Here is a 143,420-nt window from a genome sequence, read left to right on the forward strand (position 1 = left end):
TCCCTTGGAATCCTTAAATTTGAACTTGTAGTGGTCTATATGTTGAAAATGAGGAAACGTTTGAGAGAAAAGTTCCTTACAACACTACTGAGCATAACCTAGTGTAGCTAAATAAATAAATAAATAAATATGCACACACATACACACACACATATATATGCACACATGTGTATATACATACATATATTTACACACATGTATACGTACATGTATATACATATACACACACAGACATGCACACTCATAGAGAGTTGTAACACCAAGGAAAAACTGGGCTGGTAAATAAGGCAGACCTAGTGAGAAGTGACCCAATTAACCCAAACTCCAATTAGCATAGCTTAGTCATTGCTGCAGACGTAGCCCTGCCCAAGGGTGCGAAGGGCAGGGGTACTAAGAGGGATGGAGGGTCACAGAAAACACCTGTATTTCTCTCACTCTTTTCTTGAACCATCTGGGAAACTAATTAGGACTGCCAGAAGCATCAATTCTGGCAAATTACGCAGATGGTGGATGTGGGACTCATCTCACCTGATGAACAGCACTTAAAGCTTACAAACTAAAATACCATACTGTTTTAGTAACACTTCAGCAATCAAAAAGTTTAAAACAACATTTAAAAAGCAAGCATTAAAATTGGATGAAAATGCTGTCTGTTCTCTGAAAGTCGGTCCATAACCCCGTTTTTGTCTGCATTGCTGAGGGACTACGCAATACATTTCAAACAAACAAACAGAAAACAGAAAAGGAAATTAGTTCAGTTTTGCAGGGTAATTAAACCATAAATGGAGAAGCTGCTTGGTACCTCTAACTCAGATGCATTCTGCAAGTTATGTAGGCACTGCAAGGGAAAGCCATAAAAGATTGTTTAACTGAGAGAAGAGGATTATAGAGGATTGCTTGACTGTTCCCTGTCTGGCAATCTAGAAGGTAAATATCCTATGTTCAGCAAACATTTCAGCAGCAGGCATTTGCCACTGCTGCTGACATACAAAGAAAAAAACTGCAGAAAAGGGAGTCTTTGACAGGTTTCAGGAAAAAAGCAGCTTATTTGGCCTTGTGCATTTTACACTGAAACATTATTATTTTGTTTCAAATTATCTTTCTTGAAGGTTTCCAGCAAGTATCTCAGATAAAGCAATGAAAACAAACACGCAGTCTTTGCTGACAAAGGATAATGATACTTTCCACGGCAAGGGCATAACTGCAGCTAAGTCAAGGAGGAAGATTTTTTCCTTGTGGAAGCTGTAGCCTTATTTACAGTGGTCCATATATGACTAACTGGCCCATATTTTCAGGGCAGTAAGGGGATTTACTGCACTTGCATTCAAAGTTGTTGCCAAGCCCACTCATTATCTGAGTCTGCATGCTGCATAGAGCTGCCGGTGATGTTCTGAGCGCTTCAGGTGCACAAGAAATTACATTGTTCTAGGTGAGGTAAATTTCCGTTGGTTTTTTTTTTTTTTTTTCCAAAGATAGAAGATGACTCCAGATAACAGTAATACGTTTTGCTGAACAGATCTGTTTCCTCCCAATGTTGCAAAATACAACCTGTGACAGGCTTGACTTTATTAGTGCTTGTTCACAGTGGAGATCGCTGCTGCGAGATCTGCCAGCTGAGACCTGCAGGGACAAAGCACCAGCAAAAAAAAGGAGTTTTTCTGTTGTTGTAGCCATCTGCCACATCCAAACCACCGAAAACTGCCCATGTGTGAGAAAGCAAGGAATGAACAGTGGGACAGTGTTAAGGACCACTAATATCTTTCAGTACAACTACGCTAGAAAAATGCTGTAGGGGTGATTGGGCTTGGAAGCACAGGAGGTTTCCATCCCCCCCATGAATACTGGAGCCAGTTTCAGAGGTGGCACAGCAGTTCTTGGCCAGACGTTGCTATCGCTCCAGCCCAAGAGATTTCACTGTTGACTGCTTTCTAGATGTCACTGGTGGAGACATCCAAAAATATCAGCACAAATCCCAAGGCTTTTGTACGAAGTTGTGGAATCACCATCCTTGGAGGCATGCAAGGTTTCACTGGAAAAGTCCTTGCGCAACCCGAGCTCAGTAGACGTGCTTGGAGTGGGGGCTGGGTTTGATGACCTCCAGAGGTCCCTTCCAACCCGAATTATTCCCTGACTCCACAAATCCCCTCCCTTCTGGAGAGCGACCGCTAAGCCCTGTCCTTCACTTCCTCTTCTTACAGCAGCTTTCAACCCAAAAACCAACCTCTCGTCCAATCTTGTGGCAACTTAGTTTCTTTACAAAGTTTAATAAGATTTGCAAAAAGCTTCTCAAAGGCTTTTTGAAAATGCAAGAGGATTATTATGCCCACACGACCCCCTTTATCGGCATACTTACCGCCCTTCCTCCAAATGCCAGTGATGCTGGTCTTCACTGGAGCCTCTCCAACACCTTCCCAACAGACTATGTTCATCCATGTGTCCCCTGATCTCATTCTCTACCACAGACGGTATCATGTCACCAGGAATGGCAGCCGGTCCCACTGCTTCGGCATTCCACAGACCCTGCTAAAGCAATTTTTGAACATACTGGCAGCCTCCAATGGCACCTCCAATGATACACAGACCCCAGACCCAGTTCTGTGGTTTCTTATTGGAGTTTCTGAGGAACATCCCCATAAATGTTATCTACTTCTGGCCACTTGTTAACATCTACTTTAACTATTTTTTTCTAATATTACTGTATCAGATCAAGTAATGCAGTATCAGCCTGATACTGAATCAAAACTATGAACAGGGTGAAAAAAGATCTGATGGCAGGAGGAGAAAGAAAAATAACCGTTTTTTAATTTAAACCAGATACAGTTTGTAGCAGAACAGAGCTGTGAAAGCAGCTACTGAGTCGTGGAAAGCTGCTAACGCTGTGAGGGTGATTCATGGATTACCAGAAGCCAGCTCTGCTGCTGCTGCAGAAGTGCAGTGCAAGGATTGCTCTACAAGCTTGCTGCTTTCGGCGGTGGAGGGAACAAGGTCCTGTACCACGAGGAGGGGACCCAGTTGGCACCCACATGCCCCAACCTGCTGCAGAGGTGAAGGGCTGAAAACATTACATGCTGCAGAATAAGACCCCCTATTCCCAGTGGTAAGAATCCCCAACTGCAGATGTACAGCTGCACCGTGTAATTCTCACGTCATTGTTTAACAAGTGTTATTAATTGCACCAGATCCGCAGGTCAAAGGATCAAAAAAAGTAGTTTATACGTTATTTCTGCTGTTTTAGAAACAGAAGCCGTCACCCCAGGGTGGACATAGACCATCACGTCATGCAGAGGAGCACCATCCATCCCACCCCAGCCTGCCCTGGTTCTCCTTGCCAAGGCTTGTTGGCTTGGCCTTGTGCTAAGCTGTGGGGAGAGCTGGGCATGGAGCAAAGCACCACGGGGAATGGGGAAAGGTCTCTGCTGGGGTGGCCCGGCCAGAGGTACTGATCAAACCGCTCCGCAGGTCTCTGCTGCCTGGGTGTCCCCTTCCACAAGGGACTGGGAGAGATGTGGGACCACCTTGGCAGGAGATGCTGCTGTAGCTGGGGGGCAGGGAAGGGAAGGGATGGCATATGCTCAGCAGGTTTTGAAAGTTCTGGGCTATTTTAATCCACTCTATGATCCCCTGGATAAGCGCTTAAGACCGAGTGACCCAGCGCGTGAATTCTACAGGGAGAAGTGCCTCAAACTACTTAACGTGCTCCTGCAGAAGCTCTGCCCTTTGCCTGCCTACGGTTTTGTTCAGTCATGTATAAAGTTTCTAATTTTTCTTACTAAGAACATATCACAGGAGTGCAGATATCATTCATTACATCAGGGAAATGAAAATGATCTAATAAAGGCAGCTGAACATGTGAGTTAATGTGCATTTTAAGAAGAGAAAATTAAAGAACAAAGATCATACCTAGATATACAAAATATCTACCACATAGCGTATGCATAACAAAAACAGTTATTCACCTATCAAAGTTGCAAGTTCTCAACAAGTCACAACTAAAACCTCATCAGGAGTAAGTTTCCTGTTTAAAGTTACCTTCTAACCCATTTTATACAACTGCACTTCTCCAGAATTAAAAGGCAGAGCACATTGTCAATCAGCTTTCCTTATACAGATGTTAAACATCTTCCAAGTGGTCATTGGATGGCCATTTAATGATTAAAAAAATAATGTTGGTTTCCAAAAATCCAAAGATACAGTTCAGAGCTAGACTTCAAATCAGCTGCTTCTTTTTTATTATTTATTTATTTTCCTGATTTCTGCTTTCTTATTTTCCCTTCTGTTATGATTTCACCGCTATTTATTATACTCCTTGTAGTTCTCAGCCTCCTCTGCTGGCCACATACCTTTAACTACAGAGGCATGTATTGAGGCAGCAAGAGAGGATGATCTGCGTGTGGTAACCGAACAATTTTCATGGATTTGAATATTGTCCTCACTGCTTTCACTGTAACAGAAAATCACTTAATTTTAGTCTCACAGCCTCTCGCACTCTCCTGCACTCTTGTACTACTTATTCCAGAGCGGCAGCCCACTCTCAAGAGGTATTTGGCTGCTCGGGAGCCTTTACTGGCTGATAACTGTACATGTGATGTGAGAAATGGCGTGTGATAATAGGACATAAATGACAGTGTCTTTATAAATTGATTCTTTTTAAGAACAGAAGCCAGTGAATGACTATTTTCCTGCCTCATGCCCTGGGCATATAATGTATAGTCACAGAAGGGTTCTGGTTTGCCCTGTTGTCTCTGAAGGAGTGTTAATTGACGTCTCACTACTGAACAGCCTATTTTTACAAAACTAATAGGAATTCAGTGTCTTCAACGCTTTTCCACCATCAGTCCACTATAGCCAAAGTTTACTACTAAGGGCTGATGCATGGATGGTATGGACAACGTGACTCTCTAAGCATTGCTTCCTCTGGAAATTGGGCTGGCAATCGCTCCCTCTGAAGAGGAGGGAGATGGAAACTCACAGCACTGTGCATATTTTATTTTCACAATAGTTTGTTGGAATTCTTGTTGTTGTTGTTTTGGGGTTTTGTTGCTTTTTTTTTTTTTTTTTGAAGTGCACATCTGCATTAAATACCTCACCTCTGAAATCACTGAGGAGGACCAGGACAAATTTGGTAAGTTTTCACATAAAAAGTTTTCAATAAAAACCTGACATTTCTGAATGCCAGGTCTCCAAACGGAAAATGAAACCTTGATTTAATCTATAAATCAGTATTGTACTTTTATGGTTTATTTTCTCTAAGTTGAGGTAAATAAAAGTAACCACAAATTACCTTGTATTTGTTGTTGGTCTAGAGTTTGCACAGATATAAACTGACTGATCAGCACTAGATATTTTCTGGTAATGAGATTTAGTGTCTATTGCTTTATTAGTAGTATTATAGTTGCAAGAAAAATGAGGCCAAAAGGCCAGACTGGTCAGCATGAAAGATGGTCTGCTCGGAAACCATCAAAATAGATTAGCATTTAAGGGCCTAAATTTTTCATATTGGAAAAAAAGATCACTTACAGGAAAGAGCAAGAAGAGGAATTTTCCTATATTGTAACAATATACTATTCTTGATACTGCAGAAAAACTAGAAGAATTGACAAGCAGTTTGAAAAAGGAGCTGGCAAGCAATTGCAAAGACAGTTGGTTGAGCTGGATGACAAGAACACACATACAAGTAACGTATCAGGTTCATTTTCCACTTAGTATCTATGAAGCTGTAGCACCAGTAAATTGTCTAAACTTCCTTTTTTACTTCTTGTATTTTCTTTTTCATGGCAGGTGTGTTGCTTTTCTGATGGTAGTATATGCATTATAAATTTCCATCTGCTTCTCTTCTATTAATCTCATAGTAAAACTTCACACTTTATTAATATAAAAGAATGCAGTTTTGTTTGAATTTCACAAATCTTTTCCTTTCTTAGAGTTAATATTTTCTCTACTGAATCATAAGAAATTACAAAATTGGTATAATTTTCAAAAATCATGTTCCAAATCATGTTTCAAAAGTCACGTTAGCCTGCTAAGGATGAGATCTGACTTCTCAGTTTAAAACTGAAGACATAAACAGCATATGCCAAATAGCATCAACTTTATTATGGCAAAGGCCCTATTTTTGCCTTAGCTTCACTTCAGAGGCACTGGATAAGTCTCCGAATAATTAAGATGCTCTGACATTCTTACAGTGTAAGTATAAACAGTAAATACTACTAAAAGGTAATGTTTCAGGCACACATTTAATATGTTTTTTTTGTTTCTTCTCTGAAAACATTTACAAAAAAATTCAGGCTTTTTCTGCAAGAAAAGATTTGGCAGTTCTTGGTTTTTTTTTTTTTTTTTCCCTATATTTGAATCATCAGCAATCTTCACTCAGTGTTCTACAGTGAAGAGTCTTAAATTACATCGTGATTTTCAATTACGTATTTGGCAGCAACTTAAGCTATAGTCTTGAATGTAGATTCATATCTCCAGAAATCTTGCCAGCATTGCCTAACAATGCTTTTTCGTCTAACAAAAATAATAAAGTAAGGGCATGATGTTTGGAAAAGACCAAGCAGGGCAGAACGTTTGGGAGCAAGGTAAAACAAAGGGGAAAACAAGTTACAAAGAACAAAATCAATTGTGTTTTCTCTTTAATAGCAATAGGGGCTTTCTGTAAGCTTCTAGGTTTATAGATTTTTGCATGGATTTTACAAACAGTAGTTTATACAACAACATCCCTACAAGACAGTTTTATTCTCTTCTTTGGTTTACTTTTGGCAAAAATGTGTTCTGCTGGGACAAAATATTCTGGTTTTACACTTAGTTCCCCCCTCTGAAAGCCAATGCTCAGTAAAGTCTCTGTGCAATGATTTATGCAGCTTGTGCTTATTAACAAAAGTGAGTTCAAAACAAAATAATATACAGCATCCAGACTAAAACAAAAATAACTTGTGCTTTAAGTCCAGGAGTGGAGTTACTTAAGGAATGGAGGTACTCAATGGCTGAACTTACCTATTATTTCCTCTCTATTACATGAAAATTTTAAAAGAAAGAACATAAATGGAACTTATTTGAAAAGCTTCAGTCTTTAAAAGTATTTTCCATTCTTTATGAGTCAAAACATTTGTACTAATTTAAAATGGAGCTGTCAGCAAAGTAATGAGTAAGTATATAGAAATATTTTATGTGACACATTTCTACGGATTGCTAAATGGGATTTAATTAATTGAGTTTTAATCTTATTTTGGTACATCAGTGGTTTAATATGCACTTCTCTGCTAGAGAACCTGTTGTTCTAAATCCAGTCCTTTTATGACTTTAATTCCTGACCAAGAGAAGCTTGAAACAATCAGTCAGTAAGAGCAACAATCTGATAATATCACCCACAAAAATTTCTGAACTGTGTAAAAAATAATTAGTTCAGGCCAGATGTATACCACTGAAACCTCAGATGGAGTGCGAGTAGGCTCTTCATAAATCTTACCCACCTTCTTGCAATCCCTGTGTTGTGGTATGGAGCATATATGGTAAATGCCTATCCATTAGATAATCACATCTCCTCAGAAGCTCCAGAATTTCTAAACTAAACAAAGATGAACTTCTTGCAAGTGAGTGATCAAGACATTTGCTTGTGATGAGAAATGAATGTTTTATGGTTTTGATGTTATGAATTCTGCTGATAGTATTCTACATCTGTCTGAAATTGTGGCTCACAATTTATAGTATACAAGAGGCAGATCGTTCACCTGAATTTGCGATTTCATACTTGACCACTTAAGACAGGAATAGCTAGGCAACAGTAAAACAATGTTCTTAAGCAGGTGATGAAGAAAACTTAAAAGCAAATGGGTACTGCAATATTCTGCCTGTGATTAGACAGTATTTTTTTCAAGGATGAGGATGAGGTCTTCATTGTTAACTTCACGAAAACCGCTTCACTTGTTTGTGTTGGTAAACCTTCCAGCCCGATTATTGCAGGGGGTGTTCATGCGCAAGTAAACTCTGAGCGCTCCTGGGGAGACGGAGTTCCAGTCCTCCATTTTATGAATGGAGTTTACAGAGACAGCACCAGGCACCCAGCTATTCCACTGCCAGGGGAAGGTGCCTTAGGTTAGCTCTACGCCCATGAATCTTAGCGATTTTATCAATGTCACCCAATTCTCCCGGTGTTCAAAACCCTCCCAAGATGCAGCGTGAGGGGAAAGGGGCAGCCAGACCTCGGCCCTTCTGTCCTTCCATCCTCGCTGCTGCTGCTGCTGCAGAGGAGCTGCAGAAGGTGCTTTAAAACTGGGGGTTGTGCCCTGCTGCTGCCTTACGGTCTGTACGGAAATTTTGAAACGGACTTTTGTGGAGGGTGGATTTGACTGTAGGAGCATCAGAGTGCCAAGCCTTATTCCCTAGCAAATATCAAAATTGTTGCTACGGGTATATATAGAATGTATACATTAACGCAATAAGCTAGCGACTTAAATCCAAAGACTTCTCATTTATCTTGATCTCTAACCTGGTATCAGGCAGACTGTGAAGGCTAGTGAAGAATTCCTCTCATTCCTAATTGCCAATCTTTCGATTCTCAGTCTCATTTCAGTTGCCATGTACATTCTGATGGTAAGACCACAATTTTTGTTATCAGTAAAAGAAATACTCCCCACTAGCTTGCAGAATCCGGACACATTATTTAACAGTTTGAGACACTTGGAATAACTGAGGAATGGCATCAGTTTCTGTATGGATCACCCTTTTAGGGTCTCTTCGTACAATGTTATGTGAGGATGTCCTAGTTTCAGCTGGGATAGAGTTAACTGTCTTCCTAGTAGCTGGTACGGTGCTATGTTTTGAGTTCAGTATGTGAAGAATGTCGATAACACACTGATGTTTTCAGTTGCTGCTAGTAGTGTTTAGAGTAATGTCAAGGATTTTTCAGCTTCCCATGCCCAGCCAGCGAGAAAGCTGGAGGGGCACAAGAAGTTGGCACAGGACACAGCCAGGGCAGCTGGCCCAAACTGACCAACGGGGTATTCCATACCATGGGACGTCCCATCCAGTATAGGAACTGGGAAGTGGGGACGGGGGAATCGCTGCTGGGGGACTGGCTGGGTGTCGATCGGCGGGTCATGAGCAGTTGCACTGCGCATCATTTGTACATTCCAATCCTTTCATTATTGCTGTTGTCATTTTATTAGTGTTATCATTACCATTAGTAGTTTCTTCTTTTCTGTTCTATTAAACCGTTCTTATCTCAACCCATGGGTTTTGCTTCTTTTTCCCGATTTTCTCCCCCATCCCACTGGGTGGGGGGGGAGTGAGTGAGCAGCTGCGTGGTGCTTAGTTGCTGGCTGGGGTTAAACCATGACAGAGGATTAGGACTGAAGTCAGTTCTGCCTGCACACATCGTATGATGTTCTGCCTTCACAGCAGAGCAGCAGTGATGCACAAGCAAAAAAATCAAAGGAGTGCAGCAAACAATGATGAGAAAGTAAGAAACTTCAAAAATATCAATTTAAAAGGTATAAACACTGGCATAAAGTATTGAGAAAGAATTAAAACAAGTTCACAAATTTATTTATTAGAATCTTAACGTGGTGGGGGAGGCAAACCAATCCACCTTTACTTCTGTGACTTTGAAAGTAATTAAATACTAGCTTTATTGTGTCAAAACAAACAACCAGATCATCACATTCATTTTTTCTGATTGCAATCAGCACAAGTTTTGCTTCTCTTGTCTTCCTTTAGGGGATGAGCTACCCATATTGTGAAATTAGCTGCAGCAGATACTGACAGGCTATTAAAGAACTGTGGTTCCTCAGAAGCTTCTCAGGTAAGTGGTGGTCTAGAATAAAGTCATGCCAAGACAGTGTTCCATTTGGAAAAACACTGTTATTTTACAAAACTGTTCTTATTAAACACCTTAGCTCCCAGAAGGAGATCCTGCAGAACAGTTTATTTGGCTCTCCTAGCCAGATCCTCACATGGCAGGAAAATAAAATATTTGTGCGTGTCTCTGTGCTTGCATCTTTTCAGAACATCAGTCCAAAAATTTGGCCTGAAAAATCAGTTTGTTTTCATTCGTGACCTTCATCTGGAGAGGAGGAGGAAAAGACTTCATGTCAGGGAATTTGCCAAAGGGAAGGATCACATATATTCATGGTCCCATTACGTAACCTGGACTTTTGGAACTGGATGTATAAATTAGGCACCTAAATAAGCGACATGTATCTGATCTCGAACAAGTACCTGCCATTGATGTCAGCTAAAAGTCTTGCTGCCTGAAGTGAGGGATATAAGATCACAAATGTAAGTTACCTCATTACAAGTACTAAGGATGCTCAAAATTAATAAGGTGTTTTATTAATCTAGTATGCTGAAAGGAAACAACAAAGTGTACAAATACCATGTCTAGCTATTTTAGCCTCAGTATTTGCTTTTAACAAGCTTAAAGAAAATCTCTGAACAATATTGCATCATAATTAATGAAATACAAAGTCTCAGACCTTCAAAGAGGCTCTGCATTGTTTGCTTTTAGGTCATGGATTTGATTGCCATTTATTAGCACTGAAACATCTTTCATTGTCCAAAGATGAGTCTATGCCTGATTTCTTTCTTCACACCATCTACCAGAAAATAGATCATCATTATCATTTCATCTAGTAGGACACTATAAAGTCCTACAGCTAATCTTGGTGGATTTGGACCGGTAGTATCAGATGGTTTGGAATTGGAAATCATGAGTCAGACACCTGGTTAGGATGTAATGCAGCCAGCTAGGGGAATGACAGGATTTTCTGAGATGTCTTGAATATAGCTCCAATGACCCTTTTTACGTTTTAGAAGGAGGGCTTCTTATGTAATACCATAAATGACAGCAAAACTCTATTTCTAAACTAATTTCTGATTATTAAGCATAATGGCAAAAAAAAGCATTAAAAATACAGTAATTAAGATTATTATTGGGAAATGCAAGTGGAAAAGTTAATTATAAGAAAGGAAAATATCAGCAGGGTGATGTTAAAATGCTATCTGTGTTTTAAACAGATCTTGTGCTGTTATTTCTTGTTCATATGTTTTCAATACTAACTTAGGCCTTCTGAGATTTTTTCCAAGCTTCCTGTTCTACTCGAATCAACTAATGTACATTTGTCTGTTCTTACTGTCCTTCTTTCTTTTTGTTTTTCCTTTTGGCCACACTGCCCCGTACCTCCACAGCTGTGTATTTTCAAGTAAGTTTTTTTAAAATAAAAGCTTAATGACTTGAGCACATTAAAGGCATTTTGCTGATGGAATTAAAATTCTTTAGAGGTTATATGCGCTATTGTCATTAACTGTATGCTAATTGTTCATCATAGGCCTTGATTAAGGTCTGTTGGGTTTCCAGCCAGAAGGGAGCAGCTCCGGGCTCTCTGGACAGGCTGTCTCTCCACCAAAGCCAAGCTGTGCCTGTGACCCCCCAACACGGTCTCTCTCTCTTGCCCCCAGACCCCCAGACCCCCAGCCGGACTTTCATCCACACCCCAGTGGCACTCGCACCGGAGGAGTGCAGGGATGGTGTCATGCCGAACTCGGGTCCCAAAAAACAGCGGCTGCTCCCGGCGGGACCTGGGAGATGCTCAGAGACCAGAAGGCACCCGGGTCACCCCTTAGTGCTGTAGCTCCCATCAGGCAACTGGGGTCTCCACGAATATTCACCTTCCACATTCTCCTCTTTTCCATAGCGTTTTAATTCTCTCGTTACATTCAAGATTAGGAGGAAATGAGGGTGTAGAGTCTCAAATCCATTACCAAGGTGACAGCATGGGGTTGCGATAGCAACCATGACCATCTTCTCGAAAAGATCCTCTTCTCAAATCTTTGCAGTACACCATCACTTACTGCTTGAGTGAATGAGTTCATTAAAGATGTGAAAAGTTTCTAGTTACTCTTAAAAAATTATTTCCTTGCTAGACTTCTTAAATATAGGCAAGCCACTTGAAACAAATTTTAATGGGCAATGACTAACAGTACCTTTCTCATTTTCCTGACACTTTATGCTATGATTCACTTAAGTACAGAGTGCTTACCTGAAACCAGCACTGAAGAAAGCTGTTGTTTCAAACAAAAGAGCTCTATGTCATTATATGCTCAGAAAAAAACCAAACAAGAGGTTTTCAGTATCTCAGTTCAGAGATAGGGGACTGGACCCAAAGTTAAGAGGCACTATTTATGTTAAGTTTTGCCTCATTTGCCAGGAATAATGGTGATCATTATTATCCTTTGATCTTGCTAGAAAATTGTGATAAGTTTTTCAATGAAAACTTGGATATTACAGTGGTACAGTTTGAGACATACACAGAGCAATTCAGATAAAACAAAGCTCAAGAGTCAGAGAATATTTAACACATAAGTAAAGAAGAAAACTACTGGACATTTGGTCTTCAGTCCTGCAAAACAGTGTATGTGGATGTGGACTTAATGAATTTTGCTAAACTTGCTTTTGCATCAGCAAGCACTAATTAGGGAGCAGTATGAGATTCCCATATCTTGGTATATGAACTTTCTGTAAAAATGCCCTAGTCTTTTTATCGCTCCAGAAGTTTTGCCCCTAACTTCAAGGCTGTCATGGTTTTGCATTTGAAAAAAGGTGGTGCGAGACATGACTCCATTACTGCATCACGCCAAGAGAAAATGAACTGTGCATGATAACATGGTGGGATTCTAACACAGCTCAGGTTGTGCTTCACAGTCAAATGAAGGCACTATTTCAAAAAGTATTGCTAAGTCACACCCTCATAAAAAAGAACTGATTTTCAGCTGCTACAATACCCCTAAATTAGAAGGCTTATGTTTGTTGGAACCTGGATTATCAAACTCTGAAAAGGATGAACATCTGAATGAAGAAATGATCTCGCAGCTACCTCATTTGCCATTCACCATGTGCTACAGCCTAGCAGCTAGAGATTTATTTACAGAAAAAGTTTGTATAACATGCATATATATGCATAACCATGTACGTTACCCTCTCTTAATCCAAATTAAAAGAAACCTGTGACTAAGTACCATTCCCAGGTACCATGCAGCATTGCGCCAAGATCCCATCTCAGCAGAGTAAACGTCGCACAAGCCCCACGTTCAGCAGGACAGGACACAGCTACAGCCAGTTCTCAGATGTGTACGCTATCAAGTGCCACTGGGTTAAAAAAGATCTTGCAAAGAGTGAGGGCTGCTTGTTTTGGAAACTCAGTTCCTCCCTTTTGAAATAAACATCTGAAGTTTGCTGCCTGTCGGGCACCTTGCCCTCCATTGTTCCATGTCCCTGGCTGCAAGGAAACTTGGAGATGGGCGATATGTGAAAGACCTTGACAGTGATTTCGTTAGTGGTATTCATTCTTCACTAATTTTTATGTTGCTCCTGAGGCATAGAGAAGACGTTGCAGAAGCCTGTTTTATGTTAAAGCCCAGGAGTTCGTCAGGGGTCCCAAGGTGAACTTGCACTTTTTATTTCACCTGGAACAGCTCTGGCCAAATAAACTGATATTCTCGCTGTCGCTCTTCCCACCCACAGCTCCTTTATAAAGGGACTCGGAGGGGGCTGCGGGGACCGCATCCTCCTCTGTAATCGACCTGGTGACCCGCTCCCAGCTACCCCGCAGCAAGTCCGCAAGCAGGACCGCCGCAGGAGCCCAGCCTTGCCACGCAGCCGTCGACAGCGGTTTGCAAAACACCCTGGGCAAAGCCGTCCAAGGAACGGGCACAGACCACCCACGTGCATTTCGAGCTTTTTGCCTCCAACCACCTGAGCCACCGCAGGCTGCAGCAGGATCCTGCCTTTCCCGCGGAGGTACGACTTCATCAGAAGTCAGCGACGGTCTGCAAAGGAATACGCTGTCCCCTGGGGTCCTGACCGCCGCTCCGGGGTGAGCTCTGCAGAGCCAGGCACAGGGAGGATTCGGGAGCTTTCTGGCAAGCGGCCTCGTACGTGTAAGAAGTGGCTAAATATGTCACTGCTTGAGTAATGGGAAAAGCTAGTCATCACCGTTACAGAGCAAAACGGCTGCCCTTTGCAAGGGGCAGCAACTGCGAGCTGTGTCGCTTATCTGAAATCTCAGGAAGGGGCTTTAGAACAGCTCTGGTTTTGTCGCTTTTGGACTTAAAAAGACAAGAAATGAGGTTTATTTTGTTTAGCCTGAAGGAACTTTCAGATTCCTCCTTGTTTCCATTCTGCACTGAGGAGATATGGAGAAGAGTGTTTGGGTAAATGCCAAAAACCCATTTAGTATTATTTTTGTTTCATTTTCAGTACTTACACTTTTTTTCTAGAGCAATACTCATCTATACCCCAACTAGGGAACATTTCAAATGTTAATTTCTGCTTCAGTTTCACAGCTAAGAAGTACACATAATATTATTCACCAGGGAACTCACTGATAAAATTTTAAAATGCAGGCTATATGAGGCAATAATATTGACTTACTGTATTTTACTGCTGCGAATGTTCTTGGAAAGTATTCTTCCGTTCTGCACAGCAAAGAAAAATTGTGTAAAAGCTGTCCATAAAAATGAACAGATAATTACTGTTAAACCTTGCATTGTCCAAATTACAGAAGCAAAGCCCATTGGGATAAGAGACCAACACAGAAGTAGCAAACATTTTTAAATGCCGGTATGTTTTGTCTTTATAGTTAATCAATTATTTAAAAAGCAACAGAAAAAATAACCAGGAGTACAACATTACATAGGATCGCAGAATCACATAATGGTTTGGGTTGGAAGGGACCTTAAAGATCATCTAGTTCCAATCCCCCTGCCATGGGCAGGGACACCTTCCACTGGACCAGTTTGCTCAGAGCCCCATCCAACCTGGCCTTGAACACTGCCAGGGGTGGAGCACCCATAACCTCTCTGGGCAACCTGCTCGAGTGTTTCATCATGCTCATTGTAAAAAATTTTTTCCTTATATCTAGTCTGAACCTACCCTCTTTTAGTTTAAAACCATTACGCCTTGTCCTATCACAACAGGCCCTGCTAAAAAGTTTGTCCTCATCTTTCTTATAGGCCCCCTTTGAAAAGCTGCAGTAAGATCTCTGTGGAGCCTTCTCTTCTCCAGGCTGAACAACCCCAGCTCTCTCAGCCTTTCTCCATAGGAGAGGTGTTCCATCCCTCTGACCATTTCATGTCCCTCCTCTGGACCCGCTCCAGCAGGTCCCTGTCTCTCCCGTGCTGAGGACCCCAGAGCTGGAGGCAGTACTGCAGGTGGGTCTCACCAGAGCGGAGCAGAGGGGCAGAATCCCCTCCCTCCACCTGCTGGTCACGCTGCTTTGGATGCAGCCCAGGATACAGTCGGCTTTCTGGGCTGCGAGCGCACTTTGCCAGCTCACATCCAACCTTTCATCCCCCAGTACCCCCAAGTCCTTCTTCCCTGCAAGGCTGCTCTCAATCCCTTCATCCCCAGCCAGTACTGATACAGGGGGTTGCCCTGACCCAGGAGCAGGACCTTGCACATGAATTTAGTTAACATCAATCCTCCTTTCCACTTAGCACATGTAAACTGATAACAAAAATTTGTGTGAACACCTGCATCTCCAAACTGATGGTGAGCTTCACGTTTTCTTCCAGTGTTGAGTGTCATGAAAAATACCATGAGCACTGCAAGCTGACACAGCCTCCTGGGAGGTGGTATTCATCCTGGACATCTATTGCTTTTCAAATTCAGATGATGGTGCTGGTTTCTTGGCTGCTGAGCCAGTCCAGTGGCAGGAACACTGCAGGGCCATACAATCAATATAGGGCAAGGCAACCACTGCACTGCTCTTCCGTCCTTTCCTGGGCCAAAATGCAGCTACAGAATTATGCAAATTTTTTTCCTGGAGCTATCTGTGCCAAATAAACATGCAATATTTTCAGGATGTTCAGTATACACTGTAATAAAAAAGATGATACTTTTTACTTGAATGGGGATGTATCTATGTGTCTTGGATGCTAACTGAAATCAAGGCAGGATATTTGCAAGCAGAGGTAGCATCTCCTGTTAAATAAGTCACATATACACATGAAAAAACCAGAAAAGCCTTCAGGCGCTACGGCCCTACTTCAGTGTGACTAAAAGCTTTAGTTGTTTTTCCAACTACAGTGGCTGGCTTAATAAAAAGATATTGCCTTTACCTGTAACCTCTGTGTTGTCTGGGTCTTTAGTCAACCACAGCCTCAGCAAAAGTTCATTGTAATCTGAAGAGTTAAATTATTTGTAACTTTTTCTTTTTAAATAAGATAACACACATTTTACCATAACTTTCATGTAGGATAATTATTTCTGGAGTAGTCTTTCCTTCATAAGCCTTAGATTTCTAACTACTACGGTTTGCAACAACAAACATCTCTTTTAGCAGACCAATCCCACTGTTCAAGTATCACAGCCAGGGCTTGTCAGGGGACTGTCTTCATGTCATGGAAGAAGAGACATTAATGGGCTAATGAGGCTATCCGCACCAATTTCCCAGTTTGTGTACCTACAAGCAAAACTGGCACTTTCACTTTTAGCCTAGATGTCAGATGTTGAAAACTGTGCTTAACTCTTCATTCAAGTAAAAAATTCCACTTAAGGGAATGAGTAGGTTTGCATGAATAAATGCCACATAAAACCCAATGTTTGCTGGACAGAGTTCAAAGAACTGACCCAACCCATCACACCCCTTTAAGCCTCACCTACTTCTCCTGCATCCCTGCGCCCTCAGCACGGTGCCGGTTTAACCACTGGCGCAGCCGGCTGAACTTGCTGCCCCGGCAGAAAGTCACTCACCCCCGATGCCTCGGATGCAGCCGGGACAGGGAAGACCCCATCGGTGGGATCGGCTGTGGGACCAGCTGTGGCGACCGAACCCCCCCTTCTCTTTGCAAACATTGCTGACACGAAACCACGAGCACCTTGCGACCGCAGGCGCTTCGCTCCGCACGACAGAAAGCTGCACTCTTTGGTGGAAGCCTGCCTGTGGTTTGTGGTTTGCTTTCGGGTCGCAGCTGCAAGTAATTGCGCGGAGGGAAAGCTGCTCTCTAAGAGCTGACTTGAGGACAGAGCCAGCTGAGGATCTCACGAACGTGGTGACACCCTCCCGGCCAGGGACGCCTGACTGGATGACATTCCCAGTCGCCTTCATTGTAACCATGAGCGATATCTGTATTACCAGGGCTCCTATCGCTGTTGAGTTCGTAACGGCTTTTATCCGTCATTATTTGAATAGAGTTAGATCTGTCAGATCTAACATAGAAAGCATTAGCGAGTATTTAGATGCTTAATGAAGTACACATACGTTAGTACTTCTGATGTTTGGCTGGTTTAACTCTCTCCCTACTGGAGCTCAATGGGTACTGTTCTTTTACCTCCCATTTGCAAACATTACCCTGTGGACGTTGGTCTGGTGTTGTACATGGACCCGCTTTAAAAAAACGGTTGGGTGGAAGTAAGGCGGCCGGGGAGGGATGTGGGCACTGTTGTGACCCAGACCTGCCCGACAGCCTCAACCTTTACCGACGCATAACCCCTCAGGGCAGTCGGGTTATGACAGCGGCTCTCCCGCAGCACGGCCGGCAAAGGGCACTCTCCCCACACACATCCCCTCTCCCCACACACAGCCAGAGGCTTAAGTACCTCTCCAGCAATATTATTCCCATTCCCCACCCCCTGCTTCCTCCACTAACCTTCGAAAGCAGCTGCCAAGCCAAGTGGGCAGAGCGATGGGACACCTGGGAATCGGCGAGCGCTGACTCTCACAGCTCGTGATTGTACGATCCCAGGGGAACAGTGAGAGTTACTTTTCCGAACCATATCGGAAAGCACAGGTGCAAACTTCGGACCTGATTTCATTCAAAAATTCAGCATGAAATTGGGAACTGTACAATTTGCTATTGCAAAGCGCTTCAACAGTGAAAGGTTGGTTTTAAAATTGGTTTCCTACAGACTACACATTTTTTCCTGCCTGGTGTGACCTCCTATCCTGCAAAGACTGCTCTCACCAACGTATGTTCTCCATATAGGGTACGTTCATAAACTTCTGAGTCCTGCCTTTGTAACACTTTTTACACTGAAGGTGTCCTTTATTTCATGCGCAGCACTAAATCAGGTCAAGGTGACATGGCGGAACAAGGCACTACATGCAGAAGGAAAACATACAGCATCCAGCTTTACAGTTAATATTGTCTAATTAGGGTTTATGGTGCCACTGCATCAGGTCAAGGCTCAAGCTGCAGTTCAAACTACTAGTCATAGTTTTCACCTGACTTTCTTGAAAAGAGGGCTCCATGATAGGACAAATATAACTTGTTTATTCTGTTCAAGCTGCTTGTGAAAGCAGCTTACAGAGCCTGAATGTCTTGCAGAGTCATCATGAAAATTTTCAATCCACAGCACAAAATACATTTCTCTGTTCTTCGCCTGGCTGATTAATGGTGGGAAAACAGATGGTGTTTGCTCATTTGTCAAATTAAACTAAACCCCCCAAATTATCACCAACAAAACACTCCTCCTGCATGATTTGGAGGGTTGATCTTAACATCGCTCTCATTAACACATCTCTCCAGGAAGCTCTAATTATCCAGCCTGTGACTTTTTGGTCTTTTGCCCACAACTACTCATTCCTTCTGTCTCTGCATTGTCCCTTAAATGCCACCTCAGTCTCACTGCCTTAATTAACCACTCCTCATCTCCCTCCTTGTCCCGCTATTAGTCTCTAATTGCAAACGGCCAGGTCCCAGCCTTCCTCCATCCCCACCTGCGGTTCCCTGGACGGCTCTCGGTCCCCCACCCTGCTTCAGTCTCCTCACTCCCAAAACTGCCTTTTGCTGCCTGTCCTGGTTTTCCCCACTGAAGTCTCCTTCCCCCACGAGTACCAACACGTCCTCTTCTCACCCACCCTCATACTCCTCACCTCTCACCCAGCTCCGGTGCCTGCCGTCCCCGCTCTCCCATCACATCCCACATCTCCCTGAGTTTCCCCTCCATTCTTCCCTACCAACCCCCTGACTGGCTCCCTTTCAGGATAACCCCTGTGTTTTCCATGTCTTCATGCGATATATCAGTATAACTAGAAACCTAGAAAGGGCTGGCAGGACAAGAGACTCAGAAATGCCCAACTCTGGGACATTAAATGGTTACCATATTTTCAAATTAGGTGTGTATTCTATCACTTCAAAGCTCAGACAAATAAAACGGAATACTGCCTATATTTTTTTAAAGGTAGCAACTTTAACACGCTGTAGGTTTTGTTCTTTGCTGTTGAAAAATAAAATAAAAAAAAAAAAAAAAAAAAAAAGACAATCTAACAGCCAGACAACTCTCCCTCCTTTGTTCACAGCCACCCGAGTTAACAATTCTCTGTTCCTTCTGTGATCATCAATGAGAAAATTGAGGGGAAAGCAAACTAACTGACAAACTGTAGATATTAAATCAATGCGATCTCCCCGAGAATAAGAACATGTTTAAAGTAAAAGAAAAAAACACCTTAAAAGCTTGCAGATAGTTATTATGCTTGAGAAGTACCGAAGAAAAGGGACTTATCTAAGCCTAGACATGCAGTTCTACTGATTTCATATGATTAACAGCAAACATATGATTAAACACTTTGCTGGACTTTACCCAGAAAATGCAGTTTTACAAAAGCCTGACCACTCTTCCACAAATATGAACATGTTCATGAAACTTTCAAGCAAAACCTCCTATTACTAACATTCTACTAAATGTCATACATGTAACAGCCTATTACTCATAAATGGTACTTTCTTAAACTGAACTGCATCTTTATTTATTTAAATAGTCCATTTCTATTAATGCAGTACATTAAAAAAAAAAGCAATAAAAATACTATCTAAGCAACCACATGAGTCAATGCACATATATCTGAAGATCTTATAATGCTTTTTTTTTCATATGATCCATGTCTTTCAGTAGGACAAGACATCCATGGTTAAGTTCCGTCGCGGATGCAGGTATTTGGGTGAGGAGGGAGGGAAGCGAAGCAACTCTCCAACCCCCCCTGCGCTGCCCGAAGGGATGCGTGCTCCAGGCGCCTCGGAGTATCAGCTGTGTCACCTCCCCACCTGCCTCACCTTCCCGACATCTACCCTGTGGCTGCAAGAGGAGTGAGGAAGAGAAGGTTATGTATTCCTTTAAAAAACGAAGAAAACACACAAACAAAAAAAACCCCACAGAACTGGTCAGTACGTAACAGCATTTCCTGGCAGACGATCGAGACGTGATTCGGAAGGCAGGCATTTGCATCTCATCTCATCGGCACTGGCTGGCTAAGTGGCCAGCGAGAGGAAGAGGAGGAGGAGGAGGAGGAAGAAAGCATTTCTGTGCTGTAGTCCTTATAAAATAGAAAACTGAAACAGGTCATCTCAACGGCACTGTGAAGGTGCCACGTCTCCCTGTCAACCATGAAAACAATGTAAGGAGGCATGATCAGAGGTGGAGATCTAAATTTAAATACGGTGAAATTAACTGATTGTGCGCTTTGCTTTTTTCATTGTGATCAGCTGGGCACAGATGTTTTCCTCTGATACTTCCCTATGCCTCACTACTTTTAAATACATTTATATGAACAATGATGTTGACACAGACCTACTTACCCTTCACATCCATTAAGAGCAAGACAACTCACCGCATGCACAAGAGAAACTTGCAGATGAAGACCAGGCAACTTCAAACTGAACCTGATCGTGACCAAACTTTGCAAACAGCCAACAAATCACCCAAAAATGCACCCCAAAGAGTTGCAGCCATGCAGCTGCAGCCGTGCAAGGCAATGTTAAGCATTCACACAGTATCTTTGCAGCCTGGACCCTATGGGCTGGGCAGAAGGACCCACCGTGTCCCAGAGCCCATCCTGCCCTCACCCAGCACAGCATGGAGGGAAACTTTCTCGGAGGGGTTATTGGGGCAGATCTGATATTATACTGTGAACGCACATAGAGAAACCTAACTTTTGGCTCTAAATAGAAAGCACACTTTTTCAAATGAATGTATAAGGATGTATTGACAATAAATAAAAACAAACAAACAAGAGCCGCTACATTACGTATCAGGTTTTTATACCCAACAGCTTCTTCCTTGTCCAACAGAATCAGGAGAACAAGCTATACATGACAAATACTCGTCACATTATTTGATGAACTACCAAAAGGAGTTCATTGAGGAGAAGGAAAATCAGTACTTCTATGGACTCATGGTAGTAATACACAAATAGGCATAAAAAAGGTCACTAAAATGTGCTCAAGTTTTGTACTTTGTGGCACTTACTAAACATCCAGAGATTGCTCACGTATCTACAGAGTTAAAAATTTCCATGTCATTTATACCGAAGGCATTATAAGTATAAACTGTTAAGTATATAAACATAACCTTTACACCTGACTATTTACCTTAAACTGTGTAATGTGTTTTATAAGCAGTAACATACTACACTCCCTCCTAAAAAGTAAAACAATTCTAGCAAAACAGGATTTCTAAAATATCAAATATTATGAAGCACTCTGCTGTAAACAAGTCTTTTTGAAATGCAAGTTAAAAAAAAAATCATTGGCACAAGATCAGTTGCATTTCTAACAACGCAGAGCTTCTTATCTTACTGAATTCTACGTGTTTCAATGCTTTCACATAACATTAAGAATAGAATTTAATCTGTAGACAATCTTCACAGCCATAGTACATTTTTATTTCACGACAATTGTTCTTCGTTAGGGCATTCACCAGAATTCTGCTTTCTGGCTGTGACTTACTCTGCTGCTTGTGAGTTGCTTTGTTTTTCCATAGCTAAATCACCACTATTTTTGTACTTGTCAGCAAAATAATCTGAGTCAAAGCTTACAGACAAATCTGGAGGACTCACATAAACGTTTCCATTGTCTATTGTGACTTTATGAATCCTTTGTTTGACTCCTTTTGATTGCCACTGTGGTGTTGGTGATGGCTCCAAAGGGTTTATTCCTTCATATAATCCTTCTCCTGTTTCCAAAGTAATTTTATACTTATGCCAAGGACAAACAATACATGCTTGACCATTGATATCCTGCAAGAAGAAGAAGAAAAAATAGCACGTCATCAGCTTCTGATTCTTCTCCTGGAAGAGTATCTAGGACAAAAGACATGTTTGGTGATTTGGCTACATGGCTGTCTGCTGTTTTACATATATAACCCCTTCTTTTGATGTCAGGTTTAGATAAAACTATTCAAAAAGATGCGTTACAAGTTTTCACATGACTCTATGACGCTACGTTATTTTTATTTTGCTTACATACCTCTATTTCTCCAAGACGTAAAGGGCCTCCTTCATCTGAAACACAGTAGAACACAGTATTAATTTATGCAGCAGATTTTACGCTTAATTGTTGCAACATTGAGATTGTATGTACAAATATCTTACGGTAGCAGCGAGAGTCCATAGCATGAAATTTCCCTTCATGGTAGAAAACAACAACTTCTCTGCCATTGACTTTGGCTGTCACTCTTCGGGACTTCTTTATGTCATCTTCTTTGCCAATCAATATAAGACCATCTGGCTCCATCTCAACTGTTCCTGTGCTTGAGCTGCACAAATCCACATCCTTAAAAGACAAAAAATTTAAAAAGCCACTTATAAAGCAGTTCATGTTTAGATTTCTATGTGTAGAATGGATGTCTTGGTCCCAGAGAAAATGCCAACCCATTTAACACGAGATGAAAGGAACAGAAGTTCTAGTAACAGGCTATCAACGAGCACACGAAGCAAAGCACAGGAGTTGGGTGATCATGTTTAGCCAACGTCTTCACTAACAGAACCGGGACTAGGAAAACCAGCTGTTGCAAACCTGATGCCTGAGGCTGAGGCAAGATAAATTCTCAATCACTATTCATTTACTCTGCACTTTAATCGCCTTATCCCCTGGAAAGCTATATGCAAAAAAATACAAGGACACTACTTGTAAAATACTATACCGTTTAGCTATGCAAAGGGAAAACAGTAGCATTTAGGTGTAAATCCAATACTCTCTAAATTATACTATGGCTAGAAATACAGACTGATATAACCCGATAAAAAATTTCCTCTGCAAAGGGAAAAAAAAATTTGTTTATTGAGAAGCTGTATTCAACCTGGCCTTTTGAGCAAAAGTGTCCACCTTTCCCTTCCTCCTCTTACATATTTCAAACATCCAATAGCCTCTCCCTCTCCCACCAGAGGACATAAGCATTCCTATTAAATTTGCTTACAATTAGCTACTGCGTTCCAGTCCCCTCTGAATGCCCAGCACAACCATACCACCCTTGCTTCCTCAGAAAATCAGGGTAAAAAAGGCCGTTGTACATGCCGGGACCAAAGGGGATCCCGCTGCAGGGGGGTGCAGAGCCACGAAGAGCCGCACCGTACCTTAGGTCCGCGCCAGATCGCAACGGAGATGAGAAAGCAGACGAAGAAATGGAGGCTGAGAATGATGAGGTCCAGCATCGCCTCTCTTCGCTGTGCCTATGGCAGCTGTCCTGCCTTGTCCACATATCTAACGTCATGCCTCGCAGCCCCTCTTTACGTGCAAACCAGAGGCAGCAGGGCTGGCCCCTATAGCACCAGGGGCAGGATGTATGGAGGCTCAGCACGGCAGGACCCAGCTCTGCCAGTGCTGATAAGGAGCAGGGACGTGCTGGGGCTGGCCTGATAACAGAAGAAGAGAACTCCGGGTTCCTCCCGCCACCATCCCCGCCGTGACCCCGTGCCACCACCGCCTCCTCCAAGCGGGACGCGCTGAATCAAAACCCTGCTCAGAGCCGTGCGTTACGTTACGTGTTTATTCGGGATCAGCAACTGCGTGCTTCCTAATAAACCGTTACAGGCGGGAAGACTGGTACAAGTGACGGTGTGGCATTTTCAAGGCCGGTTGTTATCTGATTTGCACACGCTCAACCGTAAGGACTGACCCTCTGCTTTCCCGTTTACAGGAACTTCCACCCAGTCTTACCTAGAAACTGAAACGTCACTGTCAGACTCACAGGACGATCCAGTACGACATTCACGCTTATTTTCTGAAGAAAATAAGCACAGCGCATAGCAAACTAACCACAAGAATGGGACTAGGAGATCCCCAGTTTTTTGCTCTTTTTACACCTTTCAGCTTACTCTGCCTATAAACTTTCCAAATTGGCCAAAATCTTAACATGCAGAAGCCTGTAGTTAGAAACACTCTTACGAAGACACCTCTAAAAAATTTTGTGTCTATATACATACACATTCAGAAACAGACACACATACACACACATGTATCTATACACAGCAATGCACACACACACATACATAAGTACATCCAAACCTGTCTTAAAATAACACTTGGCAGCAAACCCCCAGCTCATTTAGTGATGACATGTCTACAGTCAGCCTGGGTTTTGTATACATAAATTATCTAGGCATCCCCGGTCTGAAACCTGGCTCAGACTGTCAGCACGTTGTAGGCCCTACATGGCCCACCAGCATAAACAATTAATGGCCAACAGCTTCATTTTACAGTCAAGGCTTCCACACTTAACCTACAAGCCCTGTAACCAGACCCTCTTACTGCAGGCCTACTGTTGGCCACTTTCTCATCCATGAAGCAGACGTGTAGCTGCAAAGTATGAACAGAACACGAGAGATTTCAACCTAGAGCAGCCCAGGAGGCAGTGAAAGCCCCAAAGGAGGCAGCAGTTTCTTGCCTAGAGGAGTCCCCTGAGTTTCGGACAAGACCCAGCATAAGGGAAGGGCAACAACAGACCTCCGAGGTGGTTTTCACCCGGTGTCACCTTCTCCGCTTCCGTCTCAGCCCCTGGCTTGGTGCCACCTGGACAACATGGCTGGAACCAGATGAACGAAGACCTGCTTTCTCCCCCCTTTCTTCAAACAGTGCAGCCATGGGCGTTAAGCGTGGATCGGGAGACAGCTGAGCTGGTGACCATCGCCTGCCTATCCAAAGCCCATCAAAATGGCAATCTGCCTGCCTGCCCTCTCACAGCCCCTTGGGAAACACACTCTCCATCGCAATCTAAGGTGAAATAACAACCAGTTTAGGTTGCTCCCATTTTTTCCAGGCCGATGACTGTGTTAAAAAACATCTGCCGAAACAAGAGATGGAGTACCACGGCCCACATAAGCCCCCTGGATCCCAGGACAGAATCCTGAGCTACCAGCCGGCTACCAAGAGTGACACCTAGCCATGGAAGTAAAACCATTTCCATCAAAAAGAGGAAAGGTTATCATCTCCCCTCCCTGGCACTCCGCCACACACACACACGTGAAGTTGATTTTCTGCTAGATTTTTCCTGATGTCTTCTTCAGGGTTTGGCCGCTTTGACGTTTCCCGAGTCAGCCGGCACCGCGCTGGACGGCGGCATCCCTGCAGCCATCTGGTGGGAACGACAGTCGAAGGGATTCGGGAGCAGCGAAAGGATTCGTTTCCCGGCTAGAAACACAGCTGCGTTTACGAGTCGTAGTCATTCACGGCTGTACCCCGCTCCGACTCCTTCTCCCACCTTTGGGGAAAGGGAAAACGACCCCCCCCCCCCCCCCCCCAGCCCCGGGCGGTCCGTGGGCCCGACGTGCCCCGCGGACACGGGTGGCGGGGCGGGCATCCGTCGGGGGTCGCGCCGGGTGCCAGCACCTCCCGTGCGGAGACCGGCAGAAGGGGCGACGGGACCCCCACCGCTCCCCCGCGGAGGAGAGGGGGTGGGGGGGCGGAGGGGGGGGGGGGGGGGGCCGGCAGCGGACCCCCCTCCGCCGGGGCTGTGCTGCCGGCATCGGGCGGGCGGAGGCTACCGAGCCAGCGGGCTCAGACGCCCGCCGGTGCCGGGGGCGGGGGCGTGCGATCCGCCGTGCGCGCAGCCCACCCCCCGGTGCCGGCTGACGGCCAGCCCCTATAAATGCCTCCGGGGAGCTGCTCCGCCGCCACCGCCGCCGCCGCCGGGGGAAAAGCTCGGGGGACCCGAACGGGCGCGATGGAGGACGAGGAGGACCCGTTCCCCCCCGGCCTCAACCTCTCCTCCCCCGGCGCCCCCCAAGCTCTCCCCGTCCCGCGGGCGGCCGGGGCGGGCGCCGTCCTTCTGCTGGCGCTGGCGGGCAACGGGCTGGTGCTGCGGCGGCTGTGGGGCTGCCGGCCGCGCCGGCGAAGGGACCTGCTGGTGGGGCACCTGGCGCTGGCCGACCTGGCGGGCTGCGGGCTGGCTCTGCTGCCGCGGTTGGCGGCCGAGCTCCGCGGCCCCGCCGGTGCCCCCGGCCCCGCCGCCTGCCGCCTGCTGCCGCTGCTGCAGCGCTGCGGTCCGCTGGCCTCGGCCCACGGGCTGGTGCTGCTGGCGCTGGAGCGGCGGCGACCGGGTCTGCCCGCCCGCGGCTTGGCCGCCCTGGGCTGGCTGCTGGCTCCGCTCCTCGCCCTGCCCCAGGCCTTCGCCTTCCGCCCGGCTCCGCGCCCCGGCGAGCCCCGTTGCCGCAGCGTCTTCGAGGAGCTGCCGCCTTGGCAAGGCCTGGCCTTCGCCGCCTACGGGGCGGCCACCGGCTTCCTGGCGCCCGCCGGGCTCCTCTGCTGGGCCTGCGCCCGCAGCCCGCCCGCCCTCGGGGCCGCCCGACGGGCGGCGGGCGGCGGGCGGCGGCGCCGGGGGCCGGCGGGGAGCGGCGGGCGCCTCGCCCGCGGGCGGGCGCGGGTGCTGCGGCTGCCGCTGGTGCTGGCGGCTCTCTTCGCTCTCTGCCGCCTGCCCCGCTGCGCGATGGAGCTCGGCTTGGCCTCGGCGCCCGGCGGCGGCGGGCGGCGGGAGGCGCTGGCGGCGCTGGGCATCGTGGAGGCGGCCAACAGCGCCCTCAACCCCTACGCCTGCCTGCTCCTCCACGGCCGCCGCCGTCGCCGGGGCCCCTGCGGGACCGGGACGGCGACGACCGCCGCCGCCTGCTGCTGCCCCCGCCGCCCCCGACGGTCGGGGCCGACGCGGGGCCGCCCTCCGCCGCCCGCTCCGCCGCCGCCGCCGCCGCGCCCGCACCCCGAGCACCGCCGGCACCCCGAGCACCGCCGGCACCCCGGGCGCCCCCGGCACCCCGAGCCCCGTAGGCACACCGAGAACCGCCGGCACCCCGAGCACACCCGGCGTCCCGAGCGCCCCCGGCACCCCGAGCCCCGTAGGCACCCCGAGAACCGCCGGCACCCGCGGCTCCCCCGGCGTCCCGTCGCCCGCAGCAGCCGCGCCCGGGGTGTGCGTTAGCGCGGTGACGGCGCGGTGAGGGCGCGGCGGCGGCGGCGGCGGCGGCGGCGGAGGCTCCGGTCCCGAGAAGGGGATGGGACGGGACGGGACGGGGCTGGGCGCTGGGAAGCGTTTGGGCGGCCGCACGACGGTGCCCGCGGTCCTTCACCTTGGCGCAGCACCTGGGGGATTGTCTTTCCTTGTTTTGTTTCTGCTCTTTTCGGTGTGCTCTCGTGTCAAACACGCTTACGGAGGAGCGGGCAGTAGCGGCGGGATGTCCGTTGCTATGCAAGCTGCCCGAACGTTGTTCCCGTTCAGAGCCCGACTGACTTGTCATCCTTACAAAGCCTTACGAGTATTTCGGTCGTACTTTGTGGCTTTCGTGACACCTCGTTCAGAAATAAAATCGCTCAGTCCAAGAAACTTCTCTTTTTGTCGTTGCTGTTGCTGTTTAAATCCAGCTGGAAAAGTATGCATGTGACCATTTCATTTCAGGCAGGCTGGTGCGTACTTCTTGCGTTAGTTAACTAATCGGCTGTACAGACGGAGCAGGGGGCTGCAACAGGCACACTGCGATGGGATGTACATGTATAAAATGCATCCCTGCTTGTGGCAAAAGTCCTCTCAAATGCTGGGGGTTTTTGTCTAAAACACAGCATGTTTCAAGGCAGAGCGATGAAGACTCTCACTGCTCTGAGATGTACCCATTTAGCTCCAGTTTTATTCATAAGATTTCCATTACACCCACTTCACCAGCCGAATATTCTTTGTCACGTTGACACTACAAATTAAGCCAAACCTACATCTTCCTGCAATACGAGAGCCTTAGTTCTGTAGGGCTGGGCACGAATGATGTGCAGCATTCATAGCTGGTAGCATATACGTATCGATACCCTCAATATGTTGATGATAGCTCACATGTATGAAAACGATGATTGACAAACCAGAGCAGGAAACAGCGAGAGCTCTGCATCTGCAGATGGGAGCCGTGTTAGATGCCGTCGTCTGACCCAGGAGACACCTCACTGATACCTGACGGAGCCTGCACCCCCACATCTGGTTGCCGCGGTAGAATCCCAGTCCGACTGATGCCCTCGAGGAGCCCGAGACGCTTTAACACAAACTGAAGTGTGTTTATGCTGTGATTGCGTGAAGCTGTTTCTCCCCCAGAGACCCTGGCTGTACTTTCTGTGCAGGTACTACCAGCATGGGGAGCAGCGTGGCCGTCTCTGCAGGTTTCAGTGGCTGCGTAGCATTTTTAAGGGTGACTTCTGTGTTCAGAGGAAGCTGCCAAGTGGGGCTTTTCAGTTCTTACAGTCTGCAGCGGCGTGCGTGCATTTGGGCTCTCCCTAACGCTGCTCACACGGGGAATGAAGGTCAGTTCAGGGCAAGGCTCCTACTTGTACAGCGTCTCGCTGGCTCTTCAGCAGGGCTTTTCCTTGCTTATTCTGGGTGACAGATCAGCACTGGTTCAGTGACACAGGACCTGAGGCTCGTTATATCCTTGCTCTCTATCTGGCTTTCACCAACCTATCCAATAATCTTCCAATTTATTTTTTTTCTCCACGTCTCACTCTTTTCTACGGGCGTCGCATCGTGTATCAAAACTGTCTCTCAGTGGGTGCTCCTGTTTTACCGGAGTTACTTGTAGAGGTACCAGATGCTGTCTGACAAGTAGCTGTAGCATCTCAATCTTAACAGGCTTCCTCCAAGGAACTGAGACTTTAAGATGACTTTTCTTAGAAGACATTGCTCCAAAACCAGTGACCTCGTGTGATGTTTTTACAGAACCCGATTACAATAATTCACATCTACTCATAATTACTGCTGCTGATGAAGAGTTATTATAAAGGTGAGTAAAGCTGAAACTGTGCTGTGTAAATGGGACTGAACTTTGTTCAGTAAGAAATAAATAGTGGTGAAGCCTACATCACCACCCAGCACGCGGAAAGGAGCTGTAAAGAGCATCCCAGGGGCATTTGGCTCCCTGATCTACTGCAGGATCACACATACCTTGGCCATTCTTGACAAATATTTTCAACTTATCTTTAATAAATTCCAGTGACAGAGTTGAGATAGGTTCTCTACTCAAGCTGTTTTAATGTTTAACCATTTATTGTTCTTTTATCTCCAAATAGCTCATCAGAACAGCCCTGCGTGAAAAACAGACGTTTCTTTTTCTGCCCTCAGCGGCATTTGCCGTGCTCTTCTATGAGCCGTATTCGTAGTTGAGGACTTGTCAAGGTTTCTCTGATGGCTGAAACAAACCTAATATGATTCACAAGTCACTTTTTATATTATTTTCCATCTGTTTACATCCTTCTTAAAACATAAAAGCCACAAAGTGGAGACAATATCCTGAGGATTCAGTAGTGTTAAGAATAAAATCATTGCCTCTTGTGTCTTTCATACAACACTCCTTTCAATCACCCTTGAACATCGCTTGTTTCCTTCATCACCACATCATGCTGTTGATTCATACTCTGCTTCTGGCTCTCCAAAATCTCCTCCAGGTGTGTAGGGCTTTTTGTTCTGCAAAACTGCAAGTCCATTGTCCGCCATTTTAGTATTTTTCCCTCTCCCTTTTATTTCGACCTTTAACTAATCCATGATGAAACTTACCTGATTGATTTCAGATCATTTTTCCAGCTCATGAAGACTACTTTAAATTTTAGCATATACTCAGAAGTGCTGATAGCTCTGCCAGGGTGCATTTTCTCATGTTTCGTAAGGAAAAAGAGCCTACTCCTCCTCCATTCAAATTACTTACTAAAAAAGTACCAAACAGTACTACATCAAATTCTTGCAGACCTTACTTGATCAGCCTTCCCACTTTTTCATTTCTGGTGTCTACCACCGAGTTTGATTTTGTACCTAACGTACAGTAGTTTTACTAGACTCTATTTCCATAGCTGGTTTGAAATAAGATCAGATAGGCCACTGCCCAAGTGCATTCAAAGTCTGGATTTCCCCACTGATTTTTTCCTTAGTGACTAGGCTAGTTATGCTGACAAAGGCAGCAGATGATTATTTTCATGTGATTCGTTGGCAAATTCGTAGTCTCTTACCTCTCCAGCGACCACAAGGACCTCGTATTTACAAAAATAATTCCCATTTTGGTTCATCAGGACAGTGGTACCTCTCCTGCCTTTGTAAGCACTTGAAGATAAGAAGGAAGGTTCAGAAGCTGATGAGGGCCAATGCCCTTGGTAGTCTCAGGTAAATCTCAAAAGGCCACATTGACCTGGCTACATCTAATAAACACCTTTGCACCTGCTGGCATTCCAGCCTGCCGCCTTCTCCCTTTCACTCCTCAGTGTCTCTTCAGTGTTAATACTGCGTAACTTGTTTCGCATGTTTGAAAACCAGATTTTTTTCTTTGTTAGCTGGACAACCTTGCATGTTGCAAACCTCATTTGATTTGTGTTACAATAATGCAGATGCATTAGCATAACTAAGATAGAGCAACTGAGTATGACCCCATTGTTAAATGTATCTGTTTTGGACTTAAATTAGCTCAGTTCTGTACCAACACAGGTAGATTATTTATTGCAAACAGCGGCAGGAAGGCATTAGGCGGCTTTTGCCTTCTCTTTTTCTAACTTCAGAACAAAGGTTCACGCACAAATAAGTGACTTGCAAAAGTCAAAGTTCTGCTTTTAACAAACAAGTCAGTGTTTTCTTTTTAACTAGGCATTTTAGAAAGACCACATACAAAAAGAAGTATTAGACTAGACATACTGACTTAGGATCTGATGACCATCTGCTACTGCTTAGCTCAATACGCCACAGAATCGCCTTCCAAGGGATTCCATAGGGTAGGGATGCCCTACCTCCTGACATTGTAACAACTCTGGTTTGCCAGCAGGCACATTCCTGGGGTTTCCTGCATTATCTGGAGACCTGCCCCCGTGCACTGGGCTTCTTTGGACAGCCTGTGATACAAGAAGTTGATGCAAGGAATGACAGTAAGAAGTCTGTTTTTCCAATTTGCCTTTCCATTTCACAGAGTATCACGAACTGCACTTTAGTAAACCTAACACTTATGAAGAACTACATCTTAAAAGCTCGTGTCTTTAAAGGAAGCACTGTCCACAGAACTGACAAAATACAGTCTTCCCTAGTAATTTCTTTAAACATTCAGTCATTAAAAAAAGCACACACATAAAACACATCCAGTTCACCGTAATTTTATTTTACTATATTCTGTACTACGTACTACGTTCTGTCCAGACCTCTGGGAAGTGATCAATTTATTTATTCTTTTCCCTCCTGAATAAGCGTTCGTACAGATGTATTTATTCTCTTTACTTACACACCTCGTTTACATTACACAGCTGTGTTTTTTGTTTAAATAGTTTCATCACTATCTGAACTCCTTTTAGCAAGAATTATAATGACACATGCTACAGTGTTTGAAGTTTTTTTTTAATTATCAATTTGTTCCTTGCCTATCAAAAAAAAAAAAAAAGAAAAAGAAAAAGAAAAAATGCTACCACAGCAGTAAGTAGTAGAAGGTTAGCCTTCATGTTCTATGAACACAAAAATATAAAATAGCTAAAACATTCATAAGTATGTACCTAATTCTAGTGTGGTAAGTCGTTTACAAGATGCGTGTGGAGGGCTTAGCCATCAGAAAATACATGTATTTTTCATGTTTATTTTTACTAGCTTACTGCTACTGCTGAGTATTCCATTACAGATTCCAGAAAGCATTTAGGTATGAAGTATAATGTCACCCTGAATTGTTACTATAGCAGCAACAACTGTGCCCAAGAATATGCAAACGTAAGTGCTGCTACAATTACGTTTTTCCTTAGGCAGAGGAGTTAACTAGCTAAATCTTACCTTCTTCCAAAACTGCATTGTTTTTTAATAACATGCCTGGAAAAAAGTGAAATAGTATTTTTCTGTTAATTTTCCCTGCAAGCTTCAATTGTATCTCCTCTGTACCTTTCATGTTCCAGTTCTCCACTCGTTGATGCACATTAAAACATTTACCTGAAGAATCTAACTGCATAATGGAGATTTATTCAGGCAGTTTTCATCTTCTGCTGTGCAAATCACACCATCACTTTTCAGAGAACTGCTCTGCCCCCAGGTTTGGTCAGAGGGGTTTGTTTTGATATTTTTTAATTTCCGACAGTGACCAGAGACTAGATTCCTCTTCAGTTCCACAGCTGTTCAATTAGTAGCCTATGCATATTATGAAATTTTAAACAGCAAGGAGTAGTAAGTACCAGATCCAAAAGCAAGATTAGATCCAAAGAGATTAGAAGGCAGCTCTTGAAAAGATGGAGAGTCAATCATGCATAAACCAGGAATGCTGACATAGTAAGTACATGAATAAACTGCATCTACGTTCAGACCAATACTAGCTGTTAACTTTTCAGATTATATTTTAAACTCTATAGCTTCTCTAAGGTGGATGAATGTGTATTCACTGTAGACTTAAAACCCGTCTTGATAGAAAGTTGGCTCCAGCACATTCCATTGTAATTGGTATTCTTCTACAGTAAATTTTATAATCCTTGCTTTAGTCTGTCCTTAGAAATGGAAATTCCCATTGAATTCTAATGCTTAGTACTCTGCATTTTTGCAACCAGCTAAATATTCCATACATGCAATTAGTACTTATGTACTAACCTTCCTATGTATGCTTAGGTGTTACAGAATTATAACATGTAAAAATCTAGATTTGTTGTGCTGGCTAGTTATATAAAATGCTTCCGGCTTTCTAACACAAAGCGGTGATTGTTCGGGCATCTTTGCTTTCAATAGCTTATATAAGACAATAATTCTAACACTTGAAACACAGCATAATATTGCAAATGCAGAATGTTTTCATATCCTCAGTCATATGAAATCTAGGTTGTTTTTATTTACTTACTTTGACTAAGCCACTTCTTAATTGCATTCTCGTATTTTTTCGGTTCCTTTAACCAGTCTTGATGCCACCTAAGGTTGGCAATAACATTTGAGTAATTCTGACCCAAACTTTGTTTCCAACTGATAAACTGTCTTTTGTTATACTCCTGAACAGAAGAAGAAACCTTTGGGTAGTTTACTATAGAGCGGAGTATTTTGTCCAAGGAATGTACAATTACTGGGAATTTTACTGCAACGTTTGTTAGCTCATCTGGATCGTCAGAAAGGTCTGGAACAAACAAAAAGTCAGTTAAGAGCCAATTTGCATTTAATTAAATTAATGAGTCAGTTAGGACATAAAAGTTGTAACATACCAAACAGCTGTGGAAGTACTGAATGGCCATCTGAGTATGTGATATATTTCCACTTGTCAGTTCGAAGCATGTACGTGGAAGCATTCACATTGCATCCGTGGAACTCACTCAACACCCATGAGGGCCGAGGCCCTCTGGGTGACAGTTCGTTTTCAGCCTTTCCACGTAGCAGCGGTATAAGAGAATATCCACTGAGGTTCTGGGGGACAGGAATTCTTGCTATATCTAGGCAAAGATATACAAAGTCAAAATGCTACTGCAGTTACTGTTAGCATCAGTAGGCTAAAAAAAGCCTAATGTAATGCTACAGGTTATCTGAACATAAATGCTATTACAATAATAAAACTTGCATTACTAATTATTCTCCATCTAGAACACAGGAACCCCAAAATATGCAAATAATAATAAAAAAAATCCTTAAGAAACTTTCCAAGGTCAGCTGCTCACCATCTTGATCAGAAGCAGTGCCAGCTATGTCTAAGTCAATCTTTAACAGATGTTAAAACCAATCGCGACAGCCTCCAGTGATGGGTGGCGTGCTTTTGCTTTTTTTAATCATGGTTTTATAACCCTTCCCTTCTGCTCTGACCACCTCAGGCAAGAGGAAGAGATTGTCATAGCAAGAAAGGACCCTAAAAGCTCCATATCCAACATGGTCTAACCATTCGTTTCTTTGATCATAATGGTGCTAAGGTCCTACCTAGAATTCTTTATCACTGGATAACACAACACTTTACAAAAGGTCGCCATTATGGTTATCACCTATAACTGGTGGGGAAACGGAGGAACAGAGCCACTTGCTTCTCTGGAGATAAAGATGGTATCAGAGGTGGTATCAATACAGCGCACATATAGAAAACACTGGATGACTCTGTAGCCTACTAGACGGCCCCTAGAAGATGCTGTAACTTGAATAAGCTCCTCAGTATCAACTTACATCACAAGTGTCTCTAGCTCCCAAAGATCAGGTCACTATTAAGCAGCTGCAAAGATCTCTCAGAGACATTCTGAAAAACATAGTTGAGAATCCCAAAGATGTTACCTAAACTTCAGCTTGCCCTAAAAACAGGGTATGACAGTACTGCTATTTTTAATCACCCTACTGAACGTAGCATATAGTCATTCAAAATTCAACACTTTGCATTTCACAGAGCACCGTGGTAGTATTTTATCTTGTGTTCTACACCAAGTGGTGATACTCAGTGCATGCAGATTGCCCACAGGTGACTTTTTCCTTCATTGGCGTGTATCTTGCTTTTTCTCCTCTGGTTCTACAGCATATACACCTGTCATTAATCTGTAGTTCTTCCTCTAGTAAATAAAAAGGCCAGCATTTGACTAAGCACTAGTAAGACCTGTAACATGTAAACCCAGTAGCTTTCAGTGTGTGGGCTAAAAACTTGAACAAATACATACTACGTTTGAACAAAAGAAAAAGGGATATAGGCCTTCCTCTTCTGTCATTGTAAACTGGTAATGCTATTAATTGCAGTAACTGCATTCTCCACATGCAAAGAATGCTCCAGGCTGGCACCTTCAGTAGCTCCTGCTTTTCCAACAGAGATCCAAAGATACTTCCATACAGACCGACAAAGCCAGTGCTGTCGGGAGGAAAGGTTATGCTACATCCTGTTAAAAAAATGGAAGAGCTGTTGCACTCCTGGCTGAGTTATCTGTTATCACACAGATTCTTCTGGAATCAAAACATCTGTACCACACTCGCTATAGGGTGCACCTAATCTCAAAGTCAGTAAAGGAGGAAGTACTGAGCAAAGCATTTGGATGGCGTCTTAAAGAAAGATTATTGCCCTGAGACAACACAAAGCAAAGGGATTACATTTATCACGAAAAAGGAGTTGAAATCTGTTTCCTCACTAGTCAGCAGCAGCATGCAGCCTGAAGAGATAGTAGATGACAGAGATGATTCTTCATGCTTTCACATTCATCTTGATGTATGTGCCTTTTTTGACATTCAGATTACAGGAAAGGGGAACTGCCAGAACAGAAGGAAAGGACTTACAAACTCAAAGTTCTGGGAAGAAAAAAAAGGAGGAAAAGAACAAGAAGGAAGGATGTTAAACCACCTGACCAATTACGTTATTTGGGGAAAAGGCACAAAGAAGGAAAAAAAAAAAAAAAAAAAAAAAAAAAAAAAGAGATATTTTTAACTCTTTACATATGATACCACAACTTATATAAGAACCATACCTAATACAGATTACTTTACATATATAAAAGATTTGATATCAGAATTTGGAAGAGAAAGCTACTCAGATTATATCCTATTTTCAACTGGATAACTGGTTCAAAAGTTTTGAGAAGTGACAGGCAAATAAATACCTTCTGTTCCATTTTTAGAAAATCAACTTAATACAGGAAAGGATTTTTCACTGGCATTTACTGCTAGAAGTACAGTTTTATCTACCGCTCCACGTTCTGTCAGGCAACTGCAGCATACACGTGACACTTCTTGAAGAGCAAACTTTGCAGACTACCTTGAAAAGGACATTTTTCTGATCGGTAGCCTAAAAGATCCCAGATGAAGCCTCGAACAGTGGTGCCACCTAAGGTTTAGTTCCAGTGAGATTCATCTCTTGGATGATTTATCAGAGGTAACTACTCAAAAATTCACTCTTAAAAGTAATTTCCATCTGTGTGTAAGTGATTTGATGTCAGTCCTTTTTATTTGATTGTCTGCCCCATAATGAATATTTGCATATCCAACAAGGTAAGAACGGACACCCTTTATCGTATCTTATTATGTTTCCCCAGATCAATTGTATATTTCCTATACAAAGTCTTTTTCACATTTTTTCCATGTGACCCTTCATAAAGGACATTCCTTTGGTAAGCTAATGAACCTGCTATGCTTTCAGGTTTTATCTCATCTCTGGATGCATTTACACTGTTAGGTATGAAGGCTAGCAGGGATTACTCATATCTAAAACACATCTGATTGGTTTTTATCACCTTTTTTTTTTTAATAACAAATACTCCTACATATAATCATTCATTGTAATTGTGTTGATGACAGAAACAGTAGTAAGGAACATCAACAGCTCCTTTATTTATTTTTTACATCCATTTTTTGCATTTTGTATTAAGTCCGTGCGTATGTTCCACAGATAAATTGTTGTCTCCTGTTGTGTTAATACATTGCCTCACAAAGTGGAGACATAATACAAATGCATCATAATAGTAACTGGGAAAAAAAAATTTCATTTGAAATTACTGAACTCACCAAGCATAGTAGGATATATATCCACAAGAGATACCACATTTGGTATTTGCTGCTGTTCTTTTATGCCTGGCCCCAAAACTAAAAGAGGAACATGGGAACTTCCTTCATACATGCTCATTTTATAGAACTGCCGGTGTTCCATAGCAAGTTCTCCATGATCTGCAGTGAATATAACGATTGTTTTTTTAAGAAGCCCAGTATCTCTCAAAGCTGAAATAATCTCACCTGCAACAAGAAAAAGATACTGAAAAGGCTATGTTCACAATATTCCTTCCAACTTCTGTACCTGCAAAGCAGCATGCAAACCCTGAGGAACTGTAGTCAGAGGGTTGGAAATTCCTCTCTCTGCTACAGAAGGCAGAGGCCAAAGCTTTCAGCCCAGAATAACATACAGTCGTCAATGAGTTGCAGGGGTCTGCCTCCCAATGAAGTGTGGAGGGCAATGAACAACAACCATAAAAATTTCAAAAGGCAAGGATGCACCACAGGACAAGCTGCATTTTTGCTGTCGTCACTTTTGTTTAATTTCTAGTATAACTAATAATAGTTATTTCAAAAGCAGTAAAATAGGTCAGCAGAAGTCCTGACATTAGATTTAGGGTGACGGACTCTTGACATTACCCACCTTATGCATACTCAGTGGAAATTTCTCCTTCCTTTGCCTACGTCCCCACAGAAGCCTCTTGCACTGACATTTGTGCAGCGAAGACAGGGCCAAAATCAATGAATTTGGTAATTAAGCAAAGCACTTACACATCTTTAATGTTAAAACAGAAAGATGATTCTTGCTTAAACAGACTAGTTAAAAACTTAAAATATGTTAACAAATTAAACCTCAGTGCAGTTACTTTGCAATACCTTCACTCCCTAAAACTGTCAGGCTCCCATTGATCTCTTTTTGTTCACAAAATGTGGAAGAGTAATTCTGTGTCTTTTAAATTACTTTATCATTCTAACATTGCTAAGAAGATTAGCTTATTTATTCCTGAATTTCATACTAGAATGCAAGGAAATTCTTGTTCTTTTATGGTCACTTTTCAAATTAAGAAATAAAATACTGTAAATGAAGACCAATTTGCATTATAATTTTTATGTATGTAGACCTTACTGCAAACTAGGAAGAATTCTGAATGCCTAGTTATTTCTTTTTTTTCTTCTTAACTTTCAGTAATATGCTGCTGAGGAAGACTTCAAAGGTAATCTTATTGTTTAGTCTATGTATAATAACTGACATCCAGTCTATGCATTTGAAATCAATTTCCAAGGAAACTGCTTATGCCCTAAAGTTTATCTCTCCTTCCAGCTCTGCTTTGCTGGTCTGTCCCCTTCACAAATGTTTCCATTATTTCAGTTAGTACTTAATCAAAGAATATTTATTTCCTCTTGTACATGGGTCAAGCAACGTTTTGCTGCAGTTACTGGGCTTTTGCACAGTCTTTTGACTGGTAGTTGTGATTACTTTTCAGAGTGCTCTGAATTCACCTTGCAATAGCCTTAAAAGCTATCCAATTATTTACAACATCCATGTGACTTACTCCCAGATCTGAACTGTGGTTTGTTTTTTTTTTCCAGAGGACCAGCCCCAACAGCATTTTCTTAAAAGTATCAGAACAAGAAAACCCACTGTATAATGAAACATTACCTACCCAGCATGGCATCTGTCTCTGCACACATAGCATAATAAAATGCTCTAATATTTCTCACTTCTTGCTTTGTAAACTCTCCTGTGCAATTCTTCGTGTAAGATGAGTAATAGTCTATTGGATGCATCTCTGAAAGAGAAGACCACTTGGGAATTTTAATAGCTTCGTAAGTTACCTAAAAGTAAGAGGAAATGAACATTACTTTAGCAACTGAATTAAGCCATTTTTTAAAAAACAGATTTAATTTAAAACTTTTTAGCACAAATGCACAGTTCTCCATTTGTGGTCCAGGAAACAGCAGCTGTTTATCTGTTACATGCTGCTGCCACCTTCCTCATGCTTCCCGTCTGCTTCCACAGGTATCAAGTCATTTTAAGAGAGCTATAAAAATCAGCTAGAAACTAAAGCTAGAAGCCAGAAATATGTGCTTTACCAGCTGATGTCTTTTAAGAGAGATACCACAGAACAGTCTTCTAGAACTGTATTCTAGAGCAAGTACAGAAGTATTGGCATAGTGTCTCATTAACTATAGGATAACTATAAACCATATGTATCAAAAAGATCATAGTTATGTGAGCCTACAGAACAACATGGAAATTCACTTAGACTGGGAAGGTCTCCAGGACAGTGGATGACAAGCCTTGATATCTTGATAGAAAGAACTCACTACATTAGTCCAACTTTCTAACACTTTTCTATTTGTTTCCACAGCTGTCACTCCATTTTGTTATAAAGATGTGTAAGATCAGCTTGAAACTAAAAAGTAGGAGCCTATCAACTACAAATAATGATAGGTTTGTATATTCAAACTGGCATCCTTAGAGATACTGTGTTCTGCAGGACCAGCTTTAGAACCTCAACATTTCACATACACATTTAGCCTAGGCAGTCATTCTTGTAAGCTTCCCTTAAGTGCTGCATTTAACAGAGTTAATTACTTCTACATTGTAGGCTTAAAGCACAAATTACCACAAAACGGAGAAGATGTAATCTCAGTATGGAAAACTTAAGTTGATTAAATAATAAAACCACACCTGTTGCTCTCGTTTACCTCTGAAAATCTTCTCTAACCGAGCTGAGGCCTAGTGCCTGTGCAGCACGTTCCCAGGGCTGCAGCCACAGCTCCCCTTCCGGGGCGGCCCCAAACACAGGCAGCACTGGTTCCTGATAACCTGAGACACTTATGGTCCAAGCGGCTCCATGCAGCACAAAAGCGATCAGACCAAAGTTGTCCCCAGAAGCATTACATCCCTGTTTATTGGTGTAGCAATTTAAGTGTCAAACCCTGCTGAACCCAATTTGGTTTTGCCTCGAGGTGCGGCATAGATAATGAAGAGCTACCTGGGGAGCTACTAGTGTACTGCCTGTCTCTCGAGCACATGGTGCATCTTCGACCACCAGTGCTGCTATGGCCATGTGTTCCAATACCCACAAGGTTCCAGTCAATATTCTCTCTTGAGTTATCTAGCAGATGTATTAAGTCATCTAAACAGTTGGTAAGACGGCAAGAGTTCAAGTGCTCATAGGGATAAAACCTGGCTTTGTAATAGTCAAACAGGCATACCAAAACCTAAGTCTCCTTAGGCGCTGTAGAAAATAAGCTGCAAGAAGAAATCTTGGAAGATAAAATAATAGCAGACAACTGCTTCAGTCATCTTCCTGTTGCTGAAGGTCTTTGGCTACATAAAGTCACATTTCAGACTCCTCAAATGGCATTTAGTAGTTGCTTAAGATATAATGGGAGCAAAAAGTGTTCCTTTCCACTATTTGTCAGAAGACTGAACCCTTTCCTACAGGAGTACAACCTAGTTTTTAAGGATTCACAAAATCATAATCCCTTTGTCTGTCATAAATCATAGCTAGGAAAGAAGCCACATGCCTTGAAAAAGTGCCAGTTTGTGCAAAATACAGGGGACCATCTCCCTAGCAACACAGGGTTTCACAAACATACTGTGTTGATACTCCATTCTGTATTAGACCCCAGTAAACATATAATTTAATTCAAGTTCTTCATCTGTGCCCTCAAAACTTCTTCATGAGATTGATCTCTGTCATTTTCAAAGACTGTTTCTTCCATGGCCAAAACACAGATACATTCCAGAAGAATCAGTCAATGGCCCATAAATGGTACTATGTGGTTCACATAACTGAGTGTGTGTATGTAGTGGTGGAAAGGACCTCAGCAAACTATAGAGTTTGAGTACTCTAACTAGACTAAGGATGACAAAAATTTGTCAGAGATGTTATAACTCTGTCTGTGACTTGGAAAATGGTACCCCCACTTCCCAAGACATGTCTAACCTAGCAATTAGCACCTACAAAGTTCTCCTTAATATCCAAGCTAGATCTTGCTTTTTGCAAATGAAGGTTTTTTCCCCATGCTCTTCCTCTCCCCAGAAACTTCTCACTATTCCTAGAAGAAAAAACCCCACAACTCTCACTATTACAAAGTAATTCACATCTCTCAACCTTCATTTGTATATCCTTTTTTCTAAGTCTTTGTATTTTTGTTGCACCTAGATAAAGAGATTTTGCAGTTCCCCAAAAGGCCAAATGAGTTATAGAAATTGCATATGGGTTTTTTTGAAGGAAGCATAAAGCCTTTTCGAACCTAATTCTCAGTTCTTCAGCTGCAGAGAATCTTAATGCCTTTATGCAGTGAAAGCTGTTGTAACCCATTTATATTTTTATGACAGATAATGGCACCTGGAGACCACACAAGACAGAGAAAAAATACTTACTTCTTTGGAACTGAGTGCTATCTGTTAGCTTTCCACATATGGACATAATGGGACTTTTCTGCACTCTAAAAACATTGAAAAGCTACAGCAGCATGGAGAGAAGTTAACAGAAAAGAGAGACTTCTGCTGTGTCTTACTACTTCACGTTCTAGGTTCACACTGTAGAAAAAGTCAACCTCTCACTATAAAGCTCAGAGTGACTACATATAGCATCATTTGTAACAAGCACAATACAGAATGTTATAAACAATGAACTTCAGACCCTTACTGAAAAAAAATTACAGCCAAGTAGAGCAACAATTTCATTCTCTGTTTAATATGTTTCTAGCCACTGAACTCCTAATTTCTTTATTGATTTAGTGACTACTGCTGGCAAACACTTTCCTACAACAGAGAGAAATTCTTCACTTCTATTTGCTTAGCCTTCAATCAGAAATCTAACATCTCATCCAGGTACCTTCTTACTGTGTACTGAAATATCAAAACTGGGTCTGACTTGAAAAATCACATGAGGAATAAAATACTGTTCATAATAAGTAAAGTTATAAATACATTTATATTTAAACTTTATCTCACATACCTTTTCAAGCCAATAGGGAGATGTTAAAAATGTAGAGGATCCAAAATTTTCTCCCGCATAGGGTGATGGATATGGGTGTGGTAAATTTAGTCCCAAATAAAGAACAAACGGTTGAGTAAGGTTAATGGCTTCTTCCTTTATCCAATTTACTGCTTTATCAGTATTCCGCCAATCTGCTTCCATCACTCTGACATGCTTCCTATCACCAGTAAGATTTACCATGGGTCTCCCTTCTTGCCGGAGCAGGAAGTCAACATCCCTAGTCCAAGCTTCCACACGGTTACTGAAAATATATACACAAGATACATACTCAGTGGAAAATGTTTTCTTCACTTTTCCTCCAAGTCAAAAGAATTCCTGAACAACTTCCGCTATACTTGTAGCTGCAATCTATTTGTAATTTCTACATAAAGGAAAACTGTTATTCAATTGATCAATAGCTATTGTGCATCTATTTTATACTCAAAGGTTTAACCACTTTTTTCTGCTTCTGAATCTTCTTTCTTGTTTATTATAACTTCATATCAGAATGGTTCTTCTCACATCTACAAAATAGTATTTAGAAGTAGCATGTCCATCTTATTGACACTGCATGGATTCTGGCATGGATTCACATACTATTTATGTGGTAAAGAGGGCCTTAGATTTTTGTTATTTGAAAAAGGCCGATGGGAAATAAGTTGCCTGGAGAGGCTGCCTTTAGAAGCAATGTTCTGGTTTTGGATTGTACTATTACAACATTTTAAAACACTCTCACCTGGGACAAAAATCTGTAAGAGTGATTTATCTTGTACAATTGCTTTTAACATAGTTGATAAATGCTATCAAGGAAAGGGAATAACAGAGGAGAAGGGTATAGAGAAAGCAAGAAGGGGAAGAAAAAGGCAACACTTTAATGACAAAATATTTTTGGAACAGATTTTCTAATATCATAACAATTGTTGCCTCTCTAAAACACTGAGAAATCTGACCTGCAGTTTCTCTGCCAGAGTGAATGACACCACAACTGCCATAAGCAAGGTTTGGGAGGAAACAGCCCATTTAAGACCTTGACTAATCTTCATTTTGTTCATGGCAATTTCAATATAACCAAAGAAATTATAAAAGAAAATATGAAACTGCTCAAGGTTTGATCACGTACTTTCATCAAAACACAGCATTATTATTGTTTAAAGAGCATCTAACCAGTTTTGTCCCCATAGGAATTTCACCATTGCACTTTTAACCTCCAGAAAAACTATTCAGAATTATCTGTAACAACAATTTTGTTTATTGTTTCAAATTCTTGTTTAGACTCACACTTTCAAGGTAAACAGGCTGAAACAAATTACTTAGAAGAAATTAAGGTAGCATGTTTCATAAACATTAGAATGAAATGATGGTAAAGGGGTGTGTGTAGGGGTGTGTGTGTGGGGGTGTCAAATTGCATCTAATGTCATAATACTGACTTATACAGAAAAAATTATTATGTAGGCCATAGGCCAGTCTGACTACCCAATCAGATTGAAGTCACGATCGAGTTAAAAAAAAACAAAAACCAACCCCCCAAAACTCAAACAAAAAAAACCCCAAATCCCATTTCAGACCCTTTCCACATTCTGGAGCAACAATGGAGATGTTTTGACACATCCAGGAGGAAAACTAATCCTCAGGCAGAAGAGGAGAAACAGATATGCTGAAATAATCTTCAGAAAGCCAGGTGGAAAGTTGAAAAAGGGGGCAATACTAGATTCAAATCTGGAATTTAAAAGGAAAGAGCAAGGACTTGACGTATGTATAAAAGCTTCAGAAATTAATTCCAATTTTCAACACTTTCAATGCGAATGGAAGGGGACCCTATCTCCTTTGCCAGCAGATAGTACTCCAGCAATTGTAACAAACACACAATGGAAAAAAAGCTGATAAATGAAGGATGGGAATACAACAATGCAACATAGAAGATAAAGCTTAATGAACTACCATCATTATTAGCCCAAGTGAAAGTAATTACATGACAGTCAGTAGCTACATCTATTTTAAACTTTAAGTGAAGACAGCCACCAACATTCAAAAGGACATATGGCAGTCTTTTTGACAGGAAGCAGAGGCTTAATGTATTCAATAGTCCAGAGGCTGAAGATGCAGCTCTTTCTCTCTGCTAATATGTATTTCTTTGTATGCACTTCCTAGAAGTCCCCTTCTCAAATACCATTAATTCACAGCTATGAATAATTATGAGTAAGTCACATTCAAATTGATACTTAGTAGATTTCACTATGTATTTGTATTTTAAGATACATAAACTTCCACAGTTCCAGAGATGAGTTGTGTTAGCAATGCACTATTTGCAATAGGTTAGGACAAAGCAGAATCAATTTCTGTCACACATCTTAAATGTTGCAGCAGAAAAGTTAACAATTCTTTTTTTATTAGGTAAATATGGGATCAGGGAACAGAGGTGGTTTTGTTGTTTAAAGAAACAACATACGTGCTTAAGAAAAGTTTCTAAAGAGATAATACTGCCTGCTAAATCTTGCGTGAGCTGAACTTTTCTATATCCCTTCACTAGTCTCCTCTTTTACAAGAAATTAAAACAGCAGGACATTTTAATTATTTCCACAATGAACAGGAACCTTTGTTATAACTCTTCTACACTATAGATTACTTAATTGGCTACTTAGGGTTTTTAAATGTCTACACAGAAGCCATGCCAGGAACGAGATGTGCTTTTTTCTTTGACTGAAGAATTGCATTTGCAGTTTTCATTTTTTTGAATTAAAAACTGTGTAAACTGCCATTTTCAAATTCCTCTTGTGTAGGCATGGAAAGGCTGACTATGTGTTTATTTTCATTTATTCTCAACCCCTACCCACACTTACTCAAATAACAGTAAGGGTTTGATCCTGTTAAGTACAGATCTCAAACTCCCAGTGAAGGGAGAGTTAGAACAAATGTATCAAAAATCTGCAGCAGTTGGAAATGTAGGATAAAAGCCTAGGACAAAAGACAATTAAAGACTGTAACACCATAGACTTCACAGTATTTTTCTGTTATCTTGGAAGTGCCTAAGAATTCAGCCTCATGGGACCAAGAGCTATGCAAACATGATGTGATTATATAATTTCTGTTTGTGAGACTCGAACCCTGTCACTAAAGTAGATGAATCTATACATGGCAGAACAAGAAAAATCAGAGTACATGACTGTAACTCTACTGACACTGGTGCTGCTACAGTTTTGCAAAACCCTGAATTGTCTTAATTTATTTCTCACCTGTGGAGACTTGTAACAATATTCAGAATGGTATCGATAGAACCATTCAAATGTGACAGGACCAGACAAAATAAGTATGAAAGGAAGGTTAAAGTAATGGCGTGCATTGACAGCAGGAAATATGAATGACATCAGCAGAACAGGTCAGTACCGAAGAAGGGGCTGTCAGTGTTTAGATCACCGTACAGATGACTTGTCAGCAGCATCCTGATAGCAGGATGGCAACCAGGTCCTTGTGCACTCTGTGTGCCATTCCTCTTCCTGTTAGTCCAACAGAAGAACAGAATACAGTAAGACAGCCACAATAAGGAAACAAAAAGGCTATTTGCCTAATGTTCCTGAAGACTGAAGTAAGCAAGATTTCAAGGCAAAGTATCACACTATAGCAACTTTTCACTCCTAAAGATTGTAAAACACCTATGCAAAATGCCATTTCATCACTGCCAGTGAACAGAAATATAGGGAAGACCTCATCAGATAACATCCCTTGCCCTATCACATGCCAGCAAACCTGTTCAGACTACTTGAACATGAATCTTAGTGAGTATGGTTGTGGGTATGAAATTGTGAGTTGGCAGAGTTTACCAACTTAGAAAGTTAAGCAACATAAAAATTATGTTCTTCTTCCATATAGTCTCATGTTAAGGTTTTCTTTGCATTAATTCCTACACAATAACATTTATTTGAGAACTAAGGGCCACCTGTTTGTTCAGCTTTGCACTCTCCATGTGAAGGCCTTTGTACAGAAGCCAGAATTCACCTACGGTCTTCAGCTCAGGCAAATGAAAGCAAGGCTTCTGTTATCCAGACATTTATAAGCAACGAACCTTTTTTTCAGTGCCACCTTTGTGTTCCAGTTAACATAGGAACAGCCAGGAACTTCTGGAATTACTTAGAGCTGCTCTTCTTTAAACCTGGAGTGACTTCAGATTACAGATAAAACAGTTTCAATATTATAAAACATTTCTTCTATCTCAGTGAAGGGCAGGGTAAGTGCATATTATATACTATTTAGACAATGCCGAATTTTCTCTGCACAGAAGCGATTCAGAAGAAAAGTGTAAGGGTCTGTATAATACTGCAGGTAGTTTTTATTTCTCAGAGTAATTTTAATTTACTGAAAATCTATTCTAAAAATGCTTAAGAATGATGCACACACAGAATCATTTCTGTCTTGCTTCATTACATAGAACAAAATCTCTTTTTAAAGAATGGTCTGTTACTGGCATTTTACAGTATGCTGTTAACACTATGCTCTTTTGAAAAGTGTGAATGCCTGAGGCAGTCACAACAAACCATGTCTACACTACAATAATACAAACATCTGTAAGCATTCATCTTAATGTTCAGTTGTTTCTTGCCAGAGAGGAAATTTTCCCAACATTTATATAAGCAAGCACAAAGAATCAGAATAATACTACAGCCGATGACTTTTTAGTATGTTGTACAAGTAATTGTCTCTTACTGGGAAAAAAAAAAAAGTTTTAAGAATAAGGCAGAATAATGCAGCCTTCAGAAAAAAAAAAATTCAAAGCATAAGACCAGAGGTTGAACACCAATCTGTTCATAGTTAGAAGCTAAGTTACTGAGAAGAGCTGCAGAGAGAGACAAGAGAGAAGCATCAGTAGTACACAAATATGTACACTGTCTGGTAAAGTTAAGTAAACATGAAGTTTTTGCTGTAAGTCTGTATTTGAATAATCTTTTACTTCCAATGTAGAACTGGTATACGAAAGAATGGAAAAAAGCTTTCTTTTCTTTTTTGACAGTCTTAAACTGGAGAGGAAATTATTGCTTTGGCCAGATTCTGAAGTGGATACTATTTATAAAGTATTCCGTAGATAAAAAGCAGTGTGTATGTGTCACGTAATATTAACTACTAACATGACCTTTCAACTTGATTGCTCCTTTCAGTGAGGGAAGTGAGGACATTTTAAGTGACTCTAACCTCAAATAAAATATTATTTGAGTTTGAGTATTTGAGTTTGAGTATTATTTGACTCAAATAAAAAGCTACTCTTTATTATTATTATTTCAACAACAGACATCATTATTAATCAGTGCATCTTCATAAAAACTACACAGAAGGAAGACACCGTATTTTGTCCCAACTGTCCAGATGCATTATGCTTATTATTTTTTGAACATAATCCAATTCATCTCTAAATGTTTAAGTATTTTTTATAAATTGCTGTAATTCTAGTCACATTTTTAAGAAAGCTTTACAGCACAGGAAGTACAGCTGCATTGGGTTTGTGTGGCAAGGTTTTGGTAGCATGGGGGCGACAGTGGTGGCTTCCTTGAGAAGCTGCTAGAAGCTTCCCCCATGTCCAGTGGAGCCAACGCCAGCCAGCTCCAAGACGGACCCACGGCTGGCCAAGGCCAAGCCCACCAGTGACAGTGGTAGTGCCTCTGGGATAACAGATTTAAGAAGGGGGGAAAAAAAGCTGGGCAACAGCAACTTCAGCCAGAGAGAGGAGTGAGAATATGTAAGAGAAACAGCTGAGTGAGAATATATAAGAGAAACAGCCCGGCAGACCCAAGGTCAGTGAAGGAGGGGGAGGAGATGCTCGAGGCACCGGAGCAGAGCTTCCCCTGCAGCCCGTGAGGAAGACCATGGTGAGGCAGGCTGTCCCCCTGCAGCCCAGGGAGGTCCACGGTGGAGCAGATATCCACCTGCAGCCCACGGAGGACCCCACGCCAGAGCAGGGGAAGAGTGAGGAGTCCTCCCCCTGAGAAGGAAGGAGAGGCAGAGACAAGGCATGATGAACTGACCCCAATCCCCATTCCCCGTCCCCCTGTGCTGCTGAGTGGGAGGAGGTGGAGGAAATCGGGAGTGGAGTTGAACCCAGGAAGAGAGGGGTGGGGGGAAGGTGTTTTAAGATTTGGTTTTATTTCTCATTACCCTACTCTGATTTGATCAGTAATAAATTAAATTAATTTTCCCCAAGTTGAGTCTGTTCTGCCTGTGAGGGTAATGGGTGAGTGATCTCTCCCTGTCCTTATCTTGACCCAAGAGCCTTTTGTTGTATTTTCTCTCCCCTGTCCAGCTGAGGGGGAGAATGATAGAGCAGCTTTGGTGGGACCCTGGCATCCCACTGGGGTCAACCCACCATAACAGCAAAAGTCTGTGAAAACATACGCCTTCAAAAAAACCCAAACACCTCACGTTTTGTGATGGTAGATTTAATATTCAAGTATTATCAAATATGTTTCTTTGTTCTGCCTTTCCTACACTGCTAGTATAATGAAGCCTGGAAGTCTCAAGGCAAGGCAAAAATGGTTTATGAATTTCACTTAGGGAGCAATACCAATGATGAAAAATAATCTTCATTCATGTCGGGCAAAATCAGTCTTGATATTCACCTTCCAGCTACAGGTAAAAGCCAAAAGTGCATATGTGTGGGATACCCTTGCTTCTGCAGAAAGTTGCAGGACAGACCCCTACTAGGCTCCTAACACAATTTCTTTCAAATTAAAGCTACTACCATTTCAGTCAGAGACAGAAACCATTTGCCAGACCATTACATGATTAATTCACTCCCGTCCATTTCACAGCAGGAAAATCTGATTACCTTACTGAATGATGTCCAGAAGTATAGTCCAATTTCCCATACTTTTGTGTGTGGTAGCCATGCTTCTGCATGAGATCCATCCACGTTACATAATCTGGATCTAGACCTTTGAAGTTATTCCAAGACTCTGTTAAATGAGTGAAAAGACCACTCCACATAGCTGGGTGGGGAAAAAAAAAAAAAAAAAAAAAAAAGAGAGAGATACGGTTTTTGACAAGTAAATGGTATTTCCTGTCTAAAGTTGAATATACTTCAGAAGGGATCAATCTTCTCATTATTTTAGAGGTAAAAAAATCCACTTTGTGATCCAACAGAGCAGGGAATGCAAGGTATTACTCTTCCAAATCTTATTTTCATCATCGATACATTTATAACACATAATAATAACATTTATTAAAATAATCCCCAAAATCGCAGGAGAAGGTCCCATCTTTCCAGGTGCTGTGCAATCATTAAATCAAGGTTTTCTGCAGATCAGGAAATGTTCTTTTTGATTGCAGAAGGAAAATGCCATGGTAATACAGATGCTGATGAAGCAGTCATGTATTTACATGTGTTCCAGAGTATTATCTCCCCTTACTTGTTATATTTTAATGTGAATTTAAAGTGAAGTATGTTTGTGGAGGGAATTAGAGTATATCATTTTTATAAATACTATATGCCCTCAGTTTTATCCTTTTTAGGTAATCTACTTCACCACCAGCTGTAGAAACGAAGTGATATTATTAAAGAAGAGGCCAAGAAGAAATGAAACCAAGGGAAGACTTGCAAAGGAACTATAAAGAAAGTTTTTATTAGCTAATTACTATGTTTCTTTGCAGCTTGTCGAGAATTGTTCAGTCTTCCCAATGCGAATTTAAAGTCAAAGGGAGTCCTAAAACGAAATTAAGCTGTTCTATAAGCAATGGAAATACCCTATAAGCACAGTGTGTCGACCCCAACCCCATACCATGGCAATACTCCCATTTTCCCCACCCAAAGTCCTCCTTCCCACCATCTCTTCTAGTATCGTCCCTGACACCTCCACAATAGATGTACCCTCAGTTCCTTGCAGGTCTCCAAGCTACTGGCTAAACAAGAGGTGTCCCACTGGTTCAGAGCTGCACTTGTGATGACTGACCAGTGGTCATGATGGTGTTGACGGACCACCTAACACGCTAAACAGAATTGATGAATTGTTGAATTCATCATGCAGCCTCTTCTTCACCAGGAACACTATCTGCTATTTTCACAAAAATTCTTAAAATTAAATAACCTAACACAAGGTTATCGATCTCAGCAACAAAGACTGGCTGAAAGACTCAAAAATCAAGAAGAAAACAAGACTGACGGCATGTCCATGTAATCTCACTTAAAACGTGACCTTGAGAAACAGAAAAGGGGACTAGGTTATCGATAAACGGAATACTAAACACTAACACTAAATTTGACAGTCTGTGTCTGCTGCAGTCAGTTCAGGTTGCTTCTTCCAATGTATGCTTGAAAGAAAGGGGCATCTCCCTTTCAGCTATAGATGAAATTTCATTTACATCACCTCTGGAGGGTCTTTGCAACAATTGAAAAGGCTAGAAATGTTTTAAGATGCAACCTTTGATTCAAGACTATAGCTTCGTTCTAACTTCCCAGCAAATTCTGCATGTGTGAAATTGAACACAGGACAATGATTGCAGCAAGTAAAGAAAAATACTGCAGTATTCAATTAAAGCTATTTAAGGATACATTATGTATTTAACAGAGTGTTTGGAATAAATGTCATCAGAAGGCAATGCTAACAGGCACTGATTTATTCAGCTGTTATTATTTAATATTTTTTCCTGAGAACAGGAAAGATATTTATTAATTTTGTATTGGGAAGGGAGAGTAGTTCTGAATGCAGCTTCAGCACTGCAGCAGACAAACTGACAATTTCTCTACAAATCCTGAAGATTTTTGAAAAATACTGAAGCTTCAGTGGAGTTTGCAAAAGGATTTGGGAGCTCATACACAGCTGGAAAAAGGAGAACAAAAAAAAAATTACAGAAGAAGCATAAGCAACAGAAAAGAGAAACTGATCAAACATGAGAATACTGTATAAATTCAGATACAAACTAAAAAAATGGGTTTTATTGAAAAACAAAACAAATCCCCCCAAATTAAATCCTTTCAAATTTCCCATCATTACCACATATTTAAATTGACATGTGCAAGTATTTATCTGATGTTTTACTTGGTCTTACCTGCACGCGAAGGACAACAAATTGGAGAATTGGTATAGGCATTGAGAAAGACAGTGCCATATCTTTTCATAAAATTTATGAAAGGCAAATCCACGGTCTGATTTCCTGGATAAAATGTCAAGCGTCCATCCTGCAATCAAACAGAGAAAACCAGTATATAAACAGCATTAACCCGAACTATTAGCTGCATTAATTCACAGATTTGTTACTTTGAACTTGTATTACTCAAATGTTGCCAATTCTATTCAGGCATGGAAAATAAAGTGTTGAGAAGCTTTAATTAGGTCAATATAAAATGGATTACTTATGAAAAAGTGTAATGTAAAAGATAACTGGACTTCTTCATAGTAAAATTACTTCCTTTCTACCCCTGTACATATTCTAATCTCCAAATTTTGCAGGAGTAGGGTCCCACCATGAGGCATTCAACAGGGGTAGGTATGGTGAATGATGAAAAGGAGTCAGTCTGAATCCCGGTGCAGATGTGTGCACTGGTACGCATTTCTGTGAAACAAGAACTGATCTCTCATGCTTTTCCTCCTTTTAACGGTTCATCCACACCACATTTCTGTGAAACTTATTTTAAACTATGGACTGGAAAAGTGATCAGCAAGCTGAAGGAAGGCTATTCTCCCACTGAAATGCCATCTCCAATGGTTCCCTTTTGATACTTTATTGATCCTTCATTTTATCTATTTCTTTAGCTAGAGTTTTTAACCAGTAATTTAAAAAAGACCCAAAATTTTGAATCGGTACTTTTACTGTACAAAATTATGATGATGTGAAACCAGGTTTCATGTACACTGCCCTGTTTCAGGTCACTGTCTTTTCCTGTCACTTTTATGTCTTTCCTTGGTTCAGTAAGATGTCTCAACTCAGCCCCAGGCTTACTGGTCAGCTCTTTGATGAAGACTGTTGACATTGAATCTGCACAGTTTTAACAGATCTTCCAATCAGAGACATTACTCAGATGCCTACATCTAAGTAGCCCTCCTCTAGACTTGTGACAGAAGCAGAAACACCTTAAAGGATGGGTAGCTTAGAAGTTGTGTTTTGCACAGCATTAGTTTGCAAGAGCATGTAAGCAGGCAGACAAGAAGGCCAGAAGAGTGCACTGAAGTCCAGTTACAAATTCACCAGCTACTGGCTCATTTGTTCCAAAGACAATGTACAAATTACCACATCAGCCTCTGCACAATAAATGCCAGTGTGCAAATTCTTACCGCTAATCCATATATGGGCAATAGACCATCCTACCAAGTTACTTTATATTATTTTTATTAAGTGAGAATAGTTCCTACATGAGAAACCACAAGAGAAACCACAGCAAAACAGCTGGTATGCGATTGCTTCTAACCCTGCAGTAACTTCTTTGTGTCCACACGCACCCTACCAGCATCAGCAGACTACAAGAAATGCTCTCCACGTCACACATTGAGCAAGCCTCATTTGGCACAGGGGGTTCTGGGTGTCTGCTGAAGCTAACAGTCATCATTACATGACATTAAGTACAAAATGGCACTGTGGCTTTTACTGTAATTTTTTTGTTATGTGGGAAATCTTGAAAACGATTATTTAGTGAGATACTACCTCTTCAGCAGAAAATATTCAATGAACGACCACTTTGCTCCTGCTGAATCATAACCAAAAATCAGCAGATATGACCAATGGTGAATCACTGGAGTTTTATTCAACTAATAAAAACTCCATGACTGCTTCAGATGGAGACCTCTGATCATCTACTTCAAAATGTGAACAACATGTACAGTCTCAAGGGATGCAGGACCAAGGCCTTACCTTCTGTAAAATTTCACCTTTAATTAATAGTACATTTGAAACAGGTACAAACACTTATCAGACGTCTGAGTCACAGTGAAAACTCCCAAGGATAACAGATAACGCTATTAGTTTAGAACAACACAGGTAGATGGATGCATGAGTTCGGAGAACTGCTAGCCTCTACAGTTTTTAATTAAGAAAATCCATTTTTCTTGAAAGACTGTATTTGTTTCAAAAATAACTGTTTGAAACAAACACTGTATTTAACATAATATTCTCCTGTATGAAACATTAGATGAGCTTACATGGAAAGAACAATAGCTTCCTTCTGTCTTCAGCTTTTCAAGAATACAGATCAGGCAATGTAAGACCCCCTATCAATTTCCTACTATGCTGTTTCTGCACATTAGCAGATATGTTTCCAAATTTTCACATTAGTTTTACTAGTTGAATTTTCTGGAGTAATTTGTGAGAGGACAAAAAAAAACCCAACATCAAAAATAAGTGAGAGCAAACCTGAAGAATTTACAGTCTGTGTTACTACTGCTTCCATTACACGATTCCCCAGGGGCAGGCACTAATCGTCCAAGTGAGAATTTACAAAGAATACTACACATAATCAGATTTTGCAGGGTTTCAGAAAGAACCCAGAAAACAGAGGTAAGCAGAGCATAATTTTGCTCCACAGCAGGAAATAATTCTTACAAATTACTGAAATATTTTAAGATTACAATTATTCTGTCATTGTTTAAAGTATTTTAAACATGAGCACTTCATTACCTCACTAAGCCACCCAGCCATTGTTCATATACTAAGTCCACAGTCAGAGACGAACGTCATTTTCTTCACTCTAATTAGAGTTTAAGCCAGGGGCGGCATGCAGAAGAAAACAATTACCTCCATTTGTTTCCTGGCAGAAAATGCTATTGGATAACATGGCACTGTAGAAAGAATAACTTCATTTGGCACCAGTACAGCTAACTGTGGCATCCCAGCACCACACCGCAGTGGACAACTACACAGTAGACCAGGCCACTGGAGGTCAGAATATGATAAAAGACTGATCCCCTAATTTTGTACTCTACTACAAATGACTAGAACAAGCATTCAGTAGAACAAACGGGAAATAAAGCTGTAATCTGCAATTTGAACTTGAAAGGAACTTTGGGCTGAAAGTGCTCTTTAGAAAGTACATGACTGATGTGTCACCCTGTCAACAACATATTCACAAGTTTCTCCAACCAAGATATTGTTTGTTTGAACAGCTGGAGACAAGAGTTCGTTCTTTCGATACTGGACAGACAGGTGATGTGTCTATTCAGTGAAAGAAGCTGCTTTAACAGGCTGAGAAGGTGAAAGCTCTACAGCTATTTCTGGAAATCCGCTCTCCAAGAACTGTATAGGACTTGAGGGTTTTGGAGTACCTGCGGCAATACAATTATTCTGAGTAACACAAGCAAGCACATTTCATCCAGGAACTTGACCTGCATTGCAAGTAAGCCCTGTGAGAAGTGCAGCAGTTAATGTGTCGCAACAGCAGAAAGCTGGCTGTTCAAACAAAAGGTCACTGCTCTGGATGCCAGACACAGTCCAGCATCACTGAGAAGAAGATTTTTGTCACGCTTGACAAAACAGGTGCGAGTCTTTCATAGACAGCATCACCCACAACAAAGGCAGGCACACTTTCAGATGAAAGCCCATACCTTTCAACAGCCTGCAGGACTTAAGCTTTTTTTTTCCAGAAGAACTGTTATTTTGACAGTACCCAACTCTTCCTGTTCTCTACTAGCAATGTAACCAAAATGGTTCATCTATTTCTGCCTTCAAATCCATCTCATAAAAAACTTATGCAACACAATGATTCTTTTCATGTATTCTTCTTCTTGTGCACTATGCAAATACGTTACCTGTCAGAAACAGCATCTTGTTCTTAATTGTTTTTGTAAGAACTTCACAAACATCTGGGGTTTTGTCTTTCATTTTTTTAAGGGTTACCCCACTAATCCCTATAAGATAGTCCTGAGAATCTTCCTGTTTACAGGACAGCATACGGCAGCTTTACTAAGATTTGTCCACAGCTTCTGCTAGCTTCTGGAGACAAACTGGCCATTGACAAACTCCCAGAACCTAAAATACTATAAAGTTGGTATTTTATTGGTAAATAATATCTTTAGTATAAGCTGAAAATTTGGAGAAAAAGTCTCATCTACAAAAAACACTCATTGATTTGAAATGTTAAGACAGATGATATTCTCAAAATAAAATAAACAAAGAATAGAGTCAGAGGAAGGGAAGTAAATAAGAAGCTATTGCTTTATCTTTGAAATCACAGCAAATGTGCTTTAAGAAAGGGTTTGAAGAAGGATAATATCTCTTTACCAAATACTTAGGAAGAATTCATCCCAAGAATGACAGGCAGCAGGCAAGAAGTCAAGTGCTCTTACCTGTGCTGTCAAGGATGGAATTCTGAAGATGACTGGGAGCCTTGTCTTGACTTCTCAACAGTGAATGAGAAGTGATGAGTTGTGAAAGTCCTTGGAAGTAATACCATGGAGAATATGTTTGATTTAACAGGAAGGAGAGCTCAGATGAGGCAGAGAAACCAAGGCTTTCCCCCTTCTCAGAGTAAAACCTTCATAAAAGCATTTCCAGTGTGCTGGGTGGGCAGATAGAAGCATGGTGAGAAAAGGGTGAAAAATGTGCTATCTTTAGCTGTAAGCAAGGAAATAAATTTTACGAATGGAAAAAAAAAAATCTTTTCTACCTGTCTGGGGATTAAAACAAATGTTATCAATAAATCACTTCAATAAAGCCACTAGAAATTTATAAAAACATACTTACTGCTTCCTTCATCCTTTTAGCTGTTGATATTCATCTGACAAGCTTATTGTAATATTTGTTACACCTAATAAAAGCCCAAGTAAGTCAATATATGATGCCCAACAGCTTACCTCAGTCATTTCACCTGTGATTAGAGAAATTCTCCATCCCACCTGTCATGGGGACCTAATGTTCTTGGGATTTACAATGGCAAGAATAACAGAGTTCAGTGACCTTCCCTTCCTTTTTGCTCTTCAAGCCAAGAGAAAAGCATTCATTTTAGACCCCAGGTCTGTTCCATTAATTGCTGCCCTGCCCTGTGGCCCCCTCTGCCGTGCCAAGCTGTACGTACCACAACTTACCGCGGGAACCACCTACCCATAAAGTTTCTGACAACTGCAACGCACCTGATGAAAACCTCTAGCACACTCCTGGGAAAAAAGCCGAGCCTGGTTTAGAATACGAGCGGTACCTAATACCTCAGCGAGGCGGGAGGCCTGTCCTCCCCGTCCCAAGCAAGCCCTCCACCCCGTGGAGGTGGTGGAGAATAAAAACCAGCCCTATTTTCGCAGGCCTGTGGCTGTAGCCTGGGCAAAGCCAGGGAAAGTCCTCGCCGCCACATCCTCGGGGGTCCCGGCCGGGGACCGCCGAGGCAGCCCCCGCCGCTCTCCCGCCCTCCCTCACCCCTGCGGCGGCCCGGCCCCGCGCCCCCGGGCTGCCACCCTGCCCCAGACACTCACCAAGGAGTCGCAGGCCACCAGCACCACGCTGGGCCGGGGCTGGTCCCCGGGGGCGGCGGGCCGGGGCCTCGCCCCCGCCCAAGGCGCGGCGGCCCATGAGGAGCAACGCCAGCCCGGCCCGCCCCAGCGGCCCGCCACCCCGCATCGCTCAGCCGCCGTGACCCGACCCCTCTCCCGGAGAGAGGCAAGCGGCAACCCCGACAGCCGATCAGGCCGCCCGGCGGAGCCCCGGCCGCTCCAGAGGACTCTCCGCCGCGGCAGCTGCCCAGCCGCCCGCTCCACCTCAGCGCCGCGGACTACAGCTCCCAGCGTGCCCCGGGGTGGGGTGGGGACTACGACTCCCAGCGTGCACCCGGGGCGGCGGGAGGCAGGAACTACATCTCCCACCGTGCCCGAGGGAAAATGGCGGCTGACGCGGGAGGGCGGCTGCGTGAAGCCGCAGTGCGCATGCGCGCGGGGGGCAGTCCCCATGGCTGCTGCGGCGGCGGTAGGTGAAGGTGAAGCGGCGGGAGAGGGAGGGACGGCGGTGGCCCGGTTCTGTCCGGTCCGTCCTGTCTTCCCCCGCCGCGACGGCCGGCGGCCCGGTCTGCCCCCTGCTCGGAGGGGCTGCCGGCGCCGGGCCGCTTCCCCACGCGGCCCGCGGTTACCGGGCCTCGCCGGCGGGCCCGGCCTGGTGGTCCGTCTTTCCGGGACAGGGCTGTGGAGCCCACCTCTCTGCGAGGTGCCCGGTTTTGCGGTGACGTGGTGTCTCTTTTTTACCGTAGGTGAAAATGGAGCTCAGGCTCAGAACTGCCGGCGAGGGGCTGTGTGTTTGGTGATCGAGGTGTCTGTGCCCTGTTAGGAACCAAACTTATCTCCAGCAGCTGTTAAGTAATGCACGTTTGACAGAGTTCTTTATATATTTTTAGGCTCTGAGGGAATATTTGAAATCCTCCCTCTTTCTTTGTCCATTCATTATAAGTTTCTCTCTAGGCCCTTCATCCACTCCTTATTTCTTGCTCTTCAGCTGCTAAAAGGTTTTTTTTTGTTCTGCAGCTTGTCACTTTTTCAGTCTCTTTCAGTGCCTGCACCAGCAGTGTTGTTTCTCAGCCTCATCTCATTTAGGCAGTTTTGACTATGGCGTTTTCTAAAGTTCGTTTGAGGCAAAACATTTACTATATGCATCAAAATAGTGCATGATTATGTCAGACTTCAAAAGCATGAATGCCTCTTTGATGTGTCCTTAAATGCTTATTCTTTTTCTCTGTCAGCTGTAGTCAGAAGCGGAGTCCTCCGTAAGTGCATGCGAAGGGAGAGAGAGGGGCATTGTGGACCACACCTGAACGTAAACGACAGGCTGGCCATGGTGCTGCCATAGGTAGCACACAAGAAAAACTCTGATTCTTAGGAACCCGTTGAGCACATGTCCAGTGTAATATGCCTCTTAAGCACAGCTCACTGCTTAGTAATTCCTCTTTTAAAAGAAACTATATGCATGGTGTCTTCCCAAGAGTCTAACTAGGGTGCCTGTCGTATCCCACCTCTCCTATTTAAATTTATCTTAAACCTTAACAGAAATTCTCTTCTGGGATAGCTACTTTGTGTCATTTAACTGTTTGGAATATTGACTTAATCCTGCAGTGGAGCTAAGCATAACTAACTAATTTTAACCATCTTGCTTGATTTCAGCAGTTTTTAGTGATGTATGGATTTTGGCATATTGCACTATATTTCTGTGTTTAAAATACTCTCTGTGCAATTACAGTAGGATATAAACAATGTTTTGAGTTCACTGTATCTTTTTATAATGACTGACTATATGTCATTTTTACTTAGTAGCCACGATGTCAAATAAGGAGGTGAAGGCAGCATTAAAGAGTGCTAGAGACGCAATACGAAATAAAGAATATAAGGAGGCCTTAAAACATTGCAAGGTAATTCATTTTTTACTTGGAAGTTAATATTTTTGCACATTTTGTTTGCTGTTCCCCTGCCCCTACAGCTGTATAGTAATGCAGAGGGTGGAGCACCTTACTGATGTAATAGCTGAGGTTGATTTCCAGATTTAACTTCATTGATCATTCATGTTACTTACCCACACGTAAGCTTCTATTCCCCTTTCTTTTGCATTTGCTTATATGTGGTGATAAGAATATTAAGTCTAGAATGATAGAGATAAAAATCCATTTCTAATCCAGGCCTTGACAGGAGTGCTTTAATTGCTGAGCTATAGACATGGTTACTGGCAGAACACTTCTGGTACGAAGCATTCTCTGGCATGAAAAGCTAAAGTTACTAATCTTAGCCTTTCCCTAAAAATTACTTATCTTCTAATATTACCATGTAGAATAATTTACCAAATTAATGATAAAACTCAATATGTGGATACATAAGATGCATTTCATTCGTCAGTTTCCCTTAAAATTGTGTATTTCTAGGCAGTCTTGAAGCAAGAAAAAAACAATTACAATGCTTGGGTATTTATTGGCCTGGCAGCTGCTGAGTTAGATCAGCGTGATCAGGCCAAAGGAGCATATAAGAAGGCTATTGAACTTGAACCAAACCAGTTACTGGCATGGCAGGTACGTGAATGTCCAGACTCACTTTTTCTTTCCCTGAAGAGTGTCAGTATGGAGTTAAATACGGGAACAAAGCACAGCTGAGACTTGAATCGTGTTTTCTTGAGGACATTAGTTCTACTGAAGCTTTGGAGTAGCTGAGGTTCATATTTGTGTGTCCAAAGCAAAGCCATGGGAAGCTGCCTATGTCTGGCAGGGTGAATTTTAGTTTCAGTATATTTAAGTGTGTATTTCATGTGTAGACTAGATAGCAGTGAAACATGCAAGGGAGAACACCAATTCAAACAGAGTAAATTCGTCCATGCTTAGGAATTTCCATGCTGGTAGCTCAAGAAACATTTGACAAGGCTTCTGTCATAAGAGAGAAAATATTTTATCTCATAGCTTATTTTTCCAGCTTCCAGCATCGAGTGGATTGTTACTGAATTATTTTGTTGTTACTTAAAAACAACAGTATACATTTAAAATAGCTGTGTGCTGGGTGGTGTGTGCATGACAACCCGTAACAGCATATTTTTACTACATACAGTTATGTTATTTGGAGACTTGTGAAGCATAAGGTTGCGTATTAAGTCTGTCTCTGATACCAACAGTCGATATTTTTCTAAGGTAGTAAGGTTTTTAGTATTTTCAATATAAATAACTTTTAAAAATATAACTGTTGGTGCCTGATTTCAAGGTATATTGAAATTTCCTCAGTTTTGCAATCATTCTGGCTATCTGTTACTATACAAGATGGTATGATACTTGGGTATAGATCTTTTATCATATGACTTGGTGTGCTTTGTGTATTGTCTGTTATGCAGACAAGCTTATGTAATATATACAAGTTTCAAATAGTTGTTGGTACTAGTTAAGAGAATGAGGAAAGCTTTTAATTTAAAATAAGTGGATTCAGAAGGGTGTACAGAAGAATCAACATAGATTCTGCTCAGAGATTACTACATTAACACTTGACCCCACTGAAGGCAATGGAATAATTTTTGTAGGCTGAACTTACAGTGTTCTAACACGCAACTGTTGACATAAAATCTTACTTATTTTTATCTTTTTTTTTTTTTTTAAAGGGATTAGCAAATTTATATGAGAAATCCAACCAAACAGATGTCAAAGGAGACTTAGCAGAGGTTTACCAAAAGCTGTTGGAACTTCTTGAAAGGTAAAGGATATTGAATACCATAATTCAGTCCAAGATTTCTAGTTCTCTGAATGCCATTGCTCATACACAGAGCAGGCTTTTATTTTTAAAGCTTTGCCATTTCAGTGGGTCAGCACTTGTTACTAAGGTTTTCTGTACCTGTATAAAGTTTCTTGATCCTGTCCCTTTTGATACGGCAAAAACTCTTGGAATAATTGTACTTGAGGTTAGTAGTTCAGAAAATTCTATGTTATCCAATGTCCTCTGTCTAAACTCACTGCCTCGAAGCATTTGGCTCTGACAGTTCATTGTCTGCATTCATAAGTAGGCTTATTTTTCTCTGCTTTAAGATCACAGAATATATGTCATCTGATTCATATAGGTACAGTTCTAAACAAATCTAACTATCAGCTGTCACTGTAGCTGACTAGAGGATTCAATTTGTTTCCTTAATTTGAAAATTGTTCAAAAAGAAAAGTACAATCCCTTAAAGTAATTTTTTTTCACTCAGTTACAGCAGCAATGAGTAAAACTTTTAGGGCTATCTGTAGTATTTATTCTAAATATTTGTTTGGCAACTGAACCTACTAACAATTGTCAGAATTTGAAAAACATTATACTATTTTATGGAAAACTTGTCATGTTTGTGTGGGATTTTCTTCCTTCCTCCTTTCTAGAGGTGACAAGCAGAAATGGTATGATGTATGTAACAAACTTGTGGAACTATATCATCAAGAAAAGAAATATTTAGAGGTAGGTTGAGTACTTTACTTTCTCTCTGCTAGAAAGAAATTCCCATTTCATCAGAACTAACTGCTTTTCATCAAGGAATCCCCAATTTTTTGGGTCACAAACCACTTAAGATCTCCTTGTGTACTACAACCAGGAAGAACTGATTTTAACTATATTCCTTTCTTTTCCACTGTGTAAGACTTGGACGCAATCCATTAAATTGACAATGTTAGTATATAGGCTGAAAGGGTGGAACATCATTCTTCTATTTTATTTCTGGAAGTCAACCATGATCCCAAATGCATATTTATGTGCAGTATGTGTGAGCCAGGTGTCCTTTGCCTAGCTTGGCCAGTTCCAGCTATCTGATTAGCCCTTCACTGGTGTGGTGATCCCTTCCTAGTCTGTCCCTGATACTTCATGCCAGAGGGTAAGGCGGAATTTGTACACAACCTGAACTTGATTGCCTGCGGCTTATGCACTGCATTCCACGCACAACAATAAGAGGAGCATAGCTGCTCCAGGGCAACCCAAGCTTCAACCCACCCAGCACTCCCAAAGTTTGTGTCAGCGTGACCATTGCATAAATAGTCGTGGCTCGTGTCAGTTTACCACGAGGTGGAGCTGTTAGATGCCTGTATGGTTCAATAGTAGCATTGCCTATAGTTTCTGTAGTAATGTTACGTACCTGTTTCTGCAGTTACGCTGTTCACTCTTCCTTTGCTCTTTAAAAAGGTTGCTTTCTTACAAGGTGGTGCATGGTCTTACTCCATGTCGTCTTCTCCCCTTTCCTCCAGCAATGGAAAATGAAAAATTTTACATATCACTTAGCATCAGGCTGAAGACTATTAATTAGCCTCTTTGTATATCAGTTTCTGAAACTAAATTCAATGCTAATTGTTTAGCACATGAAGGCAAAGGCAGACTTGCTCTGTGTGCAACAGCAAACCGCAAGTTAGGCTTCAGGGTCCTATTTTCTCTTTTTCAGTTCTGTTGATTTTTCCACACTGGAATTTCATCATGGACTGCTGCTGTTCTTCTCTTTCTGTTCGTAGTGCTGTAGATCCAGCATGGCTTGGATGGGGCTTTGAGCAACCTGGTCTAGTGGAAGGTGTCACTGCCCATGGCATGGGGTTGGAACTAGATGATCTGTAAGGTCCCTTCCAACCCAAACCATTCTATGATTTTGTGATTTGTTCCAGGTGGCTGAAACATGGCAGAAACTCATACAAATGAAGCAGGAGGAAGGTGCAGAAAAGGCAGAGCTTCATCAGCTTTGGAAGAAGATGATCCAGTTACTGAAAGACAGTACACAGAATAAGTATAATAAGACTGAACAGTCGGTAATGTTTCTCACTCCAACTCATCTAAATACATACATACATACAGTGCAGCTAAACTTCAAATGAAGCCTTAAAACCCTTGCAAATCTTGCAACTATTTGTCTCATTAATGTTCAATGGTACTACACTTCTCAGGAAACGATGGGCGATTTTACCTTCTGACAAACACAGCGAGAGTGCAGCAGCCTGAGATAAGGCACCTAAATCCAAGGCACCTGGAACTCCTTCATTAACTGCCTGTTAAGCTCTACAGGAGTCCAAATTTGCACGGTAGCACAGTGATGCATTGTTCTACCTCTGCATATTATGAGAAGCATCCCGCATAAGCTTTGACGGTGTGATGCGTTGACCTTGGCTGCATGCCAGGTGCCCACCAAAGCCACTCTATCACTCCCTCCCTCAGCTGGAGAGGGAAGAGAAAATTAAAAAAAAGGCTTGTGGGTCAAGGTAAGGGCAGGGAGATCACACACCAGTTACCATCACAGGCAAAACAAACTCAACTCAGGAAAATTAATTTGATTTGTTACCAATCAAAATCAGAGTAGGGTAATGAGAAATAAACCCAAATCTTAAAACCCTTTTCCCCCACCCCTCCCTTCTTCCCAGGCTTAACTCCACTCCTCCTCCACTTCTCTACCTCCTCCTCCCCGGCAGTGCAGGGGGACGGGGAATGGGGGTTGAGGTCAGTTCATCACACCTTGTCTCTGCTACTCCTTCCCCCTCAGGGGGAGGACTCCTCACTCTTCCCCTGCCCCAGCTTGGGGTTCCTCCCACAGGCTGCAGTTCTTCATGAACTGCTCCAGCATGGGTCCCTTCCAGGGGGTGACAAGTCCTGCCAGCAAACCTGCTCCAGCATGGGCTCTTCTCTCCATGGGGCCACAGGTCCTGCCAGGAGCCAGCTCCAGTGCAGGCTTTCCACGGGGTCACAGCCTCCTTCGGGCATCCCCCTGCTCCAGCGTGGGGTCTTCCCCGGGCTACAGGTGGAGATCTGCTCCACCGTGGACCTCCCTGGGCTGCAGGAGGACAGCCTGCCTCACCATGGTCTTCCCCACGGGCTGCAGGGGAATCTCTGCTCCGGTGCCTGGAGCATCTCCTCCCCCTCCTTCTTCACTGACCTTGGTGTCTGCAGAGTTGTTTCTCTTACATATTCTCACTCCTCTCTCTGGGTCCTGGTGGTGCTGCTCATGTTTTCCTTTCCCCTTCTTAAATCTGTTATACCAGAGGCGCTACCTGTGTCGCTGATGGGCTCGGCCTTGGCCAGCGATGGGTCTGACTTGGAGCTGGCTGGCTCTGGCTCTGGCTCTGTCAGACAGGGGAAGCTTCTAACAGCTTCTCACAGAACCCACCCCCGTCGCCCTCCTGCTACCAGAACCGCACCACACAAACCCAATACCATTGTTCTTCAAAACAAGAAGCTCCCTCTGCTTTCCTCTGAGGTAGAAGAGGTAGCTTTGCACTGTTTTTCCTGCTTATCCTATATATCAGTGTTTTGGTTCAAATTTTCTTCTGTAGGTTTTAAGCTCTTGCTTCTTAGGAGAATGTCAAAGGTAATTGGAGCACACAGAATGAATTATACTGATTCTGTGTTCTCTATGCCCAAATTTAATTTTACCTGATTAATCTCTCATGTAAGATGAACATACTTCAACAAGAAGGGTGTAAATTTCTCCGCACCAATCTGGTTGGTAGCAGTGCTCCAGAAAAGTAGAAAATACAAACTGAAATAATTTCACACAGTGGAAAATTGAACCTAGATCTCTACTTTTTGAGACGGCAAGTGCTTTAACTTAGGATCTATTGTAGAAAAGAGGTGCTGTGGGCAGCACTGCTTTCTTTTCTGGGGACAAGAAGTTTAAAAAAGAAGAAAAGTTGCATGAATACCAGGAATGGGTTTCACATGCAAATCTGCAATTCACTTTACTGCAGTTTTGAGTAAAGCACCTGAACCTGGAAGCATGTGGCATTGAAGGCAACGTCCTATTCAGTGGGATAGGGGAGAGAATTTAAAAAAAAGTAAAACTCCTGAGTCAAGATAAAGACTGTTTAATAGGACAGAAAAGAAGAAAATAAAATGACAATAATAATACAAGAATTGGAATATACAAGACAAGTGATGCACAATGAAATCGCTCACCATTCGCCGACCGATCCCATCAGTTCCCCAGCAGCAATATGCCCTCTGAGCCAACTCCCCGCAGTTTATCTTATATACTGATGTCACACGGTATGGAATATCCCTTTGGCCAGTTTGGGTCAGGTGTCCTGGCTGAGTCCCCTCCCAACTTGTGCCCCTCCAGCCTTCTTGCTGGCTGGGCATGAGAAGCTGAAAAGACCTTGTACTTAGTACAAACACTACTTAGCAACAACTGAAAACATCAGTGTATGATCAACATTCTTCTCATACTGAATCCAAAATACAGCACTATACTAGCTACTAGGAAGAAAATTAACTCTACCCCAGCCAAAATCAGGACAGGTATGAAGAAGAATCTATGTTCTTACAAATTTTGCCTTCCTTGTACCCACCTTACATTATGAAACTGTATATTACTGCTTCATCTTGTACTAGACAGTTAATGTGCTTTGGATCCTATCTGAGTACTACTTCACGATAAGGACCTTGCTTTGTGACTTTCTCTGTTCACAGTACTGGTGTAAACTTAATGAGTAGGATCCAGATAATAACATGTAACTATCCACTTAACTATGAAATGGCTGGAAGGCATGTCCTGTGAGGAGCAGCTGAGCACTCTGGGTTAGTCTAGTTTGGAGAGAAGGAGGCTGAGGGGCAACCTCATTGCTGTCTACAGCTTCCTGAGGAGGGGAAGCGGAGAGGAAGGTGCTGATCTCTTCTCCCTGGGATCCAGCAACAGGACCTGTGGGAATGGTTCAAAGCTGCATCAGGGGAGGTTCAGGCTGGACACTGGGAAGCATTTCTTTACCAAGAGGGTACCCCAACACTGGAACAGGCTTCCTGGAGAGGTGGTCGGTGCCCCATGCCTGTCAGTGTTTAAGAGGCATTTGGACAATGCCCTTAATAACATGCTTTAACTTTTGGTGAGCCCTGAAGTGGTCAGGCAGGTGGATTAGATGATTGTTGTAGGTCCCTTCCAACCGAAATAGTCTATCCTATGAAGATAACATTTTCCTAAAGTCATTGTTTGTTGTACTCCTAATTATTTCTCATTTCAGCTTTTGACTGCATTTGAACATGCGGTGAACTCTGCTGACACTGTTCCTGGTGAAGACCACCAAAATCTTTACAAGGACTTTATTCAGTGCTTGTCAAAAGTAAGGTTATGTTAATCTGTCTTCATCAGTGAGTAGATGTAATAGTCCACATCTGATAATTCACACAAATAACTATTTATCTTTTTCCTTTCAAGTTTTCTCACGAAACAGCTAGGTTGGAAAAGGCCTGTAAAGATATGATGGTTTTGTATCATACTGTGAGTTATCCTTTAGAAGTACTTTGCTTGCATTTTCTTCAGTCAGGTGAGTAGGATGGATTTAGACATTTTTGGGGCTTAAATTATTTCTTTTACACCTAGTTTTGTGACTCTTTTTACAAGTTTTTACCCTTCACAACCCAATACAAGTGCACTGTTTAATTCTATGTTATATTTCTGCCTGTCTGGAAATGAAAAGTGTTTGGTCCTATGATCTGCTATTTCCTAGCTCCGTAATTGAGTGGTGACTGTAAATTGGCAAAAATCTTCTGCGACTTAGGTCCAACTCTGGCAATGTACAAAGTTGCAAAGAAAGAATGCCTTACAAAATTTGAAAGCAGCTTCGCCGGATAAATGAAGGTTAGCTTCTTAAGCTTAGAAGAGGGAATGGAGAATGTTAACCAGTGCTCTAAGGCTGAGGACAGGGTACACGTAGGTTATTCCTGACACAGAACACCTCTCTTGGCAAAAAGAACAAACATTTGTGGAACTGTCTTCAGAAGAATGCCTGGTGAATAGGGAATAGACAGATCTGTTTAGATATTTGCTCTAAGTAGAAAAGGAGAATCTGAGGAAAAAAAAATACCATGGTGTGTTCAATAGTGCAGGGATGTGAAAGTATACAATTGCTTTTTTCAGTAGTTCACTAAACAACATTGCAATAGTGTTGGACACTTTCTCAGGGTTTTCAGAGATAACTACTAAATTTGGGTCTTTCATTTTATTGTTTAAGGCATCAGAAGTTGTTTTTATTTTTTTTTCAAACAAGGAAAGAAAATTAGGGAAAAAATCTCTCTGGTTTATATAAAGAGAAATAACTTTCAGCTTAGGTAGAAGAATGCCTTTTCCAATTTTGAAGGTAAGCTTCATGGAATAACATAGCAACATAAAATGAGAGAATTTTTCACTTTGGTGAGAGAGGAGGAAGACAAATGAGGCCCAGACTCTTGTTTCCACGTAAGAATGCTTTACAGTTCAGAGAAACATGCAGAAACTAATTTCCAAAGGAAGAGGAGCATCTGGTTGGCACAATTCTTATATACCAATGCTCTGACAGCATCTCACCACCCCACAGCCATCTTGGGGTAGGGAGGATGATGCTTAGGTTTTTAGTAAGGCTGTTTGTTTATATCTGAGTCATTCCAGCCATGTTATGGTCCTTCATGCCCCAAACTTGTGGGCTTGTAACTCAGATGCATTATTAGCCACCTTTACCAAATACCAATCAAAGGCAACCTTTATGTCAAATAAATCCATAATTTTTTAAAGAAAATAATAGTTCAAAGTCTGTTGCTGCAAGTCACAACAGTTGCTTTCAGCAAGGACTGCCAAGTCTACTATCATAGCTAAACACAAGCATAAAAAGTGAGTATAGCATCAGTTGAAATTAAGCCAAGAAATTAAGTTACGTGGTTTCACAGCAAGACTGTTTCAGCAAGCTCATCACAGCAAATTTGTAGGTACACAAGGCCTACTCTGGAAGGAAATTACTTTGTTTTATTTGTGGCAGATTTGGACATGTGGGCATTCAGCTGGGCTTACATAAAAAGCATATGAAGGAATTAGTTTTTGTTAATAAAGGCAGTATACCTGTAGTAATTTAACACAAGTGGCTAAAAATTCAGGTTTCAGACTGACAGTTTATTTTGTTTGGTGGTACTGGGTATTTAGATTACTGCTTGTTTTTTGGGTTTGGTTTTGGGGGTGGAGAGTGATAAGTATGTAGTACCTTTCGAAAAAGATTTAGTTAATAAATTCATTACTTTGAGCTCAAAGGATAAGGGTCATATTTATAAATAAGATATGCTGTTGCATTTTTTTAAATCTAAAACTCTGTAAAATATTTCTTTTTCTGAAACCAGGTACTTTGTCGGAAGAGGCCCTGCATTATTTTTCTAAGCTTTTGGAGCTGGACGCAAGCAGTGGTCCAGGCATCATTGGATTTGGTATAAAATGCCTTCAAGAAAAGAAATACAAGGAGGCTATTAAGAGTCTTACTGAAGGTAAATGTGTAATAGGAAGTAATAGCACTCTGTAGCTTGAACACCAGCTAGTTTATGCTGGATATTTTTGGAATCTTGCAGTTTTGTAGTACTTTGCCAGTTCTAAGACCAGCTAGATTTAAAAAGAATACTCAACACTTTCTCGATTGGTAACTGAAATAATAAAGCTTTAAGTATATCATCTCTGAAGTCTGTCATTGCTGTTACAATCAGCTCTGTAGTATTTTAGTGTGATCAGCTTCAAACTTTTTTTTAATCTGATTGTTACTGGGGAAATACCTAGATGAAGCAGTAAATACAGCAATAGCAATTAATGAAGGAATGTGGAATTTATAAAGTAAAATATAATGCAGCTCCTCTAATCTAGTTATTGCATTTCTGTACCTGAACAAAGATGACTTCCCTTTAAAGTTAAATCATTTTAAGACCTCTTTAATACTTACATTGGGTAAACACTTGTATTGGGTATCTGAAGAGAAACATCGGAGGTTTTGGGTTTTTTTTTTCAGTCACCAGATTTTCTGACGAGTTGGCTTACTGCTCTGTAATTATCTTGCTTGTATTGAAATGGCAAAACTCTTTGAAAATTATTCATAAGTATACTAGCGGGAGAATAAGACTTTCCATTGTCACTGTGCTGGCCATGGAAAATTCAAAACAGCTTGCTGAGAAAGCTGGGTAAATAACCATTTGGGATCTAAGCGATCAGGAGTCAGTCAGGCTATGCTGCATCCTTTCACCCAGGTTTAGAATAAGATTGTTTCTGAAACTGGATTTCAGAATATTCTACAGTATAGTACCGTAGCTTACATGCAGTGATATAACATGTCTTGCTTGAAATCTGAAATAAAAATTTCAGGTGCTTAAGAGGAAAAAGTCTTCCATGGAAAGCAAATTCTTCTGACTTAAATGCCCTTGGATGTTTTGACAGAACATACAACCTGTTTTTGACGAAAGATATATCTCCCAAATAATTTTATTTTTTTATTTTTACTTTTATGTGTAATACTCCACTCATGAAGGGGAGAATGCAAAGGGCAAGGCTCTTGGTATAGTGTGTAAATGTCTAAAGCTTGGAAATAATGTCTTTCGCAGTAAGCCAAGTGTTTGCATTTTAGGCATTGAAGCTTCAAGGCATTGTTTAGTAGTAGTATACATATATGTATCTCTCTCAGAAGAGCAAATTCAGTTTTATTACTGAATCTTTAATTAAAGCAAGTTTATCAAGAAGTTTCAGTGAAACACTCTTGCCATCATTCTTTTTCCATCTTGAAGTTCTATAGGCCTTTTCTGGTTTCTAAGAAAAACTGAAAAGTGATCTACAGGCTGCTGATGTTAATGTCTGATCAAAATGAAGGACTTTTTTCTTTTTGAAACAGAGGTGCACCTTAAGCTAGTGTTGTATATTTCCTTACTTTTTTCCCTTTTTCTTTTTTTTATATGTAATGTTATATGCAAAACTAAGCCTAACAGAAGCTTACGTGCTCCTTAGTCTTTGCCTTACTGCATGGAGGCCTGTATGTCTAAAACAGTTTAAAATAAGACTCAAAGAAAAAAATTAACTGCAAGTCTTATTATCTGATTGATAATATGTTTTTGATGGCATTATATGGCAATAAAGCGTCTGCCAGCTACAGTGTCTTTGCAGCCATAAGCAACTTTTTTTAGTGCCTTTTTTAAACTCTTCTTTCATTAGGTTTGCAGAAGACTAGCCAGTGTCCAGCAGCATGGCATTATTTGGCAGAGGCACAGATGAAAATTCACAAACACAGGGACGCTGTCCTGTCCTGCAATCAAGGTAACTAACTGCCAGCTAATTGAAAGAGTAACTGCAGGGGTACACCACTTTATGTAGTCCAGCCAATGTGGCCTTTGCATGGTAGATCTGAGTTAGCAGCAGTCATAGTCCTTTGCTTTTTGCAGTCTCATGGCTTGTGCTGATGTCCCCTGCTTCCCTTGGTTTATGACAGCTGAAAAGCACCTTGTGCTGCTTAGTCTCAGGAAAAGAGAAGATACGTCAGTAATCAGAACCTGAAAGCTGTCTGATTGATATTTAGAAGGTTTGCTTGTTCTGATGTGCTTCTTCAGCTGGTGGTTGACCAACTCCACCAAACAGCAGATAATTGCCTGAAACCGCAAGGGTAGGTGTCACAAATTTTTAGTCTGGTGGACTTTATATTTAGACTTAAAAGATAAGATTCTATTCAAGTTAATGTAAAATGCAGAAATGTTGCGTAGTACAACCGCATCTTAAGAAACTTCACTGACTGTAAATCTTCATCCGCGCTAGCTGGGAATGAGGGCAGTTATTATGATCTAGTGATGCATATCGAATCTGAATAGAGCCATTATCTGATGGTTATAAATGAAGGAGCAGCCAAAGTGGACTTTTTTCTGACAGGGACAAATGCGATGAAAAACTTCTCAGTAAAGGCTTGAAGAGGTTAAAGTATGCAGACCTGGCTAAAGAGTCATGGGAAATTATTAAAAGCAAGGGAGAGTACTTGCCAGTGAGGGAGATTCAGAAGGCCTATAAATTTGGGCAAAGGAAATGTGAAAACAGAACAAAGTAGGTAAAAAGAAATTTATTGCAGAAAGAATGAAAATAAGGTGATTCTTTTCCATCTGTGTTCAATGTGGAAGAGCTCAGGATGACTACTACACCATGACCCTTCTTTTCAGGGGATTCGTCAAACAACTTGTCTGTGATTCTAGCATTAATAGCAGTTGCTATAAAACAAGACAAGAAAAATTAGCATTAAGGAACTATGAGATACTGACCTGGGAATTGACCGAGAAACTTAAAAATGAAGTTGCTGAAGTACTAAGGGGTTTATACAATTGCTTGCTTAAACTATCTTGGCATCCAAATGCTTGGAGGTAGATAATGTGACCCTAAGTTTTAAAAAGGGTTCTAGGAAAGATCAGGGAAACCACCACCAAGTCTGATATGTTAGTGCTTGAATTAGTTAAAACTGAAAGAACAGAGTTAGGGAATTTATGGAGAAGAATTGTTCTGAGGGATAGACGTCGTGGCTTTTGTAAAGTAAAGTTGTTTTTTTTAGAACTCCTTGAAGGAGTTTACAAGCATGTAGGTAAGGGAGATGTGATATAGTCTTCTCTGATTTCCAGGTGGTAATTGATAAGATCTCTTACAAGACTGTTAAGGAAACTAAGCAGCCTCATTGGTTAAGAAATACAGTTGTAGCATTGAGTGGGTTATGACAGTTTTAAATAAATTAAAAGCTAGAGCACAGTATAGTAATAAATGTCTGTTTTCAGGCTGGAAAGAGGTGTCCCTGACATTTTCACCAATACCTGTGTTGTTCATCCTCTTTTCTAGTCGTTTATGAATGTTGAGTAGTAAGGTTATAAAGTTTGCTGCTATTCAAAGCAGACTGCAAAACTCTTAAGAGGAGATTACCAGAGTGGGTAACTAGGTCTTAAAATAATGAATAACATTCCATAGTCTTAAATGCAAAATCATGCAGTTGTGGGAACAAAGGTTCCCACAAAGCTATCCTACAGTCTTGCTGAAGTAGAGAGCAGAAAGGTCCTCATTTTGTATGAAAAAATAGGATGGTTTCTTTCCCCTTCTATGCTTTACAGGCAAGTCAGATATTAGGAATTACAGGGAAAGGAATGGTTAGTGAAACAGAGCACCAACATGCTGTTGCTTTAAGAGCTTTAGCAGCATGGTGAAATCTGTGCATTTTTAGTACTCATCCACCCCTTCTCAAAAAGAAAATAGCAGTAGAAGTTAATAGACTAGTAATAAGGATGATCAAATGTATGGAAAATGCATCATGTAAGTAAATAGTCTGTAAAGTCCTTTTCCAGCCCGGAGAAGAGATGATTCTGAAATCTGTGAAGTTGCAAGTGATGTGGAAGATAAAGATCAACTGTTTTGTTTCCCTGTGTGAGGTCTAGTTAGTACCAAATGAAACTAAATGCTGGCAGGCTCAGTACAAACAAAGTAAGTTTTGTTTCTCAATGCAAGGTGTAAGTTAAGCTAAGCTATTGTGCATCGTTAGAAGATGCTGTTGATGCAGAAAGTTTCCTTGAGTCCAGAGAACATGGAAAGTGGGAGAGAATTCTGGGGAAGCATTGCTTTATGCTTGGCCTGTCTTACTGGCTGTGTCAAGTCAGACAAATGTCCTTCAGATGTGAAAATAAACATTGTTAACTGAGTTACTCAGAAAGTTCTTGCTTTTGAAGAATGCTAATGCTCAACAGAGATGCCCTCATTCTCTGAGGTGAGATTATACTGGGTATTGGAGAAGTAATCAATACTGCATAGAAAGGTACAAAGTTACCCTTGCACAGGCACAGAGTTAAATCCCTGGTTTCAGTAATATTTTTTCTTTAAACACTGAAGTGTAAAACAACTTGTTTATTGAAAGGCCATTGTTTCTTCAGGACATAGATTGGAAAAGTATAGCATTCCATTTATAAGGCCGGCAGCTAGAAAGCAATCAGTCTCTCCACATGTCTGAGAGGACCTTTCTAAAACCTTTCTAAAATCAGTTTAACTTTTAAACTTCAATAGATAGAAATTTTACAGAACAATTTCTTCAACATGGGGGAGAGCAGTCAAAAAAATTGTTCTATTAAGTGGTGCTTTATTAGACTGAAAAATTGTAATTAACAAGTGTGCTGGTTTTGGCTGGGATAGAGTTAATTTTCTTCCCAGTAGTATTATGGGGCTGTGTTTTGGATTTGCACTGGAAACAGCATTATTAACACAGGGATGTGTTAGTTATTGCTGAGCAGTGCTTGCACAGAGCCAAGGGCTTTTCTGCTCCCCACCCCACCAGCGAGCAGGCTGGGGGGGCACAAGGAGTTGGGAGGGGACACAGCCAGGACAGCTGACCCCAACTGACCCAAGGGATATTCCAGACCATGGGACGTCACGCTCAGCATATAAAACTGGGGGAAGAAGAAAGAAGGGGGGGATGTTCGGAGTGATGGCGTTTGTCTTCCCAAGTCACCGTTAGGTGTGAATGGAGCCCTGCTTTCCTGGAGATGGCTGAACACCTGCCTGCTGATGGGAAGTGCCGAATGTATTCCTTGTTTTGTTTTGCTTGTGTGTGTGGCTTTTGCTTTACCTGTTAAAAATGTCTTTATCTCAACGCATGAGTTTTCTCACTTTTACCCTTCTGATTCTCTTCCCCATCCCACTGGGGGAGACTGAGCGAGTGGCTGGCTGGTGCTTAGTTGCTGGCTGGGGTTAAGCCACGACAACAAGATTTAAAAATACTGGGAACAGTGGTGCTCTTTGTAGTTAGTTCCTTTTTCTGTTTTTCCTTGATGAAACTTTTCTCTTGTCAACAGCTCTTGAGGCTCTTGGAACTCCTGAGGGTCCTAGTCTTCGGTGGAAGAACCTTATCCTTAAGTTGAAAGCAGAGGCTTTGATTAAAATAGCTGATGCTGATGCTGCAGAAGAAGCCATTAAAGCACTTGAGCAGGTATTTTCGTTGACTAAAAGGTATATATTTTTATTATTTTAAAAAGTGCTCTCATCTTTCTGTACTAAAAATTCAAGCTGTGTATTTCTCCCCTTGCCTCCTTTTCACATTCTGTGTGGTTTAGAAAACACCTGCCAACTATGGTGTAATCCAAACACTCCTTCCTCCTCTGTTTTTTTTAGGCTTTTTTTTAGGCTTTGCTATGTCTCTTTTTCATTCACAATTCTGATTTTAGAAGCTATCACTTTTGACCTTGTCTGGTCTTGCTCAGTGCTGCTGGGTTCTCGCTACTTTTATGGCTGTTGTTCATTTTAATTTGAATTATTGTTACAATCCTAGTTGCTGTGTCCTTCATTCACTTGTCATTAGTCATGAACAAGAGCATATTACTTTAAGATCAAATGCGTAAGCTTTAAGCAGAAGTTGCTTCCCCCCTTTTTTTGTCACAGTTTCATTCTTCACTGTTTAGACTTCTGTACCTTTGTCCTTGCTCTCTGCAATCTTGTACCTGCTCTCCATCAAAATTATTCTAAGGCTTCTCAAGCATGTTCTATCTAAATGTTTTCTTGTCTTTATCTTCATGCAGTCTTGATTCCTTGATCTTGGGAGAGGATAACTTGGTCATGTCTGTCACTTGGTTTTCTAGATTGTGGATGCAAGCAGCGATCCGGTGGTTTTAGCTATAAGAGGTCAGGCTTATCTAAACAAGGGTTTAATGGATCAAGCTTCAAAGGTTAGTGCTGTATTGTCCTTCCTGTAAGCTAAGTCAAATTCTTGGTTTCATAGAGGATATAACTAGGGAACAATGACATCCTTTTGCAGATTTCACAAGAGCTCCTGTTGTCCCACCCTGATCTGGCTGAGTCGCATGCTCTAGAGGGTTTCATCCATTATTCCCAAAAGAACTATGAACAGGCAGAAAGAAGGTAGATTTATTTTTTTCTTTCCTCTAACAGGGAAATGTGGGAGGCGAATAGCATGTAGTGTTTTGCAGCTTTTGAGAATTTGTCTGATCTGACCTCTGTTCCTTTTATTCAGTTTTCTAAATGCTATTGAAAGAAAGGCTGAAACTGCAGAGTATCATCATTACCTGGGGCTCACATACTGGTTCATGAGTGATGAGACAAAAAAAGACAAAGGAAAAGCACTCACTCAGTTCTTGAAGGTAAAGGCTGCTTTAACTATTCATGTAGAATTAGTATTTTCCTATATCGGAAACCAAATCTGGAGAATACGCTGACTGGAATGACAGACTTGAGTATTCTGCTTGTTACCATTTACAAGTCTCCAGAGCCTGTAAACCAAGTTCAGCTGTGCAAAAGGCACTGCAGGGAGCTGTGCAGTTACCTGGAATCTCCCTGCTTTTGTTTTCCTCTTTCCACCTAATTCTTGAGGCTTTTGATTTAGCCAAATGTAGTGGTGATTCTCTCAATCTTCTCTCCTTGAGGGCTGTAAAGTTGAGGCCTCTAGATGACCAGCGTAGATCTTTGAAGACATTTTGAAATCAGGAGGGCAAAATTCAAATTGGAAAAAAAGTGAGGAAGGAAAAAAATGAGAACGGTGTTAGAGTTTCAGTGTCTGGCCAAGGAAGTAAGTCTGCAAAACCCCCCAATTTATATACTTTTCCTGATCTTTGGCTTTTTGGTGTTGTGGCTTTTTCTCTGAACATAGATAAGAATGTGAATCCAAAAGATTTAATCTGACATCTTTATTGGAAACATGGAATTATACAAAATAAGACTCTAGGCATTCTAAACTTGCCATATAACTTCGTGATAGGTTTTGGCAACTCAAATCAGTGCCTACTGTTTGCACTTCAATAACAGCAGAGTATACTGGAGAATGTAGTTGAAGTGAAAAATACTTTTGGTTCTAAACTGTTTTATGTAAGCTTTTTTTTTATTATTGTCAAAGCTGTTTTCTGCTGCTTGGGGTCTGTGGGTTTCTTAAGTATAAAGAATTCTGCCAAGTGTGTCTAAAAAGGAACTTAAACTTTAGAAAAGCCTGAAGTTAATTGTGATGTAATATGGCAAGAATATGAGCATAATGGTTGAAACAGAGTAGAATATGAAAATGATGAGATGTAGTAAGGAATTGTTTTCTCCTAGCACAACTAGCTAATTCATGTACAAAATGCTTTGTGTCATGAGGTTTGTAGCAGATTCTGCAAATATTTAAGGCTCGGGTAATCTCTGAAATCTTAAAATAAAGTTTGACTACTCAGATTTGTCACAGAGGGAGCTTAAATAAGTTGATAAGCAGAGATTGAACAAGTAATTATCACTGGACCTGTCCATCAGTATAATCCTTCAGAATGCTGTCTTATATTGTGTTCATATTTCCTTATAGGCTGCAAAACTGGACAGCTACTTGGGAAGTGTCTTTTGTTATTTAGGTAACTACTACAGAGACATTGCTGGAGACAAAAGTAGAGCTCGTGGTTGCTATAAAAAGGCTTTTGAACTGGATGGAACCGATAAAGAATCTGGAACAGCAGCTGTAGACTTAAGTGTGCAACTTGGAGACATGGTATTCTACATTCAATGCTTTGGATTACTGCTATTTTGTTTTTCTGTTAATCTTGCTCTTTGAGCAATCACTTCAGGTTTCCTCTGTATTTGAGAATAAGATCTGAAAACAGATGTTCTGTCATTGCTTAGCAGCTTTCTTAGTTGGACCTCCTTCAATTTTATGTTTCAATTCCAAATTAAATCTATGTGGGGAGAAGGGTAGGTGAACCAAGCATAACATTGTAATCATCACATACGTGATTTAGATGAAGGATTTTTTCAGTAGGGAACATGAAGAGAAAGTTAGTTTTCTTTTCATATTTAACTTGTGCCACATCTTTTCTCCATCTCCCACCTCGCTGCTTTCAGGAAAAGCACACAAAGTCATCAGAACATTTAAAAAACAATTCTTATAGCATTGTACAGAAAGTTGTTAGCCTACAATATTACAGAGCAAGAAAGCCACCCATACTTTGACAGATTCCATTTGAACATCTGGAAAGTCAGTCTAAGTATCTGACTTGCTGCAAATACTTGTATCTTTCTCTAGTTTAAAAAAAAAAAAGTTAAAATATAATATCTACGAAACTGCAGGAAGCTACTGTCTATTTGCAAAGACTGGTACATAAGAAATAATCATGTCTTTAGATGTGATAATTTCCTTCTCTAATCTGCCACTCAGCCTGCCAGCTTTAAAAAGCCCCTGTAACATTTCTTCTTTACAGTAATTAACAGATTAGACAGTTTAATGGTTTTCTGGATTAGCAGTATTTTTCTGTAACAAGAACTTTATTCTTTGCACATACATATGTTTACTAACCTGGCATTTTTGGTGCTTTGTTAGGACACTGCTCTGTCAATCCTGAATGAGGCAACTGAGAAAGCGAGTACTGGTACAGCAAAATGGGCCTGGCTTCATCGTGGGCTTTACTACCTGAGAACTGGTCAGCCGTCACAAGCAGTGGCTGAGTAAGAGAACTGTTCACTGGTTTACGTTTAAGTAATTTTCTATAAATTGCAATAAAATGGTCTTTGATCTTACAAGTTTTGGAAGTTAAGTTAGCTGATTATAGGAAGGCTTGTACTAAACAATGGGAAATGGGTCTAAGCAAGCTGTGCCTATCTTCAGTTCCAGAATTAGCACAATGTAGTCTTTTCAGCACAGCAGTGTTCTGTACTAACAAGCCTGGTGACAGGCTTGTCATAGACAACACAGTATAGCACTGAATAATGAGCCAAGATTAGGTACAGTGTCTAAGCTTGTTTAATGTGCTCTCAAGATGAAAACACTACTATGCTGTGTTTAAAAGTTCTGTATAATTTTGTGTTTCTGTCCTGAGAATATACAATGTAAGAAAATAATTTATGTTAACTTGTATCATCTTTTGTTTAAATAAATTTATATCTTGCTATCTTCAGTTTGCAGGCAGCTCTCAGGGCTGATCCAAAGGATTCCAACTGCTGGGAGTCTCTAGGGGAAGCCTACTTGAGCAGAGGTAGCTATTCAACAGCTCTAAAATCCTTCAGGAAAGCAAGTGAGCTGAACCCAGAGCTCATGTACAGCATTTACAGAGCTGCAGCAGTTGAGCAGATTCTAGGCAAATATGAAAATGCTATAGCTACCTATCAACAAATCTTAAAGAAGACAGAAGATTATGTGCCTGCACTGAAAGGTAGTATGTCTGAATTTGAAAGTATTAACTCTTTCTGCCTCTACACACTGTAGTGCTTAAGTCTTGTGGAGAGGTTCTTGGTGTATTGAGGTTTGCCTGCATGGAAGGATAGGGTTGGATTTGGGGTATATAGAGCACTGTGATCCCCTGCATGAAAGCTAGTGTGTAGTAGCCTGCAAATATATGAAGAGCTCTTAAATCGCTATGCATGGGAGTGATTATTCTCTTTCAAGTAAGTAGGAAAGGTAATTATTCCTGTGTAGCTACCAGGCCAAATGGGTGGAAGAACTGAAGATAGGTAGAGGAAGCCAGCTAATGGTGCTGCAGTTTCACCTAAGCAGTCAAACTGGCTCAACAGGCAATGAAGTCAGGCTGCCATTTCAAAGAGGTGGGCTATACTAATTTTCTGCTGCTCCTGACCATGCCTTCCTCACTTCTTGTGTTAGCTCTGGTGATTCAGACCCCTCTGAGCTTCTTCAAGTGATGAAAAATAGCAGTAACGTATCTCGAGAGGTCTCACAAGTATTAGAGGTGGCAATAGGTAGAGGTCTTCAGTATGTAGCTGGGACCAGAGAGAAAGGGGGGAGCTGGAACTCCGTTCTGGTAAGAGAACTGTGATTCTCAAGTGTGGTGGGTTGACCCTGGCTGCATGCCAGGTGCCCACCAAAGCCGTTCTGTCACTTCCCGCTCCTCAGCTGGACAGGGGAGAGAAAATATAACAAAAGGGCTTGTGGGTCAAGATAAGGATGGAGAGATCACTCACCAATTACCATCACAGGCAAAACAGACTCCACTTGGGGAAAATTAACTCAATCTATTGCCAATTAACCAGAGTAGGGTAATGAGAAATAAAACCAAATCTCAAAACACCTTCCCTCCACCCCTCCCTTCTTCCCGGGCACAGCTTCACTCCCGGATTCTGTACCTACCCCCCCCCAGCAGCACAGGGGGACAGGGAATGGGGTTTATGGTCAGTTCATCACATATCTCTGCCTCTTCATCCTCTTCAGGGGCAGGACTCATCACACTCTTCCCCTGCTCCAGTGTGGGGTCCCTCCCACAGGAGACAGTCCTCCACGAACTTCTCCAATGTGGGTCCTTCCCACGGGCTGCAGTTCTTCACGAACTGCTCCAGCAGGGTGCCTTCCATGGCATGGAGTCCTTCAGGAGCACGCTGCTCCAGCATGGGTCCCTCACAGGGTCACAAGTCCTGCCAGAAAACCTGCTCCGTGGGCTCCTCTCTCCACAGATCCTGCCAGGAGCCTGCTCCAGTGCAGGCTTCCCACAGGGTCACAGCCTCCTTTGGGCATCCCCCTGCTCCAGCATGGGGTCTTCCCCGGACTGCAGGTGGAGATCTGCTCCACCGTGGACCTCCCTGGGGTGCAGGGGGACAGCCTGCTTCACCACGGTCTTCCCCACGGGCTGCAGGGGAATCTCTGCTCTGGCGCCTGGAGCATCTCCTCTCCTCCTTCTTCACTGACCTGGGTGTCTGCAGAGTTGTTCCTCTTACATGTTCTCACTCCTCTCTCCGGCTGCCTTTTATGTGTGCCCTGCAACTTTTTTTTTTTCCTTCTTAAAAACGTTATCACAGAGGCACTACCACTATCACTGATGGGCTGGGCCTTGGTCGGCCCCAGGTCCGTCTTGGAGCTGGCTGGCATTGGCTCTATCAGACAGCAGCTCTATCTTCCAGCAGCTTCTCACAGAAGCCGACCCTCTAACCGCCCCCCCCCGCTACCAAAACATTGCCACACAAACCCAATATATCAAGATATATGATATATGGAGGATATAAACTTTTGATAGCCAGTGAATAACTGTTTGGTTCACATTTTTCCTGCCACTTAGTCTTCAGTCATTCTGGCCCCATACATCCATCTGAAATAGATGCTGTTTGCTGCTTGGTACTGGTATGAATTTTTAAGTTACAGGTGTTCTTCCGTTGTGTGTAAGGCCTTTTGATTTTGGGATGAATGTAAGCTGATTCTTGTAAGACTAAGAAGTGTTGGGTAACTACTGCAACAGTAAGGTTTTCATCTGAAAGGGCTACAGGGTGGTTGTCCGTCTACCTCCTCCTGTATAATTTTGTCACTTGGAGATTGCCAGGCTGAAGTGACATGGCAAAAGCTCCATGATGGAGTTGGAGAGTGTTGTGGATGGGCAGTTTTACTAGTTGTAGGACAAGAAGCTGACTGCAGCAGCAGTTTGCAAAGGTATTGTATAGAAGTGTGCATGTGCATATGGCTTTTTTAGTGTCTGCAGGTGACAGTTGACAGTATTACCTGGAATAAAATGCTTAGAGAGGACATAAGCACACAGTATCAAGGTTTCTCCCCCCGCTATAGTTGCCTCTATACTTATTCTTCTCTTAAATCTCCTAAATTTTCTCTCATAATCCCTCTCATCCTAATCTCTGATTTGTTAGCTCCAGATCCTACTTTAAGTCTTAAAACAGTCTTCACCTTCTTAGAGACTGTTTAATATTTTGTCTGGTATGCTATCTTTCGTGGCAGTTCTTAAAACTCTCTGAAACATACATCAGTGTTCTTTTGGTACTGTTCTGATCAGTTTAGACAGTTTCTGAATTGAGTTGTTGGAAGCATAGTCTCCTAGTAGGTGAGAGAATGACTATAGTGATGTTACCGTGAGTGCATCTTTTTGATGTATTTTATTTTTGTGTTACTAAGTGGTATGTTTATTCTGCCTCTGCTCCAGCATAGCTTTTAATGTATAACTTCAGGGAATAAAATCAATTTTGTTTTTAGATTACAGAGCTTCTTGACATCTGAGAAGCTCATGATCTTGGAACACAAATACCTAGTGGGGACAAGATAAAGATGCTTGCAAAACATGACTACTGGGATTAGTAGTTTGGTAAAGGTACAGGGTACGATAGCATGAGGGAAGTAGCTTCAGAACTGTGAAAATAATGCTGAGAATGAATGGTACTCATAGCCAGTGACTTACTGCCAGACAGAGTCAGTGCTGGTGCCAGCAAGACTATAAACCAAGCAGTTATCTTGTTGGTTCCAAAATGCTAGAAGTGGTGGCATTAGATGCAGTTCCTTATTAACAGTTGGATTTATTTCCCTATGTGGTGGGTTGACCTTGGCTGGATGCCAAGTGCCCACCAAGCCTCTCTATCACTCCACTTCTTAGCAGGATGGGGGCAGAGGAGAAAACAAAATGGAAAAATCTTGTGGGTTAAGATAAATGCAGTTTAATAAAGCAAAAGCAAAGGCTGTGTGTGGAAGCAGAGGAAAACAAAAGATTTATTCCCTACTTCCCATCAGCAGGCGATGTCTAGCCACTTCTGGGAAGTAGGGCTTCAGTATGCTTAGCAGTTGCTCCGGAAGACAAATGTCCTAATAACAAATGCCCCCCCTGCCTCTTTTCTCTTAGCTTTTATTGCTGAGCAGACATCATATGGTATGGAATACCCCTTTGGTCAGCTCGGGTCGGCTGTCCTGGCTCTGTCCCCTCACGAGATCTTGCCCACTCCCAGCCTGCTGGGGGAGGGAGGAATTTTGGAGAGACAGCCTTGATGCTGTGCCAGCGCTGCTCAGCAGCAGCCAAAACACTGGTGTGTGATCAACACCTTTCTAGCTACTGATACAGAGCACAGCACTATGAGGGCTGCTGTGGGGAGAATTAACTACATCTTAGCCAGATCAAATACACCATGTGAAGTAAATTCTTCAAGTCTTCAAAGAAGACTTCCCCTTTTGCCTACCTTGACATTCATTCTTCTTTTTGTGTTTTGGCAACAATTTTTCACTCGTATGAACTGAAAGTTGGTGTATTTGTCAAAGACTTACCAATGCCGAGCAGATTTCTCATGAGGGCTTTACTTAATATTTGAGGACAAACCCAAAGCTTAAATGCTATGGGTTTTATAATTAATTAGGTTTATTTTAATATTCAAATTATTCTGCAGTTCACACTTGACAGGGTATGTTAAAAGCAAAGTCTCTGTTACGAGCACTGTGGGTCTTTTGATTTTGGTGTAACCTGTGCAGGGCATAAATCTTTATATCAAGCAGAACACTGAGCAGGCTTCCACCTTTCCACCCCTCCTCCTTTATCAAACATATCATAAAATCATCTCTTTTCATAGAGGATATTTTCTCTTATTTCAGGACTTGGTGAGTGCTATCTCATGCTGGCAAGATCAGCCCTTGATAACTATCTTGATAGGAAGGCTGTGGATTTCATAGAGCAGGCTCTTGAATTTTTTACAAGGTTAGTACTAAATATTCATTTATTTAATTTCCACTGGGATTGTGGGTTGACAGGCAGAAGAATAAGTGTTTGAGCATTTTCAGTTAAACTAAATCAAATGGACCAGGCTTCTAATCTAGAAGTAAGAATGTGCTTATTGAAATGGTTTGTGTAATACATTCTGGACTTACACTGCTTAAATGAATGGTAATTATGGAGTTTTGTTTTTTCTGTTTAAAGATACAGTCATTTGACTGTAACACAAGTGTGAAACGACACACCGTTTCCTCCAGGAGTCCTCCTGTGTATATGGGGCTGGGAGGAGGGAACTTCTACCAAAAATGGTGGATGAGAGCAAATTGTTACTTCCGTCCCTCAATCTTCTTGTTTTGCATTTCATGCAAAATGCTTTACTGTCCTAAATTAAATCTTGGGATAGCTGCTGTTATAGGAGAAGGTCCATCAGACTTCTGCAGATGAGTCATGTCAATATAACATGATAGTGCTTTGAAATGCAAGAGTGGGTGTAGTCAGTTGACATGTTGATAGGTAATGGCTAGTTTTCAGAACTGACTCTTAGTCCCAACAAAGTTGGGATACATTGGCATTTTGTAGTTGCTCTTTTTTTGGTTATTTTTGACCTTTAGACCTATAGCTTGAATGGGAAGAAAACTGAATTTAAAAAAATCAAACAGCATATTGATTAATTAAATTTGAAGTTTTGTGCCACTTCGAAGTAGTGAACTCTCTTTCAGAAAAGGATATTGAAGTGTCTGAATGGGTGTTGTGTGGGTTTTCTATATCATTAATTACAGGGCAACAAAGCATCGTCCTGATGTATCTTGCCTCTGGAAACTGCTTGGAGATACCTGTACTAGCGTGCATGTTATTTCACCAACCAAAGTGAATGTTCAAGTTCTAGGATCCCTTCTGGGTAAAAATGCAGGCAAACAGATGCTGAAGAAGAGCGAGCTGCTCAGACTGGGAGGAAGGTAATAATTTTTTATTATCAAGAGTTTCTATGCAGCTTGAGACTCTATAGAGTTTTAAGTATTCTAGACTATTTCATTTCTAGAAAATGAAGGACATGCTGATCTGTCGACACCTGCATATTGAGCAAAGATAAATGAGGCGGTAAATAAAGTCTCATGCTTCTTCCAAATTGCACTACTCGTTTCAGGGTATGTTTCCTGGATTGCCAGAGTGGCTGTCAACACTTCATCTAGCACCTGCTCTTCTCCTTGTTTCTGTCTCCAGAGCATGGCTACATCCTGCTTGTCATTCAACAAATTGCACCTCTGAATGGAGTGGTTGCAGTGGTTGCTAATTCTCCCAGGACTACTAAAGTCCAAGATAATACTTTACGCTTTCTGTCTGTACTTCTTCCTTATAAAAATGTCATCAATTCTTGCCCTAGGTGTGGGGTCTAGAGTACATTGGAAGAGGGAATTCCTTGTTTCTGGCCCTGGAAGCTCATGATGGTAGAAAATATTTGTAGTATTTCTGTAGCCTATTCTGTGACTCCCTCTGAGCTTTGTGCAGTTGGATGTGTAAGGCAAGAAATGCAGCTGCTTAGTAAATCTCAACCACAATAGGTGAAGTCAAATACTTCCTAGGGGAGGTATGATTAACTGTAAAAATGACTGATGTTTGTTTTAAGTAAAAGCATGCATATTGCAACTGACACAGCTTTGATTTAATGCACATCTGTGGCTTCACAAGTGGTGGGCACTACAGACTGCCTTTAGACCAGGACAGATTCTGTGGAGATAACTGTCTGAATGAAAATCAGTTAGTAGTTGTTTGCTTTCTATTCTTGTCTGGTTTTGTTTGTATTTATGCATGTTTGCTTGGTTTAGGTTTTTAAGCACTCTTTTGAATGTTATTTCATCTTTCTGCTCTTCATGTAGAGAGACTTGGAATAATGCTTCTGTGATTCATGTTTCTGTAGGTGTTACAGCAGAGCTTTACAATTGATGGCTTTGCCTAGCATATGGTGTGATCTTGGAATAAATTATTATCGACAAGCAGAGCACCTCACAGCGGTGGGCACTGACATGAATGAAATCAGTGAACTGCTAGAGAAGTCTTTACAGGTATTGCCTGGTTTCCCTGTTACATTCTTCAAAATTTAAATTGGTGTTGGTACTTGTCTGCATACTCTTTCTATCCTCAATAAAATCTACATCTCTGAATAAGTAAGTGCATAAAGTCTTAATTTTTGCTCTTCTAGTGATATAATCCACATTTGATTTTCTTCCAGTGTCTCAAAAAAGCTGTGAGGCTTGACAGCAAAAATCATCTTTATTGGAATGCACTTGGTGTAGTTGCTTCCTGTAGTGGTAAGTCTTCAGTGAAACCCCTAGCTCCCTAATATCTTAAATTAGAAGGCAACTTGACTAATGGTGTTTATGAAATTCAGTTAGATCTAGCTCTCCTTTTTTTGTTTTCCCCCCGCCAGCTATTGGGAATTATGCTCTTGCTCAACATTCGTTCATCAAATCTGTTCAAGCTGAGCAAATCGTAAGTGCTGTAGGCAGCTGCCATCTGTTTCAAGTGGGCATTTAAAACTTTTTTCCCCTGATGCAGTGTTATTTTTGAATATAGTAATAATACATTGGGTTTAACTTTTTCTTTTTTTCTGTCTAGAATGTTGTTGCCTGGTCCAACTTGGGGGTTTTGTATCTGGCAACTGGAAACATTGAGGTAACATTCTTTCCCATCCTCAGATACTGTTTCCCTTTCCATTTCTTTTTTTTTTTTTTTTTAAGGGAATGTATGGGGGCAGGAGTGTGGGCAAACAGTGAAGAATGCCCCTCTCAGATTCAAGAAATGTAGTTCCTTTGAATGAAATAAAATTGGCACCTGTGCCTTACTTGAGGCACACCAATGAATTAAATATTTGTTCTGGAGATGATAAGTGAACTTCTTCTGAATTGGTGAGGTTGCTTTCCAACCAACTGGATAGAATGAAAAGTATTTGGAAGGACTGAGAAGTAGTTAATCAAACCAATGCACACCAGGTTTGACCAAGAAGTATTTTAATTGTAAGTCACAAACTAAGCTTTGAGTTTGAGTTTCCCATAAGTAGCTACTTTCTGCTCATCAGCATATCATATGATTTATTGTAATTCTGTGTAACCTTCCGAGTTTCTCTGGAGAAAAATTAGAGTACATCTTAAGTGAAGTCCAGAGTACTCATGCAAGTAAAACTAAATCCTATCCTATTTGCTGGTCAGAATTACAGAAATTTTGTTTAATTGGAAATGTGATTGTCAGAATTATTTTCAATAAAAATGACTTGGGTACTGCAGACTGCTTACTGCTAAGACTACTAATGCTGAGACTTTGTTCACCTTATGCCACTTTGGGGAGGAGCTCTAAACATAAGCAATACATCGGGAAAAGATAATGTGTGGGTGGTGATCAGTTTTACCATTCTGAAAATGTGTTTTTTTAACTTTTTGCATGAAGGAAAAGCAAATTTCCAAAACTGGATCATCCAAGAGTCAGCTTTTAAAGTAATAGTTGTTCTAAGGGGTAATCTAGCTGCTGAACTGTTTCAAGAAGGAAATATATTTGGAAGGGAGGGGAACTTTGATCTTGTAAAGATTTTTTTTTTTTTTTTTTTTTAAATAAGACTAAACTGGTTTATTTCTCTGGGCAATGGATTGTTCTCCATGGCACAGGAGGTTTTTTTAGTAGTGACCTGATTTTGTCCATGAAATCTCTTCCAATACTACTGCATGTCAATACCTGTGTATACTCAAAAGTGCTCTGTTACCATGCCAGACAGTAAATAGCACTTCTGTCTTTGATTCTACAGCAAGCTCATGAAGCCTTCAAGGTAGCCCAGTCTCTGGAGCCTTCTTACTTACTGTGTTGGATTGGGCAGGTAAGATGACGAAAAATCGTAATACTGTGCACCAAACCTGGTTGTTAGTCAAAGAGAGGACTTGGACTCCATCCTAATAATTGGCACTTAAGCGTGTTCCTGAAAATTAAATGTTTTAAGTAAAGGGAGCTTCTACTTGCCCTGAGGGTGGATGGGACCCTTCATTTCCATAGTGGTAATACAATGGAAGCTACATTCATCAAATACCTTTGTATGTTTTTCTGGATGATATTATGAGTTCTGTAAGAAACTAGCTATTAAAAAGACAATCAGTGTTTGTGCTCTGAGGCTTTTTATTGAGGATTGTCAACAAAGCACCATCTTCATAAGGTGCTAGTTATTTCAGCTTCAGCTGTACCTTTAGCTCATTATATGGCACTGCTTAACTCTCTTCTCAGCCCCCGCTTCTACCACCACTGTTAGAAAGAGTTAAGTCTCTAATGTACCTGCAACAAAAGCAGTTCTTAATACCTGGGAAGTCCCTTCCTCCCCTTGCCACTGAGGGTTGGATATGCTCCCGCTGGTATTTAGGATGGTATTTAGGCCATCCGTGAATAGTAGGAATACTTCTATGATCACTGTAGGTACACATCGTAATCCCATGCTGCTGACCTGCTAATAATATCTAATTGAAACTGGATTCTAGGGAAGAACTAACACCATCACATGTCGAGATTCACCTCCTATCAGATGATGTTATAAGTTGTGCTAATACCCACAAAGTCTTTGTCCTAAGAATGTAAAATAGCAGCAGCAGACCTTAAGTTTCAAGTACTGATACAGTGGAAACTGCTTGCACTCCTTTTAATTGTGTTCATTTTATTCTTAAAACCAATGTTTCTGGGAGAGTATGAAAAAAAGAAAGTGTCTTCATGTTAAATGCCTAAGATGTACCTGAAGTAACATGTGCTGAGTTTGTCAATGTCATAATTTTTAAAGCACCTGACCACAGCAACTCTTGCTTCTCTGTAGGCTCTTATTGCAGAGGCAGTAGGCAGCTATGATACTATGGATCTCTTCAGACACACAACTGAACTCAGTATGCATGTAAGTATAACAGTTGTATCATCATGAAGTTTCTGCATATCTAATCTCTCTACTTAGGTGATGTAATTTTTTAAAATATAGGCATGTCTTGAATGATGAAATAGTTATGGTCATGTTCCAGATGAGATTGTGTGACTTCCATGTTGTTGTTCCTGGCCTGTGCTGGCACTGAATAGCAGGTAGCTATTTTATTAAATGCTTTAGTCCCAGTGGTCCAAGAAATCAGCTCTGAAAGTCATGAATGTCTTGATGTTCCACAGAATTGGACAGAGATCAAAGGCATAATTATAACTATTCCAGGAGACAGCAAGGTTATTGCCAGTACCCTGAGTTCTAAGAAAGTGGAGGACTTTACCCTCTTTTATTGCTTTTTCATCTCTCATCCCTTCAGTGGTGCAGGAAGTGATATGCTACTGTAAAAATTCTCTTTGCCCAAAGGACAAGTTAAAATTGTGTGGAGTAATTCAGTTTGGTGGTTTTTTTTCCTGCTTAACACTGATGCAGATTTTTAGCCATGACTCTGCCTTAAAACACAGAATTGTTACTATAATCTTTATTTCACTGTTGCTTGAGCAGGTTTAATGACTCCTGTTTTGGGGTTTTTTGTTTGTTTCTTGAGACTGAGGGAGCAAAAGGCTATGCCCACTGGGTATGTTCAACGCTGCAGGATAAAAGCAACAGAAACACTGAACTATATCTGTACAACATTGTTCAAATGAATGCTATTCCAGCAGCCCAGGTGGTCTTGAACAAATACACAGGTAAGTAATTTAAATGCCTCACTAACCTGTCAAGCCCAATAGATGCATTCAGAGTGAATGGTTACACCTGTACTAGTTCTGGCAGAGTGATCTGTCCAGGTTGGGAAGAGGCTTTTGAACTGTAAAGTAAGTAACCAAAACAGGGTAAGTGGGCCACTGATTTTTGTTATCACACAAAGATGAAATAGATGAGAGTTCTGCCTGCCTACTCATTCCAGCAGATTTTTGTTTCAAAGACTGATCAAAATAAGGAGAAGAGCTTTGTCATGCTTGTCATCAGGTGTTTGCTATCAGACTTCCTTTGGGTGAGTTGGTATGCATAGGTGCAGATAAATGCTAGTTTCTCTGCCCCTGTGCTGTGATGTTTGGCAGAAGCCTGCTGCTGGATGCTGTGTAACTCCATCACCTCAAGCATATGATTGTGTTAACCTTCAGTAGGAGACGGACCGTGTTCTTGGGCATGGCTCCGAGCCAGTGTGGCCTCCCTGTTGGGGTAGTCTTGTGTATGTCTAGCTGGGAAGGTAGATAGAACGAATGTGGATTTTCTTTAATCTGCATCTATTACTGTAAATAAATGCTTTGATGAGTAATCTGTTGCTGATTTTTGAGAGCTACAAAATAAGGTGCAAGGATTTAAAATGAGGTAGATGTGAGGCTGTGTTTGTCTGTGCAATCCCTGTTCTTAAATGGACTGCGGGAGGGGCCTACATGATCTTTCCTAGTCTGGGAGAAAAGGTTAGAAGTCTGAGATGAGATAACAGCTGACAAATCTGTGCCTTAGCTACTAATAAGCATTTCAAAGTTGTAGTATTAAAAATAAACCGTAAGATTCTACTAGTATTTTACTAGAGTCAATACAAGCTGAATAGTTTCCTATTTCATTACAGAAAAACCAAAACACTGTGGGCTGAAAAACTTAAAATACATTGAGTGCATTAATACTGTGTCATAAGATTTTAAACATTTTTGAGCTAACCTGATGTCATGTTGTGGGGCTTCATATCTTTTCTGTATTTGCCTGCTGCCTGTCAAAATGATTCCAGTGAGCAACTGACAGAAGCACTTGGCAATTTGTTTTGTATATATGCATACGCTGTAGCATCAATGTACCAATGGTTTTGTAATGCTTTTTCACAGCTCTTTCTGATGATGTTCTCCTATATTGTCAATTCTGATTTTCTAGAAAGAAATCCAGACGATGCATCAGCTTTCACAATGCTTGGTTATTTGAATGAGTATCTGCATCTAAAAAGGCAGGCAACAGATGCCTATGAGAGGTAAACTTACACCCTTGGAAAGTTTCCTGATAGAAGCTCCTTGACCTCTTTTTCCATCCACCAGCTGAAAAACTTAAGGGTTTTTCATTTCCTTTAGTAAACCTTACTTTCTCAATTCAACAGTACATTTCAACTAAGCGTACAGTAAGGAGAGGTGTGGGGATGTTCTTATATCAGAATTAGAAACGCAGAACACAGAACTGGAGAAGTAAAAGTATTCCAAGGCTTGCGTGTCTTACCAGGACATGTAGCTAATTCACTGTACTGGATTTAAGTGAAATATGGGGATTTGGTAAGCTTGGGTTTGGTTTTGGTCTCTACCTCAGTCTATTTAATGGAGGTGTTTGGGCTTTGGTTTTGTTTTTTATTTCTCTTTTCTTTTCAAATGGTAGGGGGAGGTGGCGAAGGAAACCATGTTTGGTGAACATGTTTGCTGATGCATTAAAACAGTGAAATAGGCTCTGTGCTTAATTAGCATAGAAAAGCTTCTGCATAAAACATTTGTCCGTTCTGCTCTGAGAACTATTGTAAAAATATGCATGTTGTAGTCAGGTGGTAATTATTCTTAATTGTGGTTATTTTCAGGGCAGCTTCATTGCTGAAAAACTCCGAGGATACTGAGAAATACAATATAGCAATGCAAAACTATGGCAGGTCACTGTGGTAAGTGTTTGTTGACATACTTTATCAGCCCCTAACTTCAGCTTTGGATATAGTGAATGCGGTGGTGCAAAACATGGGTGAGGCTGAAAGGTGAAAGGTGGTTGCTAAAAATAATCTATTCTATCATTCTTAACTGTAGGCGAGCTTGACTGAACTTTCTATGTGCTCCAGAAATGGGTAGTGTATTTTAAAAAAAAAAAAATCAAATTGCAAGGAATTGCTATATGTCTTCACAGTTTATAACATACCAGTGATTCTCTTATCCTTAGCTTGATACTTAAGTGCCTTAACATAGTCTACACAATGTAGCTGTTTTATGGTCTCCAGCATAAATTGGGTTTTTTTTACAATCTCCACACTTGAGATATGTAGTAGGCTTAGTCTGAATAAAATGGCTGCTTCAAGGTTTATTCAAAATCCCTTCTACCTGCCCTTTGAATTTGTATTGACTTGTACAACCTCAAGCATGTGGGCTTGGGGTGTTGTGTACATGTATGTGGTCATTCTGCTGATGACCCTGTCTGCTGCAGTCCTACTCAAAATTGAAAGTTCCCTTCACAATTCCCTTCTGGTTCTGAGGGAATGCAGGATATAAGTCTTAACAAATGAAGACTTTCAGACTTCTCTTTGATATGAGATAGCTCGAGCTCTGCTAATTAGATATTTGTCAGCTCTCTGGGGAAACTTTGTATATTCTTAAGTTTCTGTACATGACACTGGAACTTGTAGGCTGTGATAATGTGACAATTCATTCTTTAACTTCAGGGAATATTTTAGAAGCAACTCTTCATTTTCCTGTAGTCTCACATACAAGCTGTATGCATGGTGATTCCTGTGTACAACTTACACACGAGTGAAGCTCCAGTAACGAACAACTAGTTGTAATAAACATAGTCCTATATAATTTCTTCCATAGTGGTCTTAGAACAAGACTGCTGTAGCTCTGTCTGTATGTGCACTTGCCTGTCTGCATGCATGCGTACTTCGATTTGCTTTTTTCATGTTTCTCCTTTGCTATTTTCTCCTACTCCATTGTGTTAACCATTAAGTGACATCCTTACATATAGCTGTCATGCAGATGGAGAGGACTTTTTCATTTCAATTATTCTTCATGCAACAGGTAGTTGGAGAGAGTAACTGCTATAATGGAGGGTGGGGAATGTTGCACATTCTTGTCCTAATCTCGCTCTTTCCAGTTGTCTGCTTACAACTGCTGTAGAAAAGAGGATACTGGTCTGCAAAGACAGCTTGTCGAAATCATAGCAGCTGTCGCTACATCTTTCATACCAGTGACTTATTTTGTTTTTACAGTGCCCTTGGTCAGTGTGATAAGGCCATTGAGGTTTATGCATCAATACCCCTAACTGAGTTTGATGGCATCGTAGGGATAGCATTAGCCTACTTCAAGAAAGGACTCTTACAAGAAAGTATCAAAGGTAAGCATGTGCCTAATTCAAAGCATTATCAGACACTTCTCCTAAGATGAATCTTACCAAAATTTGTCTGACCAACCTAGCTGTAGTTCAGTTTATTTCACTCTTTCAGTCCTAATGCGTAAGTACAAATTCCACAACTATTTTAATCATTAGGCTGTTCAGCAGGGTGCTAGAACTATTAAAATGTACAAAGGGAAGCTACATTTCTTCAAGTGTTTAATTCTTGTCCATTAAGCTGTTGTGCTTTTAGCTTCCTGCGTACTCAAATGAAATGGTTTTCCTGGAAATATGAGTCCTGGGTAGGAGACTAATGTGTTGTTGAAAGCACTTTAGCTTTAGTGCTAAATGTAAGTACTGTATTGTTGTGTTCTGTACTGCTAAGATGTGAGACTTCACAAAAAAGTATACTGAATTGTCAGTGTAGAAATATAAGCACTCACGAAGGAGCAGCCGGCTCAGCATTTTAAATAACTCTCAGTTTTTAATTGGAGTGATATGTGCTTATCTGAAATACTATTTTATAAATAAACTGTCATGGGAGTATTTAAACTGTGTTCTTTAAGGCATTTTCTGGGTATCCCAATATTGCTTTTCACTTCCGTTTCCACCTGCTACATATTAAACAATTCCCAGGCTCTAAACAGCCCTGTAAATCTGGTGTTTCCTAACATACAGTTACTTCTAGAGTCTTAGTCAACTTTTTTGTCTTCTGTCTATGATTTGAAGTGTGAAAATACAGTAAACCTGAAACCAAAGTGCCCCTGTGTGTGTGTTCTAATATCATGCCTTTCTAGAGGCTTTATAAACATTGTATTTTTTTCTCCTACTTCAATTCTGTGTCTTCAATTTTTACCAGCATATGAAAAAGCCTTGTCTGTTGCTGAGTCTGAACAAGATAAAGCACATATCCTGACTGCCTTGGCAATAATAGAGTATAAACAGAACAGAGTGCATACTGCAGAGACACTGCTGTTTAAATGGTGAGTGGAGGGAATAATAATCAATATGTGCTGTTTTATTGTACTGCTGAATCCTCAAATTTACTTTTGGGGGGGATCTGAGGTGGATGCAGTGTTCTTTTAAGTTTATTCATGCGATAGACCTGTTTTGTTTTATGGCCTATGTCTTCTTCCATATTCTTAAAGCAGTATGGAGTGGAAGAGTTAGTGGGCTGGGCAGTTTGGATGTCTAAGATCCTTGAATGGTAGTTTTAATAGGTTTATCTTTTAACATAATAATAATCTGTAGTTGTCCTAAGCACTAGGCAATATTTTTGCTCTTTAGCTGTAAGACATCTAGATGACTAATGAAAACAATTTGAGTTTAAATAGTCAGAAATCTCCAGAACAATTGTGTTCCAACCATCATAGGCAAGGACAATCTTGTACCTTCCCCGTGGAAAAAACAGATCTGTATCAGTTGTTCATGAATGTCTTTTTTTTCAGAGCTGTGGAGGCTAAAAGCCCACGCATCATTGTTAGTCTCTTGGCAGCTATGGATTAAAAGCTAACATCTCAGCCTCTCAGGATCAACTCTCTGTCAACAGAGAACTCCAGTAGTGGCTGTACAGTCTCCATCTTGCCAGCAGACTTCTGAAGTTACTGAAATAGTGAAGGTCCATGACCTAGGACACTCTGAATCCTGAGTAACTGATGATTAACTGGCTAGGAACCTGATATTTCCTACATCCTATTAATCACTGCAGACTTCTATTTTTGTCATAAACATCAACAATTAGAGTTTTCTAGATGACATTAGTTGTTTGTGTTTAAAGAAAAAAAAAGTAGTAAATGGTTTAGGAAAGTAACACTATAGTGAATATATCTTGATCTGAATTGGAAGCACAGTGCTGCAAATGTATATGGTGGATTTTAGTAATAAGAACAAAAATGGTTCATTCTAGTCCAATACACAGATATCTTTATTGACTGAAATTCATGCCAGATGACTTAAAGGGCCTGAGTAGGACCTTGAACAAGAAGCCGCCTTTCTTCTTTTCTCATGGCCAGCTTGGCACAGAGAGTTTTAGCAGTGAGTATGTCTTTATAGCTAATATGATAGAATCCCACTTCTTGTTGAAGGGCAGCGCCTTTGCACTCAGATAACATAGTGCTGGCTATTCAAGTTTATGTTTAACAGCAACTAGGGATTTTTCTTGCTAGGGACCGAAAACAAAACATAGAATAGGAAGTTTACATTCTTGTCTTTTTTTGAAGGCAAAAATAATCATTAGAAGCTTGATTAGAGCTTATAGTCACCTGGTAAGTGAAAATAAGCAGCACTTCATTCTGTAGTTACGTTTAGGACATTACAGTGAAGTACCTCCAAATTACTGTTGCCATGCACTATTTTGTTATTTGCCTCCATTCAGTGTGTATTGCAATTTATTGAATTGCCTTTATTGTAAGAACACCTTCAACTAGTACATCGGTTAAGGTCCTTGATTTTGGTTGTTTGTACTGAGCTCACTGTTTTCACGAGAGTGGAAGATCAGGGGATTAACTTGAGTTCACCACCTATACTAGAAAAATTTGCTGAAAAAAATCAGTGACTGTATCTAGTAGGTCTCCAATAAAGCTTGGAATACTATTGATATGAGGTTATGAATGAAGTGAAAGGAACAGTGCAGCTGATAGTGGTACTAAAACTAATAGATGGTGGAAAGCATGCTCAAAATACCTTACATTGGAACAAATCTTCATGTAAACAGGGTGTAATTTCTCGGAACATCCCTGTTCTCAGAAAGAGCAGTTGTATGCAGTAGGCTTATTTCTGGCTTTTTCCTTCCTGGATTTCTGTTGCAAAGCTGTAAATAGGCACACTACAACTCAGGTTTGAAACTAGTTAGAAGTATAAACATCTTCAAGAAAGTAAAATGGTTGTCAGTGTTAACACGTTTTCTCTTGTCATTTGTTATATGGCTGCTGCTGAAGGACAATTAATATGTCAGAGTCTTGCCAAGTAGTTATATATTATAAGCTTGAGTGCTGAAATGGCACGTAGCTACTGCTGTTTTCCATATCCTGAGACCTCAAGGATACTGATCTAGCTTGATCCACAATCCCAAAGTGAGAGACTATTAATTCTGTATACCATACATGATACACAGGAGCAAGAGGACTCAGAAGTAACAAGTACTCTAATGTTAATAGTGAGTTTAATTTATGCTCCAAAATAGTGTCTCCTTCCCTCCCTCTGATTCAACAGCTCATTAAAGGAACCTAGTACGGAAAGTCTGAAGGCTTTGTGCACACTAGGACTGGTAAAGCAGGATGCTACACTTGCAACAGCAGCCCTAAAAGAATTACTGAAGCATGAAAAAGGGGATGATAGAATTTATGAGAGGTGCCTTATTGCATCTGCTGTTTATGCATTGCAAGGTAGAAACGTGGCGGTCCAGAGAGAAGTCTCCAAAGCGGTGCATAGGTATGTATTTTGTCTTTCTTTAAATTGCCTCGTAAATATGTTGCTTTGATTACATTGAATAGTACACAAATGTCTGTTCACTTGCAGCATTCTTCTAACAAAAAAAAAATTGTTTTTCAAATGTGAAGTCCTCACTTAAGGTTGTAGCATCAGCTGACAGAAGCTTGCTTTCTGATTTATGGGATCAAATGGCAGAACTTTCATGGCTTGTTTGCGGTTTTCTGGTTTTGTTTTGGTGGCTTCTTTGGTAGCTAGATCAGTTCACTGTTCTATGAAAGCATTTTTCATCATATGCAGCAGAACCTTGAACCTAGAAAAGTCTCTAGGACTTTTATTTAACAGCCTCTGAAGCTGTTCATTTTTTTAGCTAAATGTCTGTGTTTAAATGTGTTTGATTAACCTTAGCATTCTAGAAAGGGAGAGCTTTAGTCAATGCCTTTAAGCAAGACACACATCATAGTCTCTCCAAGTGTTTTCGGAAATGATTCTTTATGGAAATGGGTTTTCTCCAACTGCACTTAAAATTCCTTGTTCTTCACACTACGAGGACAAGACCTGTAGTCCTAAAGTTTTATTTGTTTTCCTCCCATGAATATTGATATCCATATTGTACATTTTATTTCTTTAGCCAGCATTAGAACTTCAATATTGTGTTGTTTGTTTTAAATTAGTACCCATGTCTATTTTCAACCACACTGGGTTGTTTTCCTAATAGAAAAAGTTCCATTTGGGATTTATAGCAACTGCCTACCAAGTCATGGAAGACTAGGTCCATATCTAAACCAGAAAGTCTAATATCTTTGTTCTTTTCCCAGGAACCCTGATAATCCTGCCCTCTGGTCTCTTCTGTCTCGACTAGTTCCACTGTATGCATCACAAAAGGCAAAAGTAAGTGCACCGCTGTAATACATGTGTGCTGTTTACATCCTGAGTAGTCTTGTGTTGTTTAACTAAAAAAACCCTCACCCTTCAGTACATGGACATTCACTAGTTAATATGAAAGCTTAAGGCTTACATACACAAGCACGTGCAGAGCAATGCACAGGTACATACTGAAGTTATATATCCAATTATTTGCATCTTTCATGGGGTAGCAATTCTTTATCTTCTTCAATAAACTTACAGAAAAAATATGCTAGATTTTTTCCAACAAGAAAAGGCTGTACTAGGTATAATTTTTTTATTTAGTTTTATACATATGTATGTGTATATATAAATATATATTAGGATTTACATACATTGAATTTGATTAATCTAATGAGTTTCACTTTTTGCATTAGCCAGTATTTCCTTGCTGCTTTTATGCTTATTATTAGCTCTTCTCCAAATAAATACTCTTCGTCTTAATTTATGACAATTATGTAAACAGAACTAGTACCTGAAAACAAACCCCTTCCTATATGGGGTAAAGTTAGAAACACAACATATGGATAAGCTCTAATCCTGAATGTCTCTTCCTAATTCTTTATAAAAGAGATCTTGCTGTAGGCAAGGAAAAGATCTCATTGTGCAAACTTTGTATTTCTGATTAACAAAGATAAAAAGATCTTGGCATTGCATTTTGTATAAAATCTCTTAATTAATCAGTCATATAACCAAATCAGTTATTTTTTTTCAATCTTGCAGGGGGGAGCTGTGGCAGGAAACATCGCACATGTACTTGATGTAAACCATGGAAAGGTTTGGCTTTCTTAAAATGCAGACTTTATAATTCCATAAACAATGCTAAAATTAATTTCATCTGCTCACTTATATTACAGTGTTAAGTCACTTTTATGTTCTGTTTTATAGGAAGTCCTGCTGAATATTGCAGTTAATCAGTTGGCAGCAGGATGTCACATGTTAGAAGATGAGAAAAACAATCCTCTGAAAAATATTCAGAAGGCAATCCGCCTCTGTCCAGGTTACTCTTGCTCTCAAACACACTAGTGATTTTTTTACCCATCAGAAGCAAAATTACTGTGCTAACAAAAAAATCTACTTTTCTTGGGTTGTTTTGTTGTTTTGGGTTATCTGTGTATGTTTTGGGGAGAATGGTTAGAGTTGAAATTTTAACTGTCATTCCAAGTTTAGACCTGGGGAATTAAACCAAACAAGAAGAAAAAAATTGCTGAGTTTCAAGGCTTGTTCTGAAAACACAGGCAATTTGTTAATCCCTCAGCAGGAGAAGAGATAAGTATTATTTAGTATATTGGACAAAAAAGAAAAACAAATGTTCCCTCAGAATCAGTATGCTACACCAAGCAGATACCTCTAGCTTGAGAATTTGGATTGCAAATGTTCTGTTACAATATGCTGGTTATGAACTATAGGCAACTGTTCTCCTGTTACTAAACGGTGATCTTCATTAAATGTATGAATTGCAAATCTAGTGGGGTTTTCAAGTGCTAATTTGCACTTAGTAGTGAAATACCAAAACATTGTTTCTTCTGCAGTAATTTTGCTCTGATACATTAGTGTGGCTGCAAGTTAAAAATTTCAATTACTTCCCTACAGGTACATGCAAGACTATGACTGCTATTGAAAAGCAGTATACTTTACATTTTACTTTGTTAGATCTTCAAGCTTTGTTTCATTTTGCTGGCAAAATTCATTATCTTTCAGATGAAAATTTACATGGGTGAAATCTTTAACTGAGCTCTGTCCAGTTCAGGACAGAGACCACTTGTTCCAACTCACAGTTGCTCTTCATGGGGCTAGGTCAAGGTAAAGCTGACACTGGAATTTGCTGACACTAGAAGTAGGCACCTATCGCCCTAACTTTCATGTTAGTGGTCAGACAAGACTGAGTCTGTATGACTGAAGGCTGTGGATGGCATCTTGGGATTTTTGCTGCCACTGTTATGCAGCACTAGAGTAATAGTCAGGTTTAATCTGTGGAGTGAGAAGTAACTAGCAGCTTCGGTTAGCACACCAGTGGCTGTGTGAAAAATGGATTAGCTGGCTTTAGAAACAGCATCTGTGTCTTATAATTTGAAGAATCTCACTAGTTAGAGGCAAATAGTTATCAGCTGCCTTGGGCTGGGCTGATGTAAGGGTCTGATTGAATTACTTGCCTTGTTCTTGCTATCTCTTATTTACAGTGTGTGGTTCCATTGATGACTATGTTTTTATGCTTAATCTGGTAAAGACCATTCTAAATGAATTACCAGCATATTTAGAATGGGCACGAGTTGCCTTTATCCATTCTTTTCTAGATAATCCTTCTGCCTGGGCAGTGCTAATGGCAGCGTGTCATGCTGAAAACACCGTTGTCTGTCTAAACAACACTCAGACGAAGCTGACAGATCTAGAGATGATACTTGTAGCTACAGTTTCAGCCAAAAGTAAGCTATACGAGTTTTCTAATTTAAAAAAATAAAATAAAACTGAAATGCTCTAAGCTTGCAATAGTCTTCTGAATTTCAGAAACTTGCAAATAAGCTGAGAATTGTTCAGTAGTGGTTTGAGCTGTAACTGTATTTTATCGCATAAAAATGCTAAATCCTAATGCATGGCTAGGGTTAATTACTTAATCACAGCTTGCTTTCCCCTGCAAAGCCTCAAATGCTTTTTTATAATACTGCTTCTGAACTCTGATGGCTAAATGGATGGATGAATGTATTAGAGCACAGGAACACTGCTTACCAGGAAAGGCTAAAGCATTCTTGAGTTCTGTAACTTTTCCAGTAGAGTGATAACCTCAGTCTCAGCTTTGTTCAGTGTCTGTAGTGTTCTGAAAACTGGAATTAAAATTCCATGTTTGATTGAATGTTCTCAAACCATTAACTCACATGGTGTATTCTTTTTCCCCCTCTTCCTGCTTTTAATTTTACTGTCTCTTAATGTTCCTACCAATGAAGGAAGCCATGTCAGGTTAATACTACTAAAAGTTCTCCATTACTCTCTAGAGCATGTGACATGGTATGGCACTACAGCATATACAGTAATCCGGTTAAGTGTTTTATCTGTTTTTGCAGCTGGAGAAAATAATCTTCCACATAATTATATCCAGACTGTTGAAGACTGGTGTCTATGTCAAGCTATTACCAGTCTAGAGGAGACTGGTAAACTCTCAGAAGCTGAAGCTCTTTGTACCAAGGTATATGGCATCATACTGGCAAGATTGTGGTAGAATTGTATAGCAATCATGATTTGTGTGCATTTTACAAAATGGTAATCTTTGAATTAGCAACTGTCTGTGCCATCAGAGCTAAAAGATGCGATAGTTGTTGGCATTTTCTCTCCTCCCCAAGATATTTACTCTGTTTGTCACACCAAAACCGTGTTAATAGTTGAAACAAGCAGTGTATGACATGACAAAGCTAAGCCTGCCCTTCTTGCCTTTATTCATTAACCTAGTATTAAGCAAAACATTACAGAAATTCAAGGCAAGAAGTCCAGGTAGGAGACTTGCAGGGGACTTAAATGTCTTCTGCTCTGTTGTGTTGGTACTCCATTTCAGAGCCACAAGTGGATGCTACAAGTTTAATTGTTAAAAGGAAAAGTCTTCAGGCAACACAGTTGGGGAAAGGGACTGGGGTGCTAACAAGCCTCAAGTGTGTGTTTCATGTGTTCATGAACAGACTTGGCAAAAGATAAGCAAAAAACCAGTTGGACTCAGCAGCACACATCCCTGATTTTAATTAAGGAAAATGACTTCCCATGCAAATGTGCTCCTTTCTTATGGCATTTCCGTATTAACAGGGAAGGGAGTTTAAAAAAAAAAAAATCAAAACCTAAACAAACAGATTAAGTGAACATGCTGGTTTTCTAGGGGGAAGTACTTTCTTGTCTCTTTGTTTACTTAGTGAGGAGGTGTTTTCCTTTTCTGGCCAGGATGTCCACTGACCTGTCATACATTAACAAGGATCAGAGATTTCTAGCCGTACAAGGTGGTATCTGGGCATGGGGGAGGTTATGGTGGGTCTTGATTGTTAGTTAAATAGCTTGGAGAGAGGACAGTCAGTGCCTGCAATTTGTGAAGAAACAGGAGTTACACTCTGTGGTACCACAAGCTCTCATTGACAGTTTTGGACCCCAGGATTCTCAGAAAGCAGTATGCCTGGGGGTGACGAATCGGGCACTGCACTTGTTCCATTTGAGACAGGCAATGTGATGCCACACCTGTTAATGGGGGAAAATTGCAGCAAATACTAGCAGCTTCTGTTGGGTTTCAGAAAGTCTCTGCATGTACATGTATTCTTTGCAAAGCAGCAGCTGGTTAAGGACTCACAGGCAACATACTTTGTTTTTTAAAAAAACGGGTGTAAAGTACAAGTGTTGTTTCTTAGAACAGATCCGGTGTGAGTTATAACTCTTGGAAGTATTGTGATTTGAACAGGTAAAATAACATGTAATATGACTTGCAGAAGCTTCACGTGTTTCACATCAGAAGGATAAAGCCACATATAGCTAGTTTTCTGTCTTTGTTTTTTTGCGTGAGTTTGTTCCGAAAAATAGTCTATAGGTATCTGCTGTTACTGAACAGGAAATGTTTAGTAAAGTGCTTCTGTTTCAGTGAGAATAAAACACCTTAGCTGGGAGAACTGAAATTGCTTGGAACATTCTGAAGGTCACTCTTAGCCACAGGACAGGTTTTTGCCTGAATCAGCCCCAAACTTGTAATGATTTTGAAACGAAAGGAGCACTAGAGGTCTGCCATTTACCTGTCTGTCTTTCAGAAACCTCTAAGGGTAGGAGATGTACAAAATTTAGGATAGACTTCAACTGTATTTTGAGGACAGAAAAAACCTTATCTATTTTCATGTGTCAATTCCTGGAACACTCCTTTGTGCAGAGTAGGAGGAAAATGCTGTGTTGCAAGCATCCTGAGAATGCTTTCAGTGCTTTTTTGTGTAAAGACCGAAGGGGAAAAATCAAAGTATCTTCTGATATTTGGAAGTTATAATTCTGATATCATGTTGAGCCTTGTTTTCATTTTAGGGTTTAAAAAGCCGCCCTGAGCACCCAGCTCTGTTTTTGCTTTTGAGACAAGTTCAGTGCAAGCAGCTGTTGCAGTCTCACAAAGAACTTCCAGACAACATCCTGGAGGAGCTTCGCAAGACAGTCATGACCAGTTCAACTTCAGTTGCAGCCTGGCAAGTAAGTGTGGATCCTCTTGCTGACTTTGGTGTGCCGCTCTCAGCAGAGTATGCACTGTAAGTGGGTGAGAGTTCGTTTCACTGTTTTGCTTTTATTTGTCCGCTGACAGCCAGTGACAGAAAAAACAGCTTATATTCAGTTCATTATAAAGTTGTAACATTATGTTAATTTTCTTTAATAGTTGAAATAATAAGGACTGCAAGGGAGGCAGGAGAATTAAAAACTCGAGATAAACCCCTGGCACCTGTGTCTTTAGGGACCTGTGACTTGACATGAATTCCGAAACAAGAAAAGTGTTTCATAACCCATAAGAATAGATGGAAGTAAATGGTTTCCTAATGTAGTAATAGACAATTCCTTATTCAGGGTCTGAAGACTTGAATAAGTCTCTTTCTCCGTAATCTCCTGATGTTAGGTGTCACTGTTCTTTTCAGCAAGTTGAGTCAGCAGGGAAGAGAAATCAGTCGCAGTAACTGGTGCTATAACTCACTTCATATGCTGCTTCCATGAGACAATCTGAGAAGTCTGTCTCACACATGCCAAGAGATCTTTCTGGTGATGCAGCACATTTATTTATTTATTTCCTAACCATTGCTGTTGCAGTTACTATCTTCCTTTACCAATGTTAGCAGCACATTGTTTAGAAAAATTCCATGAGCTTTTAGAGTCCTCTACATAGTTGCAGGATTTATGGTGCTCCCTCTGCCTCTTGAACAAATAAAACCCTGTTTGTAGTAAGATTCACTAAAGTAGATTTCAGTCTTAGAACATCAGTGCAAGGCTGCTGTAGAGATCATTATCTCAATTGGTATAAGGCTGCAGATCCTCTTCCGTTCTGGAACATATGAGTATCATTTGTGGAAAGATGCTTTTTTTGACACATTTACTTTGGCTTGTGAGACTTCAGCTTTCAGAACTGCAGAACTCATTCAGATTGGATTTGCAAAATATGGGGGCATGTCAAGACATGATTTTATCCTCTATTTTAGTAATATATTTTGAAAATTGAATTAGGGCTTATATACATTCTCCAAGCATCGCTTGCATAGCCAAGTATCATCTTGCTTACAAGCAGGGAGAAGTGAAGTGAAAGTCTATGTAGTTTTGCAGGGGGAAAGGGTTCTTTTGGTTTGTTTTTTAAATCCAGGCTACAGATAAGATACCTCTGAGGAAGATCTTTTCAGTCTTCAATTAAAGAAGATATTTCTTAGGGCTTGGATGGCATTCTGAAAAGGCCTGGCTGCTACATCTGTTCCAAATGGCTAGATCTATGCTTTTATGTTTTCTGTCTCTAGATTTCCTAAGAGTTTGATAAATGTTTTGTCTTACTCAGAAGTATCCATCGTGATGCCTTACAGTTTTACTAAGTTAGAGGGGCCATTAACTTTGCTTTTTGCTTAAGTTTTTGGCTTCTGTCTAAATGGTTGTTTTGCAAGATTTAGGAGTGCTGCTGAACTACTGATCTGATGTTTGTTCTACTTTTTGTGCTATGGCTTACCAGGAAAATAGAAAGAAGCTGATCTAGCAGAGCTGCCATTGTGCCTTTGCATGAGGGTTCACTTGTCCTCACATCTTGAGTGCTAGGTATCTTCAGCTGCAAAGAGCTGAGGCCAAGGAAAGCTCTTTTTTACTGCACAGGAATGTATGTTCTACTTTACAAAGCAGTCCTGCAGCTTGATGTCAAGGATGCACAATCTCATTAGTGCTAATAAATGCTTTCTAGTGTGTCTCTTCTTAATGATAAATAACTTTGATGCATCAGAAGGGGTTAGGAATTTTGCCCCTTCTAACACCAGGCAGTCTTTAGCTAACAAAAGTCTAAGGGCCTTTGCTTAAAAGCAAGGGAAAGAAGTGCTTTGTTTGCTTGGTGATCCAGCAAAGAATATTTCTAAATGTGGCTTATGCATCTTGATGCATATCGTGTACATGTGAGGGATTTACAAACTTGTGGCTGCGTCTGCTTCAAAAAATGTGACATGACTACAGATTTAAAGAGGAAGGAGTTAGAATTCTTTTCCTTCTTCTCGTGAGCAAATCCAGGACATCTTGTGCTGGCAGAGCAGGCAGCAGGAGCATGAAACTCTGTACAGATCCCACTGTCTGCTTCCTACCCTATCTAGCTCCTCCAGCATGACCCTGCTGTGTCAGAAACTGTGCAGCCCAACCCTTCATCTGAGTTCAGTCTTACATTGTAATGTCTTTCATGTTCCTGGCATTACTCAGATGCGCTGGAAAAACCTTTGTTCCACAGGAGAAATGACCTTTTCATCTCTACAGAACTTTTAGAGACAAATGAGGCACTACACAATGTTCTTCTAGTCTGAAGGATGACTTTCACAAAGACAGACATGTTATTTGTTCACCTGTGAGCAATCTCCATATTAAAACAACTGTCAAACAGTTGTCCATGGGTCATCATGGGAACTCCGAAATAAGTTACTGTAGTGAGGTGTACTGCCAGCTCTGCAGCAGACTACGTTTTCCTGCAGGGCAGTACGCAGTATTTTGTTGGAATGAGGGCTGGGTGGGTGATGGTGTTTTAGCTAATAGTGTGCTGTGGTACTCTCATAAATTGAACTAAATGATATTACCTAATGGATGTGTGTTTTGGTGGCTCCATAACTGATTTTGTTTGATGTTTATTTTCAGTGGCTGGCAAAAGTGTATCAGTCTCAAAGAATGATGGTTGGAGCAGAGATGTGTTACAGAAAGAGCCTGCAGTTGGCATCACAGCAGGGCAGCTGGAATGGGAAGTTATCCAGTCTGCTCAGGCTAGCTATGCTCGCACTGGAAATCTGCATGGTAGGATCATCAAAATTACGTAACTGCATGATTTAACAGGAGTTCATGGGATGTAGGGCTTCTGCAGTCTTTAAATGAAGCCCCTGTTTAAATGACTGCATTTAAAACAACTAAAGAATAAAATGAGACTGTAAGGGGCAGGGGACTGTTTTTAGAATGTCTCTGTAAGAGGGGTTGCTGTGAAATAATCACATAGAACCACTGTGTACATACAGAGACTAACTTGTTCAATAAGGCTTATTTCTCTAATAACAGATTCAGTTTGATAATCCAAATTGACGTACCCTTCAAGTCTCTGTCCTCTTGTTCAGACAACTGCCTTAATAAACATTTTTACTGCACTGGTGCCTGGAGACTGCAGTCAAGTTTCAAGTAACTTTATGCTGTATGGCCATTTCTAGATATGGTGCCTTGCCTTGAAGTATAAAGACAATCTAAGGCAAGTGTACCTTGTGGTATAAAGAAAATTATTCTACTCCTTGCACCAAGGGGCCAGGTGAACATAACTCAAATTCTGGGCAAGTGTCTATTCTCTTTAAGCATTGTCACTCTAGAAACTTGAAGTGCACTACCAGGCTTCTTTAAAGCCTGGTGTAAATGGTAGATACTGCTCTGATCTTGGCTAATGCTTTTTCATGTATTTTAACAGATGATCAAGCTAACAGCCATAATCAAAATCAGGCAAAGGAACCCATATATCCTGAGTGCTTATATAAGAAAAGGCAATCAGTTTTACCAAGGATAAAGCTGCAAAGCTGTTGCTCCTGGTGGGAAAAGAGAATCCGCCTCAGTGTAGTCAAGTTTCTTTCTCACAAGCCATATGTTTCAAAAGGCAGAATTTGTCAAGTGACAGGATTTTTCCTCCCATGATTCTTCTGTCCATTTTCTAGTGGTCTGCTCCCTGTTTCCTATAGCTCCTAAATATCTCCACAGGTTTCAAGGTACCCTCTACCTTAATTAATACTACTTCTTCAAATGCTGGCCTGCATTGCCTGAGAATATACAAGACTTTGTTTAAAAAATGTAATTAGTACAAATTTGATTATCTCATCTCTACTTTTTCATGAGCAGAGCAGCTGATCAGTGGATTTCTGTCCAGCCTCTCTTATCTGCACTGGCTTAATGAAATGTGCAAAAGCCTGGTGAAAACCTTGCCCAGATCCAAGAAAGCTCTGCGTTTGAAAATTGCTTGTCTCCCAATTATCTGTCCAAATGAAAATTTGGGCACCCCTTCAAGTACAGTAATTTTGGAGACAATGGGGATAATAAGACTTTCCTTAAGCCAAAAGATACAGGGATTTGTTCAGTAGTTGCTCTATTAGGTAATTACCATCTTGGAGTTGGTTTTTATTTCTGGGGATAAATTCTACGTTCTAGAATAGTCTTGTACATGGGATGAAAATTTACAAGCTGAAGAGCAAACAGAGGTTTGTGATGAAAACATTACTAAAACATGTATGGAAAAAGTAAAAAGATTCTTTGCATAAATGAGCAAGTGGAATGCTGGCAAGGCTGTTCCTAGAATATTTAATGTGACTTTTCTAGGCTCTTCTAACCACTGTTTGTTTTTTTTTTTCTAAAGAAATCTCTTTCTAACCTGCCAAATACTTTGTGTAACTCAGAACAGCCAGAATTGAACCTGCTCTCTAGAGAGCTGCAAACAAAAACTGATTTACACTACACACTACAGTAAAGACCTTTCTTTTTTCTCTTTGTTATTTCTTTGTTTTTTCTTCTTTTATTACTTTTTTTCCTTTTTTTCCTTTTTTTTTTTTTTTTTTCCTTTTATCATAGGCTAATGTCTCAAATGAGCACTGGCCATCCTTGGTTCAGGAGGCAACAACTGAAGCTTTGAAACTTTCTTCTTGCCCCCTGGCAGCTCTCCTACAAGCACTGCTACAGTATAATCGCAAAATGGGAGCAAGGTATGCATGATCTGTTAAGTTTAAATTGAACACACTGTCCAAAAGTTCAAGTGGTCATTATCCCCAGATCTAGCTGCAGTAACTAAAAGAAAATTGAAAATAGGAATTAATTCTTGAAGTAGTACGGCAGTTATAAGGGGCAGGGGAGGATGGTTAGTAGTGTGGGGAGCAGGAAGCAGCAGAATCTACCTCCTTTTCTCAAAAAAAAGTATATGACCTTCATACCAAGAGAAAAACAGCTGTAAGACAACTTGTATTTTAACAGCATGTTACCTAAATAAATTAATCAGGAAGACGATACATTCTCAAATCTCTTGTTAAATAGCAATTAATGTTAAATAGTGGAAACGGATATCTCTACCCTATCTACTGCTGGGATTCATTTTGATCCTAAATTGGGCTCACAGTTAAAGTTCATGTTCGTTCCTGAACAACCAGGTGCTCGTTGTGACTTTTTGAGTAAGGGAAAGATTTGCGGGAGGGGGGCTTGGAAGCCTCCTACTTTGTGAGTTTGGTTATTAAGTCCAGTTTGTCTTTTACACTATTTTTGCTTAAGCTATGGAAAATTGGAATATTCTTGATGTTTTTTTCAATAATTTCACCTGGTTTTATAGATAATTCTAACAAACTGTCTTACTTTCTATGTGGGCTTTTAAGAAGGTGACAGGCAGGGTAATGTGATTGTGGTGGTTGTCGATTATAACAAAGTTGGGCTGAAAACTTATTTAATCAATTAAAATTGGTCTTATTACAATTTCAGATATTAACTTACATGAACAGCAAGGTATATCACAAGATCTAATTGATCTGCCTAGGTGTTTCAAAATCCTAAAACAATAAATTAATCTTAAGTACAAATAGCAAACAAAAACCAGATGGCACCTCTCAACAGCCTGTTAAATCACCATGTACTAGAAAATCACATTGGTTATAAAGGACAGAATTCTTGAAACAAGAGCCAAAGCTGATGGAGCACCAGTGAATGAATATGACATCCCTAAACTCGATTGCCAGTTTTTACCGGATTTCTAATGACACGGTGAATTTGAAAATGTTTTGGTTAGGTACAAACTGGCGATGTTGGAAGGCAGTATCAGCCAAGTAGAATTTTAGACTTTGTGTAGTACTCTGTTCCAATTTCCTTCTCTTCTGCAATTTCACATCTTGCCTCTGTGTTTGCAGGAACTGCAGTACCTTTTGTGAGTGCCTGGATTAGATGTATTTGTGTATAATATTAAATTCTATTGGGATTATTAAGATTTACTGTAGTACCTGCTTGTCTGAGGTGCACTGTCTTCCAGAAGATTTATTTCATGGCTCTTAAACAGGAGAATACCTGCTGTACTTGTTCAGCAGATCACATACTGAAATCAGAGATCATGATGTTTATCATGTTATTGTAACAGTCATAAAATCTGCTATGTCAATCTAATTTGGGTTACTTGCTAGTTAAAGCACTAACTTGAGTGTAGTATGTTAAGCATAACAATGGTGGCAATGTTCCTTAGCATTTTAGATGCAACTACACAGGAAACAAAGGAATGTATAACTCTGCTCTGTCAGTTCCTTGGGTGGTATGGAAATAAGGACCTTCCCTTATATTACTTCTTGTCATTGTTGCTTGCTCTGGGATACTGGTATGTGACATGCAACCTAGTCAGTTGCACTTGATTTGGATTATGTTTTGGTCATGCTTCTAGGGAGACTCGTCGAATGTTGGAAAGAGTGGTTTATCAACCAGGGAATCCAGAAACCATAGTTTCAGTGGCACGCTGGTACCTCCTGCAACATCTGTATGCCAAAGATGATTATGAATTAATAGATGTAAGTCAGTCCATTTTATACAGATATTCAATCTATTTATGTGGAATATTGTGCTTGCAACTTGGAAGTGGGGTAGAGGGAGGCTAGGGAGGTGCTGGCTTGCCTGCTATAAAGATTGCAATGTTTAAGGATTCTATACTGACAAAACGCACCTCAGTTTTCAAAATTGCATCCAGTTTGTTTCAAAGTCTTCCATTCCTCCATGTAATACTAATGAAAAACAAACAGTAAAATCTCTCTCTAATCCAAACTGGCAAGAATTCTACTGGTGACTCTTCAGCAGACACAAAGACCATTTTATCAGAATTTTACCAGAATATATTCATGCACTGAAAATGTTAATTCCCTCTAGCCTGGCTGGAACAGTGTGGTGTCCTTAACCCAAAAGATCTGAACAGTAGAGTGCTGTACTTTTCTGTACTTAAGATTTTTATTATATCTGTGATGGTATATTATTTTCAGTACATAGTAAATGTTACATTAGTTTCTGCTGACAGTACTTCACAAATGGATTTGGTCAAACTCACAAATCCACACAGTTTTTTCATGAGATGCAAAGTGGGGTGGTTCATTTTGGCTTGTAATTGGAATCACTTTGCTACTCAGACTCTGAATACACTCTCCTAATAATTCCTCACTGCTGCCACTGGCATGATGATTACCCAGATTAACAGGTGTTTCCTGGTGAAACTTTGAATCCATAACAAAGTACATTTGGAGATACAACACATCAGGTGGGCTCAGTGTTGACGAAAATCCATACATACTTGGACACACAGGTTCATAAAAAAGGTGGAATTAATGAGTTCAGATGATCCTGATATGATCTCGTTGCACTTGCTTCTGCAAAGTCATCTGTACTCCCTACCAATGAGTACAATAACAATAACGGCTAAAGTAAAGATTTGCTTGATTCTACTGAATAGTTTTCCTTTTTAATATGTATAATGTGATTGGATTACAAGAGAAGTGCCAGGAGCTTATGAACATCTGTGAACATCAGGCTGTCATGGGAGCTTTTTTAACTAGTAGAAAAGCTGCAAATAGGAGGTGTGGAAAATAAATCAAGGAAGGGTAATTTTAAATGGGGGAGGCAAAAAGATACCTTGGCAGTTTTGTTTAAGTAGCTGCAGAGAATGCTGCTGTTTGGCAAATTTAGATTTATACAAATGTACTAGCAGGAGGCGAGTGTGTGTCAGCAGGAAGATGGGTCTCATCTAGCTCTGCTTGTTTCATTGCCAGCAGGTAACTTAATTGTCAAACATGGTCTCAGCCTCAAGTAACAAATGATGCTGTTGTAGTGCACTGCAAGTGACTACAAGTTTGGCAAGTCACGACAGGGTGGGAGTTTTAAGTGCTGATGTGTAATGTTGAATATTTCCTATCTGGGCTTATGAGTTACTTAATCTTTTAGGGAAACTGCGTAGCAGAAAGTAAAATGCATCCGAGATTGCCAGTAAAATACTAACATTAAAATTATTAAAATCTCCTTTTTTCATTGTTTGTTTTTCTCTACAGGTACTTAAAGAAAATGCCAAAGCTAATGGAGATGCTAGAGCTCTGGACCTAAATGAGAAATTGTCATCAAGTGCCTAGTGTGGACTATCTCAAGTGAAAAATCTTCCATTCATGCAACTTAATCAGTCCATCTGCGAGGAGCATATGTGGTTTGGGCTTTTCTGTTTGTGTCTGGTTTTGGTTTTTTATTGCGTCAACTTTGTCTTTAGTTTTACTTTTTGTTGAACAAAAGTAGGTTATTTTCTTGGTGACATGAGTTCCACCATAAAAATACACTTGATTTTCAAGAAAAACCCTAAATTTTCCTTTTGTTTTCTTCCTCACTCACTTCAGCGCTATTCACAATGGGGAGTACTTGTCTGTATTTCCCCCTTGGCCACACACAGAAGTACAATATTAACTGCATTGGCAGTGATGCAAGCTTGGAAAGGCTTCTACTTTTTCTTTTTTTCTTGGCACAGAATCTTACTAGCTAAGTAGCAGCAAACTTTTCTCCCAGATCTTGTAAAACATTCAGAGATTTAAAATGCCTGTATTCCTCTGACATACTTTGTTTTGAAGTTGAGACCCAAATACACTTGGAACTTCATGCATGGTATCAGTTTATGTTTTTTAAAATATTTCTGGGTTTAGCTAATCTTAATTACAGCAGTGTATCCTCTTGACTGCAGGCTTCAGTAAACATTCCCATCAAGAAAAGCTTGTGATCATCAGGGACAGGGTCATATTTATAAGCGTGTGTAACAGGCTCTGTTTATGTCTTAGTAATTCTGCTGCTGACTGCTTGATTGGATGAATCATAACAGTGTTCTTAAGATGTGATGTTATTTTACCTTTATGTACATGAAGATTAAAAAAAAAAAAAAAAAAAAGCAATGATTCTAGTCTGTTACTGTTACCATTAGGATTTTCAAGCTGTTGACAAGAGTCACGATAGCTGTCTGTTTCCTGGTTTAAAGTTTTTTAAAATTACTGTCTGTCCATGAAAGTCTTAGGACGGCTCATACGATCCCATATGACAGAGGAGAAAGGGCACTTCCAAGGCGTGCAGTGGGACTGCCTTGAACATAGACTTGGTTTTGGAACAAACTGTCTCAGGCTTAAAGAAAGCAGGATGCTGTGCTGGGGTGTCGGGGGGTTTCTATTGCACCAGCCATGTGCAGTGATCTCTGGAAAGCAGGCGAGAGCTGCGAGCGTGCCCCTGTCATTTTAAAGAGGAAAACCAAGCTCAGTAGGCTGGGGTTTCTACTCTGTGGAGGAGAGTAGAAACCTCTCTGAATGGCAAGAATCCCTCCTTGTCTCCCACACTTTTGTTCTCCCACCCATCTCAATGCAAAGTACCATCCTTAAAAAGATTTTTTTCGGTAAATTTAGATCAACTGTGGTTCCCTTCACAGCCTGCTGTCACATAGTCTTGAACTATCAGTAACTGCAAATATTAAAAGGGAATGTTGCAAAAGCCAGACTCGTGACTCTCAAGACTAGCAGTAACTTTTTTTAGCTTGCTGCTATTAAAAGACTGGAAAAGTTCTTACAGCCTATAGTTCGTATCCTTGGTGTGCCGTCTTGATATTTGTGCCTCCTACTCAAGTGGTGGGAGAGCCGTCATCGACAGCCTGACGACAGCACAGTAAGGGGCTGCCTGCCCTTGCTAATCTGTGAGGCAGAAATGCTTGTACACGAGCGTTAGCCGAGGCTTTGCTCAGCACTAAACCTTAAACACTTCCTAACACCTAGGAGAACAGACAAGTAACAACAGGCCAGAGAAACCAGCTAAGTATCCGTCAACTGTGAGTATTCTGTATTAGGGGAAAAAAAAAAAGTATCTTTTTTCTCTTCAGAAGACCACGAAGTTACTTTCTCTGTGATCAGTGGTGAACTCCTCGAACAAGATTATTAAATAGCCCGAAGTTGTATTACATGCCCTGTAGGAAAAAAACCAACATATATCTGTACCACCCACTCACTGAAAAGTGCTCAGGGAATATGAGTTTAAATTTAAGCTTCTGTAAAATTCAACAATATGAGGTAAAAATCTTGTTCTCCTCATTTTTTTAACAATGTATAGCCTCTACAAAATCAGCACTTGTAGAAGGTCTGCTGTAACACTGAAAAAATTTGTAAATTCATGCAGGTTGAGATCGCCCTATATTTTATGCTATTGTAGAGCTCAGCTTTAGAATGTGAAGTACTGTACAAAGGCACGTAAGCATCACTGAGTTGGGGAATGGAGAGTTGTTTATGGATTTCACTGCCTGGGAAGTCATACGTTCAGCTGCTATTACAGTAAAGGGGAAAAAATAAACATTCCCCAGCTGTAATTTGTTTTATTATGGTGGTTTATGCTGAAGGCAGAATGGAGTGAGATCTAATGAATTTCAAGGTAGAACTTTCCTCTGCTTCAGATACGAAGGATTTTACATGCTTCTTACATTTCCTTTTATAGAAACATGACACAATGGCTTGCTTCTGAGAATTTCATTTATTTGTTGGGGTCGTGCATGTTCATCTCATTCTCAGTATTTCCCCAGAATCGCTGGTTTGGATTTCTACTCATCTTTTGAGCGTCTCTCAGCATGGTATCACAAAGTACAGTGGGCAATAGCATTAATTGAGATAGTCTTCCTAACCTTAGAGTTTAACAACAAATATGCAATACTTTTGTTTGATACGTTTTATATTTTTAAAAAAATAATTATTTTTTTAAATTTGTAGATATAAAACCCTTAAGAACTGTTTTAATTCTGCACAAATGCAGCATGTACCATTTTGCAAGAAAAAGTACATCCCTAATCCTGCATCCCAGCTGAATATCATCCTGGATGTCTAGAATTTAGCTTTCCCTCTCTCCCAGTTAATTTGCTTTCTACTGATTTAACTGAACAGCTGACAGTTAAATAACTTTTAAAATTAGTGTTCTTAGGGGAGAGAGGGATCATTTTGAGTTTGGTTGCAGTGTGGAGTGATAAATACTGAGATAACTCCTTTATGCAGTGAAATCACTCAAACAATAGCAACGTTCCAAATATATATTCCTGTGTGATCTGAATTTATAATTAGGCCCTCAAACCCATCTGCTATAATCATACCAATCAGTGCTTAGATAAAGCAACATTCGGTTGTGCCATACTGCCATGTGATAGGATGGATAGATAGATAGATAGATGGATAGATGGATGCAGGAAATGTGCAGCAATACTTCTGTCCTTCTCTCTGTTCAAGGGTTAGACTCTGAAGGTTTTCCTGGCTTTTTTTCTCTCTCTTTTTTTTTTTTCCTTTTTTTTTTGACACCATACACTTTTAGAAACACATTCATCAATAACCTTTTTTTTTTTCCTTTTTTTTTTGACACCATACACTTCTAGAAACACATTCATCAATAACCTTGTATTTCACCTTTTTGCTGTTCCTCAGCATACTGAGAAGTGCAGCATCCAGGGTATGCGGCGTGGGGGAGCAGATGCACCAAGCCACGCTAACTGCTGCTTCACCAGCAGCCAAGTACATGGGCAAAAAATGGCAAGAGTGCCTAGAAGGAGCTAGAGAAAGACTGTTTGGGAGGCTGCCTTCAACCCCAAATCTCTTGCTATGACTGCACTAGTGGACTTTAAGTCTGCAGTGAAGGCAGAGGCCCCTGTAATGGAGGGAACATACAGTGAGACTGAAATAGGGATGCATTGCAGCTCAGAAACTGCTGCACGTTGTTGGGATTTTGGTGTTGCTGGTTTCCTGCTGCTTGTAGTAAATGTGACAAACACAGACCTGACCTGACAGCAGGCGCGAGGCTGGGAGTCTTTCCCACGGAGTTTGGCTTTAAAGAGCCTGGCCGCAAACAAAATGCAGAAAGGTCGTCTGCGATGGTGGCTGTTCTTCGGCTTTTACAAGATGTGAGCGATTTCTAGGACTTTTTACTCACTGGAGGAAGTTTAAATATAGGAAAGTTTCTGCATGCTTGGAGTAATGTGATTAATTGCTGAAGTGGCATTCCTGGCTGACTGCATCGATTCAGTTTCAGCTGTCACAGTGCAGGTCTGGCTTTTCAGAGAAGCCACCTGCAACGCATGGCTTGAGAAACCTGCTTTTCTGTAGAGCCAGAAGCACAAGAGACTTGAGACACGGATTATTGGAGAAGGATTATCTGAGTCCTGAATTTTCTTCTCTGGGCAATGGATGATTGCTATCATTAGCTTCTGCTGGGAAATTATACTGATAACGTTTCTTTTGCCCTACTCTTTTTTCACAGAGTTTTTCTCCTTATTTCCAGGTGGTTTTTCTTGTTTTTTGAAGCAAAACAAAACCCATAATGTCAGTTACATTTTCAGGTGTTCTGCTGCAAACCACTGCTAACTTTTATTCAGTCAAACAGAGAAGACAAGAAATAAACCTTCTTAATAATGCATCTGCTAACTATTAACTTGCATTTCGTCACCTGTACCAAATTTATTAGCTAGTTTTAATGATCCAGTAACTAATTATAATAGGTCCAAATCATGCATCAGTAGATATTCTGATACCAGTTTTTGTAATGCTATTGCTACATAAAACATACACCTTGTGTGCAGCTGGAGGAATTTACTAGACCTGATTTCAATAGTTACACCAATCTAAAACCAATGTAGCTTATGGCAGGACTGGGCTAACCATGCTTAATAACTGAGTACTTGTGTTCTTAAAGTCCTTTAAATACTATGAATACTTTTGTATGAAATCTGCTTGTAAAATTTTAAGTCAATCCTTAAAGTTTTTCTTCTACAGTGAAGTATTCTGTTGTAAAATTGGTGTGAAAATGACTGTTAGTGTTGCAGAGCTGTTATTTTTGTGGCTGCACAATATCATATTAGTAATCATAATAGCAACAACATCCTACAGGGACAGGGGAAGACAGAATCAGGTGTATCTAAAGGCTGCTGCTTTAACTCAATGCTGCTTCTCACTGGAAGAGACCACCTGCGACAGTGGACAAGGCTTGCTCTTGGTGTTCCATCTTCTGGGAGGTTACTTTCATTGTTTCTTTTTAATGTCTTTCTGAATTTTCTTTTTTTCAAGTTTCAGCTTTGTATTCTGTATTTGTTTGAGCAGCTCCAGAGACTCACGAATGGATTGAAATCCTGGCAGAAGAATAGGAACAATTAATTAAATAGTGGTTCCTTTCAATACATTAAAAGATTCTTCTTTTTCTTTGCAGAGGTTTCTGACCCGCATTTAATACACAGCACATTAAATCCAATCTATTTCATCATTTTATTGAATACCATGGACATGCATTAGCAGCTTGGGTTGCAAGCTCCTTGCTCTAGGAATCGTGTCTTCCAATACATTGGATGATACCAAGCATAATTACGCATAGCTGTAAACTGCAATTGACATCAGACATCAGATTTGTGGTGTGGAGTAAAGAAAATACTATGTCTCTCTTTAAAACCAAGTGTATTGCTAGCCTTAAAGCGTATTGTTCTTTTCATTGAGCATTGGGGTTTTTGGTTTGGTTTGGGTTGGGTTTTTTTAAGTACGCAGTTCTTATTTTGAATCAAAGACTCTGTGTTCCCATCGGATACTGACACCGTTGCTCTGCAGTCTGCCTACCCGATAGCAAGGTTTGTGCCACGGATCTCCCAGAGTTGTAGCAACTGCAAATAAGAATTATGCTTCATCTGAGACTTTGTCATGTGCTTCTGGGAGAATGGGAGCTCGGCTTCACCAACTAATTTTTTGTGCATCTGTATATAAGTATACAAAAAGAAAAATGGGAGAGTGCAGACATACTGTTTTCCAAAACAGAGCTACAGACCACCTGATGCCCCTTTTTTGGACCACCGTACAGTCAAATATTGTCAATAAAGACTGGAAAAGTAGAATTGTAAGCTGCTGTTACCCAGCTGTTTCCACATTGCAATAACTTTCAAATTACAATGTAGCAGTTCTTTACATTTGTCCAGTGTGTCACATAGGTGTCAACTTATTAGTGGGCAAGCAGCCTAACAGTGGATTAAAATTCTCTTCCTCTTTTTTTTTTCTTAAAGTGCTTATTGTAACATGGCAGCTGATGACATGTTTTTCTTTTTCTTTTTGGAATGATTGTTTAATATGGATTAATTTTGTCACTGCTACAGTCCAGATAGCGTTCAACCAAATCGCTGCATACTGCTCAGAATTTTAAAATTCCAGACATGTCTCTGATTTCCAAGATGCCAATCTGTGCTGAAGCACAAACAGCTGCTGAGACAGTCTAGAGGCTGCCTCTGTGCCCTTCACGCTGCTCCGCACCTCTTCAGTGGCCTCTTTTCCCCCATTTTGGGGATCAGCCCCTGCCAAACAACTGCCATGGGAAAGAGCAATCCTTGGACTTGACTTTGCACACAATCATGGCCAAAGTTTGGTATAAACAGATCTCTTCTGTCGTAAATTTCTGCAGGCAGGAATTTGAAGTTAAGAACTCTCTCCTTTCAGCACCAGAATCTTTTATTCTGAAATTTCTTAGCTACAGCTTTCTTTGAGACGCTCTCTTGTGCTCACTCAGATGGTCTTGTAGACAGCCAAGCCTTCTTGTGTCAAGCTGCGCAAGGACCTTAGCTAATTTAGAGCTTGGTTTGCCACAGCTTTGGAGCTGGGCTTGTAGGTGGGTTGCAGACGAAGGAATCAGAGCTGGAGAGCTGGGGTCCTCAATCACAGACAGCTTGGAAGACGAGAACCAGATGCTCGAGTTTCAAGTGAGAACATGTAAGATGTGAAGCCCTTGTGTAATGATTTTCTGCCATCTGTTCCCTTGGAGAGAGGGCTGAGATTTTTTTTTTTTTTTTTTTTTTTTTTAATAACCTGATGTGTCCACTGTGTTTCCATGATCAGCTGCAAGTGGAGGGTATTACAATAATTAGGTTTGAGTGACACAGGATAGATTACAGTGGGCAAAAATCTTCCTTGTGCTCAGTGCCAGGTGAAAGCCTTTCTAATTGCTGCTGAAAGTTGGACAGCCAGAATCATCTCAGATTGGTAAAGCAGTTCATACTCTGTAACATAAATTACTGTGACTGGCCCCATAAGAAGCAGCTGCCGTGTATTCAGCATTATCTAACTGCTTCCCTCTTCACGTGCACAATGTATGGTCTGCGTCAGGCAGCTGTAACTCATCCAGGTGCCTCTTTCTCCACCTACTGTTTGTTAAGAACAGGGAGTAAAGGATGGAAATGATACAAAACCATCAAATGTGATCTCGGCAGCAGGATCTGTGCAAAAGGGAATGACTTGTGCCTCCCAATGAAGGTGAGGGTCCTTGCTAACAGAAGAAATAGGTGCTCTAAAAATTCTGGAAAACAGGTTGTGAAATTGCATTTTAAATGATCTTACCTTGAGATGCTTAGGAAGAGAAAGCAACCTGTGTGCAAATGTCATGCTGGCTGTTTGCAAAGACAAGCGGGCTAACCCATACACGTCTGTATATGGGGTTTGGGAGAGAGAAATAGTAATTTTAACGTCTTTCTGTCTTTACTGTAAAGTATTTTCTGGAGCAGCAAGTTACTGTAGAAATTTATTTTAAAAACGAATTGCGTGAAAGCCCATCCTCACCTGATCTGTATTCATTTTGGATTTCCTCAAGCTCCTTCCAAATCTGTCTTTCAAATCTGGTGATTCTTGCATGCAGGTTTTTTTCATCGCTTTTCATCTGGTTCAACTGCTTTTCGTATTCCTGTGGTTTATCTATTTGTTCTAGCTTTAGTGACAGAAGTAGGAGCTTTTCTTCTACTCTTTTTTCTGCTCTTTCCTTTAAATACATAACACAGGTTTATGGTAAGACACTTTATGTATGCCCACATTAACCTGCCTCCTGCCAACTATGCATTCAATCGGTCTTGCTTCCTAATCCCATGTGTGACAGCACTGAATAAATGCAGGTGAGGTCTGGTACCCCAGAAGATGTGTCGATCCTCTCTTCCCCAATGAACCAAAAAAACTGGGAAATTGCGGCTGGGCCAGAGCAAAGGTGGTTTTTTTAATTATTATTTTATTTATTTATTCATTTAAATCCTGTGATTCGCTGTCACATTTCGCAACGTGAGACTGGGAACTCAGACAACCCGTCTCAGCTTGCTTTCACGCACCCACCTCGAGCCCAAGCTTTCCGACCCAGAGGGTGCGACGCCGTGGTGTAAACCCAGCTCGGCTGCTGGCAAGAGCAAGGAGGCTGAGCCCTGCGAGGGCTGCCTAACCGAGGGATGGCAAGCAGTCCTCTCCCTCTTTTGAGCTCAGCACGGCTCCTGGAGGCAATTCACCCTCCTCAGAGGCATGCTCCAACCTGAGCAGCGCAGCTGCCCACCCCTTCCTTCGTCTTTAAGTTGCACCGAGTCCTCTGGTCAACTCCAAATCCGGTCAATCCGCCCAAAATCCCCCGACCGTCTTTAGCCCTTGCAGGCAAGGGAATCCTGCGGGCCTAAGGCGATGGCTCTGCTTCCCGAGGAAGGTGTTTGCAAACCCGGCAGAGCTGCCTGAGCCTAAACAGAGCGCAGCGTGGTGGTGGAACGCGCTCTGAGTTTACAAACATCCCCATGCGGTGCAGGCGGCTGGCGGAGCGAGTCAGCTCCGGCAATAACCGAGCTGCTGCTCTACGCTCCCGAAACGGCTCCGTCGCCACCACGCAGCCTGCCAGATCCGTCCGTCCATCCATCCATCCATCCATCCATCCATCCATCCCCTGGTGGATCGCGTGTCCTCTCAGCCTGCCCAAGGGACAGAGCCGGGACCGCTGCCGGGGCACGCCGCTCAGCAGGGACCGGAGCCCTTCCTGGCGCAGGCTGAAGCTCATCTCCGACTGCTTTTCTCCGGCATTCGTGCCGAGGTTTCCTTCGGCAACCAGGCGCTGAGCTGTGCTTCCACTGAGGTGCCGTCCAAAGGACGACCACGCGTGCCGCTGTGTACGTGTATGCGTACACAGAAAAACAAATGCATTCCTTATTCAACCTATTTAAGAGTGGCTTTGAAAGCTTCGGCTCCTGTTAAAAGCTGTATTTTTTTTGCACAGCAGTCTCCCTTAGGGGAGAGTAACCACATATATTGGTGTGTTTCCTGCAAAATAATCACAGAAACTATTAGTGGGGGAAGGGAACTCAAATAGTATCTTTGAGATAGCAGCTGACAAGTCAGAAATGTTTTTATTATCATCCTGGCTGCACTGAGTGTTGGTCCCATTGAGTACGAGAGATCATCATCAGGCAGAATAAATGGAGATTAAAGTTCAGGAGTGTTTTAGTTCCAAGTGAATTCTCAATCTGGTCTTTGATCAGCAGCCTTCATCCTGGTGCTAAGACACGGTGATCACGTTTCGATCGTTTTTGAACTCTGAAGCGGAATGAACTGCACACAGCAAAGGAGGAAAAACTTTAAAAGCTGTGAAGGAACTAATGAAAAGGCATTGGTCCTGTGCCAAGCGCTAACTGCTGCTGTGGAACCGAAACACACCGTGTTTTAATGTACTGACAGCAGGTTGCTGAGGGTTTGTCTGTATTTAAGACCAGGCAGAATCTGCACAGACAATCCCTTCCTTTTCCGAGCTTGCCAATGAATGGAACTGGGTGGTGTTCACTGGTGGCACCAGCGCTCACCGTGGGACAGGAAAAATGCCGTCGTCAGGTACGTCGGGGCTACACAGCTGGGAAGTGGTGCCATAACCAGGGAAGACTTTATTTCCCGGGATGAGCAGAGCACTGAGGGATCTCCATCCTCAGAAACAGAAATCACCTGGACGAGGCTCGAGCCCTGACTTTGTTGTCGGCCCTGTTTGGGCGAGGGGTTGAATCTTACGACTTCCAGCTACCCCTTCCAAAATAAATTAATCTAGGATTACATGATTTCCATAATTCACCATTTTGCTGGCTGTGTCCTGGGGCACCTGGTTTTGTGCCGGATCTCAGTTTTTTTGTGTGCGTGACTTGGTACCTGCTGGCATCAAGGTGACAGGAGCGGTGCTCCTCTCTCCCGGTCCTGGGAGGGCTGGAGACCACCCCAGTGCCCTGGGCTGCCAACCCAGAAGGTCTTACCAGTCTTTCCTTCACCCAGTTAAGCAGCTGATGCCTCTGCTGGGCTTGATCTTCTTCAGATCGTGTCAACCGCGCTTCTGTCCCCTTCCGATGAGCGTGTATCTGATCCCTGAAGTCACTTAGAATACTTGTCAACCTAAAATTATGGTTATTTTTTTAGTAACCAGACTAAGGCTTAGTCAGTGTTATGGAGGAGTCTTGAGTCACTTGAGTAAATTGTTTAAATTACTCCAAATCTCCTCAATAGCTTCCTAACAAGTCCTAAGCTCAATTATTTTATTAATCCTTACCTTAAAGGTTGTACCTACATGACAAAATGTGATTTCTGTGATGTGGTCTATTTTAGGAAAATATCTGAGGGCTGAAAAATGTTAATTTCCCATTTGAATTAACACTATTCAAAGTGAATGAAGAACCTACACTATCCCATCGAACATTGACTGCATTGCTGGGCATCGGGGAGAGCAGCAAAATCACTTGTGGTCTGAAAATGAAATTCATAAGGATAAAAAAACATGTATAACTAAAACAAAAAGAGAACGCAGAGTTGCCTTTGAGGCAGCAGTTGGATAAAAGTGCAAAAGCCCACCCAAAGGGAGCAAAACCGGCAGCCGCCAGAGGAGACAGGGAACCGCAGGCAAGGGTAGTGAACAAATGCTGCTTGGATGAAATCTGCAAAATGTCAAGTTAAAGGGAACTATATGGTTTAGATTTTGGTTTTCTTATACTGCAACACTTAATTTGCAACATGAACCATGCCAAGATGTGAACTTACGTCCAAGTTGTAGTCCTATATATACATTTCCATAATTATGCATATAACCTGACTGTAGGAGTGTCACAAAGATTTTAATGTAATTGTATTCATTTCTAACACATGCTTGCATGCAAACAATGATTGCTTGAAATTTGTTTGGGCCTCAGTTAGCATACAAACCAACAGGTAAGGAGCAGGATTTTATAACTAGAGTTAATGCCTATGGCACTTCTAATATTTAATATCCCTTTTCAAAAGGGTGTTTAAGTGTTTTTTATACTGAGTGGTTGATAACAGCTCTGTATCAGTCTAATGAAGTGATAATTACCATCAGCAGTGACTGTAAATGTGGTAAAAAAAATTAATGATAGCAAAATCTCTCCAAGTGCTATGTCATTGCAGTTTGCTATAGACAGTGTCTTTTCAAGATCTTCTACATAAGCAGCCTGTTAGGTCAGTTTATCACTATTACTCATTTTAGTAGTTCTAAGATTTGATTTTTCAGGAATAAAAACTTGTACTATTGAGTTTGTCGTTTTCAGTCCTACCATGCACATGTGAACATGCACACAGTTTGCTTCCTGGAGCACTAATCTTTGTTCATGAAAAAATAAAATGATACTGTGGTAGTATGCTGATGATCCAGACCAGTATCCAACCTGAGCATGGGAAGGGGAGGTGTAAAGAGCTTTTTTCAGACCTGGCAGTAAGCCGTCTGACTGGAATAATGGGAATCGCCATCCAAACCCTGTTCTGGAAAGGTCAGGTAGGGATGGAGACAGCATTCTGTCGAAGCCACCGCTGCCTGCCCTAAGGTCATGGTTCATGACCACAGGATCTTCATACCTGAGGATTAGTGAACGGGCTGGTCATTACAAGAGTTACAGCTCTGTTCAACCGCCACAGCAGGCAATTATAGGACCGGTACGTCCTCAGACAGATCTTTCATGTGGTTATTTTCATATATAACTCTACCTCTACCTCTATCTCTATCTCTATCTCTATCTCTACCTCTATCTCTATCTCTATCTCTATCTCTATCTCTATCTCTATCTCTATCTCTATCTCTATCTCTATCTATCTCCACCACGCATAAAACAAAGGTCTCATGAATTGTTTGTGTTACAATTACTGAACAAATTTGGGGAATATCATTTAATGGGTAAAGATGAGTTAACCATGAATGGCAGAATTGGTGGTCAGCTTTGTTCAAAGGCTCAAAACCAAACTTTGTATAGCTGGCAGCTGGCATTTGACTTTGCTTCAATTTGTCCGAAGTTGGAAAAGGGAGAAAAAGGAAGTATTTAAACCTAAAAATTAATTATTTGAGACTGTGTTTAGGTGACTTAGAAAAGATTTGGCATATCTGCCTTGGGGAAAAGGGGGAGAACTACAGAAATAATTGAGTTTATAAAAAGTTATTTAACAAATACTGAAAATGATTGCTATGAACCTCACCACCAGTTACGTGAGGTTGCACGGCCTGTGTGGTTCAGACCAAATGATCACAAAGGTCTCTTTGGGATGCAAACCCTAGTGTGGTTCTGCTGAGGAGGATGAAGGTGCCTGGGGCCCATCTCAAGGGACATGCTTGACAGTGACAAGATGATGATTAATAATACAATTATTATTAATAATATTTGTATTTTTATTATAACATCAGTGATTTCTTATTCATAAGAAAACAGTACCATGTTTTATTTTATTTTAAACTTTGATTAGCATCCCTCCTGCATGAGGCTTACAAAAATATGCCTAGCAGGAGTGAGGCTCCACAGGCAGACAATTTGCCATAGTCTTTGGCCCAACAAAACCCTGAAATATTAGTAAGGGGATACTTGTGGATATATAATAAAAGCATGCTCCAGTAGCGCTACAATAAATTTTCACATGTGAAAATATATCTATTGGCAAGTGAATTGACTTTGTGCAGTTGAATGCAGCTATTCCAACCTAACCAACCACAAGAGATAAACATCCACTCCCCTGTGAAGGGCCAAATTTCTGAGCAAGGCACAACTCCCATGAAATCCTGAAATATGTTTAAAATTCATCCAGTTTTCAGTAACAATATCAGTTTGTACTTTTATAATACAACTGCCAGCCCGCAGTCAAAGGCAACTGTGTCCCAGGCAGCTGCATGTCAACTGAAGAAGTAACTCTGGGCTTTAAAGCTGATTTAAACATGACAAGTTTTATGCAGAAGCTCCAGTCTGTTCCTGAAGTTAAATTTTATTTCAGCCCTATTAAAAGAATGCATAATCTGCTAGACATTTAAAGGAGCAATACAAAAGGAGACAGACATTCCCCAAAGGGCATGCTATTTTAATTAGATTTTATATTAACTGAAATAAAATCTCACATTTAATAAATAAGTAATTTGGATTTTGTGTTAAATACACAATGCCAGCACATCTCAGTGTCTTGAAAGCCACCTCTTTTCAAGCTTCCTATTTCTGATGACAATTTCAGTAAGGTTTCATTAGCTTTTGAGAAACTAGGCCTTTACTTCAAATCAGTTTTCCAGTTTTTCTTTTCTGGCATTGTTCTGTTTTTCCTTCCGTCTTATTTTGGTTTCATTTCTTGACCCTGTCACATCATCTTGACCGCCATCATTCACTGCCCTCTGTCTCCCTGTTCCTCCTTCCCTTTTCCCAATTTTAATTCATTGCTCACTTTAGCTGTTATTTCCCCATTCACCCCAATTCCTTTTCCGGTTCTCTTGCTGAGAACTTTCTTCTGTTTAAACTTCTAGCCTATTTTTACTTCTGAATACAATTCAGATAAAATCTTAATTAAAATAAATCTTTATTAAAATACTTCACCATTTTAAGGAGTGGAACTATTGCCTTTGAAATATCATTATTGCAGAATTATTATAATTAGATTTTCAATTATTTGTGCTGGCTCTGCTATTCAATGCTGGGCTGTTTTGCATTGTTCTGAATATGGATGCCAGATACTTTTGTTCATTGCATCCTTCCCTGGAACTCCCTCCTCTCTAAAACTCAAGATTAAAGTGGCACCCTAAAAATACTGCTGCAGCCAGAATAGGAAGAATATACTAGGTAAGAAACAATAAATCACAAATCTGTGGGCACATGAGGCTGTGCAGCTACTTTAGCCTTGTGCCCACCTTTCTTCATCAGCAGCACTCCTGCCCCGGGCGGCTGTCTCAGAAATGGGTAGACAGTGCAAGTGCATAAAGAAAATACCTTGTTCTGCACATTAGGCAAGTCACAAAAGAGCCCCAATTATAATGGTAAATAGCGTCTTTGTATTTGGTGCCTTTCTTTTAAGTATGGAAAGTTAATTGGTTTCATACTTAGAGGGTGGCATACTTTCATTTCTTAGAGGGTGGCATTTAGTGCCTCATTTGAACAATTAGCTTGCAAGACAATGTACTTTCATTATGTATTTTCATTATTTTATGGCATAGATCTTCATTAACCTTCTCTTAGTGTTTTGAATGGATGTTAATTAACAGGTTTGTTTTGCTGTTTCATGGCAACCTGTTCATCACACTAAAGCATTCAGGGTGAATTATCATAATGAAAAACTCTCCATCACCTACTTGAAATCCAGAAGTTGCAGTTCGTGATGTTGATCTCCCTGGACTGTCTTTAAATTTGAGCTTTGATCAGAGTTGGAAGTCTCTATCTTGTCTAATAGCTGCATTACCTAATGAGAATTCAACAGAGAACATCTTTATGAGCCAGACTATGAGCATTACATTTAAAAATGCATTATGATTGCAAGCGTGGAAAAAAAACAGCTAACATCAAGGTACAGCTACACAAAAATGAACTTTTCTCACAAATAATTTCATTCAGTAAAGACCGAAAACTGGAGCTTAGAGTCACCAAGGCTGTAAGACCTGCTGAAGTCAAAGTCTTTGTGGACGCAGGCTTTGCAATTACATGCACGGGTAAGCAAGGCTCTTTTTATTCGAACGAGGCACCGATCACCGCTCCAGTCTCCGCAGCGGTGGCAGAAACTGAGAGGAAAATCCCTGAAAACCCTTGTGTGTGTTGCAAAGTGTTGGCTGTCCGACACCTAAGGGCATCCCAAGAAGAGCAGAGAGGAGAGGCTCACTCGCAATAACAGATGCTCCAGTGGCTGCAGCACTAAGGTGGTACCTGGGGGACCCTGTTCAAAGCATCTCCCACCTCTCCGTGTCCGGGCTGGGCTGTGCATCCCTGTGGTCTTCTAGGCTGTGGAATATCCCAGGTACCTGATGCTGTCCCACAATTCTTGGGTTGGAGCTGCCCCTTTCCCGGGATCATTCTTTGTCGGGGTGAGGGGAAGAGAGACTGCTGAAGCAGTCTCTGAGGGCTGAGGGCCCTCAGCTGGGATGCAGAGGACAAGGTGGATTTGCGAGGTGAAGCCGAGCACCCCGCGTCCTGCAGGGATGGAGACGTGCGCGTTCGCCCTCGCGATGCGGTGGCCTGACCGCATCGGGCCCTACGGGTGGGAAAAGCTGGAAATACCCTGTCTAAAAATTGCAATTTCAGCCCTCAGAGAGTCTGGTAAGCCAGGGCCCTGAGCCGCTCGTCCATCATCTGCACACATCTGACTTTGCACATCACAATTGGTGTGAAAACGTGATGCCGAGGGCATCCGACGCATCAGTGACACAGCACAGTGGAGCAGTTCTGAAACACTGTGGATGCCCCACAGCAACTGTATCTGCTATTTCGAGAGAAGCTGGATGTCCATGTGCCTCTGGAAGATGGAGTGTGAGTGACTCAGAAGACTGGAAGCCACCAGAAACCCATTACTCACACGACCTCACCCTCCAGGACTTTTCCCTGTGCAACCTGGGTTACGTTACCTGCTGCTGCAAGTAGACACTTGATCTTGAAGGGCACCCTGTGAGGGATGAGCGATTCAGCCTGCCTACCCGTGGTTAATCAATTAAAGGGCATGTGAAATCCCAGGAGTTTTCTTCAGAGATTTTACACCAAATGAGCACAAAAAATGCCTGGCAAGGAGATGCCACCAACTCCTTGGTAGCTGTGGCACATCAATGTCATAAAAGTGCCACTGAACGCTCAATTGATCAATACACTGATTTGGTACCTTCTTTTACAGCAACAGGTGACTCCTTTTCAGAAATCCTTTCCTTTCTTCTTCCCTACCATCACATGAGAATAATTTTTTTCCCTTTTCAGCTGAGAAAGTTTCTTCTGGATCCTGCTCCATGTCTACCCTGACTTATTTTTACATAATTTTATGTGTACTGTTTCATGCAACTCTGACACACACACAACTGCTTCCTTCCCCATTTCCAGGTGAAGAAGAACATTTTTCATAGGTATTCAAGGAGGCAGATGTCCAAACAGTGTCTTTTAACAGAATTGCAGGTAAGGTATCTTTAAGTTCTGTCATGATGCAGAAGAGGACCTTGGTTAGGCAAGGTACACAATGACTGGCAGTGTGCCTTGTGCAGCTGAAGATGCAGCCAAAATACAGTAATGAAATTAATTTGACACCAGAGTGCATGAGACATTGAATGTCCTACATCGGCTCAATCCTGAGGGCACAGGCAATGTCTAGTTTGAAGCAGGAGCAGAGAACCATCAAGCTGCATGTTTAGAAACCTGAATTTTCCAGTACAGCTGGATTCCTGTAAAATATTACTGCTAACATTCCTGATCCTGCTAGAGGCTCCAAAACTGCTACTGAGCATAGCGAACCTCTCGCAAGGAAAGGCCAGCGTTAAGGAATGACAGGCAGTAACAGTTGTTAGCCACTGTTGGCTTACCCGCTCTGTGGAGAAAAAAACCACTCTCACACAAAACACCATTTTCCAAAATTTTTCAGTGTTACGGTTTCAAAAGCCTTTGAAATATGGCCAAATTTAATATGGAATTAGATATGTACTATTAGATGCCTCCCTGCCACCACCTTAAAAGTAAAGAAAATTAGTGGATTTAGATGGCCTTTTTTAGCTCCAAAATGCCTGCAACCGAAATTTTGAGATGCACTTCAATATAAATCATACTGAGAAACAGTAATGGGTCATTTATGATCTGAGGATCCCCAAATCCTAGAATATTTTTATTATCTGTTATTACCTTACATCTATTATAAACACCACCACCAGATGGGATCAGAGATGAGTGGTGTCCCCTGCGTCCGTACTGGGACCAGTACTGTTTAATGTCTTCATCAGTGACATGGTCAGCGGGATGGAGTGAACCCTCAGCACATTTGTAGATGACACCAAGCTGTGTGGTGAGGTTGACACGCCTGAGGGACAGGATGCCATCCGGGGGGACCTGGACAAGTTCAAGAAGTGGACCTGTGTGAACCTCATGAGGTACAACAAGGTCAAGCACAAGGTCCTGCATGTGGATCGGGGCAAGCCCTGGTATCAATACAGGCTGGAGGATGAAGGGATTGAGAGCAGCTCTGCCGAGAAGGACTTGGTGGTACTGGGGGATGAAAGGTTGGATGTGAGCTGTCAATGTGCGCTCGCAGCCCAGAAAGCCGACTGTATCCTGGGCTGCATCCAAAGCAGGGTGGCCAGCAGGTCGAGGGAGGGGATTCTGCCCCTCTGCTCCGCTCTGGTGAGACCCACCTGCAGTACTGCCTCCAGCTCTGGGGTCCTCAGCACGGGAGAGACAGGGACCTGCTGGAGCGGGTCCAGAGGAGGGACATGAAATGGTCAGAGGGATGGGACAGCTCTCCTGTGAGGAAAGCTGAGAGAGTTGGGGTTGTTCAGCCTGGAGAAGAGAAGGCTCCAGGGACACCTTACAGCAACCTTTCAATATATAAAGGGTGCTCATAAGGAAGATGGGGACAAACTTTTTAGCAGGGCCTGTTGTGACAGGACAAGGGGTAATGGCTTTAAACTAAAGGAGGGTAGGTTCAGACTAGATGTAGGGAAGACATTTTTTATGATGAGGGTGGTGAGACACTGGCACAGGTTGCCCAGAGAGGTGGTAGATGCCCCATCCCTGGAAACATTAAAGGTCAGGCTGGACGGGGCTCTGAGCAATCTGATCTAGTTGAAGATGTCCCTGCTCATTGCAGGGGGAGTTGGACTAGATGACCTGTAAAGGTCCCTTCCAACACAAACTATTCTATGATTCCACAGTATCATGGAAAACTTATTTTTTCTATTTAAAATCCTGACATATTGTATAAATACCATATTAGTCTTTAATACTGGTCAGCAATTAGGAAAAGAAGCTATATAGATCTATATATGCATAATCACCACTCACCAGGCATTTCACTGTAGGCTTCTCTACTCACCTTCTTCTCAAAATCTCCAACATAAATTTTAAGGGCAGAGTGAAGGCCATAAATCTCTTTATCAGTCTTCTGGGCCTCGCGCCTGATAACACTGATGTCTCCCGACAGCTTCGCAATGCTTGCCTCGCATCTGCAGTCAAACCAGAGACGAGACCCTCTGCAGGGGGATGCTGGAGGGTGGCTGAAGGCAGATGCTGGTCTCCACGCACTGCCTCCGGATCAACTCCAGCCCCCTGGGACCACCCCGGTGGGTAACAAAATAGGCAGAGACATCCCACCGCAACAACCCTGATCCCCAATCTGCTTCCAGACATTACTGCCCATTAAAATGCTGCTGGAAGTGACGGCGAGGAAGCGGGAGGCGGCCGGAGGCAATGCCCTCCGCCGCAGCAGCGATGCCCGTGGGCTCCTCGTACCACAAACCTCCTCGTGGTCCACAGCTCGCCCTGCCAGACCGGGTCCCCCCTGATTCCCCACTATCCAATCTCAATAAATTAAATTAAATCTGAAGCATAAATCGAGAGGCTAATCTGAACCCGGAGCAACCCCAGCTTTTGGATGCCTACCAGGAGAGATGGCAAGCTGCTGCCACAGCCACCCCAGCCTCCGCCGGCTGGACGCAGATGTTGAGGAAGATCACTTTGGGAGTGAAAAAAACTTGCTGTTTTGTAAGGAGCATTTGCCATTTGCTATTTAAACTCTTCCGGTTGCATTCACTAAAATACCTCGTCACATTTAAAATAGGCAAGTGAATGATTTGAGAGTGGCAATGTTAATTGAGTAGCCCAGGCATTGAATAACGTTCAGCTAGCCATCTTTTCCAGGTAGAAGGAATGACTGTTTCAGCCTCTGTATTTAATATATACATATACATTGTGCATGTATAGTATGTATTTACTTATATACATAATTTTTTTTAATGTAAGCAAGAATACTTTCTTTAGTGTGTATGCAAAAATATATATATATATACACACATATAAAAACCATTATACATACACTTAACATGAGCAAGGAGACACAGAGTTCACCTCCTGCACCCCTCCTTCACACTGTTCACCAAGGAGTACCTACCTGCCCCAGTGCCAGTAGTACTTAAAACAAGAGTTTGGAAAAAAAGTACCTTAAGGCCACAAAGTAAGGCATAATTTAATATAAAAAAACAGAACAGAGGTTGAATGCAGAAAATAGCTAAGTTTTAAAATGCCACAGAAATTATCCTCCAAAGCACCACCACCAGATAAAGCTGTTGCTGTTGACAGATAAAGGATCTGAAGACAACTTTTGACAGTTTAAATAGACCAGCTTTTTGTCATCTCCTGAGAATGCTTAGATATTGCAACACACCTGCAGAGCATGTAGATCAAGCAAAAAAAAAAAAAAGTTTCTGCAGCTAACAGGGGCTTTGTACAAAAGCTAGAACTTTGATCAAAAGAAACCCTTGATTTGGAGAAGAGGTACAAAATAGCTGCGAAGGTGAACACGGATCTGGAGAGGGAGGGGGCTGCTCCAGAGCTGGCTGCCGTCACAGCTTCTCCGGCAGCAAACCTAGAAAACGAGCCAGGAGCCGGCGAGGGGAGGTTGCAGAAGGACCACGGTCCCAGGGGATGGAAGGTCCCAGGGGATGGAAGGTCCCCGTGGGGACAGGCAGCACCTCGGGGGCTCCTCGCAGCTGCAATTCTGGGTGGAAATGTTGACATACACGTGCACAAACGAAATGAGGCTGCGGTTGAGATAGGCCAGCTCCTTCAACAGAGATCAGGGGATCGGGGCTCACCAACCCCTTGGGAAAATCCAACCCCACGGCAACAATTGCAAGGCTGTGCAAGAAGTCCACAGTGTGAACAACGAAGAGGATCAGTGGATCTGTAGCAGTAAAGAAGACATAGCTTCAGTTACAAGAGAAAGAAACCTGAGTATTTGTCATGGTTTAACCAGTGTTCTATACAGAGAATACTTAAAAACAGAGGATTTGATGATAGGATCCAAAAAGCCGGAGAACTGGGCTTCCAACTACCTCTGCATTACGGTGTAGCCTGAGGGGTCAGAGCCCTGCCTGGGGACCTGCAGTTGTGGTGAGCTTTGCAAAGACGCTCAGCACTGCTGATGTGCCTTAAATGTCTGGTCCTGCTCAGATCTCGCTTTCCCCACACGTAATGTGATTATTATGTGCAAAGTAGTTAAATGTATGATTGCTGTTTGGCAGGCTGTCCTGAAGAGAATGGGGATACTTGGGACCTGCTTAAATCTTGCTCTAATTTGATATTCATGGTTTTCCAGTCATACAAAGCAGAGGCTGGAGTGTGTGCAAGCAGCAGCGGAGATTCACTGGGAATGGTACAGAAAGCGTACTCCTTTGAGATTTGTATATAAATTAAAAAGTATAAAGAAATAAAAGCCTCTGATGGTTATATCAAAGCATTCAATTAGAGATGGAAATATAGCTACCTGCTATATGTTCAAGGATCTTTATCCTCCAGAGTCATGGTAGGAACGGTATATATTGGGCTACTATACTTGCCAAAGTGTTGCATTTTCTGAAGGGTCAAATAACTTCATGGGTCCACATCAGTGTTTTTGATAGTCTAGTACTATGTTGACTTTTTGTCTGAGCAAAAAAATGCTCATGAGAAAAATAAGTAAAATGTAACCATCTGTGTAAAGTGCATTGTTTATTCATTCGTGGATTCATTTAGTCTTTTGTTGGTGAGGCTGAAGAGAATGAATTAATATTTATCAGAAGTGTGGCTTTTTTACAGTTCATTACCTAATTCTTATTACTGTATTACATATTCCCATGTTCAAAGGAATTCTTATTAAGAATTAGAATACAACTAAAATATATAGTTAATTCAACGGGAATGCCACTATAGCTGAGATGCTGAAGGCTTTTTTTTTAAAAGATCACTGCTACTTGACACATAAATATTTACACAGTGTAGAAATGTAGTCAGAAGGTCCAAGGATTAATGGACAACTACCTCAGTAGTTGGCAAGAGGTGTCCATCTCTTTTTCAGGGAAAGATAGAGTAGAAGAATAGACACAGTTTGAATTACAAGGACTAATCCACATTAATCCTTTACACATGGCAGAATACAGGAGGATGAATCATCTGCTGTGAGAAAAAGCAGTGACTCCATTTAAGGCTCATTTCATCCCAGATAGTCTTGGACTAAGGCTAGGCTACAAATCGAGAAGAAAACTGTCATTGCAAGTTTGCATTTGGAAGATTTCTATTAATTCAGTAAATGTAAATTGCATGAACATGTGCATTTGTCTCCAGTCACCCTGGGCTCTCTTTAATATATACAGAAATTTTAAATCCGAAACTCAAGATCAAAGGAATGTGAAGAATCAAAATATTAATCACCGCTGTAATGGCAGTCCTCTGCCTGTCAGTTCTGGCTCACTCCTCAACCACGATGCTGGGGGCAGGTACGCAGTTAAGGCTTGGCATTTCCAGAGGGGAACTTCAGCAGCGAGACAAACAAGCAAGTGCTGATGATTCATGAATCACACAAAACCATACTATGCTTTAGCTTAATGGCAATCATTCGCATAAAACCGCATTATAATATTGCTGTTGAAATGCCACTAAAACGTCAGCCCTGGCTCTGCAATACCAGTTTGTTTGGATGAAGCTAGAAAACCTGCCATTATCCTTTTTCTCTCCTTAAAAATAAATGGGGTCTAAGGACTTATTTTCCAGCATCATAAGATGATGACTTTGGTCCCCTCGTGACGGTTTGTTATGTGAGATTGCAAATGTGTGTTTTGGGTTCCTCCCTTCTAGCTGTGGGAAAGGCCAACCAGCGCTCCCAAAAAATGGGCAAGGAAGGAAGGGGAAGAGGAACCTCATAAAACCTGTTGTTGTGCACCTCGGTGAACGCTTGACCTCTTTTGTCTACTGTTTTTTTTTTTCTTTATACAAGTAGAATTGGACTGGTCATTTTTTCCCCCACAATTACCCTGTTTTCCTTCTTTCCCCAAGTGCTTTTTACTTTCCTTTGCTGCAGGCAAATGCTCCAGCACAAAAGATGGGAGCAAGCCCCGGTGCAGCTGACAATAGGAAGCATCACGCCTAGGAAAATGCTGGGAAAAGAGGAGCGAGACACCTCACCAGTCGAATGTTATGGCTTCGCTAAAAGCATATCGTCTAGAGAGTCTGCCAACCTGAATCTGAAAACATCAGGAGGCTCTTGCAGGATCACCTCCTACTTTGTTCCAATGCTAATCAGCCACAAGGTTAAAAAAACCCCATCTTTCTCCTGCCAACTTTGAATATGTTGGCTTCAGCTACTCATTTTGGATTCTTGGGTCTCTCTGCAGTAGTCTGGAATCCTTTGGTACCCTATGATTTTTTTGCTTTCTTTCCTGGAGGGAGAAATGGAAATGAAGACATCTCTGGGTTTATTTTTTTCTACAAACTATACATAGATGTATACTTCTGTCAGCCAGAAATTTTCCTCGTCCTACCATCATATTCCTGGCTCTCATTTACACCATATCAAGTTTTTAATTTCAGAAAGGGGACTCTGGGCTCAGTACAGTATTCTGGTATCAATCTCTGTGCCATAAATAGAGCTAAATAACCTCCCTGTTTACTGATCCGCTGCTTCCCTTGTCCAAGACCATACTCCTGGCATTTCTGACACTGCATCATTGTAAAAGCTCACAGTAAATTATTTACCTGTCATATTCCCCAAACTTTTCAGGGGGCACTCAGTCTTGAAACATTCTCTCATTGGGTTTATAAAGTACATTTTTTTCTCAATCAGCTCACATTGCCAATATTCCTGGTTAGACTCTATTACCACCTTGTCCTCACTTGACCAATTTTTGTGTTATCCACAAATGTCAATAGCACCATTTTGTATTAAAAGCGTATGACTGGCCTTTGGAGTGAAAAAAAAACATTAGAAATATGCCAGTTCAGGGAGATTTCTTCCTTAATGATTACTTTTTCCAATATATCAGTTCAGACAGCTCTTAATCTGTGTGGTCTCTTGATATTACATAACAGAGTTTCACTTTGTCTTTCTTTTAATCATAATATGTTGGGTTACAAAGTACCCCATGGAAGTCCACCTATGTTACATAGTGCAATTACTTGTACCAAGGAAGACTTGTAATCTCACCAAAGGAAGAAATCAAGTTTGCTCAACAAGACCTACTTTCCAAGGGAGGAACTAAAGATTTTATTGAAACAACAGGAGAGTTTAAGTAGGAAGAAATAACTGCTTCAGCTGGTCTAGCCAGACTGGAGAAGAAAAAATTACCCAAAATCTTAAGTTTGTGATGAAGAATGAGACAGGAAAATATAGTTATTTTTCGCTGGCTTGATAATTTTTCTAACATGGAGGGCGTGAAAGCACAGATCTGACACTAAAATGGAGATAGAAAATGAGTGTGAAGTACATTTATGCCCACTCTGAATATGCTCTGTACAAATTGACTAGAAGACATGAGAATTATGGCCATGATGAATTCTTTACCTTGCCACTCTTCCACGCAGGTCTCCAAGACCCTGGATGTATTTATGATCCAGACTTTGAACTGCAAAATTAGTTTCCACTGCAGCACCATCCCTTGTTCTTATTTGCCTCTCCAAAACCTGTAAATTCAAGACCATTAATGCACTTTTGGTTTTCTGCTTTGGGTTTTTTTTTCATTTCAAAATACGCTTCAAAGCACCATTTATAGCAGCAGGTCTAAAAGCTTGTTTTTCTCTCTTGGAGAAAGTAACAGTGTGTTTTTCTAAAAAATCTGTATCTGCATAAATAATATGTCCATGTTTCCCTTTAAAAATGTGGTTTACGTTGAAAAGTTTAGCACACAAAAATTAGGAAATGCAAAAATTGGGAAATTAATTTTATTCTTTTCCTCAACATCTGCAGTACAGTGCAGCCCATAATAAATAATATACAGGGTTTTTTAAGTCAGGCTCCTTTCAACAGGGGATACCAGGTGTTTCTGGGAGGGAGGTAATAGGCAAGCTGAGTGTTTTGCAGCAGCCTGAGGGCATTGCAGCAAGGCTTTGCAGGGTGGACAAGGCAGAGCACAGATGGGCACAGGATCTCTGTCCCAAGCCTGGTCTGCCCATGCTGCAAATGCACGAAAGCTTATGTCCTAGCTAATGCATCGCACTTGGCATGCGTGAAAAGATGCCTTCAACACACTTAGTCCTGCACGGGGCAGGTTTTGGGTCCAGCGAAGGCATGGACCTGCTGTTAAAGGGTATTACAGACACATACACACAGCCCTGAATGGGGATGCTGGTCAGCATAAGCAGCTCTTTAATGTCTTGTTTTACCTTTATTGTTCGGTATGTGGCCTGATATCTGATTTATTGCACTGTATTAAAAGTCTGATCTAAAGATGGAAGGAGTAACCGCCCTGCGGGCTTTTCTGAAGTGGCTCATCCTGATGGTATCTGAATGTGTCACAAGCATTAATTTTAGGAAGCCCTCATGCAGCTACTGTGACCTTTTACTGATATGGAGGGGAGCGGGAGAATGATTTCTAAAATCCCCCGATTTTACTTCTCAGGATGAAAGGAGAAGCCTGGGGCTGGTATTTGAGTGTAATTCAGCACTATGCAGCACTTCCCCTGGTCAAAGCACAGCTTTCACCCTTTTTTATGCAAATACCCCATTTTTGCAAAAATAGAGTGGCTTTTACAGGCTTTTTATTTTAAATGTTCCCCACTGAGTGAATTTAAAAATATATATATAAGTAGGAAAGGACAAATATCAGGGAAAATTTCAGCTGTAAATGCTTAAAGTTTGGCAAAGTTGTTGGAGATGGATTTGCCCATCTCACGGGCTCGTCCCACTGCCGGGGCTGTGGGAAGGCACAGGGACAGTCTGGCCGGGTTTTAGCAGGGTTGTGCCGGTGTCCCAAGCTCGTGTGTCTGGATGCAGCATGAGACCCTCTTCCCCTGCAGCCGTTCCCCTGCAAACAGGGTCAGGGCAAACATTTCCCAGTCAGCTGCAAACAGGGAAGTTTTGGTGGCACGTGCCAATACCCCTAGCCATGAGTCCCCACTTCTCCAGCAAAAGGAGAGACATCAGCATCCATCAAAAGTGGGGCACAGGTGAGCGGGGAAAGCTGTAGTAACCCTGGAGTAAAATGTAGTTCAAAGCTGTCATTTATGCAGTTATTCTGGAATAATCCTGCCCCCCCTGCACAGACAGTATGGATAACTGAAATACTGAGTATACCAGGCATTCCTATTTTTGTTCCATGTCAGAAAATAATGTTCTCAAAAGGTTGAATGTACTGGACAACTCAAATGTATTTTTGGCAGTGTATTTGGCAATGCGAGTCTGATGCCACAAGTCCACGAAGACAGGGGCACAGAATGGGACCACCGCTCCCTCGCTGGCAAAAGCAGCACGAGACGCTCGTTCATTAGGATGGAAAGCAGCAGTCTCCTGTTTGTCGAGGAAAATCGATATTCTCCTTCTCCAGCTAGTTCCCTAGGCTCCTGGCAGTGTTCCCGTCTCGGAGCTCACCACCCCAGGCAAAGGAAAGCCACTCACACAACATCGTGCTTGTGACTGATGGTCAACCTTGGTCTGAATCCAACCCCTCGACTGAGACACCGTTATCTTATGGTTGTTATCAGAGGTTATGCCAGGCACATCTCCCCGCTGCCGATAGGTTTTTAGTATCGATGCTTTTCTCTTGCAATTTGCAATCCTCTCCTGGGATCGTGAAGGATGTCTTCGTCAAGGGTCTGCTCATTTTCCACCTGGCACTAATTGGTTTGACGTCCCTGATGCAGCAGCAGCTGGGGCATTTTTCTGTCTCTGGCAGAGGGGTGTGTTTACTTGGGCTCAGCTTCATTCCTGGTGGCAACGGCATGCCAGCATCTTCCCCAAAGCAGGCTTTTTTGAAGGATATTCTTCCTGCTTTGGGGAAGAATTGGAGCATGAGTGAGTCACATTTCCTGGCAGATCTCCTTTTTTTTTTAAATGCTGGAGAAATCAACCTTGCTCAACCACTCTCATTTGCTGCATGCCAGGAGCAACTCTCCAAACCTCCACCAAGTCTGTAATGGCTTTGATTGACATGTCTCACTGTGCTCTTTTCTGTGCTGTCGGTGCTCTACCCTTATCAAATCCTCACAGCCAAAATACACAAAGCAAACACGCACCTGAGATTAGCACCTAGAGAAGAGTAATTTACAACCAAGGGAAAAGATTAGATTTAGATGCTGTTAGCATCTTAGGCATTTTTCTAGCAAAACAGTCCTGTACATACTTGATCTGGATAGGGTTAGATCAATTGGATGATCTAAAACAAGTAAGTGGGTTTATACCATTGCTTATTGCCATAGTATCAAAATCTTGACAATAAAATCAGTATGAAATGAACACAGACCCTAGTTTTAATTCACATTAATTTCAGGTAAGCCATGATTGCATACTTCTTAAGATAAATGTACAGAAGATCAAATATTTCTCCAAGTACATGAAAAACAAAATGCATTGTCAATTTAGTAGCATTTGTAAGACATTTAACACTTCAAAGGACAAAACAAATCTGTGGAGAAGTCTATTTCAGCATATTTTAGTATTTTACATCTTTGGCCCAAAAAGTTGTTGGTAGATTTCATATACAAATTTGACAAGTAACAGCAAATAATCAAAGGTCTTTAGCCAGAAAAAGGGCATCCCATGCATTTCCAGCACAGAACCATCATTCAGTTTAAATAAAGTGTGAACCTGAACCTTCATTCCTGTCTGCACTGAGCTTTGTGAAAAGTTTCAGCAATATTTGATTATGTTTGCATGCAGAAGTTTCTATAAAGTAGTAGAACATCTGCATGGGGAAAACTAACAAGTGAACACAAACTTGAGTCTTGATGTTATACATTAGAAAATAAAGCTTGCTCCTTATTTCCCTTGAACTCAATCTCCCACACTCTGACAAAATGGAAAGCAAATAGAATCTGAACCTTTGAATTAAAACAACACCAAAAGCCATTAATCTGATTTTTATTTCATTTTACTTTCCTTTTTTTTTTACTTTACTTTCCCTAGTCCCTTCCCTTCTGTTTTCACAAGTAACTGCAAGTGCCACTATACAAGAAAAATCAGAATTTAACTAAAACATAGCTGTCACGTTGAGTACTTTTCTGGTCCTGAAGCCAATATTAGTTAGTACTGGATGGACCACAGGCTAGAGCTGCACCACTAAAGGAGGGAAATGCTACTTGGCGTGGATTACCTCAATGTCCTGGCTGAGCTTTTTAACGATGCTCGTAATGGTCTGGATGTGGTTTTCCAGCAGCTGTCGGGCAGCTCTCTCCCCATGCTGATAACCTTTGCTTCCCTGGAGGTAGGAGATGACGTCGTCTTTGATTCGGAAAGCCTGATGGAGGAGGAAAGCCGTGGTCCTCTCCTGGCTGTATAACCGTTCTTCCAGCAGGCAAGCCCTGTCTCTGGGGCGAGGAGGAGGGGAAGGGTCTCTCCTGTGAACACCAAAAACCCTGGTGTCACACCAGTCATGGCAAGCAAGCCAAGCGATGTGAATATTGTCAGTGTCCTGTCCACAGTGGGACCAGTCTCAGCCCTCGCTGTCCAGATTGTCTGTCGTACCAGGGGCTTTGATGCTCCCGCGCATTGCTTATGCATCCCTGGAATACCACTAGTAATAACAACCTCTCCATCAGGGCTAACATTTGGCCATTGGCCCCATTAATGGCCTTGGAGATGTAAATGACATTTTTGCAGCTATTAGGCAAACCCTGTACAGCTTAAGGACCTGGGCTTGTTTTCAGAGGCTTTGAGGTACTTCCATAATATGTCACCATTGCAATCCTCATTTTAAGCTCTTCCTACTTCATTTTAAATAAAGGCAAAAATGAACATACCCAGTGACCACCTTCAAAAACACCCCAGTGGATACGATGGTGCTTGTGCAGAGCATCCCCAGGAACATGCCCTGGCTGAGAGCGCGCAGAAGACGAGCTCACGCCAGGTACAGCAATGCTTGTGTTTCGTTTTCCTTTGTATTATTTACACCTACCCACTGGCAAGAAATCTGAAATCCTAATGGTTTTCTTACAGCTACTCCCTCCCCATCCGCCTGTTGAAACCCAGGGGAATGAGCCAGGGGCTCAAATACACTCAGTGAAACTGCATGTAAATATAGAAGAGAGGAAGGATGTCGCAAGAATCTGAAACTGGCAGGTACAGAATCAAGCTCAATTTAGATAGGCACAATCTGGAGTTTGAGGGAAACTAGAGTCACCATTTACTTTTTTGTAAAAAGCCAGAGAGAGATTTAATTACTGCAGAACTTTGGGGTTGCATGTTATCCAGAAAATGAAGTTTGTTTTATATCTTAGTTTAAACCTGAGTGGCGTATTTTTTATTTGCTCTCAAAGCTATATGAAGTACCCTTTCATCACACAGTTTAGCTAAACCCTGTAGCTTAATGATGAAGAAAAATACCCAGTTAGTCATTTGGGAAAGAAGTCATACACGTCTTCTCTTGATCTCTGCTTTTAGACTGCTATAAATAGAAGTCCTGATGTAAAAATAGTTTTTAAAAAAGAAAGGAGAAGAGAAGAGAGTTCAGCTACCCTACTCGATCAATACACAAAATGCAAAGATGACAGTTTAATGGCTGAAGTGCGCCTAAGGATACTCTGCAACAAATTTTACAGCCATATGGGCTGCAATGATGTTCTGTAGCTGGCTTACATCTGTGTGTACCAGGAGCTACTTTACATTTGTCTGCGCAATTACGGTTTTATAATAAGCATAACCTTTGGCAGCCATGAAGTACCAACAAGATCTGAACACTTCATTTTAATCTCCTCTTGGTAAAAACTCGAAATACCGAAATGACTGACTGAGGCTGTGTGAGCTCTCTTCTTGTGACAGCAGAAGTCACTGGTTGAAAACGAAGCGTGTCCACAATCTCTTTTTTCCCCTTCAGTTTTCAAAAGCATCTTGTTTCTTACAAACCATTTTTTTTTAAAAAGTAAAAATAAGAAGATAATGTTTTAGAGGAAAATGGTTGTATGAGAATGTAAGTTCAGTGAAGCCCACTGGCGTACAGCTTATCCTCCATAGCCAAACTCAAGACTTAGGCTTGAGGTCTGGTTACAGCAACTACACAATCTGACCTGACATGTCCATGACTACGACCGTAGACCATAGTATATGTGGAATAGGACACCTTAACTCAAGGCACTCTTAGGTAAGTCAGAAACGAGTCTTACCACAGTGCATTTTTTGTGCACGCAGCCCGGCACGTGCCCCATGGCTCCGCTGGTGTGCAACAATGCAAGAGCAATGGCTCGATTCGAACCAGAGCCCTGCTAAGGAGTTACAAAGGACTTAAACGTATGACCCCTGAAGGTTTATTCCCCTTAGCCTCTCTGCCTTTTCACCTGCCTTGCAGCCAGTTTCCTCCTGAGGAGTCCCAGGGAATTCCCCTTGGACCCTTCACAGGTACCCAAGCTGGTCCAGTGACACCCGTGACCAGAAGAGATGAGTTTTGCTCTCCCACCCCTCTCTCCTGTTCTTTCCTCTGCTCCTTTTCTCCACCCCCAGTCACCCCGTACCGTTTCTGCATCCAGATCAGCACAGGGGGGAGAGCTGAGGAGGCAGCGGAGGAAAAAAAAAAAAATGCAGAAAAAACTGGAAACCAGTGGTGACTCATCAGGCTAACGAGATATTTTGCTGTCACGGTCACTGTCTCAAGCCCCTCGTGAAGGGCTGGGCCCTGCAGGACCCCTGTCACAGCCAGCACCCAAACCCAGGGCACTTCTGAGCGTTTTCACGTCACTGGCCCCGAAGCCCCCGCCAGCCGGCCAGACCCCAAGCAAGATGTCCTTGGCTTGGAGTACGTCTCTAAATGCGAATGTCTGGGAGCATGGGAGATGGACACCTCGCGTCAGCTTCCATAAATATCTTCCCCCTTGTTATGAGGCTGCGACTGTCCTCACCCTCTACCCTCTGTCACCTTGTGTCAGTTTGAAGGCTTGTGTGCATAATCAGGGCAATAATACACCCTCAATCCTCTGTAGGCACCAGGAGATTTACCGAAGATTTAGATCCGTCGTTTACAGAAGTTAACTTCTACTACAAACCTTGTTGGCCTTCTACTTTAATGAAAATTTTAGGTTTGATTTTGTTTGGCTATAGTAGAACTAACATGGATTTAGGTGGTCCTAGCCACTTTGATTTATTAATGACCTCCTTCAAAAGAGCTTCATGTGTGCAATAAGCTAACCCTGCAATCTACTGCTGTAAACACATCAATTATTATTATCAGTTGTAATTAACTGCTGAGTGGAGAAGCCAAGAAAGTTTTCAGATTCCAGGGACGTCATACCCTAGAAGTACCTTACACCAGTTGCTCCTCCCATGTCAGGATGCTTTCTGCAGGCAAAGCCATCTCCTGTGGCTCAGGGCCAACGCAGATGAGATGCTTTATCCTCCAGCTGAAGTGCTAAAGCATACATGCTAATGGCCTTAAGTATCCAGGTACTACCAGCAGATATACTGCTAGAAAATGAAGTAAGCTGATTGAATAAGAGCTCCCTGGTCCTGGATAAGCTGCAGTAGCTGTTCCCATGAGACTGAGGTTTAGAGAGCCAGGAGGAACCGGCTGTATCAGAAGACATCCCAAACCCTGAGCTCAGGTGCTCGTGGGACCTTCAAGAGAAAGCATGTCAAGCAATTGAAAGAAGAAAACAAAGCTGGAAAGCAGGATTAATTGGATCAGATCTACAGTCTGGGTCTGAAGACTGAGGCTAGCAGAGATGACGGGAGCTGGATGGAGGTGGGAAGAGGAGAGCGAAGAGTTAGGTGAAGGCAATATGAGTCACACTGCTCTCATTTTATGGAGAAGAAAAATGAAAGTGCCTCTGTCTGACAGCCCCAGCCTCTCTCCTACCCTTGATAAGTGTTGCTGGAGAGGTACAGAGGCATCTGCAGGTGCCGGTGCAGCTGACTGCCATATTCACGTCCCTCTTTTGGAAATCTCTTCAGGAGAGGCAAAACCAGGGCTTGCTGCAGGCTGCCGGCGAGCACGCTCTGACTGCGCAGAGCCCCATTCAAAACACTGTTCTGTGAACAGACCGCAGTTCCCAAAGTCTGCAGTTTTACAGATCCTTTCCAATGTAATCCCTCTTCCTTTCCCTGTTTCCCGTGAGCTTTCCCATCCCTCCAGCCGGGATGCCTTCAGTTCCCAGCAGTGCCCCTGCAACTTTCTCTCCCTCCCAGTAACGCAGCCTACAAATCCGCTCTGCCAGCCCAGAGGCAGCACGCCTGTCGTAGCTGCAAGCTGCGTTTGCAATTCTGTGTGCTGCTGGTCAGAAGACCAAATAAAATGAAATAAAATTAAATAAATGACCCTCACTTCACACTGGAGATCAGCAGTGACACTTCTCTGCACCTCTACAGGGCTACTGATTCTCTCTAAACTTGCAGGAAATTCAAACCTTTGAGCACTAAGCTTTCATCAAATCTGTTTGGAATGCCCAAGGAATTAAAAAAATGGTAAAAGCAGAGCAACTTCACATTCCTCAAAAAGCAGACTTACAGCAATGCAGGGATACTTGCAGGGAACTTATTGCACATAGGGAGAAAAAAAATTCAGATGGGGCAAATACTTCTGGGTGCTGTATTTCCTGGATTTTCTTTGTTTATTTTTGTTACTACTGAGAGTGCTTTAGTCAAAAAAAAAGGAGGGGCATTTGGCTCCTAGCAAATAACTTCATTGTTTTGCCAGTTAGACTATAAGCGTTTCCTGACAGACTTTTCTGATGGCACAGCTGCAGTTTCAACTTTGGGAAACCAAGTTTAAGTCAGTGGCCTGCAGGGTTAAAAAGACTGCAAGAAAATATCAAGAAAATTCAGAGAAGGAACATTTATAAATGTGACATCAAGGGCAGTTAATCAATTTGCCATTACTTAAAGTTGTTCCCTCAATTCTATGAAAAAAAAGAGTAATCTACCACGATGGCACTTCACGGTCGTGAGTAACCAACATGTGCGTTCAACCCACATGAACCTTGAATGTTTTCAGTAGATGCAAATGCATCCTCATTTCTCTGCTTGTTCAGCAGAAAGCAGGCAAGGATACAGCTTAAGGAGAGCCTGGACTTTTTCTGGTCAAGCTGCTGATAGGGACGTGGGAGAGAATACTTCCAAGACCTAAACACAGAATATAGTTTTTGTGCATTGTTCCAGGATACTGCTGCCATTCCTGACACAGGGACTTTCTCACCAGCGTGTCCCTCCCTGACCAGCCACCTCCACCATCCCTGCACCGTGCTAATGTCAAAAAAGAGTCCTGCACTGCACAATGCTCACTGACGGAAGGATAGGGCTGAGAAAGCAGAGATGTTCCTCAGAGCTGAAAAATAGCTCTGGTCCAACACGAGTTGTTGCACGATGGAGTTAATTCATATATTACATAAATCATTAATTTTTGTTTGGCTTTTGGAAATCCATATCCAAGGGAGAATTTTTATAACCACCGACGGGCAGTTTGCCAGTGACTGCATGTCCTGAAATTTTCACCTGCTGGGGTTAGAACAGTTTGCACTTTTGATGTAGGTCGCTCTGCCCTTCCTGCAGTGTCACAGTCCTGTCTTCTTCCCCATTATAACCCAGTTGCAGATTTTTTCCATCTCCCCTGAGAACCGGGGATTGCACCCACTGCGCAGAAGCGCTGTTAAAAAATACCAAGGCCAGTTTTAAGAACTGTCTGAAATGCACAGTAAATCTGGCCACGCAGAATAGTTTCACTGGAGCTATTTTAACACAGATCTTGAAAAAGCCTTCCAATCCGTGCAGAAATTTACTGCATAACTGTATAAATTATGTGCAGCTGCTGTTGCAATACAGTGATCACTATTTACATCCTAGCTCAGTTACTTATAAACATTTCCCATACTTCAGCATGGAAAAAAAATGTCTGTACAAAAAAGCTCAAAGTTGGCCCTGTATCATCTCGTATCTCTTTCTCCCTGCTCACGGCAATTATCCACAGCACCTTCCATGCTTGCAGCAGCTCCAGACGCAGTCCAGAGAGAGGGAAGGAGCCCAGTGAGCTGTGAGACTCAACCGCTCCGAGATGGGTGACCTTGAAGAGTCATTGAAGCTGACAGCTTAAAGTGTCGCATTTTGGCCAATAAAACGAACAAACAAAAGTGTCAACATTTTAAGAAGAGTTCTCATTAGCTTATTCTCCCAGCTAGCGAAATTAGCAGATTGAATGTTTGAGGTATGGGCTCGAGACAGTATAATTCCTCAAGCAGAATCCACACGATGCCAAGCGAAGCATGGACTTGCGAGTCTGTAACGTTGCGATGCTCCTAGCAGAAACGCAAGTGCAGCATCTCTGCTGCGGACGTGTAGACGTGGACAGGAGCGACCTGTGAGAAGGGGGATGGAAAGGCAAAGTGCTGCGTCTACAGCCGTGCAGATGGCTCTAGCAGCTCTGATATGAACAGGCATAGGGGTGTGCAGAGATACAAGCCCACCTGGGAGCTCAACATTCAGAAAGCTCATGATACTCGTTGACTGCCTGCGAAACACTCCTGGTCTAGTGGTAGGCGGTTGGTGAGCGGCGTGAGGAGAAGCCGGGAGCTCTGCATGTCCCACAGCTCTCCAAACGCCATGGGAAGCCAATCCGTGCCAATCCAGAGGGACAGGCCAGGGAAACGATGGAGATCTTACTTCAGACAAACACCTCCAGCCGGTTCAGGCAGCGAGCGGAGCAGGCCCTGGGGCAGGCCGGGATGGAACTTTCGGGGAGGGCAGTGCAGGCACCAGTTCACCACGGGGACCAAAACCCATTTTATGGGGTGAGGGAACCACACGGTGCAGGACAGCCGCTGCCGTGTGAAGCACCACGTGGAGCTCCAGGGGAGACTCAGGGGTCCTGAGAAAGTACATTACGGGGCTGCAGAGGTTCAGAGCACTCCAGCAGGAACCACTCGTCTCTTTAATAACAGTCTCTTCGCCCCTGTTGTAAAAGGATGCCACAGAAATCGGCTCGCTGGCACAAACGGTCTTCTACACGGAGCAGTGCGTTTCATAACCATGGTGTGATAACGGGGGTTACCGCGGGAAGGACTGCAGCCTGGGCATCGGTGAATACTGCAAGATGGTGAGTTGAATTTATTTGTGTTGTTCTCAAAGTAACCTGCTGAATAAAATGATTGGTGATGTGACTCATCTTTTGGTGTCTAGATAAATATGAAAGTAAATAGTGATGTATGTCTGAGAATACTGAACTTAAGGTCCCTCTTCTGAAATTATTATCCCTTGTAGCTATGAACAAGCCAAGGAAAAACTCGTCAAGTAGTTTATTTTAATTTAATGCATTTAATATTAATATATATTTAATGTATTTTTAATTTTTTATATGTATAAATGCCATGAATCACTAGCTGATTTTTATTTTATGTATTACAGAGCACGTACCTCTCTTCTACTGCTAATCAAATAAATCATTATGAAGGCTTTTGCACAAAGAGAAATGAGACTATAAAATAGGCACAAAATTGCATAGCTGTTGAATAGACACTCTCTCACTTAACGAATACACAATAAAGATGCATACAATTCCCCATAAAATAAAAAGTACAGCAAAGTAACATGAAATGCAGTACTGTAAGCGCAGCACAATGTGGTTACAATTTCAGTAGTGCACCCAGCTGCACCGATGCCTTTTTATCTCATGGGGCTGTAACACCAATAGGTAAGTTGGACCAGCAGCAGAGTGAAGGTCTGAGCTCCTCCATTCCACCCCTGCACCACAACTCTACCGGGGGCTTCTGGCCATCCTGGAGTGACAAGGGTGGGGATTTTGGGGTTGCTCAGCTGTTTTTCCACGTTTTTCCTCAAGAAGCAGCAGAGCACAGTCTGGGACACAGGATAACAGGCTGTGGGTGAAGGGCACCGACCAGAGTGGAGGTGAGCAGAATGTATTTGATGAGTTTAACTCCAGGCATGTTCTTTGCTAAAACCAATAACAAATGTTTTGCAGGATATCCACAATAATGATTTCTCAGTGTTACCTAATTGCTTCTGTCATGAATTAAATAATCCTGGTGCTCTTTTCAGCAATTCCTTGATAACATCTGTTGAACAGGAGGTTTCTAAGCAATGGTAACGATCTAAGGCGTTCAGCAAACGTCTTCCTCAGCCTGCTGCTGTGCTCAGGTCTGTCTCCTGAATTTTTATTTAAACCAGGCTGAAACATGACCTGTCTCTTCCCATACCAAATAAAACCCAGACAAGCTGGGATGCCTTGCAGAGCCATGTTTAGAGTTGTTGAGTATACTGAGTACAGCGAGTACACCCAGTATCGTTGAGTAGACCATTTTACAGCAGGAAAAGCTAGCACCAGCGAGAACTTTCTGCAGAAATGGCTCAGACTGGGAGAACTACCAGCAATCTCTGCCATTAGCTGAAAGCTGTTCTCCAGGGGCAGTGGGCAACTGCTTGCTGGGTGGCTGAAGCCCTTGCCACGGCCACCTCCATGAAGCTGCAAACTGGCAAACTGAGAAGAGTCCACGGGGTTTGGGGATGCCCTTGGTAAGAAGATGTACGGCTTCTGTATCATACCACGCAGGCAGCGCAGACGCTATGGCT

General features: G+C 41.6%; 5 protein-coding genes across 20 annotated transcripts; 2 read left to right on the forward strand and 3 right to left on the reverse strand.

The window, feature by feature from the left end:
* Positions 1-19,439: 19,439 nt before the first annotated feature.
* Positions 19,440-25,508, reverse strand: RFESD (Rieske Fe-S domain containing). 3 transcript variants are annotated; one of them, XM_041120936.1, is made up of 5 exons: positions 24,709-25,508; positions 23,340-23,618; positions 22,359-22,539; positions 22,234-22,268; positions 19,440-22,004 (listed from the first exon to the last, which is right to left on the reverse strand). In XM_041120936.1, exons 2-5 carry the CDS (start codon positions 23,415-23,417, stop codon positions 21,711-21,713), a joined length of 588 nt encoding a protein of 195 aa, XP_040976870.1. In that variant the 5' UTR covers positions 23,418-23,618; positions 24,709-25,508; the 3' UTR covers positions 19,440-21,710. The 3 variants fall into 3 exon arrangements, with proteins under 3 accessions (XP_040976870.1, XP_040976869.1, XP_029861003.1); XM_041120935.1 differs by having other exon boundaries at positions 23,340-24,561; XM_030005143.2 differs by having other exon boundaries at positions 23,340-25,508.
* Positions 25,509-25,867: 359 nt separating this feature from the next.
* Positions 25,868-27,574, forward strand: GPR150 (G protein-coupled receptor 150). Its single transcript, XM_030005142.2, has one exon. The coding sequence runs from the start codon at positions 25,925-25,927 to the stop codon at positions 27,170-27,172; it is 1,248 nt and encodes a 415-aa protein (XP_029861002.1). The 5' UTR covers positions 25,868-25,924; the 3' UTR covers positions 27,173-27,574.
* Positions 27,575-31,325: 3,751 nt separating this feature from the next.
* Positions 31,326-56,239, reverse strand: ARSK (arylsulfatase family member K). The gene is given in 9 exon segments (XM_030005111.2): positions 31,326-33,308; positions 33,394-33,618; positions 36,635-36,859; positions 38,281-38,452; positions 41,599-41,881; positions 48,425-48,584; positions 50,641-50,770; positions 55,980-56,073; positions 56,075-56,239. Coding segments are annotated over 9 exon segments (1,614 nt in total). The 5' UTR covers positions 56,125-56,239; the 3' UTR covers positions 31,326-33,033.
* A 144-nt stretch (positions 56,240-56,383) lies between these two features.
* On the forward strand, positions 56,384-108,605 carry TTC37 (tetratricopeptide repeat domain 37). Of its 14 annotated transcripts, none has more exons than XM_041120788.1 (43): positions 56,391-56,466; positions 56,744-56,858; positions 57,230-57,303; positions 57,795-57,892; positions 58,397-58,540; positions 59,605-59,696; positions 60,353-60,428; positions 61,610-61,750; positions 64,943-65,041; positions 65,137-65,245; positions 67,062-67,202; positions 68,899-69,000; positions 72,537-72,670; positions 73,317-73,403; positions 73,493-73,596; positions 73,709-73,835; positions 75,020-75,199; positions 76,025-76,149; positions 76,600-76,853; positions 80,993-81,095; positions 81,890-82,066; positions 83,026-83,170; positions 83,338-83,416; positions 83,536-83,597; positions 83,724-83,780; positions 84,901-84,969; positions 85,942-86,016; positions 86,636-86,777; positions 87,961-88,054; positions 88,640-88,717; positions 90,029-90,153; positions 91,010-91,133; positions 93,361-93,579; positions 94,395-94,467; positions 95,206-95,259; positions 95,371-95,482; positions 96,777-96,905; positions 97,539-97,660; positions 99,505-99,663; positions 102,313-102,465; positions 104,260-104,390; positions 106,091-106,214; positions 107,733-108,605. In XM_041120788.1, exons 4-43 carry the CDS (start codon positions 57,803-57,805, stop codon positions 107,808-107,810), a joined length of 4,689 nt encoding a protein of 1,562 aa, XP_040976722.1. In that variant the 5' UTR covers positions 56,391-56,466; positions 56,744-56,858; positions 57,230-57,303; positions 57,795-57,802; the 3' UTR covers positions 107,811-108,605. The 14 variants fall into 14 exon arrangements, with proteins under 14 accessions (XP_040976721.1, XP_040976722.1, XP_040976720.1 ...); XM_041120789.1 differs by having other exon boundaries at positions 56,458-56,476; XM_041120787.1 differs by lacking the exon at positions 57,230-57,303 and having other exon boundaries at positions 56,384-56,466; positions 56,744-56,844.
* Positions 108,606-112,733: 4,128 nt separating this feature from the next.
* Positions 112,734-141,439, reverse strand: FAM81B (family with sequence similarity 81 member B). The gene is made up of 9 exons (XM_030004009.1): positions 141,335-141,439; positions 140,337-140,395; positions 135,019-135,262; positions 131,277-131,395; positions 125,781-125,910; positions 122,089-122,195; positions 117,758-117,893; positions 115,293-115,488; positions 112,734-112,840 (listed from the first exon to the last, which is right to left on the reverse strand). The coding sequence occupies exons 1-9, from the start codon at positions 141,437-141,439 to the stop codon at positions 112,734-112,736; spliced, it is 1,203 nt and encodes a 400-aa protein (XP_029859869.1).
* Positions 141,440-143,420: the final 1,981 nt, after the last annotated feature.

The sequence above is a fragment of the Aquila chrysaetos genome, chromosome Z (assembly GCF_900496995.4).
Source record: "Aquila chrysaetos chrysaetos chromosome Z, bAquChr1.4, whole genome shotgun sequence".
NCBI lineage: Eukaryota > Metazoa > Chordata > Aves > Accipitriformes > Accipitridae > Aquila > Aquila chrysaetos.

Coding starts and splice junctions, on each gene's coding strand:
- RFESD (XM_041120936.1), bottom strand. CDS start 23,417: ATGCTGGACCTCATCATTCTCAGCCTCCATTTCTTCGTCTGCTTTCTC. Junction 22,540..23,339: donor CGATCTGGCGCGGACCTAAG/GTACGGTGCGGC, acceptor TTGTCTTTTAAG/GATGTGGATTTGTGCAGCTC. Junction 22,005..22,233: donor TACGTCTTGGAGAAATAGAG/GTATGTAAGCAA, acceptor TTCTTCTTGCAG/GATATCAATGGTCAAGCATG.
- GPR150 (XM_030005142.2), top strand. CDS start 25,925: ATGGAGGACGAGGAGGACCCGTTCCCCCCCGGCCTCAACCTCTCCTCC.
- TTC37 (XM_041120787.1), top strand. CDS start 57,803: ATGTCAAATAAGGAGGTGAAGGCAGCATTAAAGAGTGCTAGAGACGCA. Junction 69,001..72,536: donor TGTCCTGTCCTGCAATCAAG/GTAACTAACTGC, acceptor TCTTGTCAACAG/CTCTTGAGGCTCTTGGAACT. Junction 94,468..95,205: donor ATGCATCACAAAAGGCAAAA/GTAAGTGCACCG, acceptor TCAATCTTGCAG/GGGGGAGCTGTGGCAGGAAA.
- FAM81B (XM_030004009.1), bottom strand. CDS start 141,439: ATGGCGTTTGGAGAGCTGTGGGACATGCAGAGCTCCCGGCTTCTCCTC. Junction 125,911..131,276: donor CTGCGTGGAAGAGTGGCAAG/GTAAAGAATTCA, acceptor GTTTGACTGCAG/ATGCGAGGCAAGCATTGCGA. Junction 112,841..115,292: donor CCAAAATGAATACAGATCAG/GTGAGGATGGGC, acceptor TTCTTCTGCCAG/GATTTCAATCCATTCGTGAG.